Raw genomic sequence first — 140,047 nt, 5'->3', positions numbered from 1 at the left:
CCATTCCCCACCTCTTCCTCCGCTACACTGATGACTGCATTGGCGCCACCTCGTGCTCTCGCGAGGAGGTTGAGCAATTCATCAACTTCACCCACACATTCCACCCTGACCTCAAATCTACCTGGACCATCTTTGACACCTCCCTCCCCTTCTTGGATCTCTCCATCTCCATTAATGACCATCGACTTGATACCGACATTTTTTACAAACCCACCGACTCCCAGAGCTACCTGGATTACACCTCTTCCAACCCTACCTCGTGCAAAAATGCCATCCTGTATTCCCAATTCCTCCGCCGCATCTGCTCCCAGGAGGACCAGTTCCACCACAGAACACACCAGATGGCCTCCTTCTTTAGAGATCGCAATTTCCCTTCCCACACAGTTAAAGATGCCCTCCAACGCATCTCGTCCACATTCCACACCTCTGCCCTCAGACCCCACCCCTCCAACCGTAACAAGGACAGAACAGCCCTGGTGCTCACCTTCCACCCCACCAACCTTCACATAACCAAATCATCCGCCGACATTTCTGCCACCTTCAAACAGACCCCACCACCAGGGATATATTTCCCTCCCTACCCCTTTCCGCCTTCCGCAAAGACCGTTCCCTCCATGGTCAGGTCCATGCCCCCCCTTCAACCCACCCTCCCATCCTGGTACCTTCCGCTGCCACCGCAGGAATTGCAAAACCTTCACCCACACCTCCTCCCTCAACTCTATCCAAGGCCCTAAAGGAACCTTCCACATCCATCAAAGTTTTACCTGCACATCCACCAATATAATTTATTGTATCTGTTGCTCCCGATGCGGTCTCCTCTACATTGTGGAGACTGGACATCTCCTTGCAGAGCACTTTAGGGAACATCTCCGGGACACCCCCACCAATCAATCACACCACCCTGTGGCCCAACATTTCAACTCTCCCTCCCAATCTGCCGAGGACATGGAGGTCCTGGGCCTCCTTCACTGCTGCTTCCTTACCACCAGATGCCTGGAGGAAGAACGCCTCATCTTTCACCTCGGAACATTTCAACCCCAGGGCATCAATGTGGACTTCAACAGTTTCCTCATTTCTCCTTCCCCACCTCACCCCAGTTCCAAACTTCCAGTTCAGCACCGTCCCCATGACTTGTCCTGACTTGTCCTACCTGCCTACATTCTTTTCCACCTATCCACTCCACCTTCCCCCCACCCCCTACCTATCACCTTCATCCCCTCTCTCACTCACCTATTGTACTCTATGCTACTTTCTCCCCATCCGACCCTCCTCTCACTTATCTCTCCACCTTTCAGGGTCTCTGCTTGTATTCCTGATGAAGGGCTTTTGCCTGAAACGTCGATTTTACTGCTCCTTGGATGCTGCCTGAACTGCTGTGCTCTTCCAGCACCACTAATCCAGACTTGTTTATGATGCCAGTGGTGCAAATTGCGGCTGATTCTTGTTTAACACGATTCCAACAGGTACAGTGATCCTAGGAAGTGCATTGTGCTTAAACAGATAGCAGAAGTTGACGATTAACCAGTTCAGCACTTGGGAATTGGTTCCAGCAAATCTGGAAGAGACCCTATGTTCAAGCAGGTGGCAGATGTTGAATGGTAATTTAGGTCTTAGGAAAAGTTGATCATACGATCAGGTCGGAACCGGAATTAAAGTTGATTTTTTGAACTATGATTTCTGAGAGAAAATTCTGGGCTACTGCTGATATAGCATGGAGATTTGAAAGCCCCCTGCCTAATCTGCTACACCAGCTTCTGGTAGCCCAAAGAGTAGTAAGCTGAATTAGAAGTATTGCTGATTTTGCCTGGGTGAACTGAGGTGACCCTGATCAACAATTCAGAAAAAGCAACCAAGGAGTCGACATTTTTGCCTGTAAAATAATGCATATGAAAGTCATTTAAATAAGTCTGGTCAGTTTCGCTATTTTTTGGATTCATCCCTTAACTGTGGTTACATGCATGTCTGCCTTTTTGCGTGAATGAGGGGTAAAATCAGATGTTTTGTGTTTAAACCACAGACATTAATCAGCTTACCATATATTTTTTTCAATTTTTTTCTCTGCTAACCGTATTTGTTATTTAATAAATAATTAAGTCTTTAGATTAATTGCAAGATTAGTGTCTGGTAATTAATTATTTGCAATTAATTGGTTTACAAATAATTTATTTGGGCTTGGTTATTCAAAAATCTGGCCAATAACTAACTGGAGTGACTATTTAGGGGTCTTTGAGTATTTAAATTTACTATGTTTTGAATACAGAGGTAGAAAAGCTGATAGGGTTGAGCTGTCTGGCTCCATGTCGTAACATTATCTAAACTTATACTTACATTTTACATATAGTACAAGAGAACAGCTAAAATGGCACATACCTCACAGGTGCAAATGTGTTGCTGGTCAAAGCACAGCAGGTTAGGCAGCATCTCAGGAATAGAGAATTCGACGTTTCGAGCATAAGCCCTGCTCGAAACGTCGAATTCTCTATTCCTGAGATGCTGCCTAACCTGCTGTGCTTTGACCAGCAACACATTTGCAGCTGTGATCTCCAGCATCTGCAGACCTCATTTTTTACACATACCTCACAGGGCCTTTTGCTTCACTCAATATGCACCTTTTTCAGTTGAGGCATCTATAAAATTAAACAGCCACACACAGAGACCATAAAAAGGCCCCAAAAGGACTTCTAAAATCAAAGGTTGAAATAATTTGCTAAACTTGTCTGTTAACAATATGCTCTAGACCTGCCATGTACATGCACTGAGCTCAAAATCAACTAAGTATGAATATATGTGATGCTGTTTGTACTTAGCAATTTATCTGTGCAAATGTACAAATTGCATGAATTAAACATCACTTTCCTTTAATATTCAATGATTCGATTATTCTAGCTTATCCTTAAGGTACATTTTTTTGACAGCAGGAACCAGAACCCCACATGGTTTGGATGTTTCCCTTGTGTTGGTGACCAAAATTAAATGTAGTATCTAAGGTTTGCCCTAGATATTAACATGACAAAGAACAAAGAAATTTTACAGCCCAGGAACAGGCCCTTTGGACCTTCAAGCCTGTGCCGATCCAAATCCACTGTCTAAACCTATCGTCCAATTGCTAAGGATCTGTATCCCTCTGCTCCCCACTTACTCATGCATCTGTCCAGAGGCACCTTAAATGAATCCAGTGTGCCTGCCTCTACTACCTCTGCTAGCAATGCGTTCCAGGCACTTACCACCCACCGTGTAAAGTACTTACCGCGTTTCCCCCTTAAACATTTCTCCTCTCATCTTGAACGCGTGATCTCTTGTTATTGAATCACTCAACCTGGGAAAAAGCTTATCTTCATCCACCCTGTCTATATCCTTCATGATTTTGTAGACCTCAATCAAGTTCCCCTTCATTCTCTTTTTTTCTCATGAAAACAATCCTAACCCACTCAACCTTTCTCCATAGCTAGCACCTTCCATACCAGGCAGCATGCTTGTAAACCTTCTCTGCATCTTCTCTAAAGCATCCACATCCTTTTGGTAATGTGGTGACCAGAACCGTACACAGTATTCTAAATGCAGCTGAACCAAATTCTTGTACAATTTTAACATAACCTGCCAACTCTTTTACTCAATACCCTGTCCGAGGAAGGCATGCATACCATATGCCTTCTTGATCACTCTATCCACTTGTGCAGCCACCTTCACAGTACAATAGACCTTAACTCCCAAATCTCTCTGCTCCTCAACTTTTCCAAAGGCTCTTACATTCACAGTATAATTTGCTCTAGAATTAGACCTTCTAAAATGCATCACCTCAAATTTGCCCAGATTGAACTCCAACTGCCACTTCTCCGCCCAACTCTCCAGTCTATCTATGTTCTCCTGTATTCTTTGACAGCCCCCTATGCTTTCTGCCACTCCACCAATCTTTGTGTCATCTGCAAGCTTACTGATTGAAGACTGGAGGTTGGCAAACGTGGTGCCCTGTTTAAGAAGGGCGGTAAGGACAAGTCAGGGAACTATAGAACAGTGAGCCTGACGTCGGTGGTGGGCAAGTTGTTGGAGGGAATCCTGAGGGACAGGATGTACATGTATTTGGAAAGGCAAGGACTCATTAAGGATAGTCAACATGGCTTTGTGCGTGGGAAATCATGATTGAGTTTTTCGAAGAAGTAACAAAGAGGACTGATGAGGGCGGAACAGTAGATGTGATCTGTATGAACTTCAGTAAGGCATTCGACAAGGTTCCCCATGGGACACTGATTAGCAAGGTGAGATCTCATGGAATACAGGGAGAACTAGCCACTTGGATACAGAACTGGCTCAAAGGTAGAAGACAGAGCGTTGTTTTTCAGACTGGAGGCTTGTGACCAGTGGTGTGCCACAAGGATTGGTGCTGGGTCCTCTACTTTTTGTCAATTACATAAATGATTTGGATGAGAGCATAAGAGGTATAGTTAGTAAGTTTGCAGATGACACCAAAATTGGAGGTGTAGTGAACAGCGAAGAGGGTTACCTCTGATTAGGTATCTTGATCAGATGGGCCAATTGGCTGAGAAGTGGCAGATGGAATTTAATTCAGATAAATGCAAGGTGCTGCATTTTGGGAAAGCAAATCTTAGCAGGACTTATACACCTTAATGGTAAGGTCCTAGGGAGTGTTGCTGAACAAAGAGACCTTGGAGTGCAGGTTCATAGTTCTTTGAAAGTGGAGTCGCAGGTAGATAGGATATGAAGAAGGTGTTTGGTATGCTTTCCTTTATTGATCAGAGTATTGAGTACAGGAGTCGGGAGGTCATGTTGTGGCTGTACATTGGTTAGGCCATTGTTAGAATATTGCTTGCAATTCTGGTCTCCTTCCTATCGGAAAGATGTTGTGAAACTTGAAAGGGTTCAGAAACAATTTACAAGGATGTTGCCAGGGTTGGAGGATTTGAGCTATAGGGAGAGGCTGTACAGGCTGGGACTGTTTTCCCTGGAGCATTGGAGGCTGAGGGGTGACCTTCTAGAGGTTTACAAAATTATGAGGGACATGGATAAGTAAATAGGCAAAGTCTTTTCCCTGGGGTCGAGGAGTCCAGACTAGAGGGCACAAGTTTAAGGTGAGAGGGGAAAGATATAAAAGAGACCTACGGGACAACTTTATCACACACAAGGTGGTACGTGTGTGGAATGAGCTGCCCGAGGAAGTGGTGGTGGCTGGTACAATTGCAACATTTAAGAGGTATTTGGATGGGTATATAAATAGGAAGGGTTTGGAGGGATATGGGCCGGGTGCTGGCAGGTGGGACTAGATTGGGTTGGGATATCTAGTCAGCATGGATGGGTTGGACCGAAGGGTCTGTTTCCATGCTGTACATCTCTATGACTCTATGATCAGACCATCAATGCCCTCTTCCAGGTCATTTATGTATATCACAAACAACAGTAAACCCAGCACTAATCCCTGTGGACCACCACTGATCACCTTTCTCCATTTTGAGAAACTCCCTTCAATCACTATTGTCTGTTTCCTGTTGCTCAACCAGTTCTTTATCCACCTAGCAAGAATACCCTGCACATCATGCAACTTCATGACAGCCTCTGATTTGTAGTTGACGAATTTGGTAACATATCTTTGCATGTTGTTAAGCTGAAAATTGAGAGTCTTGAGTCTCAAAATTCTCATAGCAATCAACATTTATCAAAAAAACAACTGACACTGGAAATCTGAAACAAAAATAGAAATTGCTCGATAAACTCAGCAGCCTGAATCACAATTTAATAAAATGATGGTCAATCTGATTACAACCTTAAATCCACATATGCCCCAAAATTTAAAAGACTCTCCTCCTTCTGTCTTTTCAAAAAGAGATGGAAAAACTCTTGACCCTCAGATGTGTTTTAAATGGGTGATCCTCTCCGTTTAGATTCTCCCACAAAAGGAAACATCATCACTATATCCAACCCGTCAAGACCCATCAGCACCTTACATGTTTCAAACAATGTGTCTTTAACTTATTAAACTCCAGCAGATAAACTCCTCATAAGGTATCCCACATATTCTAGATATTAGCCGAGTAAATCTACTCTGAACTGCCTCCAATACATTTGCATCCTTTCCAAAACAAGGTGATCAAGATTGTATGCAACGCTCCAGATGTAGTTTCATCAGTTCTCTGTATACATGATGCATTAACTCCCTGCAATAAATAACAATCCACTGCTATACTTCTGATACCTGCATACCAAGGTTTTGTGATTCATACATGTTAGATCCCTCTGCATCTCAGAACTCTACATTCTCATTACATTTAGTTAATATGCTTCTTTTTCATTCCTGCCAAAATGGACAACTTCTGTTTTCTCCTTTTATACTCCATTTGCAGATCTTTGTTCACTCATTTAACTTATTCATATATTAATTTTGCATTATCAGCAAAATTGTCAACTCTACCTGTCATACCTTCATGTAAGTCATTTATATAAATTGCAAATAGTTGAAACCCAGGCACTGAGCCCTGTGACATACAACACTTGGTACATTTATAAAATACAAATAACTATTACGTATTAAGTCAGTTGAATGAGCAGTTGACTAAGTTTATCAATTAAAACTTTAGCATTTTAATTTGTACATTATTTAACTTGAAAAGTTTGAATTAAACTTTTGATTTACCCTTGGTTTTTACTGAATCCATGCGGCAATTAGCGAGCATTAAGATGTGTAAATCCTTAAAGTAATTTCCTCGCTCTGAAAATTCACAGCTCCTTAAAAGTAGTGCTGACAGAAGGATGCTCACGAGGTGTAAATCTGCTGTTCCATTTCTTGTAAGCATGATGTCTTTGTACATCACAACAGAATCCAACACATAGTATTGCTTTAAAATTCATATTTTAGTGGCAAATGTGGTAGATTTTGTTCTCATGTCTTGTAAGAACATTTTGAAGATTATAATGGACTCTTTATACATAAAATCTTGGTTGTAGTGCAAGACATAACCAAAATAAGACCATAAGACCATCAGACATAGGAGTAGAAGTAAGGCCATTTGGCCCATCAAGTCCACTCCCCCATTCAATCATGACTGATGGGCATTTCAACTCCATTTACCCGCATTCTCCCCGTAGCCCTTAATTCCTTGTGACATCAAGAATTTATCAATCTCTGCCTTGAAGACATTTAGCGTCCCGGCCTCCACTGCACTCTGCGGCAATGAATTCCACAGGCCCACCACTCTCTGGTTGAAGAAATGTCTCCGCATTTCTGTTCTGAATTTATCCCCTCTAATTCTCAGGCTGTGTCCATGGGTCCTAGTCTCCTCGCCTAATGGAAACAATTTCCTAGCGTCCACCCTTTCCAAGCCATGTATCATCTTGTAAGTTTCTATTAAATCTCCCCTTAATCTTCTAAACTCCAATGAACACAATCCCAGGATCCTCAGCTATTCCTTATATGTTAGACCTACCATTCCAGGGATCATCTGTGTGAATCTCTGTTGGACACACTCCAGTGCCAGTATGTCCTTCCTGAGGTGTGCGGACCAAAACTGGACACAGTACTCCAAATGGGGCCTAACCAGAGCTTTATAAATTCTCAGTAGCACAACGGTGCTTTTATATTCCAACCCTCTTGAGATAAATGACAACATTGCATTCGCTTTCTTAATCACGGACTTAACCTGCATGTTTACCTTTAGAGAATCCTCGACTAGCACTCCCAGATCCCTTTGTACATTGGCTTTACGAATTTTCTCACCGTTTAGAAAGTAGTCCATGCTTGTATTATTTTTTCCAAAGTGCAAGACCTCGCATTTGCTAACGTTGAATTCCATCAGCCATTTCCTGGACCACTCTCCCAAACTGTCTAGATTTTTCTGCAGCCTCCCCACTTCCTCAGTACTACCTGCCTGTCCACCTAACTTTGTATCATTGGCAAACTTCACTAGAATGCCCCCAGTCCCTTCATACAGATCATTAATATATAACATGAACAGCTGCGGCCCCAACATTGAACCCTGCAGGACACCGCTCGTCACCGGCTGCCATTCTGAAAAAGAACCTTTTATCCCAACTCTCTGCCTCCTGTCAGACAGCCAATCCTCAATCCATACCAGTAGCGTACCTCGAACACCATGGACCCTCACCTTGCTCAGCAGCCTCCCGTGTGGCACCTTATCAAAGGCCTTTCGGAAGTCTAGATAGACCACATCCACTGGGTTTCCCTGGTCTAACCTACTTGTCACCTCTTCAAAGAATTTCAACAGGTTTGTCAGGCACGATCTCCCCTTACTAAATCCATGTTGACTTGTTCTAATTCCCATTGGTAGCCCATTGGTTCTTTTGCTTGACTTAACATACCCTTTTATTCACTTGAGGCAACTATAAAAAACAGCCACACAGAGTTCATAACAATGTCCCAAAAGGATTCATAAGAGAGAAATTATAGAAATAATTTGTTAAACTTTTTTGCTAACAATGTGTTCTGGACCTATCACGTATATGACCTGAGTTCTAAATCAACCAAGTATGAATGTGCACATGGTGCCAATTGTATTTACCCATACTACTAAATTGTATTTAGTTGTATGGCAGGGTAAGTGGTGTTGAAGAGAGATGGGGTATCAGAAGGAAGAGTAAAGACTCAAGAACATTTATTTTAAAAAGTCATGTCTATTTTTACCACTCATACAAAAATTACACACATTAAAACAATGTCGTGTAAACTTCTGCTATATCCTATTAAATTTACAGTTGCAGTAGCAGTCAAGAAGGGTTCAAAGATAAATGCATTATAGTTTAGTAACCCAGGGGTTATTTTGACAGGCATTTTAATTTAATATCAATGTTAACAACAGTTCTGTGTACACAATGATCGCATTATAATTAATTCAGAAAGGAGAGCATTAGATAGCTATGGATTTATTGAGATGAAGATTAATAATATATACAGCAATTTGCACCTCCTTAAAACAGAGATGCAGAATTTAATGACAAGTTAATTGAAAAAGAGACAGGCACAGTCATAACAATGACAAAAAACAGTATATTACTACAAAATTAAGTTAAAACTGTCCCCCAGGTCTTTTGCCACAATACACTCCCTCTAACATTAAGAATCAGCCCTTGTAAAGTCCAGAGACAGTATGTTCCTGTTACGTTCGAAAGGCAAGGCTGGTAGGTGTGGGGAATGCTGGGTGATGAGAGAAATTGAGGATTTGGTCAAGAAAAAGGAAACGTATGTCAGGTATAGACGGCAGAGATCGAGTGAATCCTTAGAAGCATATAAAGGCAGGAGAAGTATACTTAAGAAGGAAATCAGGCAGGCAAAAAGGGGCCATGAGATAGCTTTGCTAAAGAGAGTTAAGCAGGATCCAAAGGGATTTTATAAATACATTAAGAACAAAAGGGTAACTGGGGAGAGAACAGGGCTCCTCAAAAATCAGCAAGGCAGCTTATGTGTGGAACTGCAGGAGAGATACTAAACAAGTATTTTGCATCAGTGTTTATTGTGGAGAAAAATATGTAAGATACAGAATGTGATAAAATAGATGGTGACATCTTGAAAAATGACCATGTTAGAAATTAGATGGTGCTGGATGTCTTAAAACACAAAGATGGATGAATCCACCAGGACCTGATCAGGTATACTCTAGAACTCTGTGGGAAGCTAGGGAAATGACTGTTGGGCCCCTTGCTGAGATATTTATATCAATAGTCACAGGTGAGGTGCTGGCAGACTGGAGGTTGGCTAATGTGGTGCTATTATTTAAGAAAGGTGCTAAGAAAAAGCTAGGGAACTATAGACCAGTAAGTCTGACATCAATGCTGGGGTAGTTTAAGGAGATAATCCTGAGGGACAGGATTTACATGTATTTGGAAAGGCAAGGACTGATTAGGAATAGTCAACATGGCTTTTGTATGCGAAATCATGTCTCACTAACTTGATTCAAGTTTTTTGGAAAACTAAAGAGGATTGATGAGGGCAGAGTAGTGGACGTGATCTACATGGATTTCAGTAAAGCGTTTGACAAAGTTCCTCATGGTAGGCTGATTAACAAGGTTAGATCTCATGGAATATGGGGAGAACTGGCCATTTGGATACAGAACTGACATGAAGGTGGAAGTCAGAGGGTGGTAGTGGAAGATTGCTTTTCAGACCAGAGGCCTGTGACCAGTCGTGTATACCACAAGGATCAGTGCTGGGGCCACTTTTTTTTTTGTCATTTATACAAACGATTTGGACGTGAACATAGGAGGTATAGTCATTAAGTTTGCAGATGGTACCAAAATTGAAGGTGTAGTGGACAATGAAGATTACCCAGAGTGCAATGGAATCTTGATCAGATGGGCCAATGGGCTGAGAAGTGGCAGATGGAATTTTATTTAGATAAATGTTAGGAGCTACATTTTGGAAAAGCAAATCAAGGCAGAACTTACTGGTAAAATCCTGGAGAGTGTTGCTAAACAAAGAGACCTTGGAGTGCAGGTTCATAGTTCTCTGAAAGTGGAGTTGCAGGTAAACAGGAGAGTGAAGAAAGTGTTTAGTATGCTTTCCTTTATTGGTCAGACTACTGAGTATCGGAGTTGGGAGGTCATGTGCAGCTGTACAGAACATTGGTTAGACCATTTTTGGAATATTGTGTGCAATCCTGGTCTCCTTCCAATCGGGAGGATGGTGTGTAATTTGAAAGGGTTCAGAGAAGATTTACAATGGTCAACTCATCATACCAGGGTTGGAGGGTTTGAGATACAGGGAGAAGCTGAATAGGCTGGGGTTATTTTCCCTAGAGCGTCAGAGACTGAGCGGTTCTAGAGGTTTATAAAATCATGAGGGACTTGGATAGCATAAGTGGACAAGGTCTTTTCCCTGGGGTGTGAGTCCAGAAATAGAGGGCATAGGTTTAAGGTGAGAGGAGTAAGATTTTAAAGGGACCTCAGCGGCAAGGTTTTCATGCAGAGAGTGGTGCATGTATGGAATAAGCTGCCAGAGGAAGTGGTGGAGTCTGGCACAATTATAACATTTAAAAGGCATCTGGATGGGTATATGAATAGAAAGGGTTTAGAGGGATATGGGTCAAGTGCTGGTAAATGAGACTAGATTAATTTAGGATAGGTGCTCAATATGAACAAGTTGGACTGGAGTGGCTGTTCCATGTCATACATATCATACATATCATCTTCCTGTACGTCCAATATTTGGTAATCTCCCTTTAGAATTGCGTACCTGCTACCTGGCTTCTATTTCCAAGGAGTCTGGTTCATTTGTTTAGTTTCATGGTACCAACAGACAAAAGGAACACCTATAGTTCAAAACAGCCTCAGTGCTTTAGTCTTAGAGGCACTAATTGTCATAAGGCTCCTAACTGGGCTATCATTCAAGGTGTCCACATCTGGTGTCTGTTGTAGTTCAACAGACGCATACATGCCTCTTAATCAGAAGACTATGGGTCCAAGCTCCTTCCTAGAAACAAGTACAAACTATACTGAAACTTCAATGCAATGAGGAAATACTGCACCACCTTTTTAAAGGTAATAAACCTAGATCCCATTTGCCTACTCAAATACCAGTACTTGAAGAATGAAGAGAATCCTCAAACAACAATTTCCATGATATCAGTGCTTGAGACCAGGCTGAGCCCAAATTGGCTGCTGTTCCCCACCAGTGCATCCACTTCATAAAGCACTTCATTGCTTGTAAAATTCTTTTACGATATTCTGAGGTCAAGCAAGGCACTATATGAGTTTAAGTTTTAATTTTACAAAACATCGGGCATCTTTTGGATCATTTTTAAAAATCCCTTTTTAGATGAGTGTAGACTGCTGAATTAATGAAACTGCTGTGCAAAATATTATTTAAAGGAGATACTACAAACCTTGTCTCTTATTCTCAACTCTTCTCATATCATTGTATTGGAATGCGTAGCAATTGCATCAGTTTTAATTATTTTGCCCCAAGTAATCTAAATTCAGTTAGGTAGAATTTATACAGACATCTGTTTGCAACCATGTTAGGAATGTGGGACTTAACATAAGACTTTTCAGCTGTGGCAGCTGGATTTGAATCCATCCCTCTTTTCTATGTGTGAACTTGATAAAATCAAATCTTTGACTGTCTCAATTTAATGGGTCATCAGCTAAACTGCACATATTATGGCACTAATGACCAATCTGAGGGTACAGGCTTGATTCTTCAGGGAAATGTAAGCATCACATTGATGTTGTAGATTTGTGTTGCTGAAAGTTAAGGCACATTATTGAGAGAGCACAATTGTTCAGGGAAAGTGAAGACACAGCCACTAGCTATGATATACCTGACCTTGGCCAGTTAGATGCCAATAATAGATCCCTATCACAGGTTACTGTTTCATATCCTGACACTGCACTGCTATACATTACCTTGATGGGCACGAAACAAAAAAATCAAAACAATAAAATTTAAAACTTTATGCTGTTTACCTGAATGGTATCCTTGTCGTAATATATTCAGTTGGGTTTTTACACTTAAGCAATAAACTTTGTGTGTGAACATTATAACAATGGGAGTAGAAAGTAACATATGTGAATTTAGTTAAGGCATTCCTAAGAAATGACCATGCATTATAATAAATTAAACTTTTTTTTGCATATGGATCCTCTAATTGACTTCATTAGCAAACTCTGTATAAGAAAAAAGAAGAAAACATTCGCACTGAATTCTAATGTTGCATTGTTAGTTTACGTGTTTGGATGTGAATCCAGAAGCTCAGCCACACACTGAACAACCGAAGACGTTTCAAGTTACTGAGGCCAATATTCCTACATTCATACAGGTGAACACAGCATAATCATGTCTGACATAGGAATTTAAAATTTCGGACGACATTTTAATGCTCACTATTGACATAATCAATTGTACCAAATTTGCATTTTATAGCAGAACCAATGAACATCATAAAGATCATCCACACTGGATTTATTAAAGAGGCATAAGTTTCCATTAGTACATAATACCTGTAGTTGATTTGTATTGCTTTTATTTGCCGAGACTTTTGTTGCCAACACTAAAGTGCCATATTTTCTCATGACTTAAGATTGGAAAATGACAATATCTGGGAAACTACAGTGCATTGTTAACAGAATCAGATGTGACTTTTTTTTAAGCTTAAAAGGTATTTAAAAGTCTCAAATTTAGCCCAAACATATAGATTGTTAAATGCAGACTTGTGTAAATTGTGCATAAAGAGATGCATTATACCTGATTCGTGACTGACAGAATATTCCTATTTCTATTCAAAAGTGAATTTGTTCCTTTCACAAACAGAAAGCAACGTTATCCAAAACTGTTTTGAAGTATATAATTTGTATCATAGTATAAAATTGGTCAGTGAAAGATATTACTTCACTGGCTGGTCTATTTTACAGAACCAAAATGGATCATGGACATCGATTAACTGCTTAATGGATGCCTTATTCCCAGTTGGTTTTCCAGTCTGCCATTTCCAACAGGCTAGTTGGCATGACATCAAAATGTAAATGTAACACCTTCTCTGTAAAAACAGGACTGTCAGACCTTACGGCCAGGTAATATGTTGAATCTTTTTCTTTGGCTCTGAAGATCTTAACTCCACCTGCAGGCAAAAACAAAGTATTATTTGCAATACTAAATAACATGCAATTGTTCTGTGCACACCGAGTCTACATCAGCAATAATGTACTGACTAAATTGCCAAGATGTACAAAATGTATTTAGAGCGCAAAAGTTTCAGGATTTTTTTTGTGTTTCATCAGCATTAGATATGAGCAAATGCAACTTAACTGTGCAATGCAATATCTATAAACATTAAGCAAACATCTTTTCTGGCTATTTTGCTTATTAGATCATGAAAGTGTTATGCAAGGATACATGTCATACACATCCAGGGCTCAACTGCACGACATCCACCATCTGGGCTACCCGGTAAACACTAAACTTAAATTAGATTAGCCAAAGCAAATGTATGCCAATATACAGTTCTGATATACACTCCCTATCATTTCAGATCAACCATCGTCTCTCAGTTTCACAAAAGCAATATACTATGGATGCTGGAAATCTGAATCAAAAATAAAACGTGATAAATATATTCAGTGGGTGAAATAGATCACCTTTCCCTCCTGGAGTTTCCTAGTAATTGCCAGTTGGCTCCTTGGAAACACTGATTGAACTGAAACCAATTCTAATCATGGAATGCGCTGCCTGTGGGAGTGGCAGAGTCAGAATCATTGGTGGCCTTTAAGCGGCAATTGGATAGGTACATGGATAGGTGCTTAAGCTAGGACAAATGTTCGGTACAACATCGTGGGCCGAAGGACCTGTTCTGTGCTATATTGTTCCATGTTCTAATGTCAGTACTAAAATATAGGGCATAATTTGATGCGGAGCTTGAACAGTAGAATCTTCATAGTCATACAGTCATAGAGATGTACAGCATGGAAACAGACCCTTCAGAGCAACCTGTCCATGCCGACCAGATATCCCAACCAAATCTAGTCCCACCTTTGCCAGCACCTGGCCCATATCCCTCCAAACCATTCCTATTCATAAACACATCCAAATGCCTCTTAAATATTGCAATTGTACCAGCCTCCACCACTTCCTCTGGCAACTCATTCCACACACGTAGCACCTTGTGTGTGAAAATGTTGCCCCATAGGTCTCTTTTATATCTTTCCCCTCTCACCCTAAACTCATGCTCTCCAGTTCTGGACTCCCCGACCCCAGGGAAAAAAACTTTGCCTATTTACCCTATCCATGCCTCTCAATTTTGTAAACCTCTAGAAGGTCACCCCTCAGCCCCCAATGCTCCAGGGAAAACAGTCCCAGCCTGTTCAGCCTCTCCCTATAGCTCAAATCCTCCAACCCTGGCAACATCTTTGTAAATCGTTTCTGAACCCTTTCAAGTTTCACAACATCTTTCCGATAGGAAGACCAGAATTGCATACAATATTCCAACAGTGGCCTAACCAATGTCCTGGACAGGTGCAACATGACCTGCCGACTCCTGTACTCAAAACTCTGACCAATAAAGGAAAGCATACCAAACACCTCCTTCACTATCCTAGCTACCTGCGACTCCACTTTCAAGGAGCTATGAACCTGAACTCCAACGTCTCTTTGTTCAGCAACACTCCCTAACACTTACACACCTTACTTACCATTAAGGTGTATAAGTCCTGCTAAGAGTTGCTTTCCCAAAATGCAGCACCTTGCATTTATCTGAATTAAACTCCATATGCCACTTCACAGCCCATTGGCCCATCTGATCAAGTTCCTGTTGTAATCGGAGGTAACCCTCTTCACTGTCCACTATACCTCCAATTTTGGTGTCATCTGCAAACTTACTAACTTGTACCTCTTATGCTTGCATCCAAATCATTTATGTAAATGACAAAAAGTAGAGGACCCAGCACCAATCCTTGTGGTACTCCACTGGTCACAGGCCTCCAGTCTGAAAAACAACCCTCCACTACCACCCTCTGTCTTCTACCTTTGAGCCAATTCTGTATCCAAATGGCTAGTTCTCCCTGTATTCCATGAAATCTAAACTTGCTAACCACTCTCCCATGGGGAACCTTGTCAAACGCCTTAGTGAAGTCCATATATGTCACATCTACCGCTCTTCCCTCATCAATCTTCTTTGTACTTCCTCAAAAATCTCAATCAATCAAGTTTTGAGACGTGATTTTCCATGCACAAAACCATGTTGGCTATCCCTAATCAGTCCTTGCCTTTCCAAATACATGTACATCCTGTCCCTCAGGATTCCCTCCAACAAATTGCCCACCACTGATGTCAGGCTCACTGGTCTTTAGTTCCCTGGTTTGTCCTTACCATCCTTTTTAAACAGTGGCACCACGTTAGCCAACATCCAAGTCTTCCGGCACCTCACCTGTGACTATCGATGATACAAATATCTCAGGAAGAGGCCCAGCAATCACTTCTCTAGCTTCTCACAGAGTTCCAGGGTACAGCTGATCTATTTGCCAAAGCTATCTCATGTCTCCTTTTTGCTCTCCTGATTTCCCTCTAAAGTATACTCCTACTTCTGTTATACTCTAAGGATTCACTTGATCTATCCTGTCTATATTTTTACATATGCTTCCCTTTTTCTTCTTGACCAAACCCTCATATTTCTTTAGTCACCCAGCATTCCCTATATCTACCAGCCTTTCCTTTCACCCCGACAGGAATATACTTTCTCTGGATTCTCGTTATCTCATTTCTGAAGGCTTCCATTTTCTTTACTTGCAAACATCTTCCCCCAATCAGCTTTAGAAAATTCTGCCTAATACCGTCAAAATTAGCCTTTCTCCAATTTGGAACTTCAACTTTTAGATCTGATCTATCCTTTTCCACTATTATTTAAAATCTAATAGAATTATGGTCGCTGGCCTCAAAGTGCTCCCCCACTGACACTTCAGTCACCTGCCATGCCTTATTTCCCAAGGGTAAGTCAAGTTTTGCACCTTCTCTTGTAGTTCATCCACATACTCTATCAGAAGTTGGTCTTGTACATACTTAAATTTCTCTCCATCAAAGAAAGATATCCCAGACTGCCTGAGGGATTCAATAAATCATTGACTCAGTCAGAGGTCTATAGCATGAAAATAGGTCCTTTGACCCAACTTGCCCACGCCAGCCAGTTTTCACAATTTATACTAGTCCCATTTGCCTTCACTTGATCCATATCCCTCCAAACCTGCCCCATGCATGTTCCTGTCTAAATGTTTCTTATATGATAAAATTGTACTCACTTCCACCACTACCTCTGGCAGCCTGTTCCAGATACTCATCACCCTCAAAAAAAATTGCCCCTCTGGACCCTTCTGTATCTCTCCCCTAAATCTATGCCCTCTGGTTTTAGACTTCCCTACTATGAGGAAAAGCTGTCTGCTATCTACCTTATCTATGTCTCTCATGATTTGATATATTTCCAAGGCTACTCCTCAGTCTCTTACGCTCCAGGGAAAGTGTCCTTGATATCCAACCTCTCCTTATAACTTGAACCTTCCAGTCCAGGTAGCATCGCAGTAAATCTTTCTGCACTCCTAGTTTAATAACAGCCTATCCAGAGTCAGGCAACCAGAAATGCATGCTGTGCTCCAAATGTGGCCTCACAAACTTCTTGTATAGCTGCTACAACACATCCCATCTCCTATACTCAATGCTCTGCCTGATGAGAGCTAGCATGCTGAAAGCTGCTTTCACCACCCTGTGACTCAAACTTCAAGGAATTATGAACCTGCACTCTTCAATCTCTTTGGTCTAAAACACTCCCCAGGGCCTTAACCATTGACTCTGTAAACCATGCCCTGGTTTGCTTGACCAAAAATAAAAAACCTTGCATTTAACAAAATTAAATGCCACTCCTCAGACCACTGGAGTAGTTCATCAAGATCTTGCTGCATTTCCAGATAATCTTCTTCACTGTCCACTAGATCAACAATCTTAGTGTCATCTGCTAACTTACTAACCATCTCTCCTAAATTCTCATTCAAATCATTTATGTAAATGATGAACAACAGTGAACCTAGCACAGATTCCTTGTGGCACTTTGCAGGTCACAGGTTTCCAGTCTAAGAAATAACTCTCTACTACTCGGTCTTTCATCGTCAAGCTAATTTTGTATCCAATTGGCTAGATCTCCCTGGATCCCTTGAGACTTAATCTTACTCAATACTTAAAACAGAAACTGGTGTGATTGTGGGGGTTAACTCAACTATGAAAATTAAAAACTAATTTCTTCATTTGCTATTAGCACTTTTGTCACAGAGCTGCTGAAAAACAGGAATTATGTTGCAGTTCAGGCACCTTCATCAAGTCCTTGTAGCCCAGTCAGGAATAGTATTCCTTAAATTTCTCCCACTAATATAACAAACATATTCCAATCTGGACTCATGAAAGATTGCTCAGAAACACAATCCCCTTTGTAAAGCTAGGAAACCCAGCTTCTCAGACATACTGCACAAAAGATGGATCAGGAATCACATAGACCCTGGTGTGAAAGCTTGTATAACAATTCCTGCATTCCAAAAAGCTTACTGCTTTCTATCACAATAAATACAGAATTACTTTACCTGAAAATATGAAGGTGGTTAATTGATTAGGAGAGAGATGGGTTTGAGCAAAGTACTTCTTATAGATACAGTACCAGATTTAAAATATTTTTGTCATTCTAGCCAAATCCTTCAAAAGGTAATGACTGATTTCCATCTAATGCCCAAGAGTGTCCGTTAAAGGCCACAGATACCAATTAAGTCTGAGCAAAATATCTGGAATTAGATTGCACTAAGTTCCTCAGTACGTTTACAGATGATTTCAGGGAGGTATTGAAGGAAACAAACAAAAAGGTTACATAAATGCAAAAAATGGAAGTGCTCCAAAAAAAATGGATAGGGAGAAAGTGCAAGAGGTGCAAACATAAGTTTTAAAAATGATAATACTCAAAATAACACTTCTAAAATGGACAAAATTTTAGAATCTTACAACTTAGAATCATAGAATACTTGCAGTATAGATAGAAGCCATTCTGTCCATTGAGTCTGCACCAAAGATCATCCTACCCAGACTCAACTCTCATCCAATCCCTGTAATACCACATATACCATTGCTTATCTGCCTAGCCTACACATCCCTAGACACTACGGGGCAATTTAGCATGGCCAAGCCATTTAACTTGCAAATCTTTGGGCTGTGGAAGGAAACTGGAGTACCCGACAAAAACCCATGCAGACACAGGGAGAACATGCAAACACACAGTTGCCCAAGGTTGGAATCGAACTCAGCTCCTTGACACTGTGAGGCAGCAGTGCTAACCAGTCGGCCACCTCAAACGTTTGTTAAATTTTTGGGATTCAAACGCACACATCAGAAAAGACTGGACCCTTAATCCAACACCTCGACTGCTTGACCACATAACTGGGTGACAAATTCCATGCTGGGGTTATCAAAAGAAACAGGCAAGTATTTTGTACTTGCATTAGCCATAATTTTCCAAAGCTTGCGAGATTTGGAAATCATGGAAGAAAAAATGTTTATTTAGCACCATTACACAATGTAGACTCCTTGGGCACAAAGGTGCTGCTAGCTGTTCCCCAATGACATTAACGTTGAACACCATGCAAGCTATACAGGCAACAAAATCAAATAAATTCCATGCCATCAAATACAAAACCAAGTTATACTAAACATTTGAAAATTACTGATTGGACCTTAATTTCAATATTGAGTCCAATTCTGAACAAAATATTGGATACAATAAAGGTTATGGGCCCTGACCCATCCAGGCTGTAGTGCTGAAGAGTCACTCCACTGTTGGGAGTATCTTCACTGCAGGCTGTAGTTGTTCAAGGTGGCTCGCCACCACATTTCAATTAGGGACAAACATTAAATGCTGATTCACATCCCATGAATACATTTTTAAAAACCTTTGCAGTGTGCTATGAATATTAGGGATGCACTACCTGATTCAAGATACAATAAAAGCAGGCCCAGTCAGCAATGCCCGCATCCCATGAGTTATTAAAAAAGACTTTTCAATTTTGAGCAATAACTTTCCCAATTAATCCATCTACTCTTAAAACCTATGTCTTCTTTGCTTAAAAGGCTATTTTCAGGTTGATCCTTGATATTAAAATTTTGTAACATTGTATCTGTTCTCCTGAATATCCTGAAGTGGCAAAAATCATCCTGAAACTTAATATTTATTTCCTTTGACATGTTTTGTCTTCAAAAGCTGTCCAGCAGGATGAATTACTTTAGTTTTGATGTCTGAATGCAAGTCACAAGCAGACATTATAAAGAATCTCAATCAGACCCTTAAGTTGCATAGTAAAATACACTCATGAAATTTTTACTCGCCACATCAGTAGTCCTTAATTTTCTAATCAAACATGCATTGCGAAGTCTGCTTCTCATATTTACTGAATCTGGATGTATATTGTCTCATTCAGTTTCATTTGATACTTTGATTTTTATGTGCTTTGTTAGGAATAGTTCTTTCATTAATCATCTTTCTGGTAATTTTTCCTCAGCAGTTGACTGACTGGAAGTCCTAAAGGACTTCATATGAAGGGAAGCTGTACATTAGCGTTTTTCCTACAACAGATGTCAGGCCTGCCTCTCTCATACAGGACTACCCTTCTGGAAGGGAATTGACCATATCTAAGGACAGTTACTAAACAGTGCATAAAAGGAGGATTTGTGAAGAGAGATGCTTATGTGCTCAAGAAATGAAAAAATTAACAATATTTTTACATGGAAAATTGATCTACCCACACTAGAAATCAAGTGCAATGCCATATTGGTGCTTATGTCCTACAAAAGCCGCTGTCCTAATAATATGTGCCTACTGTTTCCATGTATAACCCTCACTCCTATAACCACAGATATGACCTATTCTTAAAAAGTTCACGTAGCCTATGCTTCAATAAGTTGCATTGGTAGCACATTTACTTCACAGTTCTGTATAAAATGAACTGGTTCCAAATCACTTGTTTATTTTATTCCTATGTTACCTTATACTGTCAGCAGTACACAAATATAAGTAAGAGCTAACAGGGAGGGTATAAGGCTGTTAGCAAAAGGCTTTCCAATATGGTTTAGCTCACAGATGAATGATCACTTGGTTATGAGGTCAATTATAAACAGCATTAAATCTTTCAATCTTCATGAGCCACATGAACACAATTGTGACAGGTCTGGAATGCAGCTCGGAAAATATTCGAACAAAACTGAACAAGCAAGAAAACTAAATTGAACGGATGACTGAGAAAGAGCAGGGTGTTGGGATAATTGGAAAGATTTATCTACAAAGCAAAAGTAAGATGGGTCAAATGGCTTCCTTCCATTCTAAATCATTCCATGATTCTGAATAGGTGACATGTTTCTCCCCTGGAAAAGCCCATTCTCTAAACACAAAACAACAGTCAGGAACATTGAATTAACAAATATAAGCTATATAAGGTCTTGCACTGCATCAGAATTTCCAGAGCTTTCCCAGATATTTGAGCAGGCCGACAGAAGGCCCCGTTTAATCCTAAGCAAAGTAATGGAAAGCAGCATTGCTAACTCTTTATTGCTTAATTATCTTTTTCAGCAGCTGTGGTGTGTGGGAATCTCATGGACCACAGTTCATGACCTGCTAGAGAGCTTGTTAAGCCGAAAAGCTCTTCACTTCCATAGGACATTAACTGAAAAATTCAAGCAGGTTAAGAAATTCACATTCTAGCATTTTTTAGGCTTAAATAATACCACCTGCAATTCAACAAGACGCTACTTTAAACAGTTCACAGCAACAAATGTGGAATATTTAAAACAGCTCATGTTTTATAATTAAAATTATCTTGCATTACTTAGGTAAACTCTTTAAATTCTGGCTCATCTTTTCCTTTAAAAAAAGTAGATAGCAAGTAGAGGCAAAAGGAAGTTCTATCAATACACTGTTGACAAGAGTACTAGGGCTACAGTTTCATTTCAAACAACTAGCAGGAAGCACTCATGATCTGAACAGAACTAAAAATTAGTTCAAGTATGCATTGTATTCAAAATTATAATTCATAACAACGACTAGGAAACCGCAGAGAGAACTGATGCTGGAATGAGACTTCGGAATTGGTTGCCTTGTATATCAATTTTTATTGAAATATGTCTAATTATGCTAGGCAATAGATATCACAAAAAAAACCAACAAATGTAAGCTCAGACATGAGAATGTTTATTGGACAAATGTACTAACTTAATCCATTACACAACACTATTTATGAAATCATTTCCAATCAATATAATAAAATCTGTTCTAATGCCATTCTACAGCAGAATCTGTTCTTTCACTGATATAGTTTAGGGTTACTTCAGAAAATTCCATAAGAAGTTACATTACAACTACTACATCTCAATTACACAAGCAGGCAAGAACAAAAACAAAAAACATTCTTCATGTCCTGTCAGGTCTGGCTAAAAACGGTAAATTTTAAAACTTACTGGTGCATCTCCCTCTCCATCTTTTGCAAGTGCTCGCTTTAGTTTTATGGGATTGGTGCCTCCAGATGTTGGGTAAGGCAATGGAGAGGTTTTCAAAGGCATAACACCTCCATGTTTCATGGTAACCATATCATTGCTAGGTACAACACCTTGAACTGGACTTTTGACCACATTATTATCGGTCAGAATATTTGTGCCACTTGGCTGGACAGACAGTATATTCATGTGGGCGGTACCCATATTTCCTGTCGGCAACTGCTTTAGCTGATCTGCCGTAGTATTTTCGGTTTTTTTGAGCTTTATTTTCGTGCTTGTAGAGCTGCCATCAAACACAATAAGTGGTCTTTTCCTCGAGCCCTCCATTGTTGGTCTGTAAAGTAAGTGATAAATGGCTATAAGCTGAACACCAAATTAAAATGTCAAAATGGAATGCCTTAAAATGAAAAATCATGCAATTTATTACAAAGTAATTATTTCTATTCTGTGAAATATCGATCAATAGAGAGCCTGTCCTTGAACAACTATTAAATGCTTTGTGTGTTTTAATATATTCCCACCAAACAAATACCAGGCAATGCCCCTTCAGTGAGGGAATCTAACCATCTCACCCTGATAGTTAATGGCATTGCAATTGCTGAATCCTGACTACTAACATCCTAAGGGTTACCAATGTACAAAAACTGAATTGCACCACCCATAATAACTGGGAAATCCTCCAGAGAGTAACATGCCTCTTGACTTGCTATCTGTTTACACTCTGCAAGGGTACAATCAGGATTGTGAAAGAATGCACTGCACTTGTCTAAAAAATGTTCCTCCAGCAACACTTAAGCTTGACACCATTCAACACAAAGTAACTACACTCCAATCACAACCGTAAACATTCACTCCATCTATCACTGGAACAGAATAGTTCTGGTGAGTAGGAATGCAAGACGCACAGCAGAAACCAGTCTTTCTCAACAGCACTTTCTAAACCATGATCTCAATGGCCTAGGAAGGACAAGTGCACTAGACACATGGGAAGAGTTGATAAAATGTGGAGCATGGAAAAGGTGCAGCAGGTCAAGTAGTAGAGGAGCAGAAGAGTCAATGTTTTGGGTAGAATTCTTCATCAGGACTGGGGAGGGAGAAAGAGGCTGAGGGCTGGTGGGGGAAGGTAGCTGGGATGCAGGTAGGTGGTGATTGCAATTGGTCAGTGGGAAGGGTGGAGCAAATAGGCATGAAAGACTACAGACAGGTTATGTCAGGTCAAGGGGGTGGGGCAGAGAGGGAGGGTTGGTTCTAAGATGAGGTGGGGGGCTGGGAAAATTTGGAAGCTGGTGAATTCCATGAGGAGACCATATGGTTGTAAGCTCCCACAGCGGAAGATGAGGTGTTCTGTCCCCAGTTTGCACGTGGCCTTATTTTGACGGTGGAGGCAGCCCAGGATGGACATTTTTTTTTTGGGGGGTGGGGGGGGCAGTTGAAAAGGCTGGCAACTTGAAAGTGGGGTTGACTGGAGCATGCAGGCCACAGATATTCCCTGAACCAGTCCCTGAATTTGTGCTCAGTCTCTCTGATGTTGGATCAGAGTTGGATAGAGCTCTCAAGGATTGTGGAATCAAGGGTTATGGAGATAAGGCAGGAACAGGATACTGATTAAGGATGATCAGCCATTATCATATTGAATGTTGGTGCAGGCTCGAAGGGCAGAATGGCCTACTCCTGCACCTATTGTCGATTGTCTATTAATGTAGACGAAACCACATTAGGAGCAACGGACGCATGAGAACATCACCATCTTCAAGTTCCCCTCCAAGTCACAAACAACTCCAACTTGGAACTATATTGCCTTTACGACCACTGGATCAAAACTCAAAATTCCTTTCTGAAGAATACTGTGAAAGTTCCTGCAGCACATCAATTGTAGTAGCGTGTGGAGAAAGAAATGGGGGATAGAGAACTCAGGGAAATAAATATTGATGTTTTGAAAACAATGCACCTTACAGAAGATGAAGTGCTGGAGTCTTAGAAAATATAAAAGTGGATTAATCTCTGGGATCTGGTTGAATATATCCCAGGTTTTTGTGGGAAGTTTGGGTGGAAATTGCAGAAATATTTCTAACATCTACAAATTTGGGTGCTGCGCTGAATGACTGGACAGTGACTAACGTACCTTTGTTTTAAAGGGATGTATGGAAACGCCTGGGAACTACACCTGCAAGTTTGACTTTGGTGGTGAACAAGTTGTTGGAAGTTTTCTGAAAATTAAGATTTACATGCACTCGGAGAAGCAAGGACTGATTAGGGATAGTTAGTATGATTTGCTAAGAGGGAAATTGTGTCTCACAAAATTGACTGAGTTTTTTTGAATAAATAACCAAGAATACTGATGAGGGCAGAGTAGTAGACATGGTTTACTTAAGGCTTTCATGAAGCCACTGACAAGACTCCACATGGTAGACTGATTAGTAAAGCTAGATCAAAAGGGATTGGGTGAGCTTCCCAACTAGATGCAAAGTTAGCTTAATGGCAGGGAACAGTGTGATGGTGGAGGATTGTTTTTTGGACTGGAGGATTGATAACAGCAGTGTTCCATCAGAATCAATTCTGAGTCCATTTCTCTTGGTCATTTATATAAATGATTTGGATGAGAAAGCATGTCTAGTAAATTTGCTGATGACACCATTAGTATAGTGGACAGTGAAGAAAGTTATCTAAGATTACAAAGAGACCTTGATTAATCAGGTCAATGGGCTGAAGAATGGCAGGTGAAGTTTCACTTGGATAAATGCAAGGTATTGTATTTTAATAAAAGAAACTCAAGACTTGTATAATTAAAAGTAGGGCTTTGGATAGTGTGGTGAAAGAGATCTAGGGGTTCAGGTACATAATTCTTTGAATTTTGCATCACATATAGATAGAGTTGTTAAGGGGTTTAGCACGCATGCCTTCATTACTCTGACCTTTGAGTATAGGAGTTGGCATTTTAATTTGAGATTATACAGGACAATGGCGAGGCCCCTTCTTGAGTACTGTGTCCAGTTCTGATAGTCCTGTTATTGGAAGGCTATTATTAAACTGGAGAAGGTTCAGAAAAGATTTACCAGGATGTTTCCAATGGAGGCTCGAGTTAGGAGAGGTTGGGACTTTTTTTTTACTGCAGCATATGAAGTTGACAGGTGACCTTATAAGGGGTATAGATAAGGTGAATAGGAGGTGTATTTTCATAGGGTGGGAGGTTTTCAAGACTCAAGGACACATTTTAAGATAAGAGGAGAAAGATTTTAAAAAGATTCGAGGGACTTTTTTAAAAAATGTACATAGTGGGTTGTGGGGAATGAACTTCCAGAGGAAGTGCTAGATGTGGATACAGTTACAATGTTTAAAAGACATTTAGTTAAGTCCATGAATAATAAAAGTTTGGAGGGTCTGTTTCAATGCGGTACGACACTATAAGCAGCAGCTCACCACCTTCTCAAGGTGAGTTCGGAATGAGCAACAAACGCTGGCATTACCATCAATGTTTAGATTTCCATGAAAGAATAAAAAAGACAAACAATAAACGGTGATTTTAATGAGTTATCTATGAATACTGCGACACTGCAGTACAAGGGAAATTAACATGGGATCTCAGCAGGAATATTGATAACCAGATTTTAAATGGCGAGGACCATCACATCATGGATTTATTTGGCAGTCATTAATCAAAATGTGTTTAGGATATTTAATTAAATTAAAAGAAATTGCAACTCTTCAAGGTACAACATTAAGCATTTGCAAGTTACTACACATTGTTTTGTTGCAAATAAGTCACCTGGGATTTTGGAAACAAACTTAAGACTGAAGTGAAAAATGGTTCTCAATAATTTCATGGTTGCATGAGTAAATCATAAATTGGTATAATTTTCAAGAGTACAAATAGTATAGAATGAACACATGCATACATTTGAATTTATATCAATCAAAATTAGGTATATAATGTTAATCAAGGCTTCTAGTAAACATTGAAACATTTGAGAACAAAACAAATATGGCAATTTCATTATTCAGATATTTGTAGCTCATCTTTCCCTGTTTACTGAAATTAATTCAGTGAGTTTGTACTCTGTAGCATGCACATATTTTAAAAACAAAACTTCACAGAACTGATTAGAGCTGAAATATTATAAAACTAATACTTTAAAAAGTAATTAGTTAATTTCATTGATAACTGAATTTTGTTTTCTTAAGTCATCAGCCCATTATTCACATCTAAATAGGGCCATGGTGAGTGCTTACATTTTCTTTAAATGCTGACTGCGTGAAAACCATTGCTGATAACCATCGTTCAGCTCAAATTCAAAAACATAATTGAAACAATTAGGAATTTATTCAATAAAAGATAGAGCGATCAGTGATTTTTTTTGATTCACCATACAATACAAATAAAAATTACATGCCTTTTAATCTGTGGAGTACACATGGATTGTTGACCTCTTTTCTCAGCCATCATTCGCCCCCATCTACTCTTGGGCAGCTCTCTCTGCGGCAGTGGAATGACATGCTGAATGTACACTTCAACAATCTGATCCTTCTGAGCTTCATGCAGGTTCTCGGTAGGTATTTTTCTCTGAATAAAATATGCAGATCTAGTTAAATTCTACAAACAATTGCACTTGGATACCTGCAACATTGTACATATTACTTCCCAACAGATTTATACAGTATCACAATAGGAATGAACGTACCAAACATAGAAACCAAATATTAATTCCAAAGTTACCAAATTTTTGATGGCACAGTAGCTGCTGAAATAGCAAATGTCTCAGATTCAATAGAATGTGGTGACTGAGATTACTTCTTGAAACCCACACATTTCGTGCAAAATTTACACTTGCAAAATTCAATGATTTTGAGTCAGCATGCACGAGTTGGACCAAGGGGTCAGTTCTGTGCTTTAAGACTACTTAATGACAGGTTCTAAACCATAGCGGAAAAAAGCTAGCTGTGAGCAACTTGAAAGCAAACGGTATATTAAATGCTTTAGATATATCACTTTTAGAACATTATTGTGCTTTCTATTGCTAATCAAAACTGCATGAAGCCCCCATACCTGCCTATTGAGGTTAGAGGTCAGACACATTGTACATTAATTCAAGACACCATCAATTAATTATGCCTTCCCATAACTCAAGTTAATTATTCTCTTTTTGCCCAATTACAACAAGCTTATTATTGACAAAAAATAGTGGGAATGTCCAAACCTCTAGGTCAGAAGGTCCAGGCTCAAGACTCATATCCCAGACATATCCTATGTCTCAATTCCTGATGATGGGCTTTTGCCCGAAATACGATTTTCCTGCTCCTCAAATGCTGCCTGACCTGCTGTGCTTTTCCAGCACCACTCTGATCTAAACTCTGGTTTCCAGCATGTGCACTCCTCACTTTTACCTATATCTGAACAGGTTAATTAAAGCAGTCATTACAAAGGACGACCATTAAACCCATCAGCTGTATGGTAGGTATAGGGAATGATGGATGACTAAAGAAATTGAAGATTTGGTTAAGAAAAAGGAGGAAGCATAGGTCAGGTATAGACAGGATAGGTCGAGTGAATCCTTAGAAGAGTATAAAGAAAAAAGGAATCTACTTAAGAGGCAAATCAGGATGGCAAAACGGGGACATGAAATAGCTTTGGCAAATAGAGTTAAGAAGAATCCAAAGGGTTTTTACAAATATATTAAGGACAAGAGGGTAACTAGAGAGAGAATAGGGCCTCTCAAGGCAGCCTTTCTGTGGAGCCACAGAAAATGGGGGAGATACTAAATGAATACTTTGCATCAGTATTTACTGTGGAAAAGGATATGAAAAATATAGACTGTAGGGAAATAGATGGTGACATCTTGCAAAATCTCCAGATTACAGAGGAAGAAGTGCTGGATGTCTTGAAATGGTTAAAAATGGATAAACCCCCAGGACCTGATCAGGTATACCCGAGAACTCTGCGGGAAGCTAGAGAAATGATTGCTGGGCCTCTTGCTGAGATATTTGAATCATCAATAGTCACAGATGAGGTGCCAGAAGACTGGAGGTTGGCAAACGTGGTGTCACTGTTTAAGAGGGGCAATAAAGACAAGCCAGGGAACTGTAGACCAGTGAGCCTGACCTCGATGGTGGGCAAGTTGTTGGAGGGAACCCTGAGGGGCAGGATGTACATGTATTTGGAAAGGCAAGGACTGATTCAGGATAGTCAACATGGCTTTGTGCGTGGGAAATCATGTCTCACAAACTTGGTTGAGTTTTTTGAAGTAACAAAGATGATTGATGAGGGCAGAGCAATAGACGTGATCTATATGGACTTCAGTAAGGCGTTCGACAAGGGAGACAGATTACCAAGGTTAGATCTAATGGAATACAGGGAGAACTAGCCATTTGGATACAGAACTGGCTCAAAGGTAGAAGACAGGTGATGATGGAGGGTTGTTTTTCAGACTGGAGGCCTGTGACCAGTGGAGTACCACAAGGATTGGTGCTGGGCCCTCTACTTTTTGTCATTTACATAAATGATTTGAATGCGAGCATAAGAGGTACAGTTACTAAGTTTTTGCAGATGATACCAAAATTGGAGGTGTAGTAGACATCGAAGAGGGTTACCTCCGATTACATCAGGATCTGGATCAGATGGGCCAATGGACTGAGAAGTGGCATATGGAGTTTAATTCAGATAAATGCGATGTGCTGCATTTAGGAAAGCAAATCTTATACATTTAATGGTAAGGTCCTAGGGAGTGTTGCTGAACAAAAAGACTTTGGAGTGCAGGTTCATAGCTCCTTGAAAGTGAAATCACAGGTACATAGGATAGTGAAGGTGGTGTTTGGTATGCATTCCTTTATTGGTCAGAGTATTGAGTACAGGAGTTGGGAGGTCATGCTGCAGCTATACAGGACATTGGTTAGGCCATTGTTGGAATATTGCGTGCAATTCTGGTCTCCTTCCTATCGGAAAGATGTTGTAAAACTTGAAAGGGTTCAGAAAAGATTTACAAGGACGTTACCAGGGTTGAAGGATTTGAGCTATAGGGAGAGGCTGAACAGGCTGGGGCTGCTTTCCCTGGAGCATCAGAGGCTGAGGGGTGACCTTACAGAAGTTTACAAAATTATGAGGGACATGGATAGGATAAATAGACAAACTCTTTTCCCTGGGGAGTCCAGAACTAGAGGGCATAGGTTTATGGTGAGAGGAAAGGTATGAAAGAGACTTAAGGGGCAACTTTTTTACGCAGAGGGTGGTACGTGAATGGAAAGAGCTGTCAGAGAATGTGGTGGAGGCTGGTACAATTGCAACATTTAAGAGGCATTTGGATGGGCATATGAATAGGGAGGGTTTGGAGGGATATCGGCCGGGTGCTGGCAGGTGGGATTAGATTGGGTTGGGATGTCTGGTCGTCGTGGATGGGTTGGACCAAAGGGTCTGTTTCCATGTTGTACATCTCTGACTTCATGACTCTATGACGTCCATGGGCTGCAAGTTGCAAATAATTGTCATTCACCACAAAATTCCTCCTCACACTTTAGTTAGAAGAGTTTAAAACTGCATGCTCTAGTTTTTGTGAAAATTTTCCCCAATTTACCTTATTTACACCCATCATCTTACACATTCATATCAAATCTCCCCAAATATTATCAATAACAATCCTCGCTACTCCAATATATCCTTCCAGTTAAATCACAAGAGTAAAATTTGTACTCGCTCTGCTTGAGAATTTAACATAGTTAAAATTATGCACTACGTCAAGCAGCATTAGTGGCAGCCAAATTTCATGTAGTGGTCTATTTTTATTTCAGATTGCCCGCATCTGCAGTGTTTTGCTTCTCTAACACCGTCTAAACAGCAGTTTATAAAGTTTAGCTTTTCAGCAAATACCAAAATAACACTTCCACCTATTTCAAGAGGACGACTTGCTACCTGCGTTGCCCAATGAGGAACGTGTTCGGTCACAGTAGCCATTTCACAAACAGGTTAACCCAATAACGCCCTAAGCCTTTAATCAGTTTCAGCCAAACAAATTCCTGAGCTTCCATGATCCACTCTTGGTAACTGAGCTGCTCGTTTCAGGGGACGGCTTACACACAAACAATAACAACACGGCCGCTTCGGACCCTGCGCAGCTGGCGGCCTATAAGCACCAGATTTAGCTTAGGGTATGGGAGCGTTTAGCGATGCATACTCCATAACACTCACCTGCTCCAGGAGCTGCAGGAGAAAATCCCCAGACAGAAGCTCCGGATGCAACAGCAAATGCGAATCCAACTCCCTCATTCCAAACGCCGTAACCGCCATCTTCAGAACCTCGCAGACTGCCAGCACCACGTGACCTTCGCTCCACCAATCAGTGTCCCGACATCACATTCAGGGAGTGGAGCAGCCTGGTATAGATTACTGCGCTGGCGCGCTTTGCCCCTTTCTTTTGAGGATGTTGGGGAAGAGGACACCGCCGAGCGGGACTCTAAACAATGACGCCACAGTTTGATAACTCGTGGAATAAGTAGGAATGCTCCCAAAAGGCAGGGAGGGGGAAGAAGCGAGTCGGTAGCGCCTCTCGTGGCGGGAGGAGAGAGAGGCGCTACGGTCCAGATCACGTGATAGTACAAGGTGTCCTGCGGAGACGTCACATGGTCGGAAACGTATTGGAAGGGGCCGGATGTGAGGCTGATAGGGAAGACGTCAGTTGGGACCGAGAGGCTTGGGTAAGGAGGAGAAGTAGTGGAGGAGGGAGTGGGTCAATGGGGTCGAGGGTCTGTTAGTGAGAGATGTGTAAATTGATCACAGTGTGCAAGGGTTAATGGATGTGGGGAGAGATAGTGAACAGAGCTGGGTGCCGCTTGAAGCAGAGTTAAAAGGAACCGTCTCGTTATTCGCTATTCAGCGGCGATTAAGAAATGTATTTGATGTTCGTAGGTAGCTCTTAACCATCTACAGGGACATTATTGGTGCTACAGGTCTGTTCTCTAACCGCGTTCTACTTCTGTCTGGTGAGAAATCCCAATTATTATGATTATCCATTCAGTGGCCTCCTAAGAGGCTGAACGGAGAAATGGAAGTCCTACCCACAACAGATCTTTGCACATAATAATACGATGTATTCCATGGTGTGGGGCTTGTAGTCGCTATGACACTTCAGATAATCTACTGTTATGGAATTGTGCAGATTTGGTTGTGTTCTGTGCACTGTCTTCAATGGAAGGTGAAGCTAGAGACTTTTGCTGTGGGGGTCAGTTCACTGATGTGTCATTATGCAACTGCCACAGTTCTAGATTGAGTTTATGTATTCAACTTTGACTTTTGGTAGAAATATATTTTCATTGTTATAAAGGGGAAGAAAAATGTCACTTATGTGCTTCATGTTTGCTCAAACTGCTGAACACATTTTGGAAACTGTCAGATTTAGAGCAGATATTTGTGTGCAGCAACATTGCAGAAAGAACTATATGCTAGTGATCCAGGTGATCTTTATTTTTTGCTTGACTTTATGGAGGGTTTAAACTAATTTGGCAGGAGGATGGAACCAAGGAGGTAACATCAATGAATCATGGAATTGAAAGCTATGTAACATTGGAGCAAGAAATAGTAAGACATCAAATGATGAAGTGTGATAAGGTCTAAATTAGATTTATTGAATTTAAATGTGTAAAAAGCTGGTGTACTGAGTGTACAAAACATAATGTGACAATGAAGGATTGTGGCTCAATACAATTCCAGGACCCTCCTAACAATTCCTGGATACATCTTTCAGAAAAAAGTAGAGGAAGAGAAAAAAGGGGCTGGTAATATTGATTTAAGGACATACTACTATGCAGGTGAACAAGGATGCCAAAGGAATCAGGGACAGAATCTGAGTTAGAACTAAGAAACAGTAGAGTTAACATTACATCATTAAGTATATTCTTAAAACCATCAAATAGGAAAGATGGAGAGAAAAAAAATGGAATTCTGAAAGGTGTGGAAAATTATAATGGGGTTAGAATGGTTATTTAATTATCAAAATATAGACTGGGATAGGAATAGTGTAGAGAGGAAACAGGGAGAAGAATTCCTGAAGTGTTCAGGAGAATTTTCCAGGTCAGTACATTTCTAGTCCAACAAGTAAAGTGTTGGCTTTGGGGAATGAGTTGAATCAAGTGGCCCAAGTGTCAATCGCAGAACCTCTCGGATACCATGCTCAGTATTATAGTGATTAGGTAAGCTGTGAAAATGATAGAGAGCACTCCAAAGTAAAAAGAATTATTCAAGAGAAGGACTTGTAAGATCTGTCCCAGGTAAACTGGAATCAAAGATCTATGAACAAAACTCTGGGACAATAGGCTGTCTTTAAAGACAAGAATAAAGTCAATGTTTTTGCAAGAGGGAAAGATATAAAAGCCAGAGCATGAGTAAAATGAAAGAGAAAAGGGTGCGTACAGTAGTTTAATAATACAAGTGAGAACAAGGATAACAAAATTTCAGTGGGAAAATGACAAAGGAAATGTGAAGCAAAATGGCATTCTAGAGGATATTCTCAATGGATGGCAAGACTTTGTTTCCATGCGATCTGGGTGGTGGTAACTCTTAGACTCATGAACAGATACGTCTGCAACCAAGCACTTTGGTGAGGGTGATGTCAATTATGTTTTTCCCCTCATTGGTTCAATCACCTGTTGCAGGCACAGTCTAGCAGCTATACCCTTTAGGACTTGACCAGCTTGATCTGTAATGCTGTTACCAAGTCACTCACCCATAGTACATTTGGTGTCCTCTCCATCCTCATCATTCCTCCAAGTGGTGTTCAATATGGAAGAGTACTGATACTTGAGCCAATTGAGGATGGTACATGGTAATCAGAAGGAGGTTTCTTTGCCCATGTTGGACCCAATGCGACTTCATGAGCTCTGGAGTCAATGTTGAGGACTCCCAAGGCAAATCCCCCTCTTCACAGTCACACTTTTTGAATTAAACTTGACAATGTCAGGCTGTTGCTTAATGAGTATGTGCGGCAGCTATCCCAGTTTTGACACTAGCCCCCAGTTGATAGTAAGAGGACTTTGCAGAGTCAACGAGGTTGTTTTGCCATTATCAGTGAGAGGTAGTTCTTCTGTTTTTTTTGTTTAGACAACTGTGTAGCTTGCGAGGCCATTTCATAAGGCAGTTTAGAGTCAACCACATTGCTGTGGCTCTGGAGTCGCATGTACGCCTGTCCAGGTGAGGATGGTAGATTTCCTTCCCTGATGAAAATTAGTGAACCTTATGGGTTTTTCCATGATAGTAGACCACGAAAACACTGTCATCATTACATTCCTAATTCCAGATATTTATTGAATTCACATTCCACCATCTGCCATGACCAGTGTCCCCAGAACATTAGCTGTTTTCTGAACCACTAATCTGGTGATAATACCAGTTAGCCTTTGCCTCCCCTACAAATGTTAGGTCACAAAAGCAGAGGTCTGAGAGATTCTGGATGATATAAAAATCAACAGAGGGAAATTTGGCAGCCCAGCTGTGCTTCACATTAGCAAGCTATAAAAGCCTGTTTATCATTCATCTGAGGATGCTAAGGGAAATAAGGATGAACATTGCAGAGGTGTAATCTTCTCTTTTATCTTTGCTGTGAGATTGCAAAGGACTAGAAAAATGCAAATCTTGCACTCTTGTTCAAAAAGGTGTAAGAGTAAACCCAGCAACCGTAGGCCAGTCAGTTTGACTTCAGTGATGGGAAGGCTTTTGGAAACAATAACCTGAAACAAAATTAAGACACTTCAACAAATTTATGATGGTTTTCTTTACAATCCATACTTGAAGACAAATTGTGTATTTTGTTTTAGTGTAATGCGAATTGTTATGAGTGGACTTCCAAAAGATCTGGGATAAAGTGACACGTGATAGGTTTACCATCAAAGGTACAGCCCATAGAATAAAAGGTTCAATGACGACAACCTAGATATGAAGTTGGTTGAATCATGGTAAATGGGTTGTTTTTGTTGAAAATGGAGAAAGATAGATATATGGTTAGATACTTCAGTGTTCAATATTAGGTCTGCTGCCTTTTTTTGGTCCGTATGAAGGACTTAGATCTGCATACTTATGATGACATCATAACTTAATGAAACTTAAAGGTAGAGATAGACTTTGAGTTTTGCCTGCCACTTTTTTCTTGTTGTCTTTAGTGCTAAGAAGAGTAAAGTGATTAATTTAGGCAGAACAGTGCAGAAAGGTGACAAAAAACAAAGAGTACATTTCTGAAGCGGATGCAGGAATATGGGATTCTGGGTTTACTGATGGTTGAATGTGATAGCTGAAAATGTGTTGCTGGAAAAGCGCAGCAGGTCAGGCAGCATCCAAGGAGCAGGAGAATCGACATTTTGGGCATAAGCCTGAAGAAGGGCTTATGCCCGAAACGTCGATTCTCTTGCTCCTTGGATGCTGCCTGACCTGCTGCGCTTTTCCAGCAACACATTTTCAGCTCTGATCTCCAGCATCTGCAGTCCTCACTTTCTCCTTGGTTGAAGGTGATAGAGCAGGTTGATAAGCTTGTTATTATGACATTTAGAATTCCGGGCTTATAAGTAAGGATGTGGAGTAGCAAAGCGATGAAATTATTATAAATCGATATAAAAGCATTGACTACATTTGTGGACGCAAGAATGCAAAGGCTTCAGAGTGTAGGAAAGCTTTATGAGGATGGTAAAGAGAAGGGGGGCTCAGTTATGAGGATAGCTTGGGGAAGTTGTGCTGCCTTTCTTAAAGATGAGATTGGCTCAAAACCGAGAAGGATTTGGACAAAAATTGTTCCTGTTAATAGAAGATTGTAAAATAGAGAGCATTGATTTAATTTGAAAGGCAAAAGAACAAAAGACTGTTGTCAAACCATGTGTATGCAGTTGAGATCTGGGCAGCACTGCCTGAGTGTGGTGAAGACAGATTCAATCATGGTTTTGAAAAGCAAATTGAATAATTATTTGGAACAAGTAAATTTGTGCGGCCTTGGAAAAGATTTAGGAGTGGGGCTGGCTAAGCTACCCCTGTTGGAAGCAGACATGACAGGCTGAATGGCAGCTTCTTGTGCTATAAACATTCGATGATTTTTTTTCCTCCCAATTTCCATTGGTTGAGGTTTAAAAGTTCTCATGGCCACTGGAGAGAACTCATCTGATCTTCATGGTGTTATTAAATCTTTCACTTGTACTTGAGAGGGCCTTTGTTGTCTTTCTAATCTGAAGATTCTAATGGTGTAACATTCCACTGCACTGAAGTATCAACCCAGATTTTGCACTCTAATCTCTGCAGATAGAGGTTTGAACTCATAGCTTTGACTCAGTGCAGTAAGTTCACAAGGCTGACTTGTAATAGCAGGTGTTTACTTTTTTAAAAAAAAATCAGCTTCCACCTTCATAGATCAATATTCCATAAGTGCCCCTGTTTCTGAATAATAAGGATGATATCTGCCAAACTTCATGATTTGATAGCTGATAAATACTTAAGTTTTATCATATTTGCTGGTTAATTCTGCTGCTGTGGTTGTTGGGGTTTTAATATGAAGTTCAAGTGTATGATTAGAACACACTGGCTGGAAGATCCCTTGTATCTGTGCTCATTTGCTCGTGATGTAGCACCAGTGATGTGGGAGCAGATTTGAGGAATATGTTGACCACTGACTCTGTAAACTTTCATTAAAGCAGATGCTGTAGGAAGTGTCTTGCTTTGATTTGGACATGAGCATAGTGGTGAATGTATAATTTGCACTAGCTTCAGTAGGAACAGAGCTGTGCTCTATCTGGTGAGAGTGAGATGGGAATGAATTCATAGATTGCTTTGGATGAGGATACATTTTCCTATCAAGGACCCCTAAGTGTGGATGCTGGTTTTCACTTATTTCTTGATGCACTGCCAAACAAGCAGTGCAGAAAATTAAACTAGACTTGATGGAAATTGTATTGGATTTGTTCAGTCTAAATGTCGTGACCCAGGAATCATAAAGATTTTGCAGGGACAAAATTGTATAACATGGAGAAAAGAAGCCTTTATCAGATTATTGAAACACAGCTATGAGTGAAGCTGACTTGCTGCTGTTTATGTCTTTATATCAATATAAACCCTACATCTATAAACAGTTCAAACATTAATTCTGCTGTTCCAAAGTATAAAGCTAGAGGTGCATAACTGAAAGAGATGCAAAAATTCAAAAATTTGTATGCCTCTACAAGCAAGTTCTGTCTTGATGAGTCTTGGATAAAGAGCAGAAACCTGAGTTGAGGGGAATGCCACAACATCAGTGTTGGAGAAAATAAATAAATCCGAGTTTGGGAGGCGGGTATTGCTGACAAGGGCAGCATTTGTTGCCCATTGCTAATAATTCTTGAACTGCATGGCATGGCCAACCAATTCAGATGGCAGTTGATTCAACTGCACGGCTGTGGGTTCGGAGTCACTTGTAGGCCGGACCAGGCAAGGATGGCAGCATTCCTTCCCTAAAGGAAATTACAGCTAGCTTAAATTCAGATTTATTAATTGATAACGAATTTGAACCCATGCCCCTATAGCCTGGGCCTCTGCATTATGAGTACAGTGATTCTACACCACTGTTTATACATATTTTTGTATTGGCTGTATTCACATTCCTGGATTGTTGTCAGTGCTTCACAGCATGAGAAGTAATTTCTAAAGTGCTCACCAAAGTGATACAGGGAAGCATGATGCCAGCATTTGCACAGCAGGCTCCCAAATATATTTGGATAATCTGCCCGGATAGATCTGGCTGAGCTAATAGATTGGGACAAGCTGAAATTACCCCTAGTTTATGAATGTTGCTCTGGATTTTTTTACATGGCAACAACTTAGAGCTGTATCTGATATTTGGCACCACTGAGGGTGTTGCATTCCCTCAGCTCAGCCTTGAATGTTTTCCTAGATTACCGATTTGGATGCAAGGTTCTCTGACTCAAGCAAAAGTATTTCATCTGAACCAAAGCTGACACAATTTGCCTCGATGTCCTCCTCCCCTTCCCCAAAAGAAGTGAGAGATTAGAATCTCGTTACAAAGGCATATTTTCAATCTTCTTTGTAGAAGAAGGCTCCTTTTTATGCTGAAATTCTGACTTTTTTGAGGAATCTGAAATGAAAAGAAAAATCATTCATGTAGGAAATGTTCCTTGTGCTTCACAAGCAATAACCAGATCAAGTGAAATATGGCCAAATAAGAGAATATTAAGATTAATGATTAAAGTCTTAATCAGAGAAGTAAGTTTTAAGGAGAGTTTTATAGAGAATATCTATTCAGATGGAATTGCAGAACTTAAGGCCTGGATGTTTTGGCCTGTGTTTGGGTGAGGGTTGAGTAAAGAATAGAGATGGGCAAGAGATCCAAAACAGAAATGCTGATCTTCAAAGGGCTGCAGGATGGAGGCCATTAAAGAAAGGGTGGGATTTGAGCACGATGAGAAATTTAAAATTCAAGGGATTAGTGGTCTGAGAATCTCTGTGAAGCAGCACGTTTGGGTGATGAGTGACTAGCACTGTGTTTTGGTTAAATACAGGTACATGAACTTCACATAAGCTTATGTAAAACATGTGTAGCACTTGGCCAGCAGAGTATTTGAATAATTGAGTCTGGAAGAAACAGAAACTTTGAGTCGGGATTCAACTGTTGATAGTCTGAGCTATAGGTGGAAGTAAACGATGTTAAGGAAGCAGGAGTAGTCTTTTGTGATAGAAAGGATATAGAGTCAGAAGCTCGTCTCAGGGTCAAATAGGGCCTGAAGCAGAAACTTCCATGGATACATTATCTATGGTTTCTTAAAAAGTCAGCATGATAAAATTGTCTTTTTGTCATTGTAATGGTTTTATGGATACCAAGGATTGAAGATAAATGCTAAAAATGCAATAAAATATTTAACATTTTTATTGAACTTGGCCTTGATTTAAAAATAATCAACTCTCCTTTATACTAAACTTCTTGAGACTGGGGCAAGCAACAGCTGATATTCTCTATTTCCCATTCTCCTCCCCCCTTTTTTATATTACCTTCTGTAATTCAGGACTGGAGTTAATCATAGCGATCTCTGGCACAGAAAATGGCCTTTTGGCCTATTGAGTCTTCGCTGGCCATAAATAAGTACTAACAATTCTAACCCATTTAGTTACACTACAATTACATTAAAATTTTAAAATTATCATCCTTGTTTTCAGATACTTCTATGGCCTTTTCCCTCTATATCAGTGTAACCTCCAATCCCAAGATATTAGCAGTCCCTTCCGCATTTCAATGACTCCACCATTAGTGACTGTCACTTCATTTGCCTAGGATCTGGAATGCCGCCCTTACTATTCTTTGCCTCCTTTAAGATGCTTAATGTATCTCTTTGACCAAGCATTTGGTCACCTGACCTAAAATCTTGTGTTGCTTGATGTCACACTTTCACCTCTTTAAAAAAAGTGAATTCTGATCAAGGATAACTTGCTTCCATCCTGGTTCAGTAATTTCTGAAATGTCTGATAAGTTCAATGTGCGACCTGCAGACTGTCATACTTGAAGGAGTGGATAGTTTGGTTGTTAAGTGGTTTGTGCACTCTCTGCAACACCTTGAATTCATCTGTGTGCTTGTGACATTGTATCTTTTTGTTTGATGTCTTCCCAGATGAGTTTTCTACATTTTTGCTTGGTCACAAACCAGGAACTTCTATGAGCTAATTTGATCTATGTTTGACCTCTTCAGGGATACTTTGATGACATCCTAAATAATTTTCAGTGTCTGACTAGGAGGCTCCTGCTGGGATAAAGTCCCAAGTCAAGTATTAGCTGAGAGAGTCTGGGGTCAGTCTGAGAATACCGACCAGCCAGAGACCCGGGTTCATTCCCGCCTTAGGAGACTGACTGTGTGGAGTTTGCACGTTCTCCCCGTGTCTGCGGGGGTTTCCTCCGGGTGCTCCGGTTTCCTCCCACAGTCCAAAATGTGCAGGTTATGTGATTTGGCCATGCTAAATTGCCCATAGTGTTAGGTGTAGGGGTAGATGTAGGAGAATAGGCCTGGGTGGGTTGCGCTTCGGTGGTTCGGTGTGGACTTGTTGGGCCAAAGGGCCTGTTTCCACACTAAGTGATCTAAAAAGAATCCTCACTGATTTTGAAATTTTATTTTTATCATTTTGGTTTGGAGTTGTGAGATGAGAGTTTAAAGCTGAATGTGACCTTTGAGTTGTGAGCAACAGCTTGTATTTTTAAGAGAAAATGAGATCAAACTAATTTTTGCTTATGAGGCCAGGCCTGGAAGTAAAGTGTAAGCTGATTCTTGTTCAAAGTTCTCTATAGACATTTCAACCCCAGAGAGGCATTATGCTGAAATAAATGACAGACTTTTGAATGTTAACGGGGGGTCTCAAAGGTTGGTTGGTGCCAAAAGAATGCTTGTGGGGGGTGGGGTGGGGGGGGGGGGGGGGGGGGGGGGGAGAGAAGGGAGAAGAAAGAGAAACTGGTTTTGAACTATTATTTTAGTCGGAAGGATTGTGGCTGCAAAAGCTACAGAATGGATGCTTGATTGTAAGCTTATTGAAAGTTCAGAGAAATAAATCTATTTTCAGAATCAAGTGAATATTCTTTGGAGCCTACTCAAAGCTGTCTTCATTGACTGGTGACTTCAGAAACCCAGCGAGAGAAAATCACGTGTGGCTGTGATATTATGGTTCATAGACTGCTTGATTGAACTGGCTATCTCAGATTTTCTTTCGTCTTTTACTTGTTTGTTTGTCTGTCTTTGAGAGTAGGAGTGGAATCAAAGAAGATTGGGTTTAAATCATAAACATTAAAGAGATTACCTTGTTATTTAACTTTAATCTGCTAAAGCTACTGTATTACAAATAAATTGTTGTTAACTTTTTTTTGTTGTCTGACATTGGTTATTCATAAACTCTGGTATTAGTTGTTATTCAGAGTCTGGTTAGGAATCATTGGGGAAATTTTGAGGGTCAGTGACTAATTTCACTGTTGTGATGTGGAGATGCGGTGTTGGACCGGGGAGGACAAAGTCAGAAGTTACATGACACCAGGTTATAGTCCAACAGGTTTATTTAAAATCCCAAGCTTTTGGAGCGCTGCTTCTTTGTAAGGTGAAATGGAAGGAAGCACACAGGCACAGAGTATATAGGTGGAGACATAATGGCAAGATTATTTCAGATAATTAAGATAAGTACAATAGTGTGAGTGGAATGTTGGCAGGTGAAGAGTGCCAAACAGTGTGGGCAAAGTGCCAACAGCTGAAAAACAAGTGAAAGATGACCTATCAACAGATTAATTAAGGCAGAGATAATTACAAATAGTCAAAAATAAGATGGCGCTAGAGACAAACCAAATGGTTGGAATAACATGAAGAGGTATCACAATTGCGAGTCAGCTCATACTGAGGTAGAGACCAAAGGAGTCATGCAGTGCTGTTGCCTTCAGAGCAAAGTGCTGATGAGGAATTGGAGATCACTTTTCAGGCTATTAGATGAGGAATGGAAGGTGGTACATCTGTTACTGAAGGGAGGTGTTGCAAATCACACATGAAATTTGCATTGCAGCACACAGGGATTTGAAAAGCTCTGGTGTTCCATCAAGGATTTTACCTGGCAAGTTTTGCATGTAGATGTGCTGTTTGTAAAACATGCCATACTTGTCAAGTTGTCGGCAAACTTCAAAATGAAATTAAACCAGGTTTTGAGGAAGCACTCAGCCATGTGCTAATGGATTGTGTTGGATCATGACCTGAAACTAAAACTGCAAATGAATATATCCTTATCATTATGGATTTCCAGCCTATTCCCCTCAGGACAATCCAAGTAAAGTGGTAATAGAAAAACTAAGTTTTTTTTTTACTTGTTATGGCCTACCAATGAAAGTACAGTCTGATCAAGGAATACACTTGCATTAACACTTATCCAAGATAGCATTAGTAGTTTGCGGATTAAACAAGTGGTAGCAACTGCTTACTATCTGCAGTCCCAAAGCGCTTTTGAGAAGAATCACTAGACACTCATGACCACGATCAAAGCTTATTATTGTGTCCAAAGGATTGAGACAAAGGGTTAGATTTTCTCTTACTTGAGACCAGAATTCTCCTACCGAATCTACTGCTTCAGCCCATTTGAATTATTTATGATGATGAAATAAGAGGACCATGAAAACTAATTAGAGATAAATTGAGTCAGGAAAAAAATCTTCAATGTTAGCACATGTGTTGAGAAGTGGTTTGAGAGTTGTGCAGGAATATTTAAAAAGTTCCTAAAATACAATGAGTGGGCAGATGAGCATGTGACAACCAGAAATTTCAAAGTAGGTGGTGAAGTTTTGGTACTCGTACTTATACATGGTAAGCCACTAAAAGCGAAATTCAGTCGTTTCTGCAAGATAATTGAAAAGTTAGCAAGATAGGAGGAAAAAGAATCAATTGTGTCACATAAACCTGTTAAGTGTTATTGCAGAGAACATGATGAGAATGGTGTAAAGTAGTAAGTGTAATAGAGGAGGATAGAAGAAAGAGTGAAGAACAAATGGACAGTTCCCAAAGTGAACTTCCCACTAAGTTAACAAATTCAGAGATATTAGAAAGTTTGGAGCACTGCATACAATTCTGGACACCCTGTTAAAAGAAGAATGTTATTAAACTTGAAAGGGTGCCAAAAAGATTAACGAATGATGTTACTGAGACTGAAGGGTTTGAGTTATAAGGAGAGGCTGGATAGGTTTGAGACTTTTTCCCTGGAGTGTAGGAAGCTGGGGGGTGACTTTTTCGAGGTTTATAAAATCATAAGGGCTTAGATAAGGTGAATAGCCAAGGTCTTTTCCCCAGTACAAGGGGATTCCAAACCTAGAGGGGCATAGGCTTAAAGTGAGAAGGCAAAAATTTGAGAGGGACTGGAGGGACAAAATTCCACATAGCACAGTGTGTATATCGCAGAGGAAATAGTAGACGCAGGTACAATTACAATATTTAGTCATTTAGACAGGTACAGCAATAGGAAAGATTTGGAAGGATATGAATCACAAGCAGGCAAATGGGACTAGTTTAGTTCAGGAAACCTGGTCAGCATGTATAAATTGTGTGGAAAGGTCTGTTTTCATGCGGTATGACTCTAACTGTATGACTAATTTAGACACTGCATTTTCCTATGTTGAGAAAGATCAACAGGGAAATATGGTATGATTGCTCGGGAAATACAAATTGGTTTGCAAAGATACACTTGGGCATACCACATTAACCAAATATAAGGTTGATGTTGATAAATCCGATCCAATAAAACAAAACCCATATTGGTTAAACTCAAGAAACAAGCCAAAGTGCTTTCTGGAGAATTGCTTGATCAAACCAAATGAGTAATGAAGCATTCTCCTGCTGTATTGGTTCCTAAACCAATTGTTTTGACAGTACAAAAGTAAATACACAAAGATGGATTCATATCCTATTCCCAAACAAGATTGCATTGATAGAGTTGGTAGTGTGACATTCTTATCTAAAATTGATTTGTTAAAAGGATACTGGCAGGTAAAATTGACACTCGAGTGTGAAGGAAATTTTCATTTTTTGCCACGGATTGCACCAATGTAGAGTTATGCCATTTGGATTTAAGAACACCCCAGCCATATTTCAATGATTTAATGGATAGAGTTATAGCTGAAGTACCTTATTGATGACATCATATATAGTATGATGTGGAAGATGGTGAGAAAACCTATTTTACACAATTGTAGTCAGCCAGGTTTGTGTGAAGCCAAGTAGAAAGTGAATTTGTAAAAGCCAAGGAGACATATTTAGGATATCTTGTAGGACAAGTACAGGTGTCACCCAGGGCAGTAAAATTAAGTGGTTTCATTTACTTTGCCACCCCAAAGCAGAACATGACATAAGGCTTTTAGGACTGTGATTTTATTGAAAGTTTGTGCTTTTTTTTTAAGTACAGTAGCCGTACCCTTGACCAACTTGCTGTGAAAATAGACAAAGATGGCATGGCCAACAGAAGGCCAGGCCTGGAAGTTCAGAACACACTTTCGCACTGACAGTTGAGGCTAGGTCAATTGTTGGTTTGAAATTGATGTAAGCTTTACTTAATAAAATTCTAAAGGATATGAATGAGAAAGCAAATATATGGAGTTCAGTAACGTAATTTCACAGAAATATAATGCAGAAGGAGGCTATTTGACCCATTTGAGGATGGGATAATAGATTTGAGGACCTAAGTGGTTTACTCTTGTCAATGTGTTCCATCAGGCTGAGAATAAGTTGGTTATTCAGCTGCTGTATACACTGCAGCTGAGTCCAAGAGACTCTGTGCAGTGGTAGTGTCCCAACCATTATGTCCTGTAGACAGACAGCCAACTCATATCAGCCTCCTTAACTCTGTATTCACAACACAGTAAAATTAAAATAATCAATGACCCTCAAAATTGCCCCAATGGTTCCTAACCAGACTTTCTGAATAATCAATTTCAGTCTTTTTGAACAGCAGTATCCAGACACCAAATTTATAGTTCAAATCTCACATGTTCCAGAGTGGTGGTCATTAACATCTCCAAATGAGTTGCTTAGAAAATATCTGCAACTGAGTTTAGTTGCCTAATTGCAGATGTATTTTGCAGCATAATCTGTGTTGCTAATCTGACTTAGATAAGCTAATTCAGCTCAGGAAAAAAAATTGAATTCTGGACTCTGCTTGTTTGTATAGTTGAGCATTGTAACACATTTACTTATTAAGCTACTTAACAGATTGGTTAAAATTCATAGAACATAGAGTAATACAGCACGGGAAGAGACCCTTTAGCCCACCATGTCAGCACGGACCATGATGCTATTCTAAACACCGATCTCATGTGGTCTGTGTTCCTCTCTTGCCTGCCTGCTCATGTTTGTCTAAAAGCCTCTTAAACGTTGCTATTGTATCTGCTTCTACCATCTCCTTGAGAGCGCATTCCTATCTTATGTTTTTTAAAAAAACTTGCCCTGCAACCTCCTTTAAAATTGTTTTCTCTCATCTTAAACCTATGTCTCCTAATATTTGACATTTCCATCTTGGGGAAATGCGATGGTGTGGGGGCACGGGGGAGAAAGACTCCAACTATTTACCCAACCTCTGCTTCCCATGACTTTTCAAACTTCGGTCAGGTCACCCCTCAGTCTCCGCTCTAGTGGACAATCCAAGTTTGTCCAACCTTTGCTTACAGTTGTTGCACTCTAATCTAGGCAATATTCTCTTTCTCACCCTCTTCAAAGTCTTTACATTCTTCCTATAGTGTGGCAACCAGAACTGGATGCATTACTATAAATGTGGCCTAACTGCAGCTTAATAAAATTTAATGTTATTGCCAACTTATACTCGATGCCCTGACCAATGAAGGCAAGCATGCCATATTCCTTCTTTTCCACCATATTTAATTTCAGGGACCTATGGACTTGTACCCCAAGATGTCTCTGCATATTAATGCTCCTCCGGGTCCTGCCATTTACTGTTTGCTTTCCTTTTACACTTGATCTCCCAAAATGCATTGCCTCTCACTTGTCCAGGCTTAAACCCTATCTGCCATTTTTTTGCTCAACTTTATCCTTTGATAACCATCCTCATTATCCACACTATCCACTACTACACCAATTTTTGTGTCATCTGCAGACTTAACAATCAGACCACTTACATTCTCATGAATCAACTATATCAATTACAAACAACAGAGGTTCCAGCACTGAAATTTGCAGCGAACACTATTGGTCACAGTCATCCAATCAGGAAAAACATCCCTCCACAACAACCTCTTCACTCAAAACATTTGTGACTAAGTGTTTCAGCATGTTGCAAAGATTTTATTTCTGTGGAATTCCAATGTAGATTGCATTGATTTGATATCTAGCATTCAATTTCACAACACTGTTGGCATTGAGTTAAAGGTTGTCAGAATAGTTAGAGGCTTTTTCATCAAAGTCATATATTGACCCATTACTGTCATTTATATTACAGGTTGTCTTTTACATCGTATATAGGGGAAAATGGTAATTTTTGAAATTGTTACCAGATGGTCTGGTCAGTGGTGAGACTTTGTCTTTTTGTTTTAACAAGTGAGTTGAACACAGATGGATTAGCTTAAAAGAATTCACTTCTGTAATGGATTTACCATGAATAATTTTGAATTATAGTACAATATCTAACTAAGCCATAATGGCTGAAGCATAATTATGCTTTCAGCTGAACGGGTATAGTAATTTTCTATAGCAATCTTGTACAGTGCAATTTTCAATCGCCGTTTTCTACAGTGAGATTTTTCTCTAGCACAGGGTTGAGTGGAATGCAACTGTCGCATTACAGCAGAACGACCTGAATTCAGGTACCTTTTAATGGTCCGTGTTTGGTTGTTTTTTTTCTTCCAATCTTCCATTGAGCCAACTCCAAGATGACATGTTACAATGTCCGATTTTGTCTGCCATAAATGACCTGAATAACACTCTGTCCCACTTGTCCCTTCCCTCTTGCTGGGTTCTGCTGTTTCATCTAATGTCAAAGATGTGATGAAGTATGAAGTTTGTGAATCTGCTGTGGTCAACTGAAGCATTAAGTAGTCATGTTACAAAAATTAGATCTTCCATAACTAGCACCTATGTGACATGGTTACCACTGCAGTAATACATTTAAAATTTCTCTTGTTGCTTCAGCTCTGCTGAAGAGCTTTAGATACTGCTTTCGCGAGAAGTACCACAGGATGATCTTCTATTTTTGAATCAACTAGGGCATGTTACAGAATTCATTTTATTCGATATTAAGAAAATATAACTACGGTACTATTAATTCCTGGAGTGTGTGAGGGTCTGTTGATTTCATATGTAAGATGTATGATTCATTGTATTTTTGTCTCTTTTTAGATGACTGAGAAGTCACAATGAGTGTAAAGGCATTTGAACTTGTTCCTGTGCTTGGACAGGATCTGCTGATAGGAGACAAAACTTGGATTTCTGTTGACTGCATTGAATGTTGTGGGAAGAACCTTTATGTAGGAACAAGTGACTGCTGTATCTATCACTTTAAATTGGAAGAGAAAGCATCCGCCTCCGGGAGACTTGCATTTACTCCAACAAAACAACTACACAAGTATCTAGGGGTAAAAAAAGCTGTGAATGAGCTGAAGGCAGCATCTGCTTTGAACAGGCTATTGGTTTTATGTGACAATATTGTCATTTTAATGGATATGATCAGCCTAGAGCCTGTACCATCAGGAGCTAAAATCAAAGGAATAACTGCATTTGTTGTGAATGAGAACCCAGTGACTGGAGACCCCTTCTGTATTGAGCTTTGTGCCATTTCAATGAAGCGGAAAACTGTACAAATATACACAGTACATGAGGACCGTGTTCAGTTAATAAAGGAAATATCTACACCAGAGCAGCCAGTTGATATGGCTGTAGATGGGTACTTCCTTTGCTTGGCAATGAGCACACAATATATTATTTTGAGTTATAACACTGGAACTTCTCAGGATCTGTTTCCATATAATAGTGAGGACAAACGACCGATAGTGAAACGGATTGGTCGAGAGGAATTTCTATTAGCTGGTCCAAGTGCATTGGGTAAGTTTATTATGATATTTAGTGTCATTTGGTGTATATGATTACTATTACAAAACTAACATGGAGTTAATTGTTCCAGAGGAGTGGTGTATGAATCATCTATTTTTAAAAATTGCTGCCAGTTTCAAACCCAATGTATGTTCTCATAGGTAAGCGCGATTTTTAATCACTAAGAAGTCAAGTAGAGAGCAAGTGGGGCAGTTGGATTACACTAAGGGACTTGAAGTTTTGAAAAAAATAAAGATGCTTCTGTATTTTGTTCTTTATAAAGTGAACCATAGAAGGTAGGATATTATTTTAAGGGGTGGATACAAAGAAAAAATTCCCAATTTACCTTGCTAATTACATTGGTTCTGTTACCCAGTCTTGATATTTAGCAAGATTGTCACACTGCTCAGTGGAAGAGATCTAATTTAGTGTTGTAAAGGGATCAGATGGAATGGGTAAAACAATAGATGATTTCAAGGAGGCGATAATTTTAGGTAGACTCAAATAATTCCTATGGAGGAGGAGGATATAAAAGCTAAAGTTCTATAAAGGACTAAAGAAGTTTTAAATTATGACACACAAGGTTCACTTAACTGATTGACATGGTAAGCATCACAGAGACATGGTTGCAGGGGTTTCAGGGCTGGCAGTTAAACATCCAAGGATTTGCAACTTATTGAAAAGACAGGGAGGTGGTCAGAGGGGGAAGGGTTGCCCTGTTGGTTAAGAATGAAATTAAATCTATGGCACTGAATGACATCGGGACAGTTGATGTGGAGTCTGTGTGGGTGGAGTTGAGGAACCACAAAGGCAAAAAAAAAATGGGAGTTATGTACAGATCTCCCAGCGATGGTCAGGACCAGGGGAGCAAGATATACCAGGAAATAAATGGGGCATTCAGAAAGGGAAGGTCACGGAGATCATGGGGGATTTCAATATGCAAATAACTGGGTGAATAATGTTGCCGGTGGATCCACTGAAGGGGAATTCATGGAATAGTTACAGGATGGCTTTTTGGAATAGCTTGTGATGGAGCCCACAAGGGAGTAGGCTATTCTGGACTTTGAGGTATGTAATGAGCCAGACTCTATAAACAATCTTAACGTCGGGGAACACTTAGGAGGCAGCGATCATAATATGGTAGAGTTCAGTCTGCAGTTTGAAAGAGAGGAGGCAAAATCGGATGTAATGGAGTGACAGTTAAATAAAGGTAATTACAGGGGCATGAGAGAGGAACTGACGGCTGGGAAGTCAGAAGATTGAGAAGACTACAAAAGCAGAGGATAACAAAGAGAGAAATAAGGAAGGAGAGGATCCAATATGAAGATAAGCTGGCCAGTAATACTAGAAATGATAGTGAAAGTTTCTTTCAATACATAAGAAATAAATCGGAGGCAAAAATAGAGATTGGGGTACTCCAAATTGATGCAGGAAGGCTAGTGATGGGAGATCAGGAAATAGTTGAAGAACTTTGTGTCAGTCTTCACAGTGGAAGTGTTGGGAGTGATATCCTAACAATTAGGGAGAGTCAAGGAGCAGAGTTGAGTATGGTAGCCATTACAGAAGAGAAAGTTCTTGAAAAGCTAAAAGGTCTAAAAATTGATAAATGCCCTGGCCCTGATGGGCTACATCCTAGAGTTCTGAGGGAGGTGGCTGAAGAAGTTGCAGAGGTGCTGACTGTGATCTCTCAAAAATCACTGAACTCGGGGAAAGTCTCAGATGATGGGAAAATTGCTGTTGTCACCCCCTTGTTCAAGAAAGGATCAAGACAAAAGATGGAAAATTATAAGCCAATTAGCCTAACCTTGGTTGTAGGTAAAATTCTAGAATCCATCGTTAAGGATGAGATTTCTTGGAAGTGCAAGCTTGTGTTAGAACAAGTCAGCATGGATTTAGTAAGGAGAGGCCATGCCTGACAAACCTATTAGAATTCTTTGAAGAGGCAACAAGTAGGTTAGACCAGGGAAACTCTGTGGACGGTATCTACCTAGACTTCCAAAAGGCCTTTGATAAGGCGCCTCACGGGAGGCTGCTGAGTAAGGTGAGGGCCCGTGGTGATTGTGGTGAGCTACTGGCATGGATTGAGGATTGGCTGTTTGACAGCAGGCAGAGAGTTGGGATAAAACGTTCTTTTTCGGAATGGCAGCTAGTGACAAGTGGTGACCCGCAAGGTTCAGTGTTGGGGCTGCAGCTGTTCACTTTATATATTAATGATCTGGATGAAAGGACTTGGGGGTATTCTGGTGAAGTTAGCTGATGATACGGAGTTCGGCGGACAGGAGGTGGGGAGGCTACAGAAAGATTTAGACAGTTTAGGGAGTGGCTGATGAAATTCAGAAATGGCTGAAATTTAATGTGAGCAAATGTGAGGTCTTGCACTTTGGAAAAAAGAACACAGGCAAGGACTATTTTTTTTAAATGTTGAGAAAATTCATAAAGTCACACTCAAGGGATCTGGAGTGCTAATCCAGGATTCTCTAAAGGTTGAATTGCAGGTTTAGTCTGTTGATAAGAAAGCAAATGTAATGTAATTTGTCTCGAAGGTTAGAATGTAAAAGCAGTGATGTGCTACTGAAACTTTATAAAGCTCTGGTTAGGCCCCATTTAGCATGCGGTGTCCAGTTTTGGGCCCCACAACTCTGGACATACTGGCACTGGAGCGTGTGCAGTGGAGATTCACACACATGATCCCTAGAATGATAGGCCTAACGTATGATGAATGGCTGAAGATCCTGGGATTGTATTCATTAGAGCTTAGAAGGTTGAGGGGAGATCTAATAGAAACTTACAAGATGGCTTAGAAAGGGTGGATGCTTGGAAATTGTTTCCATCAGGTGGGGATTCTCGGACCCGTGGGCACAGCCTTAGAATTAGAGGGGGTCAATTCAGAATGGAAATGAGGCATTTCTTCAGCCAGAGAGTGGTGGGCATGTGGAATTCATTGCCACGGATTGCAGTGGAGGCTGGGACATTAAATATCTTCAAGGCAGAGATTAGTGGAAGCCATGAAAACAGGATGATTTACATTTTGTCAACATTTTCCCTTGTTATCTGGGATGGCGTGCTGAAGGGAAGGATTTTGAAATCATCTGCCTCATTTGGTGAATGAAAGTAGAGGCAGGAGAATGGTACAGCAAAGCCAAATGACATTCAGTAGGACCATGGTTGTTCATTGAACTCTAATCCCTTACCCTCTTTCTCCCATGCTCTGTTCTCTTTATCCCCAAGAATATATCAAACTCATTTTTGAAAACATGTTTTCGGCCTCAACCACTTTTTGTAACAGAGAATTTCATAGGCTGACTACTCCCTGAGTGAAATAATTTATCTTCATCTCTGTCCTAAATGGCCTTGTCTTATCCTTAAATTGCAACCCCTGGTTCTGGATTCCCTCGGTCATTGGGAACATCCTATGTCTAATATCCTGCCTAATCTTGTTAGAATATTCTAGGTTTCTACAAGATCCTCCCTTACTATTTTAAAGGTTGTCTTTTATCTTACTTCAGAAAGAGGGAAGGTTTGAATGGATATGGGCCAAGTACAGGCAAGTGAGACTGGTTTAGTTTGGGCACATGGTCAGTATGGATTGGTTGCACCGAAGGGTCTGTTTCCATGTTGAATGACTCTATGACTTTAACTTCTATTATGTTTTCACATGGGAAGAGATGGTGATATCCTGTAATCCAGTCTAATGTTTGGGGATGCAGGTTTAATCTCCCCACTCCAGCTGGACGAATTTAAATTAATTAATGAATCCTAGAATTGAAATCTCTAATGGCAACCATGACACTATCATTACTTGTTGTAAAAGCCCATCTAGTTCACTGTTGTCCTTTTAAGGAAGGAATTCTTCCCTCTTTACCTGCAGTAGCCTTCATGTAACACCACACGCACAGCAATGCCCTATGAAAATGCCTGGCAGATCAGCTAGGAACCTAGTCTTTGTTGACCTATCTATCCCATCGGCATGTACCTAGTTTGTATAGTGAGGTGTTGAAAATTGACACCATGCCAAGCTAAACTCTGCAGATGAGTTAATGTTTTAAAAGCCCCAAGCAAAGCTATTATTTTCAAGTTATGGGAAATAGGTAGAGAAAAAGGGGCCAAAATAGTTTAATTTTGAAGTGGTTTTATGTAGAAGATGGTGAATCAGAATGTGCTAGGGTTTTATTGGGGGAGTTTGGAAGGGTAGGAAGGGCTAGAGAGTTTGGAAAAGATACTTAAGGAAGATGCATTAATTTTTAGAATCAGTGAGATAGGCTGCAGTTTTTTCTTTTATTTCTGTGCAGATTTCCAGTTTGTCACCTTATGCTGTAATTGTACTGATAAATGTGCAACGCATTTGAGAGTCAGGAACTTGTATTCAATGACAAAAGAAATGGTAACCCTTGAGTAATAGCTGAACTTCTTGGAGAGGTTGATAATTGCTCAGACAAAATAAATGTTTCCACTGATCATGCATTATTGAGCAATTGTTTGTGTTCCCAAATATGACCAGATATACTTGGCTTTTCAATCCTAGAATACAAAAGTGTATCAGTAACACACAACAGTCAGTGTAAGCATATATGGTGATAAGTCTATGAAGCAGTCTGCAGCAGTTAAAGATATGAGGAAGGATTCAAGCACTCTTAATGTAGGTGATAATGACTTAAACTTGCGATATGAGGACGCAAATGTGAAAGTTATTTCCACTGTAGCTAAAAGCCATCTGAGTTGCAGGAGAAGGTTGTGAGTCTGCCTCATTTTGAGCCCTCAATACATTTTGGAGCTGTTGTAGTTCTCCACCAAAACCATGCTATCATACCTCCTTGACTTTAATGGTTGCACTATCCATATTTCAGGTCAGGCAAAAATACTGTATTTTTGGCAAGAGGTTTCTCCCCTTACCTTTACTTTCAGATGGGAGGGTAAACTGTGAGGAGTATGCAGAAATGCTACACTGTGATTTGGACCGGTTAACTGAATGGGCACATGTATGGCAGATAAAATATAATATGGATAAATTGACAGCACAAACAGGAAGGCAGATTCTAATCTGAATTTCAATAGATTGGGAAAAGGGGAGCCAATGATGAGGCCTATTGCTAGAAATAAACATGCAGGTGCAGCGCACGGTGAAGTCAAATGGTATGTTGGCTTTCATTATTGGGAGGACTGCAGGAATATCTTGTCGTAATTGTACAGAGCCTTGGCAAGATCACACCTGGAGCATTGTGTGCACTTTTGGCTTGTACCTGAGGCAGAATGTTCTGGGTATGGAGAAAATGTTAGCAATTTTTGGTGGATTGATTACTGAGATGGCGGTATGAAGAGAGACTGGGCCATTTATGACTACATTGGCTGGGGTTTAGAAGAATGAGGGAGGCTTTCGTAGAAACCTATAAAATTATAACCAGACTAGACAGGGTAGCAGACATAGGAATAATGTTCCCAGTGACTGGGGAGTCTAGCACCAGGGGCCGCAGTTTAAGGATACCAATAGGCCATTTAAGACAGATGAGGATAAATTGCTTTGCTTAGTCCTCTATCATAAGAAGTGGTTGAGGCCAAAAATATTGAATGTTTAAAAAGATGAGTTGAGGGTCTTGAGAGTGAAGAGATCAGAGTATGGGCAGAAAGTGGGAACAGGGAACTGAGTTGGATGAACAGCCATGATCCTGTTAAATGATAGAGCAGAGTCAAATGGTGTACAGCTCCTATTTTCAATGTTTGTGTGTGATCTCAAGCCACTCTTCCCATGCTGGTCACTTGTTTTCTTCCTACCCTCATCCCAAATAAAACCTATGTATTGTTGAGTTTTTCTGCTTTTGGATTCTGTTCATCCAGAACTGAGTTTTTGAAAAACATTTGCGTAAATCTTACAGAAAACATTCAAAGCTTGTATTTTTGCTTGCAGAATGAGATAGCATTTTCAGTTTTATACATGTGTTTTTGTGCTTTGTCAAGTACTGCTATATTATTTGTAAATTTTCTACTGACAAGTTTAGCAGTTCCTGTTTGTGTATTGATGAAATAAAAAGGCTGCTCACTAGTGGAAGCCATAAAAATAAGATGACTTACATTTTGTCAGCATTTTTCCTTGTTATCTCAGATGCCATGCAGGAGGGAAGGATTTGAAGTCATTTCCCTCATTCAGTAAATGAAATGTAGCAGTATGTGTAAACATGGAACATTGAATGCCATTGGCATTAAAGTTCTGTAAAGTTTCAATGACAAGAACTGAATAACACTAAATGTCAGTCATCGTAATCTTCTTTAAATACAAATCTCACTTTCTTTTATAAGTGCAATACTTTGATTAAAAAATTATAGGATTTCCATCACAATTAATTTATTGACAAAGTTCCTGGTAACACAAATCCATTAGTTTTCACATTTTGAAAGAAGATTTTTTACAGTGCCACCTAATACCAAGAGTTCATTACTGGGACGGTATAGCAAATTATGTAACAGTCTGTTAAAGAAAAAACATTGCCTGGACTAAATTAAGAAGTTGATTTTTTTTTGCTGTTTTGAGTTGTTTTACTCCTGGATATATTTCTCTGTGCCATATGCAAGTGTCTATAGAAAGAGAAGGGAACCTGTGAATGTCAGGCTGGAACATTTGTGCAGGAGATAGGGGTTTAGACATTTGGACTTCACAGGATCCATATCCCCTAGGACAAGTCCTATTATATAGATGGCTTGCACCTGAACAGAACTGGAACTGAACTTCTGGTGGGCATTTTACTAGTTATTTTGAGGAAGGTTTTAAAATTTTTGAGAAGATTTGTAGCTCAGGCTTAGGTTCAAGTTGTAAGCTTGGTCGCTGAGCTGGCAGGTTAATAAGGTGGCGTCAGAAGAAAGGGCAAAGTCATAAAATCGAAACTGAGGTCCTTGCAGGCATCATGATTGATAGCACAAACACAATTGATTGATTCCTGCGCAGGTATCATGACAATCATAAGATTGTCTGAGTCATAGGCACAGATAGCCAAGTGGAAATGTGTTCTTATGGTTATAAGCGAGCTGGCTCGAGGAAGGGTAAATGTTAAATAATTCCTGATCATAGTTTGTTCAGGAGAGCTAAGGAGCAAAAAAAAATTAGGAAAGGTAGCAGTGTAGGCTAAAGAGAGCATTGTAGCAGGATGTCAAAGGGTTTAAGGACAGAATTGATTTGGCTAGAGCTCGAGAACAAAAAGGTGCAATTACATTGTTAGTTATACACTAGAAAGAGCAAACTATTGGGAAAGATGTACAGGATCAAACTTGCAAAGAAATTATAGTGTTGCAAGCACAATAGTCATAATGGGGAATGTTTATTATCCAAATATGAAGTGAAAAAGTGGTAGCCGAAAGAGCAGAGGGGTGCAGATATATAGTGTATTCATGAGAATTTCCTTCAGCAATATGTTGCCAGTGCAATGAGAAATGAAACACTGCAAGACCTGGTTCTTGGGAAGAAAGTGGACCAAACATATCAAGCGTAAGTGGGAGAACATTCCAGGGATAGTGCTCACTGCATCTTAAGGTTTAGGGTGACTATGGAAGAAAACAATAAACAATTCAGAGTAACAATTAATTGAGGGAAAGCCAATTTCAGTGGGTTAAGAATTGATCTCTTGAATAAATTGGGAGTTAAAGATTGGCAGGAAAAGTGATTGCCAAACAGTGGGCTACCTTCAATGAAGATGTGTTTCAGCACAGTCAAGGTAAATTTCCTTGAAAGGGAAAAGTAGTGTAAACAAATTTAAAACTCCCTGAATGACTCATTATAATTTTTTTAAAAAGTTCTGTCAGTCGTTAGGTTGGAAATAGAATTGTGAACTAGGCTATTAAGACAATGTTCAGAAAGTGGGAGGAAAAGGCAAATAAAAGAAGTGAAAAGGGAGTATGAAAAGAGACTGGCCACTAACATAAAGGGGAATTGCAAAGACTTCTATAGGCATATAAACAATTAATGGTAAAATGAGTAGGTTCAATTAGGGACCAACAAAGGGGTTTATACAAAGTTTTCCTCCAGGTTCCATAGACACCCAGCAAACCTGGTGTTCAGTCCACACAATCGGCATTAACACACCAAGGCTTGTGCACTCATGGACAAAATGAGAAGGCATGTCCGTTTACCTACGAATGCAAAGGACATGGATGAAATATTGAACAATACTTTTCATCTTTTCACCAAGGAAGATGGTGCAATCTTGGCCATGGTAAGAGGAGGAAATTCAGTTACACAAAACACTTAAAGTTAACCAAGCTATTGAATTGACTATCTGTACTTAAAGCTGAAAGGCTCCAGGAATGGGTGAGATACATCCAAGTATACTGAGGGAAGTGCAAGTGGAAATTTCAGGGGCAGTGGCAATAATTTTGATGCTAATGTGCCATTGAAATGTTAAAAAAAAAGGGTGTGAGGATAAACTAGCAATTGCAGACCAGTCAGTTCAACTTCAGTTATGGGGAAATGTCCAGAAACAGCCATTTCGGACAAAGTTAATAAGTTATCAAATACAAGTTAATTAAGGAGAACCAAAATAGATCCCTTAAAAGGGAAATATGTTTAACTAACTTGAGTATTTTTTTAATGAGGTAACAGATGATTGATCAGTGCAATGATGTTGTATGTATAGACTTTCAGAAGGAGTTTGGTATCGTGCTGCAAAACAGACTTGAGTAAAGTTGATGCTCCGGGAATACAAGGGACTGAAGTAACATGGTTACAAAATTGGCCATGTGATGAGAAACCAGGTACTAATTAATGAATGTCTTGTTGGTTGCAAAAAGGTTTTGGTGGAATTCTCCTGGGGTCAGCATTGGAACTCTTTTTTTCTAGGCTTTAATGTATAGATTCATAATTTCAAAATTTAATATTAAATCTAAAAGAATTGTAAACTCTGCAGTAGATGATAGTATCTGTGAAGAGAAAGTGATTGATTGAAATGCTGTGACCCTTTGTCACATTCCGAAGAAAATATAACCCTCAAGCCAGCCTTGAAGCATTACCACTTTATTCATATTTAGTCATTAGGTAGTACAGAACCTAAGTATTGCTTTAAAAAAAAGACGTTTTGATTTTTGTTACAATCAGCCAAAGGAATGTGCTGTTTAACATGGTTCTCCAGTCTTTGGTGTATGGCCTACAAACCTGGCACCTCACACTAGCATTGATATTTCTATATCTCACAACTCATTTGTTTGATAGGCAGAACATCGTTTTGGATTGAAGTTGATATCCTGTAAGTGGTAAGTAGCACACATAGGTTAAATGTTTTTGGAAATTTGCAGTAACAATTTTTTTAACCAATCTGTTCAGAGATGTTATTAGAAACCTCTGGAGCAGATGGGACTTGAATTCAGGCTTGTCTGGTCCAGAGATATGGATACTACCACACCACAAGAGGGCCCTCCACAACTGCATTGTAGCAGCATGAAATAGCTAGCTTCACCTGTTGCTCAAACTTTCAGCTGCTTTGCAACAAGCAAGGTCTTACCATACACAGACAGAAAGGACATGCACTGCATCTGTTTGAGCTCAACAAAATAGGTGACTGGCGCTCACTGGTTCTTGTCCTTAAGGCAATGTTCTGACCAATCATAGTCAACTATATGGTTTAAAATTGAATTAAAGCCTGGCAGTTAACTGTCAAGTAGCTTTACTGGTGCATTGTCTATGGCATCATCATTACCAGAGTCCACTTGCTTACCGGTTTTGTCTTGTACAATATAAATATTGGGTTTTTTCTCTTAGAATTTGTATCCTGCAAGTTGTTCTGAGTGCAAGATGAAAAGCTTTGACAAAATGTCACTTATCAGCTATGCTTATTTGTGCAGAAGTAATCTGAGCTTGCAGTTTGTAAGAAGTATTTTTGTCTATTACAGGCACTACCAATCTTTACTCAAGACTGATAATTCAATTTTTTTTCCATGATTCCTGTTTTAAGAATGTTAGTTGCAGGTCTACGAAGCAATTTTGAATTGAGCTGACTTTGCAGACAGATGCATCGCTTCGTTTTGTCAAATGGACACTAACTGCATATCAAGTGGTCTTGCATATTTTGCTGATCAAGTTGATAGTGTTCATTTCAAGAGTGAAGGAAAAGCCTCTAGTACAATCTGCTTGTCAGGAGCATTGGGACTGGGAAGGGATTGAAACATTGCCTATAATTAAATGTATGAATTAACACTTTTATTCTCAGTAGTGCAGGTGCTATAATTATTAACAAATGCTTACCATTCAGGCAGCAAATTTGCTGCAAGGCACTAGGGACATGGTAATTGCAACTCATTAATTTTTTAAAAATTTCTTTTGCAGGAATGTTTGTAACAGCTGCAGGAATCTCCCAGCGTGCACCTGTTCACTGGTCAGAGAATGTGATTGGAGCAGCTGTATGTTTTCCTTATGTGGTAGCTTTGGATGAAGAATTTGTTACAGTACACAGCATGCTTGACCAACAGCAGAAGCAGACCATTCCATTTAGAGATGGCCATATACTACAAGACTTTGAAGGTAATTCAGATGAATTGCAATTCAGCTTGCTTGGGACCAGTTATCTCAGTTTTATTAAATCACTCTGCCTTGGCTTGAACAATGTTTTGGCAAACTTGAATGTCAATGGAAAAGGGGAGACTTTGTGCTCCATTATTAAGCCATGTCTAAACACTCAAGTCAGTGGTTATGTAGCCCTCCTGGCAACATTTTAAACTTCCTTTGCAATGTTATTTGCTTCTTGTTCTTGGATACTGACTGTGTGGAGTTTGCACGTTCTCCCCATGTCTGCATGGCTTTCCTCCGGGTGCTCTGGTTTCCTCCCACAGTCCAAAGATGTGCGGGTCAGGTGAATTGGCCATGCTAAATTGCCCGTAGTGTTAGGTAAGGGGTAAATGTAGGGGTATGAGTGGGTTACGCTTCGGCAAGTCGTTGTGGACTTGTTGGGCCAAAGGGCCTGTTTCCACACTGTAAGTAATCTAATCTAATCTAATCAATCATTGTCACTCATTTCAGAATAGTTCTGGGGTTCTGTAACATTTATTTTTCTTCATTATGAATATAAAGTATTATCTCTGGCATAGAGGAACAATGATATGACAATAAAACCTATATTCAGCTCAAGGTGAAGTGATATAAAACAAATGATGCCAAGCCACATGAGATATTAGGCAATCTGAAAGTAGTACGTATTAAGAATGATCTTTATGGAAGAAAGCAAGGTAAGAGGTATTAAGACCCTATAGAAAATGCTTTCCAGAGTTTTGCAGTCAAGGCAACTGAAGATGGAGCTGGTGCATCAATTTAAAATTGGGGATGCAGTCAAGGCCAAACTTGGAGTGCAACTTTCTTTTAGGACCATGGGACTGGAGCAGTTTTGAGATAGTGAGGTCATGGGAATTTTAAGATTAGGACACTTGCTTGACTGAGGTCCAGTGAAAGTCAGCAAATGCAGGGGTAGTAGGAGAAGGGGACTTGTAACAAGTTGTCAGGAGTTGCAGAGTTTTAATGATCTCAATTTGACAGATGGCATGTGGGAGACCAGCTGAGTATGCATTGGGTTAGTTAAATCTAGAAGGAGCAAAGACATGAATGAGCGAGAGGTCAGGTGGAATTACGTTCGAAATGAGGTCGTAAATGTTGGCATAAGTATGATATTGGAAACTCTGCTATAATTTCAATGTGCTGCTAGGGCTATGAGCAGACTGGCTTAATCTCATGATGTTGCCACATGGAGTGAGAGAGTTGGTAGTTACGGAATCAGATCTGAAGTGGGTTCTGAAAAGAATAGCTTCAGTCTTTCTAATACTTAATTGGAGGAAATTTCTACATATCCAGTACTAGATATCATAAAAGCAGCCTGAAAATTTAGGAGTAGTGGAGGAGAGAGTATAGAGCTGGGTATTATCAATATATGTGTGAAAATTAATTACTGAGTGCCAACAATGTGGGAGCAGGAAGAAAAGCCATCTCAAGGGTTTCTCTGGCTATGATTTAGATATGTAAGAATGGACCCATATGACAGCGATCTCACAGCTGGATAACAGTGTACAGGCATTGGAGGAGAGTGGCTTGCTCAACCACGTCAAAGATACCTCTTGGATTGAGAAGGGATGGAAAGTTTACTTCTGTCAGTCACATTGGGTACCATTTGTTACTTTGATAAAAGCTGTTAGGTATCGTGGCTGGGATGAAAAACTATTTTGAGTGATTTAAAACAGTTCTGGAAAGATGGAACTGGATTTGGAAGGTCAACTTCTAGTTTGGAGAGGAAAGGGATGTTGGAGGTGGAATGGCATTATGCAAGTTCATTTGGGGCAAGAGTTGGTTTTACACAGGAGACAAATAATTCAGGTTTAAAGAGACAGCATCTGAAGAGAGAGAACTGTTGACAATATCAGCTCAAGTGGGGGCCAGGAAAAACAGTTAGTTGATCAGTTGAACATGGTTGAGAGAAGTGAGTCTCATGGACATGAGATCAGCAAGGGCATGAGGAGAAGTTGGAGAGTCACTAGGAAGAGAAGGATGTAGCAGAGGCAGCTGATCAGACTGTCATGATCTTTTTTTAAAAAGAAAGTCCGTGAGCTGTTTGTACTTGTTATAGGGGACAGGACAGAGAGTTATAAGCAAACTGTTTGAAGGAAAGAAACTCTAATTCAGGATGATGCTTGAATAGTAAGCAATTTTAATAAATGAGAGCAACACCTGATAATGTTTTAAATGATCCAGACAGATTTGGTGCGAGAGATTTTCTAATCAGCCTATTCACAGGTATTATTGCACATCTCTGGAGCTGTTGGAGCTTCAATTCAGGTCTACTGACTCTGCAGTTGGAATACTACCATGCAGCATGTGTTGGACACTTAAGTTTAATCCACCATATCCATTAGACTTGGGAACTGAGATTAGGACTGAAAGCACAAGTGTCCTGGCTCTGTGAACATCAAAATTGATGGTAAAAATGCAGTTTAGACAAACACTAGCTGCAGCATGTAGTGTTGTACATTAAGACAATGTATTTAATATTTTGAAAGTGTAATTGTAAGCAGTTGTACAATTACTTAGATTTTTCTGGGGATAGATACAGAAAGAATTAGAAGTGATGTAGGCAGTGAGTGATGCAAGGAAGTGATCAGAGACAGCCTTAGTCTTAGCTATGGTTGATGCAGTGAGATTAGCAAAACTGAGATGGCAAGGTCAAGAGGATTATGATGATTATGGTTTGTGCTGTTCACGTGGAGGGAGGATAAGAAGGCAGTGAATTCACCATCGCACAGCTTTTAAAAACTCCATTCCTGAATTCCTCTTGCCCTGTTGCTTTTGAAAGTCTCAAATTCTGTGTAGCATTAATTTGTTTCTTTCACAACTGTAAGATAATTTCCACTTAAGGGAAGATGTTAATTCAATTAATAAACTTGACTGAGTAATTTGAGTGTCCAAATTGACTGATTTTCCAGCAATAAACTAAAACAATATCTTACCACGATCAGACTAATTGGAAGGGCTAGTATAATAAATTGTTTTAATATGGCTAAATAAATTATGGATGAAGCAGTCTTTTGGTCCATTTCAGCTTATATAATTATCTCATGAATTAATTACTTTTCAATCAGAAACAAAAAGAGATTGCTAGAAAAGCTCAGCAGGTTTGGCAGTATCTGTGAAGAGAAATCACATTTAACATTTTGGGTCTGATGACCCTTCCTCAGAACAAATTGTTTGATTTACAGCATCTGCAGTTCTTTCAGTTTTTACTAACCTTTTTAATGCTTTGTTGAGCAATTATTTAAATATGAATCATCTTCTGCAGAAGGCTTCCCTGACATGATTCTTGAAGGGTTCCTTTGCGCCCAAATTTATTTTATTCTCTCATGCTTTACTTTGTGATCAAACTGTGGGTTTATTTTTTTTCTCTTCATTGATTATTAGAATATGATGTAATAGTAGAAAATCAATTGGTACAAGTCAATCTCTGTCACTGAGAAATTGAAATCCTTCATGATCAGGAAGTTGGTATTCCTGCTCCCTCCTTTCTGCCCTCCTATCCCTCTCCCTCTCATCCCCATCTTCTAGTTTCCCTTGAAGAAGTAGTAATGAGCCACTTTCTTGAACAGTTGCAAGTTATATGTTCCAAGATTTTGATGCAACCGCTATGACGGAAAACTGATTATGTTTTCAAGTCAAGATGGTTTGAGATTTGGAGGTGGTGATATTCCCCCACACTATGGGTCTAGGTTGTGGAGGATACAAGCAAGTTGCTACATTGCACCTTGTATGTGGTACACATGCACCCCCTGTGCACTTCTGATAACAAGTTCAATGTCTATGCCAGTGGGTAGGGTGCCAATCTTTAATTCATTTTTGGGATGTAGACACTGGCCAGGCCAACTTTATTGGCCATCCCTGGTTACCCAGGAGATGATAGGAGTTATCTTCTGGGATGGTGTTCCAGGATTTTGACCTAGCATCGCAGAAGGAATGAGAATATATTTCCGAATCAGGATGGCGTGTGATCTGGAGGGGAACTTGCAAGTACTGGTGTTCCTATGTATCTTCTGCCCTTGACCTTTTGACGTGTTTGTGGCTTTGGAAAGTGGGGTCTAAGGAGCCTTTGGAATCTCTCCATAAATCATAGGACGACTTCTTGGGAGTGTCAAAGAACCACTGTGTCCAATTCTGTCATCAAAAGCATGTATTAGGATATGACCTTCTGGGGCTCTTGTTAGAATAGAACTTGTTATACCATTGTATAATTTCCATGTAATTTCTCAGTGTTTCTCTAGCTTCTTCGATCCATATTTCTTTCCTTCCCAGTGCCATGAAGCCAGTCAAGACTGGGTGGATTTCTGTGTTACTGGTAGGCAAAGGTTCAGTCTGCTGGGAAAATCTTTTCCTTTGAAAAGTTGAGTATGAGTAACTGTAGCAAAATGAAACTACTTAGTTGCAAGATTTCACCATAGCAGGTATGTTACTACAGTAGTTCAATGAGTATTTTTTTAATTAGATTAGATTACTTAGTGTGGAAACAGGCCCTTCGGCCCAACAAGTCCACACCGACCCGCCGAATCGCAACCACCCATACCCCTACATTTACCCCTTCACCTAACACTACAGGCAATTTAGCATGGCTAATTCACCTGACCTGCACATCTTTGGACTGTGGGAGGAAACCGGAGCACCCGGAGGAAACCCACGCAGACACGGGGAGAATGTGCAAACTTCATACAGTCAGTCGCCTGAGTCGGGAATTGAACCCGGGTCTCTGGCGCTGTGAGGCAGCAGTGCTAACCACTGTGCCGCCCATTATTTTATTGATTTTCTTAATTTTATTTTGGGCTTAGATACCAATGTTTTAATCCTGATAACTTATTTATTGCTGAGCAATATCTGTTTTTAGCATATGATCTCTGAAGATAATGATTTTAAATAAAAGTTCACGTTACCACAACTAAATTGAAGGATGCTGGAAATCAGAAAAACAAATATTGGAAAATGCCAACTGGTCAGGCAACTGGTGAGGGAACCAGTTGATATTTCAGAAATGTATTTCTTGACTCTTGCTGTTGCCATGGTTGCTGTCTGAACTGCTCAGGACATCCAGCATTTTCTGTTTTAGCTCAAAGCTTTAGATTGACCTTTAAATTTCTAGATTTTTTTCATAATTAAATAAAATGGATCAAACATTAATGTGGTTTAGATATTTGTGTTGCTTTGTGCTTTTGGCAGTGTATTAGCTAAATCATGAATTTTGAATCATTAATTATTTTATTATCAGGGAAACTGATTTTAGCTACAAGTAAAGAAGTGTATTTCTTGGTGCCCTTGCCCTTGGAAAGGCAAATTCAAGATCTTCTGACCAGCCAGAGAGTAGAAGAAGCACTGCTCCTAACAAGAGGAGCTCGACGAAACATTCCAAAAGAGAAGTTCCAGGTTAGTAAGATTTGAATGGAATAATGGCTAAATATATTTTGTCAAGTGTATACGCCAATATTTGAATAAGCACCTGAGATATTCCTTGTTTATTATCAGAGATATGTTTTGTTTCTTGTTTCCCCTACTCCTCCTCCATCCACATTCACTACTACCCCTTCACTTGTTAAAAATGAGCAGCACCTTCTCCCTGATATTCATTTATTACTGAGATTGTGAACCAGATCTGTCTATTGTCCTTCATTAATTATCATTGTTGCAGTTCAAAATAGCTTTTAGACTTACTACAGGAAGGCTGTGGTGTAGAGTAAATGTGATGTATTCTATGTTCTCTTCAAATATGATTATATTTGACCGATCTCTTATGAACTTTGAACACTGTATGTACTCCTGTGTGATCTCATCTTGAGCTGTTGGCAGTTACTTAATAATGTATTGGGAGTGAACTATAAACGTGAACATTTCTACAAGAAAACTGCATCACAAATTGAACTTGCTTGTACTGAGAGTATTCTTTTTCCATGAAGTATTTTGAGCAAAGTTTGCTCAATAAATGCAACCAAAATCTAATTGGTACTCACTTGAGATTCATCATCTTGGACAAGTATCGATGCAAACTGGTAGTGTCTATTCCAGGCTCATTCATACAGGAGGTCTGCCAAAACGGAAACCAAATCTTTTTGCTTGTAAAGTAACTTTCTGGAATTACCCCATCTTCTCTTATAACTTTCTTTGGCACATTGACTTGGAGACAGTGGGACCAGCTGTCTTCAATAAGTCTCCTAACTGCTCTCAACACTCCAGTTTATCTAACTTTAACTACTTTTTCTTAATTAATCTAAAAATGCTAATCTTTGAAAATATGTATGTGTGAATAATTATCAAATGTAGAGTGTAACCAATGTATCTGGAAGTTAAATTTCCAGATGATTCACAATTCGGGGGGATGGAGGAAACTCTTCTATTTTCTTTTCGAACTTGAGAAAGCCCCAGTGAATAATCTGTGTTGAGCGGCTTTAACTCACCATGGCTATTTAATGTTGTTTATAAATACTTCATTAACCATATTTGTTTATTATATGTAGGGTATGTACAGAAGGATTCTGCAGCAAGCAGGATTTATTCAGTTTGGCCAGCTTCAGTTTTTGGAAGCTAAAGAACTCTTCAGGTATAAACGTCCATAGAACTCTATGGAATCAATTAAAGAATACCTAACTTTGCTTTAAAGCTGAATTGTTTGCACACAACTCTAATTTCCTGTAATAATTGGCAATAAGACCACTGTTACATGTTTGTATAACACTTTGAATGTTGGTTTGATAAAAGACTGATTTTTTTAAGCCACAAATAAAAGGTCAGGTGTAACTTTTGGGAAATTAGTCAACTATCCTTCTTCCCACCCAACCCCCTTACATTTACCAAAGAAATCACATTTAAAATGTTGTGTATTTGTATGACTATTAAGAAATTCTGCATCTATATTTTACTTAGAAAATGTTTAAGGGAGGAGTATCCTGGGAAACAGGAATCAATCTGATTACATACGAACGCCAATTTTTTTAATGGTATATACCTTGCATGATTTTGTATAATTATGATAGCCCACTCCAGTTTTATCTGAGCAGCAAATCTGTTGATTTGGTGTTGTGTAGAGGTGTGTAATGAACTTTTGCAGAAGCTGTCACAAAGTTTCAGAATTCTGTTTGTTCTGCCTCTTGTCTAAAGATTCAACTTGATCTTGCCCATTTGGCATTTCCAACAAATATTAAGTTAACTATGCCACTTAACTGCTATAGATCATAAGTAGTCTCCCTGGCTGCAATATTTTGTGCCTTTGAAAGAGGTATCCAGTCAGTCCCACATCCACTCCTCCCAGGTACAAGAATTATTACTTGTGCTTGTAAGCATTGTTTGCTCACATCCAGCTGTTTAATACCTCTTGTTTAAAAAGTAATTCTTTTAAGACAATCTAAATTATACTCTTCTGATGCACACATTGTATTAAAAATTTATAGTTTGTACTTATTTAATTTTATCTTTGTTAACAGGAACGGCCAGCTTGATGTTAGAGAGTTGATGTCTCTCTATCCATTACTGCTTCCTTCAACTTCAACATTTATACGGTCACATCCCCCATTACATGAATATGCTGACTTAAATCAATTAATGCAGGGTGACCAGGAGAAGATTACAAAGTGCAAGCGCTTCCTTATGAGCTATTTGAATGAGATTCGCAGCACTGAAGTAGCAAACGGCTATAAAGAAGATATTGACACAGCCTTGCTAAAACTGTATGCTGAAGCTAATCATGACAGCTTGCTGGATTTGTTGGTTTCAGAAAATTCATGTCTCTTAGTGGATAGTATACCCTGGCTGGAGAAACACAAAAAGTATGTAATTCAGTGGTTTTCATGTATTTCTATAAAAGTTGGTAGATATCATAGCCTTTTGTGTCCTAAGAACATATGAAAAGCTAAGATTGTTTTGGTCCAAACAATGTTTCATGCCTAAGTATCTCAAAGTGGAATCCAAATGAATTTTGTGTTTCATGACTCCAATTTGTTTTTAGTCCCCTTACCCTACTGCATACAGCATTCCAAAATCAGGAAGTTCTTCCTGATATCTGCTTTAATTAAATGTTAACTTGTATTTATTTTTGTGATCCTACTTTATTAGCTTTGGAAGTCATAATTTACCTGTAATGCACGTGCACTCGTATTTGAGATATTACATAGCTTCTATGTAAAGGACTCAAAAAGGAACTGAAATAGGACAAGAAGTAGGCCACTTACCATTTCCAGCATGCTTCACCATTAATTGAGGGACTGCCTGATCTTCAAATTCAATTCCACCACCTGCACAGTCTCCAAATTTCATGACTACCTGAATATCTTTAAAAAAAACTATAGATCTCCACCTTAAATATATTCAATATTTGTACATATCCATGTCTGGAAAAGAATTTGCATGAACCATAATCCTCTATGAAAAACATCTCCCTTCTCCCTATTCAAAATAGTGACTTCTGGTCCAAGATCCCCAACAAGAGAAAACATCATCCTAGCATCTGTCCTGTCTAGACCGTTAACAGTTTTATTTATTTTAATTATATTTCCTCTTATTCCTCCAAACTCCAGAGAATATACATTTTTTCAGCTCAATCTCACTTAATCAGTCAATCTATCATCCAAGGAAACAATCTAGTGAGCACCTTCATTCAAGGCCAGTGTATCCTGCATTGGGTAAGGAGAACAAACCTGTACTTAGAATTTGGTGTGGATCTTACCAAGGCCATGTATAGTTGCACTAAGACTTTTGTTTTATTTGATATTGAAGTATAAAAAGAGTAAGAAAGATAACATGACACAAAAAAACCTAACATTTGTGTTGTAGAATGTTGGTTAGCTTAATTGGGTGGATGGCAAATTTGCAATGCAGAGTAATGCCAACAGTATAGGTTCAATTCTAGCGCGCACTCATGTTACATGACTGTCCTCTTCAACCTCTCCCTTTTGCCTGAGGCATGGTGACACTTGGGTTAAACCACCACCAGTCATCTCTCTGTAATGAGCAGCCTTATGGTCGGGTAGGACTATGGTGACTTTATTTTTGTTGTGTTGCATATTAACGTTTGATTGGATACAAGGAAACATTAACATTTCCTGGCCTCCTCCTCTTTTTTTTAAAAAAAAGTTTTCTTGTCTATGAAACATTTCCCCACAGTATATTCCATTTTCAGCCTTCTTCCTTAAACTCCCAACCAGTCTGTTCCCCTGCAGCCACATTGTGACCTCCTCACCATATTCTTTGCCTCCTACTTTTCTATCATCAGCAAAGTTGGATAGCTTATACACAGTTCCTGAATTTTATTCATTACTGTTGTTTGTAAATGGCTGAAACTCTTGATCCTGACACTTGTTTTCTCACTAGTAGCCTATCAACCTGAAAATAACCTGTTTATTCCTGCCCTTTATTTTCTGTCTGTGATCCATTGGTTCCAGGAGCTCTAACATTGAATCTTTATTGTGTGGAATTTTTTGATGTTTCGTTTTGGAAGTCCAAATACATTACTTCCATTGGTCTCCACTTACCTTTCCTACTGTTTGCAAATCTTAGTTTTCTGCTGCTTAAATCCATATTTACTTTGTACTTCGTAATAGATTTTAGCATTTTCCCTACTATTGTCAAGTTAACTGACCTATAGTTCTCAAGTTTCATCTACTCCTTTTAGTTCTTGAATAGCAGGGCAATGGCTACTACCTTCTAATCTATGGTGGCAGTTCTAAAGTCTAAGAATTCCGAATGTATATGTAGTTGCTTTGAATAATCTGTGCCACCAGATCTTTCAAAGCCTTCTGATATAAGCCATTGGGTTTTCAAGATTTGTGAAAAGGTATTTAAATTTGTAAAATTGAACTTAATTTAAATGGAAACTTGTATCTTGAAAAGTGAAACCATTGTCATTACTGTTTTACAATGTTTTATCACATTTATGTTTCGGGTAAACATTTATATCTACAGTGTTTTCTGATTCTCTCTCACTTATGGCTAAGCATTCTAAAAGTATTCTATAACTCAGGAATTTCTGAAATCCAGAAAAGACTTAGTCCCAAACATTCTGAGCTACAAAGATTACAGTGTATTATAAGCCTCTTTCTTTTAATGTTATCTTTAACATCTCTTGTCAGCCAGGGTTGGTTGATATTTCCTGTGGGTCTTTATTCCTAAGGAGAATGTGTACTCATTATGAATTAGAACTTATCCTTAACATGTCTGTTTCTAGTTGTCTACTGTCAAACCTTTTAATCTAGTTTTGCAGAGTATTTAGCTAAACTGCCCTTTGTACCTAATTTGTTTTATTCTGTTTTAATTTTGGATTTAACCATATCAGGTCATAGTCTCTATTCTCCAGAGGGTCCTTTGCTGTAGTTTTATTAATTAACCTTGTCATGCCCAATACTGGCTCCAAAATAACCTCCCTATTTGGTTCCTTGTTGCATTGATCAATGTTGAATACATTCCATGAACTCGTCTGTTAGTGCAAATTTTCTTTGCCTAGCCTATTTGATAATTAAAGTACTCCATAATTACTCTCCCTCCATGTTAGATGCAGTTCTAATTTTCAGATTTGTACTCTAACACAATTGTTCCTAATCAATAAATTACGCCTGTTAGATCCATCTAAGATGATTTAAGACCCTTTCTGTCTGCTGTATTTTTATTCCATCCTTCTTCAGGGTTTTCCAACCATTTGTGTTTTCCAACTTGTTTTATATTTTTGATAGTCAAGTGCCCTGAACATTTAGTTATCAATCTTGGTTATCCTGCCATTGTGATTGTGTAATTGAACTCTATAAACTGCATTTTTTTCTCTGTGCTAACAATTCACGACAAGTGCTTTCCATACAAAAATGGATTGCTGGAGAAACTCATGTCTGGCGGCATAGAACATAGTACATAGAAGGATACAGCGCAGTACAGGCCCTTCGGCCCTCGATGTTGCGCCGACCGAATCCTACCTAACCTATACTAGCCCAATAACTTCCAAATGCCTATCCAATGCCCGCTTAAATGACCATAAAGAAGGAGAGTTCACCACTGATACGGGCAGGGCATTCCATGAACACTCAACCCGCTGTGTGAAGAATCTACCCCTAACATCTGTCCTATACCTACCACCCCTTAATTTAAAGCTATGTCCCCTAGTAACACCTGACTCCATTAGCGGTAAAAGGTTCTTAGTATCTACCCTATCTAAACCCCTAATCATCTTATACACTTCTATCAGATCTCTCCTAAACCTTCTCTTCTCCAATGAGAACAGCCCCAAGTGCCTCAGCCTTTCCTCATAAGATTTTCCTACCATTCCAGGCAACATCCTGGTAAACCTCCTCTGCACTCGTTCTAAAGCTTCTACATCCTTCCTATAGTATGGCGACCAAAACTGCACACAATACTCCAGATGAGGCCTCACCAGAGTCTTATACAACTGCAACATGACCTCAGGACTCCGGAACTCAATTCCTCTGCCAATAAAGCCCAGTACACCATATGCCTTCCTCACAGCACTATTTACCTGGGTGGCAACTTTCAGAGATCTGTGTACATGGACACCAAGATCCCTCTGCTCATCCACACTACCAAGTAGCCTACCATTAGCCCAGTAATCCATCATCTTGTTATTCCTACCAAAGTGAACGACTTCGCACTTAGCTACATTGAATTCCATTTGCCACATTTCCGCCCAGCTCTGCAACTTATCTATATCCCGCTGTAACCTACCACTTCCTTCCTCACTATCCACAACTCCACCGACTTTTGTGTCATCCGCAAACTTGCTTACCCAGCTTTCAAGTCCTTCCTCTAGATCATTTATAAAGATAACAAAAAGCAATGGTCCCAAAACAGATCCTTGTGGTACACCGCTAGTAACTGCACTCCAAGATGAACATAATCCATCAACTACTACCCTCTGTCTCCTTCCAGCCAGCCAATTCCTAATCCAAACCTCTAATGTATCCTCAATGCCATACCTCCGAAGTTTTAGCATTAGCCTACCATGGGGAACCTTATCGAACGCCTTACTAAAATCCATATACACAACATCTACTGCTTTACCCTCATCCACTTCCTTACTCACCTTCTCAAAGAACTCAATAAGGTTTGTGAGGCACGACCTGCCCTTCACAAAACCATGCTGGCTATCCCTGATCACGTTATTCCTACCCAGATGTTCATAAATCTTATCCCTTACCATTCTCTCTAAGACTTTGCCCACCACTGAAGTCAGACTCACTGGCCTACAGTTACTAGGGCTATCCCTACTCCCTTTCTTGAACAATGGGACCACATTCGCTATCCTCCAGTCCTCTGGTACTATTCCCGTTGACAATGACGACATAAAAATCCAGGCCAATGGCTCTGCTATCTCCTCCCTAGCTTCCCATAGGATCCTGGGGTAAATGCCATCAGGCCCAGGAGACTTATCTATATTCATCCTTTCCAATATTCCCAAAACCTCTTCCCTGCATATTTCCAGGGCATCCATTCTAATTATTTGTGATTCCATATTCACATCAGCAACAGTGTCCTGTTCCTGAGTGAATACTGATGAAAAGTACTGATTTAATGTCTCTCCAATCTCCTCCGCCTCCACACACAACTTCCCACTACTATCCTTGACTGGACCGATACCTACCCTAGTCATCCTTTTATTCTTGACATACCTATAGAAAGCCTTTGGGTTTTCCCTAATCCTACCAGCTAAAGACTTTTCATGTCCCCTTCTCGCTTCTCTTAGCTCCCTCTTTAGCTCCTTCCTGGCTACCTTATAACTCTCAATCGCCCCAACTGAACCTTCACGCCTCATCTTTACATATGCCGCCTTCTTCCCTTTCACAAGGGACTCCAATTCCTTACTAAACCACGGCTGCCTCACAAGGCCCTTTACACCATGCCTGACTGGTACATACCTATCGAGGACACGCAGTAGCTGCTCCTTGAACAATCCCCACATCTCATTAGTGTTCTTCTCTTGAAGCCTGTTTTTCCAATCCACACATCCTAAGTCATGCCTCACTGCATCATAATTTCCCTGCCCCCAGCTATAGCTCTTGCCCTGCGGCGCACGATTATCCCTCTCCATCACTAAAGTAAAAATCTGTGGAATGAAAGCCAAATGTTCTCTCTCTCTGTAGTCACTAATGCCTGTTACCTTTGTTAAATACATTGCCTCTACCTGATCCAATCTGCTTATTTTTACTCAAATTGTTTCTCTGTTTTAGGAGCAGGAGTGGGCAATTCAGATCCTCTGCCATTTGATATGATCCTGACTGGTTAAAACCTTGAATTTTCTCTTACTGCTGTTGAATTACTTGGTTCCTGAATATTCTCTCAGCTCTCCACCTACCATTTTTTAAAAGTTGCTTGATTTGAGTTAGTTGAATGGCACTTATCTTGATTGTTGTAGAAAGTGTTGTGTGGTAAACTGAACAGATCAGTTGTACTGCAATGTGAGGAGCACCATTACAGTATGTTTAATATCATCTATTTTTGAAGTTTGCTGATACCCCCCTCAGCACAACATGAGATATTGATATCAAATCCAGCTAAATGCAAGAGCATTTGAGCTCTTCTAAGGGAAGTGAACTAATTTTGTTTTGACGTGTGTTTTTCTGAACACAGGTATTTTGCACTTGGTCTTCTTTATCACTATAATGGTCAACATGAAGCAGCACTACAGGTAAGTTAGCTTTTACACTTATTGAACACCTCTACTACTGTCTGTGCATATCTGCATTGATGAAATGCAAAGAAAAAAATAAACTGACATCTCTCAATTAGAGAGGAGAGGAAGAAAATGTGTATGTGGTGTTAATTGTGGGATATGAAAACAATTTTTAAATGAACGAGCCATATAGTTGAGAAGCACTGATACTATATGTTTTTTGGGGGTATTGAAATAATTATGACTGTATTTCATTAAATTCAGGTATGTTTGGCATGATGCTTATTAAACTAGAGCATTCCTAACTTTTTTGTTTCATTGTCTATTGGCTGTTTGTATGGGTCCAGAAGCTGTTGTGGTCAGTGGCCTACCATGAAGTGTTTTTATACAATAGCAAATCTGTGTCAGTGAAAACAATTGCTCCAAGATAAATCTCATTGTCAGCCTTGTACATTTCTGATCTTGGTGAATCCAAACAGTTTGACCCTTCATTTGCAGATTGTTACACAGCAGCCACACTTCAGGAATACAGTTAGTGCAACATGGAACTACTTGCTGCAACAATGTGTTGAAGGGTCTAGAGACAGCAATATTCAATAGTATTTTTATGGTTGAGGGTGAGCAACAATGAGGTTAAATGAAAGTATCATGCGCGTGGTGATATCACAAAAATATAAGTAATTTGGCTTAGTTGGCTTAATCTGATATAAATCACTTGCTGTGAGGTGACACCCAGAAAGAGTTTATGGTTCTTACAGTGCACTATTGCTGTTATTATCCTGGCTTTGACATTTTATTGGTTATGGAATTACAATCAGCTCATGCAAATGGAATTGAAAACTGCTTTGAGGAAAATGAGTCAGTGCAGTCAAACAATTGAGGAGCATCTATTTAAAATTCCTGATTCTAACTGGAGTTAACAGAAGCTTGCTGCTGTTGAAGATGACAAGTTGAGTATTTACAGAAGTGTACAGTTATGTACAGGAGGCTGCTGATTTGGTCACAGTGCTCAAAGTTTCTCGCTAGAGATGCTATTGGGTCATATTATGCACCAGGCCAGACCCCCTCAAAACATTTCAAGTAGGTAGCCCGGACACTAACCTTGCTAGTTGTTTTGAGCATGTGTAAAGTGGATATTCCAGGAATGATGCAGCTGGCTGAACTACTTAGCTTTAAACAAAACAGAATTGATTTGCAAGATTACTGAATGAAACCGAAACAAAAGAGAACAGAACATAGAATAACTTGTCCGAAAACTGAATAGACTATCCCAACTTAATGATGCTGTTCCAATTAATTACAACAATCCCCATAAATAGGTAAAAACAATGACTGCAGATGCTGGAAACCAGATTCTGGATTAGTGGTGCTGGAAGAGCACAGCAGTTCAGGCAGCGTCCAAGGTGCAGTGAAATCGACGTTTCGAGCAAAAGTCCTTCATCAAGAATAAAGGGTTTATTCCTGATGAAGGGCTTTTGCCCGAAACGTCAAATTCATTGCACCTTGGATGCTGCCTGAACTGCTGTGCTCTTCCAGAATCCCCATAAATACCCTTGGCAAAAAAGCTAATATCAAACACAGTTTTATAGGAGAAATGCCAGAGAGATTCAGCATGGAACACCTTCCATATAGCTGTTTCTTTGACCAGCATTTGACTGTCAAGCAAACGGACTGCTTGCTCTGAACAACCAGACTGCTAAAACCCAACCAAATCAGAGTAAAGCTGAGCTGGGAGAACTGGCCACTCTCCTCTCATTGTACAATTTTTTAAAACTCCAGCCTCTTTCCTGAGGCAGTATCTATCAGCTATAATCAAATTGGCCCAAAAACCCATAAAAACCAGACCTCCCAAAACCTCTACATTTGCAACCCCTGTGGGGGGAAAATAGCCAAGGACAGTCTAACTTTGTTAATAGAGCAGCATCTCTGCCCTTTAAAAAAAACCCCATCGATACCCAAAGATGGCTTCATTTTAACACACCTTAATCTTACACTGTTAGTAGACTACTAAACCCATATACATTGAAAATAATCATGCAAACATTCAGTCTGTTTTACTCCTGCCACTGAACGCCTCTGTTTCTCATTCAAGTCTTGACAATGCGTTAGCAATCCCATTTTCTCATCATGCTACATGCACAATTTTCAAATTGAATAGATGTAACAACAAGCTCCATCTAAACAGTCTGGAAGTTTTGACCTGAAATTTCTCTCCAAACTTCAATGGTTTATGATCAGAGCATGTGATTGTCTTAGATACATTACTGGGAACATAAACATTGAAATGTTGTAATGCCAACACCAAGCTCAAAGTCTCCTTAACTGTTGAATATTTCTGCTGATGAATGTTCAATATCCTGGAGAAATACCCAATATGTCTTTCTATTTTTTGATTGATTGTCTTCCTGTAAGAGCACACCACCGGCACCCAAGTAACTCATCAATAGCACCTTGAATGCCTTTGCATAATTACATGTGGTTAACACTGGGACCGTGGTTAATGCAGCTTTCAGGCTGTCAAATACCTCCTGACAGTCTGCTCTTACTAAAACTTCTTGCCTTTCTTTAGCAATTCAGCGAGTGGAGCAGCCAAACTGCTATAATTTGGTATGTATTTTGAATAAAATCCACTCAATCCCAGGAATTGTCATACTGCTCCTTTTGTCAATGGTTTGGGAAATACCCAGTGACCTTATTGGTTAGTCTCTCAAAACTGGTTGGTGAATTTTTCATATCAAATGGCATGACCTTAAACTGATAAAGACCATTTGACGTTATAAAAGCGGAAATTGTCTTCACTGTTTTGAACAAAGGCACTTGCCAATATCCTCTGAGCAAGACTAGCTTAAAAATATAAATTGCTTGTCCCATCTTTTCATCACAGCCTTCCAAACGTGGAATCAGATATGCATCAGTGTTTGTAACTGTGTTAACTTTGTGATAGTCTGCACACAACTGTTGGATGCCATCTGGTTTTGGCACCATTATAGTGGGTGAGCTCCAGTCACTATAACTCACTTTGATTACATCATCTTGGAGCATATGTTCAATCTCCTTTTGAACCTCTGCCAACTTTAGAAGGCTATGCCTATTCGGATGTGGCTTAATCGGAACAGCGTCTCCTATCTCTACATCATAATTAGGTTAGTACTTACCAGCTTATTTCCACATATTTCCCCAAGTGATTGTAGTAACTCTTAGAGGTCATTTTGAATTTCCTCTGGCAGGTAATTTAATAATTTATCTCAATTTTTGACAACTTCCTCATTAATTTGAGAAATGTCCATTTCTGAATCCTCTGAACTTGGTTCTTCACTCTGTATTGTAACCAATAACACAGTCTCCTTTGGCTTTCCTTCCCTGTCAAAATACCTTTTGGGCATACCTGCATAACATGCTGAGAGTTTTCTGTCTGGAGTCCTTAACAAACAGTTCACCTTATTCAATTTCCTTTTGACTTGATAAGGTCCACTAAACCTTGCTTTTTAAGATTCACCTACCACCGGAAATAACACTTAAACTAGCAATTTTGCTATCAGAGATAAGGTGTTTTGATTTCGTGTCTGCTTCCTGTGGGCGGCACTTGGCACAGTGGTTAGCACTGCTGCCTCACAGCGCCTGAGACCCGGGTTCAATTCCCGACTCAGGCGACTGACTGTGTGGAGTTTGCACGTTCTCCCCGTGTCTGCGTGGGTTTCCTCCGGGTGCTCCAGTTTCCTCCCACAGTCCAAAGATGTGCGGGTCAGGTGAATTGGCCATGCTAAATTGCCCGTAGTGTTAGGTAAGGGGTAAATGTAGGGGTATGGGTGGGTTGCGCTTCGGCGGGTCGGTGTGCACTTGTTGGGCTGAAGGGCCTGCTTCCACACTGTAAGTAATCTAATCTAATCCTGTTTCATTGTATGCTGTGATACTTTGAAATGCTGTCTAGCCAACTCTTCCCTGTGTTTAATCATTCCTGAAAATTTGACGCATAATCCAAATATGTGGTCTCTGAATTATGACTTAAGAAATTCTCCTTAATCAATTTTAGCGATCCTCTCACTTAATACCCCAAATCTAATTCAAATGGACTGAATTTGGTTGATTCATCTGGTACATCTCTGATGGCAAAAAGTACAAAGGACTTCACTTATCCCAGTCAACTGGATAGTCTTGACCATAAGCCCTCAACATGGTCTTTAATGTCTGATGCCACATTTCTAGTACTCCCTGCGATTCTGGATAGTATGCAGTAGATTTGAGTTGATTTATTCCTAAGTTGTCCAGAACTTCCTTGAATAATTTCAACGTGAAGTTTGATCCTTGATCTGTTTGTATCTCTGTTGTTCGTCTGTGTCTAGTAAAAAAAAGAGTAATTCCTCTATAATCCTTTTTATCTATGATACTGCATAATCAAATGACCTCTGGAAATCTAAAGAAGACATTCATTCATCAGAACAATTACTGATTCCCACTTTTTGTTTTAAGTAGGAGTCCTATGCAATCAATTAAGACTCTTGTAAAAGGTTCCTTGAGTGCAGGAACAGGTATTAAAGTGTGGGTTTTATTACTGCCTGTGGTTTTTCAATTACTTGACATGTATGGCATGTCTGGCAAAATTCAATTACCTCCTTGGGCAGTCAAGGAAGGAGGCAGCTCCAACTCCAGATTGTCTGCTAATTCCAGCAGCTTGGCCTTAATCACCTTTTGCAAAACCTCCACATTCACTACTTCCAGCAAATTCTTAGTAACTGAAAGAGTCATTGCTCTTCCAAGCACTTTTAAAACTAAATGATTTCAACATGGCACAGTGGTTAGCACTGCTGCCTCACAGCGCCAGAGATCCAGGTTCAATTCTCGCCTCAGGTGACTGTGCAAACTCCACACAGACATTCTCCCCGCGTCTGCGTGGGTTTCCTCCAGGTGCTCTGGTTTCCTGCCACAGTCCAAAAATGTGCAGGTTAGGTGAATTGGCCATGCTAAATTGCTTGTAGTGTTAGGTGAAAGGGTAAATGTAGGGGAATGGGTCTGGGTGGTTACACTTCGGTGGGTCGGTGTGGACTTGTTGGGCCAAAGGGCCAGTTCCAACACTGTAAGTAATCTAATCTAATCTAAACCTGGAACAAAAGACATTAATATGCCACCACTTGCTGCCTTCAAGTCCAGCAATCCTAATCCAAAATTGGAACTATAGGACTAATCCAGCAAAGTCTTTCTCCCCACCCCCCACCCCCTCCCCGCCCCTTCCACCACCCTCCATCTGTTATGGACCTGGCTAAATCCCCTGAAAACTTTTCAAGAATGTAGCCCAGACCCTAATTTTGCTAGTTGTTTTAAGCAGATGTACTGTGGATATTCCAGGAGTGATGCAGCTGGTCCAACCACTTAGTTTTAAACAAAACAGAATTTATTTGCAAGATTACTGAATGAAATGCAAACAAAAGAGAACCGAATATAGAAAAACTTAATTTATCGGAAAACTGAACAGACTATCCCAACTTAATGATGCTGTTCCAAGTACTTGCAGCAATCCCCACAAATACCTCCGGCAAAAAAATCAAACTTTCTTAGATTAGATTAGATTACTTACAGTGTGGAAACAGGCCCTTTGGCCCAACAAGTCCACACCGACCCGCCGAAGCGCAACCCACCCATACCCTACATTTACCCCATTACCTAACACTACGGGCAATTTAGCATGGCCAATTCACCTGACCTGCACATCTTTGGACTGTGGGAGGAAACCCACGCAGACACCGGGGAATGTGCAAACTCCACACAGTCAGTCACCTGAGTCGGGAATTGAACCTGGGTCTCAGGCGCTGTGAGGCAGCAGTGCTAACCACTGTGCCACCGTGCCGCCCACAAATCTCTTATAGGAGAGATGTTAAAGAGAGAGAAAGAGAGAGATGGCAGAGAGATTCAGCATGGCACACCTTCCATGTAGCTGTTTCTTTGACTAGCATTTGACCCTCAAACAAACTGACTGCTCGTCCTGAACAACCACACTCCGAAAATCCAACCAAACCAAACCAGAGAAAAGCTGAGCTGGAAGGACTGGTTACTCCCTTTCGTTATACAAGTTTTTTTTAAAAAATAAAACGTGAAAGCCTTTTACCTGAGGCAATATCTGTTAGCTATAATAAAGTTGACCCTAAAACCCATAAAAACAGACCTCCCATCTCTGCGTTTAAGGGAAAAGAAAACCAAGGACCACATAGCATTGTTAAAGGAGCAGCATTATCACAGTCATTGCAACAAACTTGGAACTAATGTAGGCCAACAAGCATTAAATTGATAGCTGAATGGCACTTTGTATGAGTTAAAACATGGGCAGGAGTTAAAGAAGAGAGTTAATAAAGTGAGGATTGAAAACACCATATCTACTTCTGTAATTATTTAATTAAAAACATGCCAATAAACATGCAGACATTTTCAGTGGGCTTTCTATGATTTAAATGTATAACGTTTCTGTTTTTCTATGACATGTCTGCTTTATGTTCATACCTTTGTTAGCACTCTCTGGAAATTGCCATTCAGAAATATTACAAACTTTGGAGAAGTTAAGATGACATGGATTATGATTTTATTAAAAAGCCACCATTGCTGACCATGGTGGAAACAGTTACTGTGTATGCAGAGTCAATTAAAAATTCTCCGTGGACATACAGGAAATAAAGTATGGGTAAATTTGCATTTTGAGTATGGATCAGTTCATGCCTGCATGGATCGTTATCTTTTTTCAACTTAAGAACATAGCAGATTTCAAACTGTCGACTTGTCTGTATATAAGTTAACAGTTCAGATTTGATCTGAAATAGTTTTTAATGAATATTAATTTATGAATTAATAGGTTTCAAATAAATTTGGAAATCTAGATTAGATTACTTAGTGTGGAAACAGGCCCTTCAGCCCAACAAGTCCACACCGACCCGCAAAAGCGCAACCCACCCATACCCCTATATTTACCCCTTTACCTAACACTATGGGCAATTTAACATGGCCAATTCACCTGACCCGCACATCTTTGTGACTGTGGGAGGAAACCGGAGCACCCGGAGGAAACCCACGCAGACACGGGGAGAATGTGCAAACTCCACACAGTCAGTCGCCTGAGTCGGGAACCTGGGTCTCTGGCGCTGTGAGGCAGCAGTGCTAACCACTGTGCCACCGTGCCGCCCACAAACACACCGCTGGGTGGGCTTGAACCACCAACCTTTCGGTTAAAGGCCAAACGCGCTAACCAATTGCGCTACAGACACTAACCAAATCTATTCTAATGCTGTCTATTGTTTAGTTGTTTTGTTTTCCACCTTACTTTGTATTTTTAATACGCAAAGTCCTAATGCCTCTCACTCTGCAGGATTTATCGTCTTGTCTGTCCAGCTAATTTTTAAAACTTCAGTGTGCCATATTATTCTTCGTCATGTTACTTTTGATGCAATGTGGACAAAATGTAAACATTGAAACTCGGGCTGGAAAATGAAATTTACTCTTTAAAAAGAGCACCATCATAGGGTGTAGGCTTTTCAAATTAAATGATATCCATACCCTTTATATCCCGCAGGCAGTATTGAAGAATGCCTTTCCTGTTAAGTGCAATATTTGTCTTTTGTAAAAGCAGCAGAGTCCAGCATATTCTCCATCGAAAACATCCGCTAATAATAAGTAGTGGGCACATTTCTAGTTACTACTTGTATAATTGAAAAGATATCAATGCTTTTACATTCTGATTTGATTTTTGGAGATTAATCATCCTTAATGATAAAAGTAAAAGAGATGATATTCTAATTGGTATATAGCAATGTCCAAGGTGTTTCTCCTTGTTCATAACCACTACAAATAGTTAAAGTTAATCTTTAGTCTTAGAATCATAGAGGTTTACAGCGTGGAGACTGGCCCTTCGGCCCAAATTGTCCATGCCACCCGTTTTTCTCAATTTATCTAGTCTCATGCCTGCATTAGGTCCTTATCCCTTTATTTGTCCCATCCATGTACCTGTCCACGTTTCTTAAATGATAAAATTGTATGCTCCTCCAGCACTACCTCTAGCAGCCTGTTCCAGATACTCACCACCTTCTGTGTGGGGGAGAAAAATTGCCCTTATGGACCTTTTTAGTATCCATTCTCCCACCCCCTCGCCCAATCTCACCTTAAAACTATGCCCTCTAGTTTTGGACTCCCCTACCATGGGGAAAACCTGTTGGCTATTTACTTTATCTATGTCTCTCACGATTATAAGGTCACCCCTCAGTCTTCTATGCTTTTCTCCAGCTAATTATTGACAGAATTGTAGAGTTATAATGGAACAGAAGAAGGTCCCTCAGTATGTCAAGTCCACATCCGCTCTTAGAAAAGCAATTCAATTGGTTCTATTCATTCAGACTGCCTATAGCATTACAAGTTTACTTCCCTTGAGCTATCCAGTTTCCTTTGAAACTGTTAATTATTTCCCTTTGCATCAATGTTATAGGCAACCAATTCCAGAAAGTTACAATTTGATGTATTAAAAGTTGTTCTTTCACAACCTTCTTGCTCAGTCCATAAATTTGTGCTGTCCTTTCGTTGGACCAGCAGCTAATGGGACATCTCTTGTATTAACCACCTTTTCTGCAACAAAGCAATCCCAGCTGCTTTTACCTAATCTTGTGGCTAAAATCCTTCAATCCTGATTCTATTCTGATTTATCTCCTATGCACTGAAAGGGGGACTTTCTCATCCTGAAATGTGGTGGCCAGACTGTATGTATTACTTTATATTTTTTGAGTTTTATAGAAGTTTAGAATGAATTCTCTACCTTTTGTACATAATGTATTTTTGCACTTTGAACATATGTAAGTCCAACATCAATATGCTGTGATAACAACTGTCCTAATTTATCCTTGCATTTTCAAATATCTCTGCCCATGAATCCCAGGACACACTCCCAACACAATTTTATGAACTGTGCTTCTTCCTATATGTTTTACCTGAATAGATCTCAATTCTCCATGCTAAATTCTATCTCACCTGTCTGTCCATTCTGCCAGTCAATTTGTGTCATTTATCTCATCATCCTCCTCCTCCGCCACCACCTCTTCCTCCGTCACGACCTCCTCCTCCTCCCGCCACCTCCGTCGCCACCGCCAAACCTGAGTCATACAACATGGAAACAGACTCTTTGATCCAACCAGTCCATGCTGAACATAATCCCAAACTAAGCTAGTCCTATTTGCCCATTTCTGGCCCATATTCTTCTAAACATTTCCTATTTATGTGCTTTTCTAAATGTCTTTTAGATGTTGTAAAAGCACAGCAGGTCAGGTAGCATCTCAGGAGCAGGAGAATCGACATTTTGGGCATAAGCCCTTCATCAAGCCATTCCCAACTCTGATACTCAAAGGAGTGAGCATTGAAGGCAAACATGTTAGATGCTTTTTTAACTGCACTGTCTGTACATGATGCAAACCTGAGTTATGTACCTATGCCCCTAGGTGCCTTGGTTCTACAATACTACCTAAGGCCCCACCATTAATTGTATCCAAGTTGTCATTGTGTTCTGTTAAGAGTTTCAACTTTGTTATCTGGCCTTCTATGCATTAATTTGTCATTTTCATAAAGTCCATAAAAATATCATCCACCACATTCTCTTCATCCACCTTCTGTTACTTGATCAAAAAAGTTATGTAAATGCAATCTATGCTGGCTAGCTTTCCTGAATGAATTCAGTCTCCACCTAGTGCTTGTTAATCCTCTATTTGAAAATTGTTTTAGAAATCTTGCTTACCACTGTTAGATTAAGATTATTACTTATTGCTTTTCTTGAACAGATATTTCTCATTTGTCACATTGCAATCCTGTCAATATATAGGATTCCTGTAGTGCAATCGTAGTGTCCCTACTTCTAAATCAGGAGGTCTGGGTTTGAGTATCACTTTGCAGTAACAAGTGTGACGATACTGCACCTTTAACAAGGTTATTCTGTCTGTGTTTCTTTTTTCAAAAGGGATGTAAAGGCAGAGGTTCCGTATGTCTGGAAATATCTACTTGTGAAAGCTTTTAAGTGTTTCTTTAAGGCGCTTGTACGATAAAAGGGGAGTGACCAATTTTCCCAGTTCAGGGTTTGGTTTGGGTTTAGCAAGCTGTTTTGTTTGCAGCTGCTCGTCAAGGTTTAATTGGGAACCCAGAAACTGCTAGGGACTCAAAGAAGCAGTTCCATGCTGATCCTCTCCCTCTGACATCTCTCTTGTAAAAACCTGTTTGATTTTTACCTTTTTGCCACGGAGGGTGTTTATGGGATGTAGCAGGTATTTGGAACCGCATCTTTAACTTGTGTTTTGTGTCGATTAGGTTTTCAGATACGTTATTCTAAATTCGATTCTGTCTTGTTCACCTGTAAATAAATTCTGTTTTGTTTAAAATAGTGGTTGGGCCAGCTGCATCACTTCTGAAATATTTACTTTATACCTGTGTAAAACGACTAGAAAGTTAGGGTCTGGGCTATCTCAATGTTTTAAGGGGGTCTGGCCTGGTCCATAACACGTGCCTAAATAGGTTGATGAAAAACATTTCCTTTGCCACCTTTACCTCTGAGCCAGGTGGGCCAGATTCACTTGTGTGATAACAACATTTCTGAACAAATGGATTAGAAAATATCCTTTGTCACTATTTAAGTAAGTTTGAATGATTATAATCAACCCTTCCTCAATCTCCCCTCCCTGCCAAATGCCTGAGTAACATGGGATATAAGCCATCTGCACCAGCTAAGCTCCTCTAAGCATATCATGCCTTTCCCTACTTATAATATTGCTTCAGCATTTTTCATTAGTAAATATTCGATATTCTGTTTTTGCTTTGTGCTTCTAAATATCTATCACACTGTTTGTCCATAATGTTATTAATCTGTCCCTTGCTGTTTACATGCCATCAGAAGACCTTTGAGTTCCCTTTTTGTTAGTTTCCCTCTATTCTCCCTTTGCCTGTGTTTTCTACATTTCTTACAACAGTGACTTTACTTGAAATACCCATAGGTGGCTCCAGTTGGCTGTAAAGCAATCCAATGAGAATTCTAATAGCCTTTCCTTGGTTTTTGACTTCCTATCCCTCACGATCTAATGTACTTGTATATGTTTCTTGACTGACTGATATACATTGTATTTTTTTTCCTTTTGCTTTATTATTTTCTCATTTTAAAGAGCCTTGGCTTTCACACTTGCTGCAGTGTTTATAGCCTTTGCCTGGAATATTTCTTCTAAGAGATCAGTCTTTTGTTGCATTGATGTTTTTTCTGTCACTTAACCTTGGCATGTTTCCCTCCTATCCTAATTAAGTTGGCTGTCTTTCAGTTTAGAAGTTCTACTTTAGATGGTTTCTCGCTGTTCTCTATTACTAGTCTAAACCTTATGATGCTCATATTTAGCCATGTCTTCTTCCCCAACAAATACTTGCTCCATTTGGCTGACTTCATTTCCCAGCCACAGATCCAGCAGTTGGCTTGAGGCTATACTTGAACGCATTTCATAAATTCTTCCCTTCTTTAGCCATTGTTGTAGCACTCTCAGTTAACAATTGAATAGCTAACGTTCTCGATTATTGCCCAAGTTAATACAGTTAACCAGACTATATATGGGTTTTAAACTAGATGGTTGCTGCTGATTTTTGTTGTCTTCAATTTTGAATTGAAGTTTATTTTAATCTCAATCAAATGAAATCCTAACTTTATTATAGAGTCATTTTACTTCTGAGAACAATTTGAATTAACTGCATTAGTGATTTTGTTTTTCATCAGTGCATAATCCTATTGTGTTAATTTTCACTCTATTTCTCTCTTCCCCCCCCCCCCCCCCCCCACCCCTCTTCCCAAACACCACCTTTTTGTAATTGAAGGAAGTTTAGAATAAATGTACCTTTTTGCTTACAATGTAGTTAGAATCAAGTAATTTCGCTCAGATTGAGGATTGAGCCTCTAAGCTGAATCAGAAGGGTTGAAGTCTTAACCTTCAAGCCACTGGAGGAAGAGGATTGAGAGATGTTGTGATTACAATAATGTGATTATTGATGTTTAATGAGATGCTTTGATGGGCAGGACACAATGAAGCCATCCATGGATGGAGGTGATAAGCATTGAGCAGATAGTCATGCTGAAAGTGTGTTGCTGGAAAAGCGCAGCAGGTCAGGCAGCATCCAAGGAGCAGGAGAATCGATGTTTTGGGCATGAGCCCTTCTTCAGGAAGCAGATAGTCATGCCTCTATTATCATGTGGCAGAATTTTGTTAGAATTTGTGCAGTGGCTGTAGTGCTGTTGCAAGTAATTTAAAAGTCATATAAATTTATTACAGTTAAGACAAACCCAATCCTGATATCACTAGCACTTCTGTACAGTGATGCAGTCAGAATCCTTCCAGTATATTTGAGGATTATAATGGTTGGTCAATCGATTGAGGCATTGCTATGGAGTAAGCAATAGTAAATTGTTAGCTCCTGGAACTCCTTGGTAATTCAAAAAAAATGTATTGCTCAAAAACACACACTTTATCAGTTTTTCATCTTGGATTCATCAATACATTTTGCAAAAATACAAATTCAAGGAGAACACCAGAATTTGTAATGCATGAGAGGAGAGTGCTGATTGGTTACAGCCAGTTAGTGGAAAGTATGACTTGCTTGGCTGATTAGATTAGGTTATAGTAGATTTCCTACTGTGTGGAAACAGGCCCTTCAGCCCAAATTAGTCCACACCAACCCTCCAAGTCCCACTTCCCTCTGACAAATGCACCTAACACTATGGGCAATTTAACGTGGCCAATTGGCCTGACCTGCACATCTTTGGATTGTGGGAGGAAACTGGAGAATCCGGATGAAACCCTCACAGACATGAGAAGAATGTGCAAACTCCACACAGACAGTTGCCCAAGGCTGGAATCGAACCTGGGACCCTGGCAGCAGTGCTAACCACTGTGCCACTGATGCATAGTAAAAGAATGAACCTGCTGGCTTAATATTTACAGTTGGTAGAAATTAAATACATTCATATGCAGGGACCGCCTTCTCTGCAAATAAAAGAAATATATAAATGTAGGATAACATGGTAAGGCAATGGGTCTGGGTGGGTTAACCTTCGGTGGGTTGGTGTGGACTTGTTGGGCCAAAGGGCATGCTTCCACACTGTCGGGATTCTATGTTCAAGCCTTGCATGTTATTTGAATTAGGTAAAAACAATGACTACAGATGCTGGAAACCAGATTCTGGATCAGTGGTGCTGGAAGAGCACAGCAGTTCAGACAGCATCCAACGAGCAGCGAAATCGACGTTTCGGGCAAAAGCCCTTCATCAGGAATAAAGGCAGTGAGCCTGAAGCGTGGAGAGATAAGCTAGAGGAGGGTGGGGGTGGGGAGAGAGTAGCATAGAGTACAATGGGTGAGTGGGGGAGGAGATGAAGGTGATAGGTCAGCGAGGAGAGGGTGGAGTGGATAGGTGGAAAAGGAGCTAGGCAGGTCGGACAAGTCATGGGGACATGGAGTCACGGCGGCGCTCCCTCACCACCAGACACCTGGAGGAAGAACGCCTCATCTTCCGCCTCGGAACACTTCAACCCCAGGGCATCAATGTGGACTACCACAGCTTCCTCATTTCCCCTTCCCCCACCTCATCCTAGTTTCAAACTTCCAGCTCAGCACTGTCCCCATGACTTGTCCTCCTCTAGCTTATCTCTCCACGCTTCAGGCTCACTGCCTTTATTCCTGATGAAGGGCTTTTGCCCGAAACGTCGATTTCGCTGCTCGTTGGATGCTGCCTGAACTGCTGTGCTCTTCCAGCACCACTGATCCAGAATGTTATTTGAATTGCCAGGAGATTGTCAACCAATCAGCATCCATTTCCCCTTGTTAACTTGTTTCAATTGGTTGAATTTTGGCTTTCAATCATAAATTATATTTATTAAAATCCTAGGGCTAATGATCAAACATTTTGTTTGAGCAAAGAATGTTGAACAGAGACATTACAAATCGCAAACAAAATCAGAAAATGTCAGACATTTGTTAGGCAAAGAAGTTATCTTTGTAATGAATTAAGCCACACAACACAGGGTTATAGTCCAACAGGTTTACTTGAAATCACAAACTTTCGGAACACTGCTCCTTTGTTAAGTGAAGTAATTTCTGGTGTTGTGTGACTTCTGACTTTGTCCATCCCAGTCCAACACCGACACCTCCATCATCCTTTATAAAGAATGGCTGCATTGGCATTTGAAGTGTAAGTCCTTTGACAAAACTAGAAATTGCAGCTGTAGAATTTGTAAAAAGAAATCAAGCAAGTGTTGTGTGGTACTGGCGGGACGGGGGGAATGCTCGTTGAAATGCCACTCCTGAAATCTGTATTGAGCTTAATTGGAGGAGTGAAGAAGGGCAAAAAGCAGAGGTTAAACATCTGTAACTGAATTGACAAATGTGGAAGAGCATGAGCCATAGTTGTGAACAGCACAGGAGTTTGGCAAGGTCACCACCTAGTTTGTTCTGTTTAAGTTACGTTAAAGAAATTTGAGGTGTTTAAGATTAAGGGACTTTATTCCTCCCATTTACTTTAACAACTTCAACCATTTGACCATTAGTTAACTACAGGACATTAATGGTTTTCAATGCTGTTAGACTCTGTTCTCATAGATGCTGCAATATTGTTCAGCACCAATGGTCTTTTTAAGAGTGGTGCTGACATGGCACTTTAGTACATTTATGTATTGACTGTAAAGACTTTTCAGTTTATAACCTAATACCTCGCTTTATTTGGACAACACAATGTTCGCTAGAATATAGATTGCAGACTTCATTGCCTTAACTACATTTCTATTTCAAAACTCTCTCAATCTCTTTTACACTTGATATTTATTAGATATTTCTGATCATTTGGGGCACTTATACAAAAATTGTTGTTTTTGCTTTTTGTTTCGAATAGTTATGGGTGAAGATAGTTGAAGGACAGCTCCAGGATACAACCCGTTCAGATCTTTTTGAGTATATTGTGGATTTTCTCAGCTTCTGCTCTAACCATGAACTGGTATGGAAGTATGCAGACTGGGCCTTGCAGAAAAATGAAGAGGTTTGTTGTTTTTTTCTCGTGGATGCAGTGCTACATGTGTTGTTGTCTTAAATGTTCATTATTACTGTTTGGCAACTTGGCCTCATCTGGAAATTTCTTTGTAGAATGTATAAAGCGCAGGCACCTCATAATCGTTAACGAGCACAACTTTATTTTGGTAGTAACCTGGGAAATTATTTTTACAGATAAAATGCTGTTGATTTCAGAATTACTTTTATTTGACTATTCAGTTATACTTATTCATTGTAATTATGAGCATCCATAACACATAGGAGTGGAAGTAAGACCGTTCGGCTATCGAGTCCACTCCGCCATTCAATCGTGGCTGATGGGCATTTCAACTCCACTTACCCGCATTCTCCCCGTAGCCCTTAATTTCTCGAGACATCAAAAATCTATCAATCTCTGCCTTGAAGACATTTAGTGTCCCGGCCTCCACTGCACTCTGCAGCAATGAATTCCACAGGCCCACCACTCTCTGGCTGAAGAAATGTCTCCGCATTTCTGTTCTGAATTGACCCCCTCTAATTCTCAGGCTGTGTCCACGGGTCCTAGTCTTCTCGCCTAACGGAAAAAATTTCCTAGCGTCCACCCTTTCCAAGCCATGTATTATCTTATAAGTTTCTATTAAGTCTCCCCTTAATCTTCTAAACTCCAATGAATAGAATCCCAGGATCCTCAGCCGTTCCTCATATGATAGACCAACCATTCCAGGGATCATCCATGTGAATCTCCGCTGGACGCGTTCCAGTGCCAGTATGTCCTTTCTGAGGTGTGGGGACCAAAACTGGACACAGTACTCCAAATGGGGCCTAACCAGAGTTTTATAAAATCTGAGTAGCACAACGGTGCTTTTATATTCCAACCCTCTTGAGATAAGTAGTCTATTAAACAAAATGGTGGAGGTTAGTTTGGCTGCAGAGTATAGAGACTGAAAAGATTTTTAAAAATTGTTTATAAACTGAAAAATTGCTTTGATCTCATGAATCTGTTCTATACAGGTATGTCATTTTTAAAAATAAAAATCACTTTTGATGAATTAAAGCATTTATCATGAAGTACCAACCAGCTTCAGAATTGGTGCTGAATGGATCTATGAAAATGTTTCCTTTTAAAAAAAAACTTCTTTAGCTGAACAAATTGCAGATAATATACACCCGAGCTTGATAAACAAACAGTGGGGTATGGAACCTGCGACTATCAATGAAGACTGTTCCTAAATTTTCTTTAGCCAAACACATTGGGTTTGATGAGGAGAGATAGAAGGCTTCCTTATTCCCTGCAAACACGTCTGTCAAGTAATTTTAGGCTTGTATTTATTTTATGTAATTGAGAAATTCCCAAGCTTGTGTCTTGTGATAAATCAGCAGAAATCAGTTATTGTTGAAGAATTGTCCAATTACAAGTTGAGGTGACACAAATCTTGTAAAATTGAGGAATACTGGTTTATTTCTCATGATATTCTGGGGAAGAGAAATTGACAGGACTGGTACAGAACAGACACTCTGCATATTAAGTCAAGGATTCTCTTCTCTGAGCTGCAAATACAGACAGTTTTTATAGTGTTACAGTAGTGTAATGTTAATTACAAAACAATATGAATTAAAGTACATTCAATGGAAAACAGTCGGTTATCTGGTAGTAAGAATCAGGTAATAATTGTAACAGGAGGTTCTGTTCCTCTGCTAGAGCAGGTGCTAATGTCCAGTATCCTCATTTCAATGGGTCTGCAGGGTGGTGTGCATTCTTGTCATGTATCTGGGTGCAGCTCAGTCTCGGTAAGCTTTGTGGAGCTTCAGTACCTGAGGAGACTGGGGATGCCGTTGGGGCTGCTTTTTGCAGTGATGCTATTGTGAGGTAGAAAATCTGTTATCACATCGTCTAAGGAGTGTATTCCTTCAGTCTGGAAGCTGTTTAGGTAATGTCTTGTTTGGCTGTTTAGTTCCTGAGCTGGTTGTGGTCAAGTTGAGTTATTATGGGTATGCTCTGTTTAGCTAAGAAAATACATGGTTTCTGTGAACAAGTAATGGGCAGGCAGAGTGGTTTATCTTTCTCCCATAGTTGTAAAATGTTCAGGCTGAAGTAAATTGGAAATCCCTACTGTGATATACCTAACATTTTGCTGTTCTGATGTAGGTTGGTGTACAAATTTTCACAAGGCGACCCTTAGATGAAAACCAGACAAATATGAATCCAGATGACATTGTCAACTACCTTCACAAGTATAAGAATGCTGTTGTCATGTACTTGGAACACTTGGTATTTGATAGAAATATTCAGGTGAGTTTTCAGCAAACCTTGTAATTTGAACTTACAGCTTGGAAATTGAAAAATATTGCATAAATGTGGGTCATAAATTTCACAAAACACTTGTAACTGTGTTTCTACTGGAGCCTTTAAACCATGCGAACACTCAATACAATGCTGAATAGTACAGTTAGCCTATGCCACATTGAACAGCCATCACCACTGAAATAACTTTTAGTGGAGTACATTTCTTTAGAAACTTAATATTTGAAATTACCTTTTTAATGCAGCTAACTAAAAATGAATTTTCAGAAGCGAAAGACCACTTGACTCTGCTTGGCTCATGCATCGTGAAAGGTCATGGTCTCAAACTCTTACCTCCCTGCATCTCCCTACAGCAGCCAACTAGTAAAACAATTAAATGGATCGCCTTCATTATTCCACCCTGTAAAAACATTTAGAATATTAATTTGAAGTACAACAAATCGACACCTATGGTACCAGGTGTGTGCCTGTTGACCAAATATTCTGGTTGGTCAAGGAGTCCACGTAATCTAAGTAAAAACACACTATAAGTAATAGAAACTTAATGCAGGGGATACATACATTGCTGTTATTCCTATAGTAGAAATCACTTTAATAGTACAACCTTGCCATAAGTAAAACTTACCAACTTACCTTACTTGCACCCTCGACTGACTACTGATATCGCGATAATACCGTAAACCTCCAGTATGTGAGATATGTAACTTTTGTTGGTTTTTTGAGGTGCCAGTTAAAATAAAGCTTGCTTATTCCATTCAGTAATTTGAATTGGAGTTCTTGTGTCCTTTTTGTTTTTTGTTTGAAGTTGTTGTAGAACCAGTTGATTAAACTATCTATTCAATCACTTATATATTTTTGTTTCATTCATATTGTATTTCCAGAGATGTCTTTTTGTAAAGTAGCCATTCTTGGTTGCCATGGCTGCAGTTCAAGTTGTCTAAAGCTGGCTTGATAAGCATATAAGAAAGTATAGGATCAGAAAAGACTGTGTTCTATCTAGCTAATTGATAGCTCTCAAGCCCTTCATCCAGTTTCTGTTAAATCTTTATTTCCTGTTTTTTTAAATTTTTAATCGTTGGATTGAACTAACATTGATTTATTTGCATCTACAGAAGGAAAAGTACCACACTCATTTGGCTGTTCTGTACTTGGATAAAGTCTTAGAACTGCATCCCCAGTCAGGTAGCATTTCAGAAGAACTAATTTCAGCTCGTCGCAGTCTCAAGAACCTGCTTCAACACTCTAATCTCTATAGGGTTCATCTTTTGCTAGGTAAATCTTGCCATCATATTGTCGTAAATGTAATACCTGAAAGCAGTGCAAAGTAAAATCTATAACATTTAAGCTTACATTATTCACTTGAAAATAAATATAGTGTTCATATCCTGTGTATTCATTACGTAAAAAGGAGAAAAATGGCTTTGTCCATCCTTGTATATTCCATTATAAGTCTAGCTTTATCTCAGTATGTTGGCATAAGCCCTTCCTTGATTTTCAAACCAAAGATGCAATCTGTTTTGGCTTTGCTTGCCTTCAGTGGTGAGCTGAAAATGTGTTGCTAGAAAAGCATAGCAGGTCAGGCAGCATCCAAGGAACAGGAGATTCGACGTTTCGGGCATAAGCCCTTCTTCAGTGGTGAGCTGTTCTGTTGATAGTTAACTGATGCTTATGCTGAAAGGCCAGCAATAACTGTATATTGGTTGGTATAGACTGACATAAAGTTTCTTTTGTGAGTTAAATTCTCTGGGAATGTGGGATCAAATCCTACCAGGTGTGATAGAACTTAAAATGTAATAAATCTGAAAGTAAAAGCTAGTCTTTGAAATGGTGACCATGAAAGAATCATTCAATTGTTGTAAAAACCTATCTGGTTCACAAATCTTCTGTAGAGAAGGAAATTTGCCAACCTTATCTGGTCTTGACACATGTGACTGCTGACCCACAGCAGCATAGTTGTTGTAAGTTCTGCTGTGGAAGTTCTGGCATGATTGCCCCTGAAATAGTCTAGCAAAACATTGGGGATGGGCAATACCCAAATCCCACGAAAAGAATAAACTTAAAATAGAAAAGTCTTGAATAAGAGAAACCTCTGCACACTGTGGTCTCATCTATTGGATTTTTATGAGGCTACTGCCAGCAGTAAAGTATTTTGTTACAAAGTGTGTGTATCTGGCTTGTAGGCATCTCTATGTATTCATAGTGGTTGAAAAATTGCTTTACACTCTGCCACTAGAAAGGCAGAAACTAGCATTTATCTTCTAATGAAGAGATTAATATTCATTATCCCCTTTGCCTCCCACAGGTAAAATTAAAGATACTGATCTCTATATGGAATGTGCAATATTACATGGAAAACTGGAAGAACATGAGAAAGCTCTTGAAATACTAGTTCACAAGTTAAAGGATTTCCAAGCAGCTGAGGACTACTGTTTGTGGAATTCTGATGGAAAAGATTCTACATGTCGGCAGAGGCTCTTTCACATGTTGTTAGCACTTTATCTGCAGCCAGGTGTCACCAGTGATGCGTTAGCAATGGCTGGTGTGGACCTTCTAAATAACTACGCTGTCGAATTTGATGCAGTTCGAGTTTTACAGCAGGTCCCTGATAATTGGTCAATTCAACTGCTTTCACCATTCCTAACCAGGGCAATAAGAGGGAGCTTTCATTCGAAGTGCACAGCAGAACTTACATCAGGCTTGGCAAGATCTGAAAACTTAAATTATAAATATGCAAAGGTGGGTAGCTTTTTGTAGAATGAAGCCATACACTTAAATTTCATTTTTTTTCCATTTTCCATTATTAAATTAGATTAAATTCCTACAGTATGGAAACAGGCCCTTCAGCCCAACAAGTCCACACCGATCCTCAAAGAGTAACCCACCCAGACCAATTCCCTTACCATATATTTACCCCTAATGCACCTAACACTACGGGCAATTTAGTATGACCAATACACCTAACCTGCACATCTTTGGATTGTGGGAAGAAATGCGAGCACCCGGAGGAAACCCACGCAGACACAGGAGAATGTGCAAACACCACGCAGACAGTCGCCAGAGGTGGGACTCAAACCTGGGTCCTTGGTGCTGTGAGGCAGCAGTGCTAACCACTGAGCCACCGTGACGCCCTATGTTAGATTAAGTTTAAAAAACAATTGAGAATTACAAGTAGAGCTATTCTAAATTTGTATTTACACTTCTATATTAAGATAATAACTAAAAACTTTAATATCTGCTGGTTATGTATAAATATTCTTCTTTATCTTATGCTATTCCATAGTGATTAGGATTTAATGTAATTGAAAATTTCAGTAACATTCTATTTGTAAGGCAATGTTTTGTAGGTGTGTTGTTCCCAAAGAGCTTAGTTTAATCTTGCCAAACTCCTTCCTATATTGCTGACCCTTTCAACCACTGCCTAACTGGATTCTGCCAGCAGATCAGTAATTACAAGTCCTCTGCGCATATTTGAACAGTGACCATCCACTTGCAAGAAAAATTTTTGTCATTCCTCATCTTTTAAAATTGATGATTGCATTGACAGGAGCTTGGCCTATGGATCACAACAACTTTCCTTATTAAACTCTACTCTCATGGATTACTTTCCAGCATCTCTCTTATTCAGGCCACTGCCATAGTTTCATGTCTAATCCTATGACTTAATAGGTCAATTTTGGGGAACAGATATGACAAGTAGCAAATGACTGGGATCAGAATTCTGCTTTCAATTATTTGCAAATCTATACAAGTGACTTGAATGAAGGGATTAAATGTCCAGTTCCTAAACTTGCTGATGATACAAAGGTAGACAGGAAAGTAAGTTGTGAAGAGGACATAGTCTCCCTATAAGAGATATAGACATGTTTTAAATGTATGGGCAAATATTTGGCAGATAGAATTACATGGGAAAGTGAACTTGTCCACTAGCAATAAGAATTAAAAAAAAGCAACATATTGTTTAAATGGATAGAGATTGCACAAGTTTAAGGCATAGAGGAGATGAGTCTCTTAATGTATGAATTGCTGAAGGTTAGTATGTAGGTGCTACATAGTCATTCAGAAGGCTGGTATAAAAAGTGTACAATTTTATTTTTTTAAAAAAAAAGAATAAACTTGAAACAGTTCAGAGAAGATCCACTTGACTGATAACGGCACAGAAGTTTTATCCTCTGAAGGTTTTTCAGCTGGGCCTGTATCATCTGTATCATTAGAGTTTAGATGGATAAGAGATTAGACAAAATAAATTGTCCAAAGGTGTACTTTTAGTCAGTGACCAACTCTTTATGCCCCATCACAATGTCTTGTCCATCTTGGGTTCTGGGGGAAATCTGATTAGTCATTGAGGATGCAATGTTGTAACTGTTCAAAATAAGTTTGTCTCATTAAGCTGAAGAATTAACAACATCCACTCTATAAGTGCAACATTAGATTGTTAATCAAATATCCGCACACTCTGCTTGTCTCTCTGGGCACCAGTCTTGTCTTGACTTTACCTCTGCGTGGAGTATACATTAGGCATTAAGAAATCTCTCACTATGTTCCCAGGATAAATTTTCACTGGGAGCAAAGTATTAAATGCTGTCTGTTAAAGAACTACTTCTGGCTTCACCTTTTATGTTGCAAAAATATGTTTTTATTCTTTTTTCTGTCAGCCACAAGATAGGAGATATATAAACCAGGTGGTGAGTCAAGCAGCTTTTATCCAGGGTTAAGTCGAAACTTCCAAATGGCAGGACCCAAAAAGTCATGTTTCAAAATCCAGGATATGATTGACAAAGATCATGTCCCCCTATACTTGTTTTGTACAGTACAATATAAAAAGTTTTGGTTTTTTTTCTGTCAGTTACAATTTATGCAAGGGGTCTTGCAATATTCGGTATAATTAGGTTGGTAAATACCTACTTAATGAAAGTTTTTAAGATCTTAAATCAAGGTGAACTCAAAAATAGTCCCGTGTTTTTGCTTTCTACTTCACACTATTCAGGTAAAATCAAGAGGAAACATTATTACACTTTCAGATAAAAAGGTCTGCCAAATATGCCAGGGCTTTTTCACAGAACCAGTCTTTGTGCGATATCCAGATGGTGGTCTTGCTCATATCCAGTGTGCTACAAAATACCAGAGTCTGCCTGCTACTGATCAGAACTTTGCCAGTCGCAGAAATCAGTCATGAAATAGTGGCCTTGACATGGTGGGTTCGTCATTTGAAAGATTACCTTGTTGAAGATCACTATAAGGAAGAGGAGTATGCTGCTAATCAAGAAAGAAGAAGAAAAAGAAACCAGTTTGCATCATCTAGAACTTTCCAGTAGGTAGCAGTGATTTACAAAGTAAATGCAGCCAAGCATTACCGGAACTTCTAAAATTCCCCATTACTAAGGATGATGCTATTAGCTGTAGTTTGCAACATGCAGAAAACACTGTCCAAAAACCTGGCCCTGCATATTGACAAAGACAGTTGTTCTATACTGGACGATTTGGGAATGTTGTCCAGTGAATGTGCAAGTATCATACTTTATCTCTTGAACATTTGCCTTCCATTGTATATGTATAGTCTGTTCCTGCTGCTCTGAGAAGAACTCAGAGTCTTGGATCATCTGAGCATCTGTAATAGACTTTGGTCCGATAATTCTGAATAACTTTTAGGTATGAGCAATGGATTTGTCTCTCACTTGGGCCAGTATGTGTATATTTCAAAATCTGACAGTTCGTTTACATGCTAATGGATGATGTCCTATGTGTATCTATGACTTGGACCTAACCAGCTGTTTTACGTAATGAATTTATAAGCATTATACTTTCCTTCAGATTTAAGAGATGGATATGACTTTTCCACCAGTGATAATGGATTACAGGCTGTCAGTGAATGCTGGTGAGGGAAGGGGAACAGAAAGGATCCAAGAGAGCAAATTAATGTCTGATCTCTGATATGCCAAGTTTGTGAATCTGTATATTCATGACGTATGCATGAAATTTCCACAAAATTTTAAAGGGAAAGAATTGGGAGGTTAGACGAAGAAGCTGATTGGATAGATTTTAGTTTCAGTAATTCTATTGAATTTGGCAAGAATGTTTTGGCTACTTTAAGAATACTGGTTTATCTAAACGATTTTGAAACATAAAAGCAATTTTCATGAAGCAAAATGTTTGACTTTCAAATCTATGAAAATGAGAATAAATATCCACTTTCATCCTGTTATGTATCTGTTTAATCCACAGTCATATATTTATCAATGTTACTGTTCATTCATTAACATACTGTAACTCAATTAGCTCTTAGCACTGCATTTTGTTTAAGTAATATTCCATCTTCAACTAATAATGCTTTTATAGAAAGCATTTAATTTACAAATCTTGTTTTTAAAGAAAGCTTTCATCCAGGTCACATGGAACCTTTCTCGGTTGATCTGTATCACTATTTGCAGAAGATGTTTTAAAAATATTGAGTGAAAGATATGTTCAGGTTTCATTTTGCCCTGGTCATGTCTTTTTGAACTCTTTGAAAATGTGTTTTGAACATCTTGCTTACCAATATATAAAAATTAGATCAATATTTGCACTTTATTTACGGTATTTCTTCCATATCAAATCTTCATTAACACCTCTGATTTCAATTGAAGTTTCTGTGATATCTTTGACATTTTAAAAGGTAATATCAGTGGTGACTTACAATTCTTTACTGACTTGAGGACACTTGCTAAAATATGTAAATTGTTTCTACCAAAGTGAACAATTTTTACAATTTGTGAATTGTATTAGATTTTAAAAAGAAAACAAAATCATTCGCTTCAAATAGCAAGTAACTGTGTTTGAAGATTTTAATAAATTTAAACAATGTTATTAAATGTGGAAAACTGAACCAAAATGCATGTTTACTATTGAATTACAGATATGCACTTATTGTTTCTGTGATTTGGTAGTTGTGTGCACCAAACCATCATCTCCCCGACCATCCATAACCTCATCACCTCAGGGGATCTCCCATCCACCGCCTCCAACTTCATAGTCCCAACCCCGCACCACCCGTTTCTACCTCCTGCCCAAAACCCCCAAACCTGACTGCTCCAGCCGACACATTGTCTCAGCCTGCTCCTGCCCCAACCGAACTCATTTCTGCATACCTTGACACGGTCCTCTCCCCCTTAGTCCAAGAACTCCCCACCTACGGTCGGGACACCACCCACGCCCTCCGCCTCCTCCATGATTTTCCCTTCCCGGCCCCCAACTCCTTATCTTCACCATGGACATCCAGTCCCTATATACCTCTATCCCCTATCACGAAGGCCTTAAAGCCCTCCACTTCTTCCTTTCTCGCCGAACCAACCAGTACCCTTCCACTGACACCCTCCTTCGACTGACTGAACTGGTCCTCACTCTGAACAACTTCTCTTTCCAATCCTCCCACTTCCTCCAAACCAAAGGAGTAGCCATGGGCACCCGCGTGGGCCCCAGCTATGCCTGCTTCTTCGTTGGATATGTGGAACAGTCCATCTTCCGCAGCTACACTGGCACCACCCCCACCTTTTCCTCCGCTACATCATGCTCCCATGAGGAAGTTGAACAGTTCATCCACTTTACTAACACCTTCCACCCCGACCACAAATTTACCTGGACCATCTCAGGCTCTTCCCTCCCCTTCCTAGACCTCTCCATTTCTATCTCAGATGACCGACTCAACATGAACATTTACTATAAACCGACTGACTCCCACAGCTACCTAGATTACACCTCCTCCCACCCTGCCCCCTGTAAAAACGCCATCCCATATTCCCAATTCCTTCACCTTCGCCGCATCTGCTCCCAGGAGGACCAATTCCAATATTGAACAACCCAGATGGCCTCCTTCTTCAAAGACCGCAATTTCTCCTCAGACGTGGTTGACGATGCTCTCCACCGCATCTCCTCCACTTCCCGCTCCTCCGCTCTTGAACCTCGCCCCTCCAATCGCCACCAGGGACAGAACCCCACTGGTCCTCACCTACCACCCCACCAACCTCCAGATACATCGTATCATCCTTTGTCATTTCTGCCACCTCCAAATAGACCCCACACCAAGGATATATTTACCTCCCCACCCCTCTCAGCGTTCCGGAAAGACCACTCCCTCCGCAACTCCCTTGTCAGATCCACACCCCCCATCAACCCAACCTCCACTTCTGGCACCTTCCCCTGCAACAGCAAGAAATACAAACCTGTGCCCACACCTGCCCCCTCACTTCCCTCTAAGCCCCCAAGGGATCCTTCCATATCCATCAGAAATTCACCTGCACCTCCACACACATCATTTATTGCATTCTCTGCACCCGATGTGGCCTCCTATACATTGCGGAACGTTTCAGAGAACACCTCTGGGACACCCGCACCAACCAACCTAACCCCCTGTGGCTGAACACTTTAACTCCCCCTCCCACTCCACCAAGGACATGCAGGTCCTTGGCCGCCTCCATCGGCAGACCATGGCAACACGACGCCTGGAGGAAGAGCACCTCATCTTCTGCCTAGGAACCCTCCAACCACAAGGGATGAATGCAGATTTCTCCAGCTTTCTCACTTCCCCTCCCCTCCACCTTTTCTCAGCCCCAACCCTCAGACTCAGCACCGCCTTCTTGACCTGCAATCTTCTTCCCGACCTCTCCGCTCCCACCCCCTCTCCGGTCTATCACCCTCACCTTAATCTCCTTCCACCTATCGCATTCCCAAGTCCCTCTTCCCTACCTTTTATCTTAGCCTGCTTGGCACACCCTCCTCATTCTTGAAGAAGGGCTTATGCCCAAAACGTCAATTCTCCTGTTCCTTTGATGCTGCCTGACCTGCTGCGCTTCTCCAGCAACACATTTTTAAGCTCTGATCTCCAGCATCTGCAGACCTCACTTTCTCCTAAATTGTGTGCATATGCAATAGTGTTGGCAGCAGAAATGTATGCAGGTATACTGCATTGTGATCTAGACATTATTTTCTCCATGTGCTCATATAAGCCTGGTGATATCCAAGTGGAAATGTTTTAACTGCTGCAAATTGCCTAATACAGTGAAGTAATTTCTACTTGTATCTAACTGCTCTGCTATCAAACTTTGCACTGTAAATATTTGGTGACATACTTAATTGTATAAATGTACAGATGGTAATTTTAATAAATTCTTTCATTGGGAAAATTGAATGCATGAGAATCTTAAAATTTAAGGCATTAGATGACCGGGCATGATGTTGATTAGAATACTGGTTGCAGAGTTTTGAATGAGCTTAGATTAATGGACGTCACCAGAGTGTCAAGAAAATCTAATCCTGACCAATACTTAAAAATTAAATTCTACAGTATAATGTGCACTATTACTGTACAGTGCATGCAATGTATTCATTTGAGCAGTAAGTCATTGATTCCAAGATTTTTATTGTTTGTATGTTCTGATCTTAATAGTATATACAGACCTGCTAGGCATTCCCGAATGCAGGTAAGGATGAGTTATGATTGTTTGGACTGCCAAATCATTCTAACTTGCCTTGAGTCCTCAGATGCTTGTATATTTTTGCTGTTCAAAGGAAACAACATGACTACTTGAAGTTGCTTCTAGTTTAATTAAGTACATTTAATATTACAAACAGAAATATCCAGAGATTTAACAATTTGAAGTGTTTTTGAGGTAATTGCCCTTGAACTGCTACAGTTGATCACTAATTTTGTTATTTCCATCAGGGTTTTTCCTTGTATTGTGAACACAATGTAAGGAGTACAAACAGCACGCTATTTAGGTTGGCCACTGATCAATTGGCACATGCGCAATTGCATTTGTGTTGCCATGCCATAAATATATCAAGAGCTTTTACACTTTCAAAAAGTCAAATACCACAGTGGTCTTTGCTAAATTAAGACCATTGTCTGATAACACGTGAGATGTGCCCAGGGCAGCTCAAGACTAACATCATAACTAATGAAACAACTATCATGAGGAGTCACTCTGAGATTCTCAAAATAGCATTCAAGCTTGGAACTTTTTTGTCAAAGACTGCTATTGATTAGCTTGTCCATAACTTGCAGTTTTAAAAAAAACTTTAATTGTAAATTCTATAAAGAAGACATCAGGAATGAATAGTTATTATTGTTGACTGAATTTGCGATATAATGGAAGATATTGTAATTAATTGTACAGCAAAAATAGCTTTGGTGCTTTGTTTGATAAATGGAGCTTTGCTGTTGAATTGAGTTTAAAAGAAATGCTCTGATTTTGCTCATGCACACATGGTACTCCATCTACCAGTGAGGCTGGCCTCAAACTCAGTCTTTTTATTCTAAAGAACATTTAGTCCTGTACCAGATTTTGTTGAACTTTGCTCAGTAGTTTTGTGATATGTTGTTCAGACTTAATGAAATTCTGAAGAGGAAACAAGAAAAGGTCAATACATGAGAACATAAATGTACTCCAATCTTAACAAAGTGAAGATATCTAATGAATCAATGGACTTTTTTTCGGGGGGAGTGGGGGGAAGGGAGGGAGGTGGTGTGATAGCCTATTGGTATTATGACTAGACTGTTAATCCAGAAACCTAGATCACGCTTTGGGGACCCAGATTCAAAACCTACCATGGCAGATGGAATTTAAAGTCTTTTTTTTCAAAAAAAAATGCGGAACTGAGTCTAATCATGACCATATCCATCATCAATTGTTAGAAAAATCCATCTGGTTCACTAAGATCTCTTAGGGAAAAAAACTGCTATCCTTATCTGCTCTGGCCTTCATGAGACCTAATATTGACTCTCAACTGTCCACTGGCAGTTAGTGAAGGGCAATAAATGCTGAACCCGCTAGTGATGCTCTTACCCCTTGAATTTCTTTTTTTAAAAGAAGAGAATACTCCCTTTAGACATTTGGCAGTCCAGGACAGTACTAGTTGTGTCATGTTAGTGATTAATTAAAATGTCTCTCTGGAAGCTGGTATATCTGTTTCATTAAACTAACTCAGGTCCATGAACACATTTTCTCACATCGTGGGAGGTACGAAGGTCAAAACAACTGCTACAATATGATAAAGTCTCAATGTATTCCGGCTAGAGTGCTGAAGACAGTGTACAAGAGTTGATGGATCCTTGGTTAAATTGTTTCAAATCAGCTACAAGCCTGAGATGGACAGATAGTGGAGCCAGTTTTCTAAATTTGACCTCTGATTATAAAATGACCAATGTCTGCTTCTAGCAGGAGCTGGATAACACCTGGGTTTGGGAATGATAAGTAGCAGGTAAAACTCATAACCATGTACTAGGTAAAATGCTGGAAACCAGACTCTGGATTAGTGGTGCTGGAAGAACACAGCAGTTCAGGCAGCATCCGAGGAGCAGTAAAATCGATGGTTCAGGCAAAAGCCCTTCATCAGGAATACAAGCAGACAGCCTGAAGTGTGGAGAGATAAGCTAGAGGAGGGTGGGGGTGGGGAGAAAGTAGCATAGAGTACAGTAGGTGAGTGGGGGAGGGAATGAAGGTGATAGGTCAGGGAGGAGGGTGGAGTGGATAGGTTGAAAAGAAGATAGGCAGGTAGGACAAGTCATGGGGACAGTACTGAGCTGGAAGTTTGGAACTAGGGTGAGGTGGGGCGAAGGGGAAATGAGGAAACTGTTGAAGTCCACATTGATGCCCTGGGGTTGAAGTGTTCCGAGGCAGAAGATGAGGCGTTCTTCCTCCAGGCATCTGGTGGTGAGGGAGCGGCGGTGAAGGAGGCCCAGGACCTCCCATGTCCTCGGCAGAGTGGGAGGGGAAATTGAAATGTTGGGCCATAGGGTGGTGTGGTTGATTGGTGTGGGTGTCCTGGAGATGTTCCCTAAAGCACTTTGCTAGGAGGCGTCCAGTCTCCCCAATGTAGAGGAGACCGCATTGGGAGCAATAAGATACAATAAATGATATTAGTGGATGTGCAGGTAAAACTTTGGATGTGGAAGGCTCCTTTAGGGCCTTGGATGGAGGTGAGGGAGGAGGTGTGGGCGCAGGTTTTACAATTCCTGCAGTGGCAGGGGAAGGTGCCAGGATGGAAGGGTGGGTTGTAGGGGGGCGTGGACTGACCAGGTAGTCACGGAGGAAACGGTCTTTGCAGAAGGCGGAAAGGGGTGTGGAGGGAAATATATCCCTGGTGGTGGGGTCTTTTTGGAGGTGGCGGAAATGTCAGCGGATGATTTGGTTTAGGTGAAGGTTGGTAGGGTGGAACGTGAGCACCAGGGGCGACTCCCACAGCTTGACACTGACATTTTTTTACAAACCCACTGACCCCCACAGCTACCTGGATTACACCTCTTCCCACCCTACCTCTTGCAAAAATGCCATCCCGTATTCCCAATTCCTCTGCCGTATCTGCTCCCAGGAGGACCAGTTCCACCACAGAACACACCAGATAGCCTCCTTCTTCAGAGACCGCAATTTACCTTCCCACGTGGTTAAAGATGCCCTCCAACGCATCTCTTCCACATCCTGCACCTCCACCCTCAGGCCCCACTCCTCCAACCGTAACAAGGACAGAACGCCTCTGGTGCTCCCTTCCATCCTACCAACCAATGTATAATAAGCATCAGCCTTGCTGGTGCACCCATGCCTCGTGAAAGTCGAATATTCTTGCTGACTAATCTGAATACATGATGTGAAAGTGCCAGTGTTAGACTGGGGTATGGAAAGTTAAAAATCTCTCAATACCAGGTTATAGTCCAACAGACTTATTTGGAAGTACTAGCTTTCGGAGCGCTGCTCCTTCTTCAGATAGCTGTGGAGCAGGATCATAAGACATAGAATTTATAGCAAAAGATTATAGTGCCATGGAACTGAAATGATATATTGAACAAACCTAGATTGCTGTTTAGTCTTTCATCTTTTAGAATGGGTTGCAGGTTTTGGTTCATTAATATGTAAAACCCAGAACTTTTCCAGTCACATTCTCAAGATAACTTAAGGTTTTATATAAAAAAAAGTGACAACTCAGCCCAGACAATGCATTGAAAGTGTGAGGTGAGAGTCTTTTTTCATGTATAAATTCGAACAAGACTTCTTTGCTGCACAGGACCTCCAACTAGCACTGTACACCTGATATACTGATGACATTTTCTTCCTCTGGACCAATGGCAAGGAATTACTGAAACGACTACATGATATCAACAAGTTTCGTCCCACCAAAAATTTACCTTCCCTACGCCTCCGCTTTTCGCTTTTAAACAACCACTGAATCTTACACAGACCATTGTTCGCAGCAAACTGCCCAGCCGTTAGGACATTGACCACAACACCTTACAACCCTGTCATGGCAACCACTGCAAAACATGTCGGAGTGTCGACATGGATACTACCATAACATGTGGGGATACCAATTATCACGTATGCGGCAGGAACTCATGTGACTTGGCAAACGTCATCTCATACGCTGCAGGCAAGGATACCCCGAGGCATGGTATATCGTCAAGACCAAACAGATGCTATGACAATGGATGAATGGACACTACGTAACAATCTCCAGACAGGGATATTCCCTCCCAGTCGGGGAACTCTTCGGCAGTCAGGGACACACTGCCTCGGATCTTCAGGTAACCATCCTCCAAGGCAGACTTTAGGATATGCAACAACGCAGAGGGGTCAAGCAATGGCTTGATAGCCAAGTTTGGTACCTAGGATGATATTCTCAACTGGGTACTTGGGTTCATGTCACACTACAGGTGACCCCACTAAACACTCACACGGACTCCCCGCATACACACATACATTCCCCACGCTCTCACCACGTACACAGCTTCTCACACTGTTACACTCATGCACATGCAAACACACTCTCCCTTATGTGCATGCACACACAAGTCTATGAGGTGAATTTTCTTTTGCAGAATTGTAATTACAGATGCATTGTGCTTTTTGAACAAAACAATCTGCAGGCAGTCAATCCATATAACATTTTATGAATCCATGCTTTGGAAATAAAACCAGTCTGGCTCAAGGTTGGGATACTAACAGACTCTAAATTCACACCTTTAATCCATTGTCTGAGCTAAGATGTCTTTTTTTTAATATGAAACCTCAAGTTATTCTTGAGAATGAGACTGGAAAGTAGTTCTGGCATTTACATTGTAATAATAGAAACCTGCAACCCATTCAACCTGGTATTGAGAGATTTTTAACTTAATCCGAATATGATTGACTTAGACAATAGACTTTGTCTAAATCTTGTATTCAGATTATCAAGCAGTTTGCCATTACCAAAGATGCTGTCACAGGTTTAGCAATTTTTTCTGCCAACGGCATGACCAAAGCTAAGCCATTAAATGGAGCATCAATTCAATTTGAATTGAATACTGAAATTAAACTAGTGGCATATGGGCTTATTTTCTCAGATGAATTGACATGAAGAATCCTTTGTTACAAATTACTGTTATGCTTATTTGGCTCTGCAAGTTAAGTATTTGTTTGCCAATTAAAATTCAGCATTAAACAAAGTTACTTGGCAAAAGAATCACTAACAAAATGGTGTTGGCAAGGTAGCATTAAACATAATAACACCTGCTATTTTATGTAAAATGGTAAATATGATGAAACTGAGACCCCATATAAGTTGGACTAGCTCTGTGCTCATATTAGTTACATTAGTTTTCTAGAATGTGCATGTTCATTTAATTAGAAGGTATTTTATACCAGTTTTTGATGGATCCGGCTGAGATTGGTCCTCTATCATAATGATTCAAGCAGCCCCATGATTGTATCGCAACAATTATCATGCACTGTACTTGTCAGCAATTTCTCTAGCAGATTTATAGAGGCATTTTCACTGTCTGGTTTGTTCAGACTTGAAATCAGAATTATAAATTTGGCAAAATAATCACTATTATAAAAATAGTTATCCTTGATTCTGTATTGAATAGATGGCTGAATGAATTGGAATGATTCCTTTAGTTGAGTCCATTGCTTGTTTGATATAAATAAATTAAGGCTATTTACCAAGTAAACAAATAAATAATTGGGAGTGAATGCCACAGAGATTATGAACAACATTTTGCAGCATATATATTGTGAAAATGTTTACATGACCACAATGTTGCCATTTCACATCTAGAGTGTCTTATTATACACAGATTAATATCTCAGTATTAGTTACTATTGCAGTGTTCGGTTTATAATTTTACAGTACTGTTGTAACACAATCCTGTCTCCTTTTTTTTCTTAGATGGCAATTTTGACTCTTGAATTTCACTTCCATTTTCTAATTTTTAACTAAAATCTGTATATAATTGCTGGTTTCAGAATTAATATTTGTCTTTCAGATGGAATGTAAGGAACGGCAGTGTGAAATGGTGTTCTATTATATAGCTTTGAATACTGAATTGCATTGTAAAATTGCTCTCATTGGAAGGAAAATATTCTGTTATCTTCAAGTACTTTCCATGTTAATCCATTTCCTGTGAGACCAAAATGATTTCCTTCTGTTGATAAATATTTCCAAATTAAAACCAAACCAGAAACTATCAAATTACCTGCGGCTGCATCTGTTCTGTCCTGATGGTTCCTTGACTTCAGCATCTGCTTGTCTGCCTATGGGCTGCCATATCAATTGCCTGAGATGTCACTCTTCCAGACTCCCACTTCTGTTCTCTGAGGGCATGGTTTCATTATGTGCATTCAGGTCCAAGGCTATTCATTTTAATTCCCGTAAAACTGCCATTTCTCCTTCCCTGAAGCACTAGTCCTACTCTCAGCTACCAAACCCCTCGCTCTCATTTGATAATGGGTAATTCATTCACAGAATTCTATAATATGCAGTTCAGATAATCTGGGTATGCCTTAAATGCACAGAACTGTTTGCCAACTCATAATCAGTAACTTGTATTCCTATATGCAGACTTTCGTCCTATCTTTGACAAAGCTTTTGATTTAAGTTGTCCTGATGTTTCCTCCTTTGACTTAGAAACAAAACATATTGTCATGAAGTCCCTTGCCAATTTTCTACACTGAAACCATCATACAAGATACTGTAGATGGAAAACTGTCAGTTAGTCCTTCAGTTGTGCCAAAGAAGTTTTTAGTTTTCATCCTTCCAAAGGATAAACAAAGCATTGCATCAACATCCCTCAATTTACTTCTGAAAAATTGCCAGTAAGCCTTGTATTTCCATGTTAATCATAATTGGAAGCTTCCTTTTAAACTAGAAAGCAAACTGAGGTAAGAGAAGAGCAAAAAGCACAGTCACATTTGAGTAAAGAAATAAATGTAGTGTAATACACCATTGTTGCAATATTTCAGGTAATGGAGTGCTGCTGGGTTCAGTGCTGGTCCACAATCATGTATGATATTAATGGCTTGCTTGATGAATGTTAATATACTATTGCTAAGTCTTCACATGATACAAAAACACCAAGAAGGCAAGTAATGGGAATGATACAAAACATCTGCAGGAGGATATCGACAGGTTAAATAAGCAGGCAAAAACTTGGCAGAGGGAATATAATGTAGGAAAATGTGTGGTAATGAACTTCGGTGGGAAGAATGGAAGATCTTAATATTACTTAAATACAAAAAGAATGGAGGAGGCTGGAGCATAAGGATTTTGAGGTCCTCGTTTGACAAAATGAAAGTCTTATTTTTCTGAAGATCATCAGAAAAAAAAAGTGTCCTTTATAACCAGATGCAGGCATATTATCTTGTTTGTTATATAATATTTTAAATTTCAGTAAAATGAAAATCATTCATGTATGATTGACCAACAATCCTCTCTGACATATTGCTGTCCAGAAGAAGAATAAAAATGTACACCCTTGTTTGAAATGTAGGAACAGCAATATAGCAGATTAGAAAGAGAGGGAATATTATCCACTGCCTATACATCTTCATAAGATTGAATTTTCTCCTGGATCCAAAACACAGCATGGAAACTGTTAGCTCAAAATAATCCAACATTGCTAATATGCAAAGTCAGTGAGCAAAGCATATTTAACAGCATATAACGATTATGTTGTAAATGTTTCTATTAATCACTGTTTAGCAGCTACTCAGTTTTTACAAAATAACAATTTCAAAATACAAAATAAAATTTCATTATTTTTCTCATTCACTGGAATTGAATGAAACAATTCAACACATTGATGGTTGCTGTTATTACTGCTAAGATTTTCTTTTTTAAAATTAATTTGTTTTCAAACTGCCGTGTGCAATTATGTGTACATTACCATAACCACCACCCGTCCATATTTCTGATCAAAAACAAAATCAGACTCTGAATATGAATTAAACAATGTCACAGTTGAGTTGTTTTCTTCAACTAATGATTATAAATCTACATTATTTTGTTATGTCCATGGTATCATCAAAATAGGCTGTTAAATGGTTGATTTGTCATATGTAAGCTATTGCTTTTTTTTGTGCAACATTTAAAATCTCAGTACAGTTATTGCACTGTATTGAGTCATTACAATTAATAGCAGATGATGAATTAGAGTATGAGATGGGGGAGAGTAATAGTTAATAGATCCTTTTTGATCTTGCTTTTAAATGTGAGCAGACACTAATCCATCCAACACTTCAGGTTCTGATTAATGAAGTTTGATTATTTAGGTTTTTTTAGTTAAATGTTAGCATGTAAGATCGTAAAAATACAAATTGAAACACAAATCAAAAGTAAGAATGTATATTTACTGACTGCTTCACTATAGAAAATTGTTACTTTTAGATCAGGTGTTAGATTTTAAAAGGGTTAGTGCATGGGATGTTATATAGCCTTAGGTGAGGGAATAGATCTGGATCTTGAAGGAGGTGTTCATCCAGTCTAGCTTTCCCTCATAGCCTTAGTAACGAAAATGTTTATCAAATCAATGTAACTTGTAACTGATCACTACCATGCAATAAATTAAATCTTTTTCGAGGGTAGGTCCGATCAAGGACAGTAGTGGGAGATTGTGTATTGAGTCGGAAGAGATAGGAGAGGTCTTGAACAAGTACTTTTCTTCAGTATTTACGAACGAGAGGGACCGTATTGTTGAAGAGGAGAGTGTAAAACGGACTGGTAAGCTAGAAGAGATACTTGTTAGGAAGGAAGATGTGTTGGACATTTTGAACAACTTGAGGATAGACAAGTCCCCCGGGCCTGACGGGATATATCCTAGGATTATGTGGGAAGCAAGAGAGGAAATTGCAGTACCGTTGGCAATGATCTTTTCGTCTTCACTGTCAACGGGGATGGTACCAGGGGACTGGAGAGTAGCGAATGTTGTGCCCCGTTCAAAAAAGGGAATAGGGATAACCCCGGGAATTACAGGCCAGTTAGTCTTTCTTCTGTGGTAGGCAAAGTAATGGAAAGGGTACTGAGGGATAGGATTTATGAGTATCTGGAAAGACACAGCTTGATTAGGGACAGCCAGCACGGATTTGTGAAGGATAGGTCTTGCCTTACAAGTCTTATTGAATTCTTTGAGGAGGTGACCAAGCATGTGGATGAGGGTAGAGCAGTGGATGTAGTGTACATGGATTTTAGTAAGGCATTTGATAAGGTTCCCCATGGTAGGCTTATGCGGAAAGTCAGGAGGCATGGGATAGAGGGAAACTTGGCCAATTGGATTGAAAATTGGCTAACCGGTCGAAATCAGAGTGTGGTGGTAGATGGTAAATATTCAGCCTGGAGCCCAGTTACAAGTGGAGTTCCGCAGGGATCAGTTCTGGGTCCTCTGCTGTTTGTAATTTTTATTAATGACTTGGATGAGGGAGTCGAAGGGTGGGTCAGTAAATTTGCAGATGATACGAAGATTAGTGGAGTTGTGGACAGTGAGGATGGCTGTTGTCGGCTGCAAAGGGACTTAGGTATGATGCAGAGCTGGGCTGAGGAGTGGCAGATGGAGTTCAACCCTGCCAAGTGTGAGGTTGTCCATTTTGGAAGAACAAATAAAAATGCGGAATACAGGGTTAACGGTAGAGTTCTTAGTCAGGTGGAGGAACAGAGGGATCTTTGTACATAGATCTTTGAAAGTTGCCACTCAGGTGGATAGAGCTTGTAAGAAGGCCTATGGTGTGTTAGCATTCATTAGCAGAGGGATTGAATTCAAGAGTCGTGAAGTGATGTTGCAGCTGTACAGGACTTTGGTTAGGCCACATTTGGAGTACTGTGTGCAGTTCTGGTCGCCTCACTTTAGGAAAGATGTGGAAGCTTTGGAGAGGGTGCGGAGAAGATTTACCAGGATGTTGCCTGGAATGGAGAATACGTCATACGAGGACAGGTTGAGAGTTCTCGGCCTTTTCTCGTTGGAACGGCGAAGGATGAGGGGTGACTTGATAGAGGTTTATAAGATGATCAGAGGAATAGATAGAGTAGACAGTCAGAAACTTTTTCCCCGGGTACAACAGAGTATTGCAAGGGGACATAAATTTAAGGTGAAGGGTGGAAGGTATAGGGGAGATGTCAGGGGTGGGTTCTTTACCCAGAGAGTGGTGGGGGCATGGAATGCGCTGCCCGTGGCAGTGGTAGAGTCAGAATCATTGACGACCTTTAAGCGACAATTGGATAGGTACATGGATGGGTGCTTAATCTAGGATAGATGTTCGGCACAACATCGTGGGCTGAAGGGCCTGTTCTGTGCTGTATTGTTCTATGTTCTATGCTCTATGAAGCAAGAGTCTCTTTTCGTTAAACTACCAAATTTGTTTTAGTGTAGTACACTAAATTAGTTGATATTTCTATCTCCACCGAAAAGGAGGATGGTGGTGGCAAAGTTACCGGATGCATCTTTTGTCAAGGTGACTGTGACGAATATTCATCATACAGTAGGCCCGAGAAATAAAAATGAAGAAATGGATACTGTCATGATGTGAGAAATTAGGTGGTGATGGAAAGCTTGATTGAAATAATGATTGGAATTTAATTAGCACCATGACAATGGTCTTGGTGGCTGAGGGAATACATTGGGAAGCCATTGGCGTTCCAGTCCAATGTGTGGAGAATTTCAGTTACAATTGTGAAGTTTAAAAGATTATTTCAGTTTGGGAATGTAACTTTTAACTTTAGGGTAAATGAAAAGGGTCAGATAACTTGTTCTGAAGCCTAAGTTGTTTGATTACTGCAACTCAATTTGTGTAGCCAGACCATTTTCAACTACTTGTAACACCCATTATCACCCATCTAGCTTCTCTTCTACCCTGGCTTATTATCAACAACCCCTTTCTTGACTTACTTTTACCTCTCTCTCTGGGCCATGACTCCACCTATCTGCTCACTCTTTCGTCCTCCTTCACCACCACCTCCTTTCCCCCCCACACTTCACACCCACCATTGAACTAAAACAGGAAGTTCAATTCTCTTAACAGTTATCAGTCTCTACAGTGATAGCACTGGTGTAATCAGTTAGTGGGATTGAAAGTGCACATGGCAGCAATGAGCAGACAATGGAGACTGTTCAGGCCATTCACAATAAGTTTTCTCGGGGCACATCATTTCCATACAGCAGCACAAACACACCTGCTAACAGGTGGCACAAGCTCATTGATTTAGCTGCATTGTGAAATGGGCAGATGGAGGGTCATTCAAAGATTTAAAAAGTCATAGTGATTATGCAATTTGACCCCATACTGATCCATTTTATGTAATAAAGGCAGCACAAGTGAGTTATGTTGTTTTAGCTCTTGAGGATTCCTATTGTCCATGATTGGTACGCTTTACTTCCCTCATCCTCATCAAAGGAAAAAAAGAGAGTAAGATTCAACCATCAAGTGGGGCTATCATAACCATGGGAAGACTAGCCTCAATAGGGTGTGAGGAGGGTACATAGGCTCAAGAATGCAAGGCGATGTAGGCAAAGACAACAAACGAATAAAGACCTGTGCTGCATGGAGATTTTGGAGCAGCAGTGTCTTCAAAGTCAGTCACTGTGCAGTCAAGTGTGAAGAGCTGGCAGAGGAGTTCAGACCAATGGGATGTCTTATACATTTAATGCCTGTGGCAGTGATCGTGGTAGTACTTCACTTTAATGCCACAATCATTCCAGGGATCTTCAGGAGATATTTGTGGAACCTTTTCATCAATGACGCAATACAGAGTACTGCATTAAAGTGAAGGATGACATTTGCCAGCAAATTGGGCAATATATCAGAAATTGACCGGGTAGATAGAGTGATACCATTCAAGGACATCACTGGATTACCCTATGTGAGAGGATTGATTATGTGCATGTGGACACCAAGGCTCTGACAGCATAACAAGGAACTTTTCAACATGAAGACTTTTCATAATTGCACGTTAAATTAGTTTGCAAACAGTGAAAAAGACCCAGCAAGTTGCTGTATAAAGTAATCGTTCTGAAGGGGTTAATGTTAATGCTACATTGGTTCCAGACATTCTACTGATGTCAGCCACAAGTTATTCTACCTTACATCTGCTCCCACTGAAAGTATCTGTATCAGTTGCATTTCTTGCTTTCGTGCAATAAACACTAGTAAACCAAGAACACTGCCTTTTTTGTAATTGCTGTACTATGGTATATCATCTATTGCTGATCACTAGTCAGGTGCAATAAAAGCACCACTGATCTAAACTATGGGAATAGTGCTGTTGAAATCAAGCCAGCACAAATGTGAAATCTAAAGTTTAATCTCTGGAATGATTAACACCTTTACAGTAAGCAATTTTTGTTATTTGTCCATGATTGTAGATGTCACTGGATAGAACAGCATTTTCTTTGCCTATCCCTAATTGCCTGAAGGGCTGTTAATGGTCAACTAAGTTGCTGTGGATCTGGTGTCACATGTAGACTAGCCCAGGTACGGATGGAGTGAATTTCCATCCTTAACAGATGGCTTCTTTTACCACAATTGACAGTGATGATTAGGTCACAACTAGTCTAGCTTTTTTTTTTGGATTGATTCAGATTTCATTTCTGCCATGGAGGAATCTGAATCCATATCTACAGACCATTGGCACTGAGTTATGGGTTATTCCAGTGTCATTACCATTGTCTGAAAAAAGCTCATGTCAGTTTTCAATGAACAAGGATGAAAAGTGTATTTACTATAACAATCAATATTTGGTAAACAGATTAATAACCTTAATATGCAAATTACCTGTACCCCTTTTTAAACACACTCACACACACCTTAACACATAGATGAATGAGAGTCTCTAGAAATATCGTGGGTGGAAATATACGTAAAAAGCCAAGGTTTGTGGATCAATGTTGAAGCAGAAAGTGTACAAGGTGAATTTTCTCTCAGATTTTTCTTTTATCTGTTGTCCACTGTGACAATCCTCAGTGCAGTAGCTATTCAGTTGGATTCTGTCATGACTTGAATTAGAAGCTTTCTTTTTGCAAATTCTTTGTGAGCTTTTTCTTTTTATAGAGTCATAGGGATGTACAGCACATAACAACATACCCTTCAGTCCAACTTGTCCATGCCGACCAGATATCCCAATCCAATCTAGACCCACCTGCTAGCACCCGGTCCATATCCCTCCAAACTCTTTATTCATACTCCTATCCAGCTGCCTTTTAAGTGATATTAGAAACAAACACATGGGTCTGGCTTGCTTTCAGCACTTTTTTTAAGGTCAGTGTCCCAAATGATCCAGTGATAATGTATTTTTAATCTAAACCCTGTTGCTGAGCAGTTACTTTTTTTAAAAAAAAGGTACCTGGTTGCAGTACAAAAGTAAAAATCAGTTCTCGCAAAGCAATACAATCAATTCCACTTTCCTTTCAGTTATATATATTTAGAAAATCAACTGGGTTATTTTCTGCAACAAAAAAGTCCAAACTTCCATTTTTTTTCAGTTTATATGTCAGTGTAAATTAAGTATGTATAGTCCTTACATTCAAAAGACATAATTCCTTTCAAGTCTGTGGAACCCCAATACAAAGGCAAAATATGTGTACTGCTGTCATGTCTTTACAAGGACAAACATTTAACTCAACGTAGTCCTGTTAAAAATGAGGACCAGAGAGGTAGCTAGATCTGAAGGAGCATCACAATTGGTCATATCAAATGTTTCACATAACCATGCAGAATGCTTGCTCTGCACAATTTGGTGTTCTACAAAACGTGAAGGTATGTGATATCATTGACTATCCCATCACTTCCTTTGAGCAAGAAGAATAGTTCAACAAGGGTCAAGACTGGGCACCCAATGGAAATATAGTCTTGGATCTGATGTCAATGGGTATTGACGTATGTACCCCAGGATATAAGTGTTTAACTCATAGGTGCATATTTCTCCTGAGATCATGAAACACCTATATAGAAGATTCAATCCTTTTCTTGAAGTAGGTATTTTATGAAATGCTCTACCCACCTTAGTGACCCCATCATTATGAGGAAGACTTTCATCATTGCCTTCATTCTGAGCATAGCTTTTTATGTCCTTCCAAGACTCCAGTAACTGGAATGATTGGCTCCTGAAAAAATGTGAATACAATATATTATGTATATCACTACTAAGTTGACATATACTTCTGTTGTTTTCATATTCGGAAAGCAGCTATTTTCAGGAAATCTGTATTTTAAAATTATTCTGTAGTTATTTTTATTCAACCTGTCCAGACATACCTTTGGAGTAAGTGGGACTTGAACCTGGCCCACCTGGCTCAGAGGAACAGTATCACTACACCACAAGGTATTAATGTGGAAAATAAGCAACAGGTCATGACAAGAAAAGGTAGAGTCAACTAACAAATGATTAGAATTTACAAACAGTTAAAGGATAAAATTAAAAATTGTATTTGAATGTACATAGCATTCATAACCAAACAGATGAACTAAATGCAATAAAAATGGTAAGTATGATCTAAAGGTGCCATTACAGGGATATGAATGTTGAAGGGTCACATTTAGGAATGACAGGAAACTAGGAAAAGGTGGAAGGGTGTCTCTATTAGTTAATAGCAGTATTAGTACAATGACACGAGATAAGAAAATCAAGATATGAAAATAGTGGTTGTAATCAATTAATTTAGCTACCAACATGGTGTTTTGCTGGTGGCTTATATCAAAAGGAACACCAGCACTACTCATGACAACAGTCCTCAGGAGATAATCACGCAATTACAAACCTTTGCTTGCAGGCGGCTTCAAGGTTGTCCAATCTCCCTCATAGTCTTCCTGCGAGTTGATGAGCTGCACATACAACAAAATTTCATACCATTTGACGAACTGTTAATCACATCAACATCATCAACTGGTTTCCTGTTGCTGCTGAGTGACTTGCTGTCAAAGTACAGAAGCTACTCTTGGAAAAGCTGGGGAAGGCAAGAACATGTCGGCAATCTGTCCAAAGTCTCTTGCTTTCCTGCATATTCTGCAACACTCCTTACAAATTGTTCAGTAATGCACCAAACAGTGTTGTAATGAGGTTTTGACTGTCCATGGACTGTCCTCTAAAGTTACTGCTGGCGCCTGCATGTTGACAGATTATTGGGATACTAATGCATCAAACTGGATAAGTTGTTTCTCTTTCCTTTTTTTTCCTGTTTGCATTTCTTCTGCTGCCAGATTCACTTGCCAATCCATCTGAAAACCAGTCTTTAAAATAAAAGATTTTAAAGAGTCCCTGCTTTACTTTTCCAAGAGCTGGAAGTCTTTTACAATTGGTGGAACCAGCTTTACTGCAGCTATCCTTGAAAATTCTCATTACACTTTTGAGATTTAAATGTAGTCATTGACCCCCTGAGCAAAATTGCCTTAAACGTTTTTTTTTCCCAGGACAGAAATATGAGTGAATCCATTTGAAATAATCTTTGATACAATCAAATGTCAAGTTTCTGTCATTCCACAGTCTGAATGTTTCATAAGTGATAGGGAAATCAGTGGAAAGAGGTTCTAAGGGCAGATTCAACCATTGGCTCTCCATACAGTTGAAGTTTCCATTCCTCTCGCAGCATTGAGGCCCAAGGTATTTGTGGAGGCAAGTAAGTGACATGATATGACATGACAGATGATGATCTTCAATGATCTTGAACTGATACACTTACGTTCACTCTCATATGATTGAGATGTCAGTCACATAGTACTGAAGATTTGGTATCTACATTTATGTAATACAATTTGCATTAACCAAAGAAATATCAACCCCTCCTCTCCTCAAATCATGTAACCCTCCCCGAAATACCCTCCGCTGCACATGTATGTCTGGGCTCAAGCTGAGCAATTTAGATGTACTGTAGCACACTTCCCTCAGCATATCACACTGCAAGACAACTCAGTAAGATGGAACCTGGGAGCTTTATACTATTGCATCACATTAGATGCCATGATACAGTGATGACATCATAAGCATGTCACTTAAAGATATATTCCATATCTGCTGCAAGACATTACACAAGGAGAAAGAAATCTGGAAACACTTACATTTGTATAGCACGTTACCTGACCACCAAACATCTGAAAGCATGTAATATCAATCAATTATTTCTGAAGTGTTTGCTGTGACATGGACGCGGCAGGTAGTTATGTGACTTGGCCAATGTTCTCTATCTTACACACGACAGGCAAGGATGCCCCAACGCCAAGCAGACGCCACGGCAACTGATGAATGGACACTGTGCAATAATCGCCAGACAAGAATATTCCCTCCCAGTCAGGGACATTTGGCCTCAGATCTTCAGGTGACAATCCTCCAAGGTGGACTTTGGAATATACAACAATGCAGGGTGGCCTAGCAGAGGCTGACAGCCAAGTTCAGTACCCACGAAGATGGCCTCAACCAGGAACTTGGGCTCATGTCACACTACAGGTGACCCCACTACACTATACACTTGCGGGCGCACGCACACACACTTACATACTCAAACACTCATACTGACCCTCTTTCATACACACACTCTCTCTCTCTCTCCAACACACACATACATACACACACACCCCACATTCAAACCCTCTAACAGGCTTACACTTTGTCATACTCACGCACACGCTACTAAGCACACATGCAGTCACACTCACTCTCCCTCATGCACATACACACACATATAAGTCTGTGGGGTAAATTTGCATTTGCAGAATTGTATTTCCAGATACTTTCTATTTTGCTCAAAAAGCACACGATCTGCAGACAGTCAATCCATATAACATCTTATGAATTCTTACTTTGGAAACAGAACATGTCTGACTCAAGACTGGGATACAGACAGACTCTAACCTCATACCTCTAATATATTGTTTGAGCTGAGATATCACCTTTTTAAATAAAACATCAAGTTACCTCGAGAATGTGACTTAAAAGAAGTTCTGGGATATACATATTAATGAACCAAAACCTGCAGCCCATTCTAAAAGATGAAAGACTTAGCAGCAATCTAGGTTTGTTCAATATCTTGTTTCAGTTGCAAGACACTGTGATCTTTTGCTATAAATTCTGTCTTATGCTCCTGCTCCATGGTTACCTGATGAAGGAGCAGTACTCCGAAAGCTAGTGCTTCCAAATAAATCCGTTGGACTATCACCTGGTGTTGTGTATTTTTTAATTCTGAAGTGTAGCCACTGTTGTAAGAAGTATGGCAATCAATATGTACACAGCAAATTCCCACAAATAGCAGAGTGATAATACCAGAAAATCTGTTTTTTTGTGTGTGACGTTAACCAAAATACAGATATGGGCTAGGCATGAGGCATCAAAATATGCCATGGGAATCCTTTCCATCCAGAAGGCAGATGTAGCCTCAATTTAACATCTCATCTGAAAAAATGTCATTTCTGACAATTTTTTGTCAGCACACCCTCAATATTGAACTTGAGTGTACCTTTGATTTTTATCAGAGCTAAGGGTGTCATGAACTGAGCCACAATTGATGTGCTGTATAAGAAGAGTCCTTCCAAGCTCCATGAGGGCACATGAAAGTTGTTATGGTTTCTGTAGAAAGAGATTACTTTTAAAAAGAATTTTTAACTGAAAGAATCACACATTTTACTGCATGAAGCAAACCAAAAACAATATTGCATAAACCGTTTCAATATTTTAGTCTAAACTGCAGAAAAGATCCCCAATAAACTTTTAGAAAATTGAAAATCCCTCCATGATGGTTATACTATATTCATTAAGTGGATACCTCATTTTCTACAAGCTACCCTAAAGCTACCCTCAGCCCCTTTTACACTTTCCAGTGAAATACTTCAACTTCTTGAATTTATTTTCATGGTAGGTGATGACTGAGATCCCTCCAACTAGTCAAGGTTAGGCGAATCTTCCAGATTTATTAAAATCATCATTAATCCCAGTGTAAGCTCCCAGCCACATCCTACATGGTGAATAGTAGACTTGCTATCTTTATGTCTTTTCTTCTCTATCTCTCAGATTCTTGTGGATTGATCATGTCTACAAGGTTTACTGATATTTTTTCGATAAATTCATGCTTAATCAATATTGGACTCTTGCCCATTTTAAAGTCCACTTCCACGACAACTTTTATCATGTGGGCCTTGTATCCAGGTAGAAATGTGAATTCACTGTTATCGAGGCTACCTACATCATTTTACCTTAGAATTAAATGAACAGTTTATAAGTATAATTAAGAGAACCTGATATTCCTAACACCCTTGGGACTTAGAGACTAATATGTTACCCATCATCAGCACAGTTACTCAGTTTATTTATTGTCAGTAGAATTAAAATAGTGTGATTTCTAGAATGAGTGGCTGATCAACAATGATTGCTTTATATCCAAACAAAAGATATGATGCTGTTTAAATTAGATCTTCACAATAGAAAATCATGAAAACACAATCCATTTTATAAATGAGAGGGGTCATAAATGATGTGTGGCAAAATCTAGGGTATCTACAATGTTAATTCCCTCATTATGTGCACTGTTTGCGCAATTGCTTGGAGCAATTTTGAAATGTGAAGTGCTGTTTACTTTAGTTTTAATCAGAATTAGCAAAGGTACAGAGAAGGTTTTCAATACTGTCCCATTATTGCATATAAACTATGTCAAATCAAGAATCATAAGAATAATTTCAGCATAATGCAACCATTTTATATGTAATAAACCTGTCTGCAATATTAACAAATTCATTATGGCAGCAACCGGTCTTTGTTAAAGCAGACCAGTTTCACAGAATGAATGATCAGTTCACATTGCCCCAAAACGCTCTGTTTATGGCTGTTTGAAAATGCATTTGAACAAATGTTTTAATTTATACAGTTGACTGATGCTCACTGCAAGCATAGGCTGTACTGGGCCGAATTCTCCGTCTTGATCTTCCAGGCTGCTTTGGTAAAATTTTAAATGTTTTAGGCATGAATTCCATACAGGACTCCCGAAATTTCTTAATTCGCCAGCAGTAGATGATAGGATTGAAGACTGATTTCAGGTAAGTGAGCCACAAGACCCAGATGCTAACAGTATAGAAGGAGCGACCGTGGTAAAAGCTCTCACTGAAAACAGAGAGTAAACTGTATACTGTGTATGGCAACCAGCAAAAAGAAAAGCCAATGAAGAGAATTAAAATAGTCGTGAAGGCTCGGGTTTTAAAGCTCATATCAATGTTAATTTGATGAGGGCGTTGCAAGCCCATTAATCCTAGCTTGCTGACTTGGCTCAAGCAGAGACTTTCTGCATGGTGGTGGATTCGTACAGAATTCCTTCGCACTGTATTCAGAATGCAGAGGTAAGAGTATAGCATCACGCTGAAAGGAATGAAAAAAATAGTAACCAGCAAGACCACTGCATAAATACGGTCAGCCTCAGTGGCTGTGTATCCCAGAACACACTGGGGTGCTCGAGTAGGCACTTCCACCATGGTCCAGCCAATCACTGATGGAAATGAAATACAAAAGGAAACTGCCCATGAGATAACGATCATTATTTTGGCACGATGAGGATTCAGCTTGTCTTGCCGTTGCACAATGATTAAATAACGATCAACACTGATTATCATAAGTATTGCTACGCCTTCCAAAACAAAAAACCAGTAAAGCATCGCAGATATCCGGCAAAAATAACTTCCGAAGATCCATTCAACAGTTATGATGGTGACCATGGTAAAAGGCATGCACATCAAAGACAGCATGATGTCTGAAAATGCAAGGGTTGCTAAGAGCAGATTGATTGCTGAGCGCATTGCAGGTTTCTGGTACACAATTAAACACACAACTGCATTGCCAAGGAAACCAACTGCAATCATTGACATCATAACTATTGCTAGTAATATCCTTATAATGATGGGAAGATTTGGCTTGCCTGAAATCACCATTGGACTTGTTTCATTCAAAACTTCAGGGGTACAGCTCTGCAAAACAGTGCTATTACATTCCATCATTTTGTGGAATGTGCCACAAATTCACTTTTTGGTGGAAAATGACTGTTATTTAACATTTCACATTTCAATATGGAGACGGATCAAATTCTTTAGGAATGAAAATCCGTTGCAACTGGGCATAAAGCATTGCAGGGACATCTTGACATGAATTGTCTTCATTATTATTTCCACCACATTGTTAGTCGATATGATAATTTCCAAACAGCACTTCATTGCCTAGGAACAATAAAGAAAAAAACAAGATTATTTAAACAGGTTTTGTTTTAAATCACCAGTTTCAAGTTTACAATCTTTCAAACACTTTGGTTTGATTTTTCATCCAAAGGTTGAGGCATGTTTTGGTGATAGGCGTGTCTGCAATTTCTGACTAACTCTGGTCTGCCTCATGTTCCATCTTTGGCCTATTTCCAGGGAGGTAATGACAATCACTTGCCGGGGTGATCAGCCATTGAAGGTCGTTAAAGTGTCAATAGAAGGCACTCCATACACAGAATGTATGGGGTACACCTATTCAACCCCCAGCTTCCACAATATGGCTGGAATTCATGGATGGAATGGTAAGGACCTCCAGATGATGGACTGCTGATCTGTGGTTGCCATTATTTTGGTTGTAGGCCATTCTGTGGAAGAAAAGCCCTTTCACCTTCCCCTATGGTGATAGCCCAAGAACTGTGGTTATAATATATTTTATGCATTATTAGCTTTCAGGGGATGTCACCAACCTTGTTGCTTCTTTGTACTGCCCCAACCATAATGGCAGCTTCTGGTATGCTGATTGACCCTCCCAGCTGTGGAGCCCTCCCTCCTTAACTGGCTGACCTCCCTCAGGGTCCTGACACAGCCGCCACTCCTAGCTTCCTGTCCCCAGTTCAGTCAGAACCTAAAGTCAAGCCCTTCCAACACAACTTCCACCATACTGCCTAACATCTTACACAATTAGACTACCATTTATCGACCAAGTGTTTTTACACCTCATACATTTGTCTCTGTTCTCAGCTAATGCAATGAGAGCATGTCTAGATCAAAAATATAAAGTTGGTAAATCAGTCACTGAACACTTGATCGGATATTGACTGCATATTTTGTATTATCTTAGTTAATACCATATGAGAGTAAATACCATAAACTACGTTACCATACACAAGCTCAAAATATTTACTTAATTTAACTAACAGATCAAAATAGACAGAAGCAGTAGATTGGCAATCTATGAACAGTTCAATTAAGAAAGATCACGGACCTTCAAATTTAACTTGCATTCTCTCTCCAAACATGCTGCCTGAGTTGCTGAGTATTTCCAGCATTTTTAAAAAGTTTAAATATAATGCTTGTTTTCACGTCTTTCTGACCGACTTATGTTATAATGTCCCAAATCTTTTAAAACAGGGAAAGGGAGCAATTGTGTGTGCGAGAGCGCAGAAACAATATAGGTTATTGATTCCATTACATTAATTGAAGAATAACCTTGGTCAACATTTTTCCTCCAATTATTATTACCCGAAGAGAGGTTAACTACTACCTACGCATTGCTGTAAATAAAATAATTATTGCGTTTGTCTTATCACTCCTGCTGCTGTTTTACCCCCAGCTGGGGGAGGTCCAGGCTAAAATAGATAGCTCAGCAGCTTTACCGAGTAACTGGTGTCAGGCAAAGAGAGTAACATTAGAAATAGAAGCAGGCACTGGCCATTCAGGTATTCAACCTCCCTCCCCACAAGGTGTCACCTATTATTCTTTAACTCTATACCCTGCCTCTCAAATCTAGTTGCCCCACTCTCTTTTGTGGGTGGGCACCCAATGAGCCTAATAGTCAGTTTGGGTGGGGGGGGGGGGTTGCAGTTCACATGAAATCACGGAAAATCCGACATGGAGCGCAGCTATAACTCCCTTATCTCACTAATCCAAACAGCCTCCACAAACATAGAAGGAATGCTTGAGAGATTAGTGCTGATTCCATACCATGATGCTAAAAGAGATTTATCACCCACTTACTACACTTGGCAGATGGTGGAAGAATCACACAATAACTTAAGAGTTCAGTCTCAGATGTATAGCTAGTATGGTCCAGCCGTTATAAAAAGATATAAAGTGGAAAATGTGCAGAAAAAGATTTGAATGGGTTGAGATACCTTAATACCTTACATGGACAGAGGGTGAAATATCTGAGCTGCTACGTACAACTAAATATGTGAAAATTTGTGAAAAACAAATTGCACTGTCCTGTTCTGACGCAGTATGTTCTGTCCAGCTTTCCTCCTTCCTACTGTTTGGATATAAACAGTCACTGATAAAGAAATTTAGAAATAAACAGGTATGGAAGAGAATGATGAATGTGTATCATAAACTCAGGCAGAGTTACAGCAGTAATGGGCTTTTGCTCCCTGCAGTGTAGTGTGTTTGATGTTTGTAGATGAAAGCAGTATTTTATCCCCTGAGCACTACAAAATACAAAGAAGGTCTTGGGTTTTGTCATAGTTTCAAGCAATTTCATTTTCAATAGAGTTCTACTGGAATAAGCTCTGCAAGCAGTCTTGTAAGTTTTAATAGTTATAAACTTAATAAAATATTATCTCACAGTTTTTGATGACTCAAACCCAGAACAGCAGGAGGAACAAGAAGGATAATTGCCTGTTGAGGAAGTGCCCTGGCAGCACTAAAAGTGAAGGCGGCCATGAAAACAAACAGAATAGAGGAGAGAGAAAGGCATAGATGGGGATTGGGTGGTGGCTGTAACATGTTGGGGAAAAATAAAAAGAGTTAGAAATTGGCAGAATTGTAGGTTCTGTATGGCAGGGTAGGGATATAAAGAATAGAAGAAAGGCAATAGATGATTAGATAAAGCTATGAAAAACAGGGTTACATTTTTGCAGCAAATATAAGGAACTCATAGGCTTCTTTATCACTAAAATTGAAATCATTCATTCAAGTGCCTCTTTCCAGCCTTCCTTTAACTCATTGGGCAATCTCTCTTCTAAAGTTGCCTCAATCCTAGCTCTGAACTTGCTTTTTTTCTCTACTTACTCTCTCGCCTCCTGTCATGCTCCCACCAAACTCTTGTCCATGACACTTGCCTCCTGCTGTCTTGATTCTATTCTCACTAAGCTGTCAACTTCCTTTCTTGGCTACTATGTCAGCTGACCCTGTTAATGGTCTCTCGCCTCAACCACAGATCCTCCTCTCCATTAACCCCTCTCAAAAAAACAATCCTTGTCTCCTCCTCACAAGCAGCCACCTCTTATCCAACTATCCCTTCTTCTCAAAGTCCTTGAAATAAATCTTGCCATAAATCTATGCCAGCCTTACCAGAAGTCCATGTTTTAATCCCTCCAATACAGGTTTACAACCCCAATGAAATGCTTTAAACAAATGATATCTTATGTGACTGTGCTCGTGTATCTACTCATTTTGTGACTTCGACGCAATTGACTGCATCATCCTCCTCTAACGCTTCTTTTCCATTTTCTAGCTGGGCAGAACCAGCTTGGTTCTCCTTCCACACGGAAAAGATACAATTGTAAGACAATTCTCTGGTTTTAATCACCTGCATTGTTATCTCTGGTGTTGCCTAAAAATCAAATCAGTCTCCTTCCATTTCTATGCTAACCCTTGATAGCAGTGAAGACACAATGAGAGCTTCTGCATTTATACTGACAATAAACCATTGTCTGTCCAGCACTGTTCTACACACCTATTCTGTCTCTAAATTGTCAGACTTCTTGTCCAACATTTATTGATGAATGGACAGAATTTCCTCCAATTAAATGATGGGAAGACTGAGGTAATTTTACATCGTCTCTGATGTAAGCATTGATCCCTAGCTACTGAGTTCATTCCTCTCAGAACTGAGCGTGAACCATACTGTTTTCTACCTGCATGTCATACTTCATCTCAAGGTGGACTTCAGATTGGCATTGTTATCACTGAAGATGTGTGATACCCAAAATGTGGGACTTCGCCATCTCCTGATGCTGCCTGGCCTGCTGTGGTCTTCCGGCGTCCAGCTTGTCTGCTTTGGATTCCATCATTTTTTTGCCTCTAGCATTATTATCACTACCTAACTCATTGTTGGATTCCACTTGTCCTAACTCATCTGCTGCTCAAACCCTCAGTTATGCCTTGATTGCCTCTAGACTTAACTATTGAAATATATCTCTGACTAGCTTTTCACCTTCAACCCTCAATAAACCTATGACAATCTCAATTTTTACTACTTATAACTAACTTGCACCAAGTTCCCATCAACTCAATGGCCACTGACATATATTGACTCCTAATTAAGCAACATTTTGATTTTAAAATTCTCATTCTTTTTCCCAAATTCCTCCATGGCCTTACCTTTTGCTAACTCTGCACACTCCTCAGCACTACATCGCTCCAAGACTTCTACATTCAAATTATTGGTACTGCAAAATGTAAACATTGTTAAAATGAGACAAAGTCAAAGATTTTCATTTTGCACTCACCAGGACTGAAATACAAAATAATACTTAGAAAGGAAGCAACAATTTGCATGGCCGGAGAAAGGGGCGCTGATTCCAAAACTCAAAATATAGCACTGAGATGTAATTATTCAACAGGATGAAAGCTATTCAAGAATTCTGTACACCAGAAACCAATTTAAGATAATTAGTCAGGCTTACAATGTGATCCGTTTGCATGAGCAAGAAATGGCCTTTATTCACACACAAAAACCTTGTTCATCATATGTACATAGAAGGCACACGCCTATATTTTCCATCTTTTTCACTGAGGAAAAGCTGATAGACAGTCAATCCCTTCTGCATTCCCATGAATAATGTCAGAACCAAAGTTGACTTGCCTGCTTTGAATGTAATCCGTTATCTAAGAGAGTTAAAAGTCCTTGCTTTATCTTCATACCAACTTATCACAAACAGTCGGAACCCTCGTCTCACATTTTGCTTCCTAAGTTGGTTTTCTTGCGTTTCAGTCCTGCTGAGTTAGTGTCAAAAGGTTTCAACTTTGTGTTTCCTTTTAGCAATATTGACATTCCTTTAATTCTGGCAACTTGCTCAACACAGAAGCAAAATGACATTTTGTATTTCATATGATGTTCTGCATAGTAAACTTGGTGACTATAACAGAGAGCTGGATAACCAAAATAGAAAATGTGCTACTACTTTCCCTAAGTTGGGATGAGGTATAGATCTACGTGGCAATCCCCATTACAGCACTTTGTTAGAACTAGTCATCAGACACACTAGATACCAGCCTTGAAGACTACCATTTGTACAATGGAGATGACAACAAAGGCTATTGACTAAGGAAAAGTGGAGAGAAACTGTCCTTAATTCAAAAGAGCATAAATTACTTGAATGGTATCACAATAAATCAAAGTGCACTGTAGTCATTAAGCAATGTAAATTGAATTTGAAGGGACTCTATCAGCATCCATCCTAATCTGACACCAAGAACAGTTAGAACATTAGTTTGTTCAGGATGCCAAACAACAGGAGGGTTGTAAACGGTGTCCATTTTGTAAGCAGAAAGCAGGTGGAAGACATACCAATTTAGCCTTAGGACTGATGAAGGGCTTTTGCCTGAAACATCGATTTTCCTACCCCTCGGATGCTGCCTGAACTGCTGTGCTTTTCCAGCACCACTCTATCCAGAATCTGGTTTCCAGCATCTGCAGTCATTGTTTTTACCTTAGGACAGCAGATAGCCAGTCTACACAGGTAGTGGTTAGATTGCCAAGCTTTCCAGCAGATGCCTAAAGGAATAGTTAGATCTGTGGGATATGTAAACGCAAGCTTAATACCCATTAAAAGCTCTTTCAGAAATTCAGCAAATGACAAGCAAATGTTTAACCCTATGTTTTTTTAAGGGGTCCTCACTTTCCCTTCAATAATTAGTGAATACAATCCAACTTACAAAGATTTACCACCTGGACCTTTGATTATTTTAAGTCAGTAATCAATCATTTTCCATTAAGCTGTAAGAAAATGATAGGAACTTAAACAGGCTTTTGTAAAAGCACCAAATTATATTCCAGTTAATTTTTCATTATAATATGCTTATAAATTAATTATAAAAAATGAAGGAATTTGCATTGATTTACTTAAATAATTTACTTACATAAATTACTTAAATTTACTTACATAATTTACTTAAAAAAATCTTCACCTTAATAGGATTGTTCTACACATTTTGTAAACAACCTGTTCAGCGATGTTAGTACACATCTGTTGACTAGGTAAGACTTGAATCTAAAGTCTACCACTACACCACAAGAGCCCCTAATAGGGCTGGTCAATATATGATTTGATGAATTGGATCAGATGACAATGATATATTTTAATCTTTGTTCAGCCATTAGTTATCTGTTCAGCCTTACTTGAACTAGGCCTTTACTTAATTACAATTGGCCAAAAAACCAGCAGACCTAAAGACTGATGGCGGTGTAGATTTCAGAAAATCAGAACAAAGGAAGTGAGGAAGTGATTGTCAGCTGGAAACCGCGGTATGAGAGTTACATACAAACCAAATGTAAAATCTGTAGCAGGTATGTGAAGCGAAGAAATCTAGTAAAGACAAATGTTATTCCCTTTCAGTCAGAGTTGAAAAGTGTGGTAAGAGAATCTATGTTTCAGGCGTAAGCCCTTCATCAGCCCTTGATCCCATTCCTGATGAAGGGTTTAAGCCCGAAACGTCAATTTGTCTGCTCCTCGGATGCTGCTTAATCGGCTGTGCTTTTCCAGCATCACACTTTTCAACTCTGATCTCCAAAATCTGCAGACCTTATTCCCTCCCTTTTAGTCAGAAAGAGGGGAAGTTATAATGGACAACAAAGATATGATCAATCAAATAAATTCTGTGGTTCTGTGCCCACAAAGGAGGGCACAAATTATGTCCCAAAAGTAATGAAGAGCACATAGTCTAGTGAGAGGGAGAAACTAAAGGAAATAAATATTAGTAGGAGTATGGTGCTGGGAAAATTAATGGAATTAAAGGATGATAAATCCCAGGACTTGAAAATCTATATCCCAGAGCATTTAAGAAAGTAACCCCAGAAATTGTGATAATCAGTGGTCATCTTTCAGTGGTTTGCAGAGTGGATAATCATATTTTAAAAATTAGGTAGTGAGAAAGTAGAGAATTATAGACCAGTTAGCCTTACATCAGTAGTTGGGATAATGTGAGGGTCCATTGTAATGCATCTAATAGCAGAGCACTTGGAAAACAGGATTGGACAGAGTCAGCATGGAATTACAAAAGGAAATTCAAATTTGACAAATCTACCAGAATTTTGAGAGTATGTAACCAGTAGAGACGGAGCCAGAGGAATGCAGATGACATGGACTTTGAAACGTATTTCAATAAGGTACTACATAAGAGATTATCATGTAAAACTAGGAGAATGGGGTAGTGTACTGATATAGATAAAGAACTGTTTGGCAGACAGTAAACAAAGAATGGGGATGAACAGGCAGGCAGTGACAAGTGAGGTACCATGAATCAGTGCTTGGACCCCAAAAGTTCACAAATTAATAAGTAGATGAAGGAACTAAATGCATATCGCCAAGTTTGCAGATAACACAAAGCTGGATGAGACTGAGTGAGCTGTGAGAAGGATGCAGAAATGCATCAGTATGATTTGGAAAATTGAGTGTATGGGCAAATACATGGTAGAAGCAGTATAATGTGGATAAATATGAGGTTATCTACTTTAGACTCAAAAACAGGAAGGCAGACTATTATCAGATTGGCTATAGATAGGTATGAATATAGGAAGAAGATTCAAGCACATGGATATCTTGCTGCAATTGTAAAGGGCCTTGGCGAGACCTCACCTGGAGTAATGTATGCAATTTTGGTCTTCTTACCTGAGGAAGGATGTTCTGGCTATGGAGTTCAACAAAGTTTTATCAGACTGATTCCTGGAAATGCAGGACTGATTTATCCAGCAGGAATGGATCATTTAGGATTATTTTCACTGGTGCTTCAAAGAATGAGGGACTGTCCCATAGAACCCTATAAAATACTAACAGATTAGACAGGATAAACACTGGGAGAAAATGAAGACTGCAGTTGCTGGAGATCAGAGTTGAAGAGTGTGGTGCTGGAAAAGTACAGCCGGTCAGGCAACATTCAAGGAGCATAAGGATCGACGTTTCGTGCATAAGCTCTTCGTCAGGAATAATTGCTGGATCATCCCAATTACTGAGGAGTCCAGAATCACAGATTTAAGGGAACAGAATAGACCATTTAGGACTGAGATGAGGAGAAATCTCTTCACCCAGAGAGAGGTAAGCCTCTGGGAGTTCTTTGCACAGAAGATAGCCGAGGCCAAACCATTAAAATGTTTTCAAGAAAGGGTTAGATATAGTTCTTAGGGCTAAAGAAATCAAAGGGTATGCAAAGAAAGTGGGAAGTGGGCACTGAGTCGGAGGATCAGCCATGATCATATTGAATGGATAAATGGCCTGCTCCTTTTTTTTATGTTAACAGATTCACAAGTTACCCATGTTATTTGAGGCAGGAAAAAAAAATCACAGTTCTTCATCCTGCAAGTATGAGACTAATCGTTTCACAATATTCATTCCCAAATGCAATAGAGATAATGAGAGAAGTGACATTTTGCTGCATGGATGATTTAATTTTCTTTAACTTGTTTCATCAGAAGGCACTGAGGGCAGAAGAATCGGGTTTTTTTTAAAAAACAGATCCAACCTTGAAATCCTAACTCCTACAACACCAAAACATTCATTTGGAAAGTCTTATAAGTAAACAATTGTATGCTAATTCCCACTTCCATAAACAGTATCTGTTAGAATTAGATTTGTTCAAAAAGATAACAAGCCAATATTATTATTTGTTTTTCATATCTTTAAGGCTAATGAAGCACAAACATGCAATTATTTTGTGCAATACTATACATGATACACATGGAGCGTAAATTTGATAGGACATTACTTACATCCTCTTCCATTGTAATAAACCATTTAATTGATCCTAACGCCTATTAGGCAAACTATGTCTTTTCCTAGGCATTAAATACAGTTCACCAATGTTGATTAAATTGCTTATAAACATTCTTGTCAAAGATGACATATCATATGAGTAGGCTGCAATGGAACAGAATTTTTCTTCTCAAAAGTAACAAAGAGGAATGTCAGCCCTTTAAGTTCAAGCCATCATATCTTATTTTTAAGTCTGTTTTAAAAAATTTTAACATCCATTCATGCAACCATGAATCCAAATATGTGAGTTTAATTAAGAACGATGGACTGCTATCACTAAATTCATTGTTGCTGAATGAAAATCCTGGGATACAAGTTAGTAGACTGATCAAAAGTACCTTCAGCACACAGAATATAGTCATTCAAAAGGAAGACTCATTGCCACCTTCTCAAGAGCATCTAGCATAAAAGCTAGTCAGTAAATGCTGATCCAATTAAAAAAGCTTTGTCAAATAATTATTGCCTCCTTGTATGGCAACTACCTAACATAATGAAGATTAGCAGCCGAACCGATTCTAAAGGTTGCCCTTAGTAATAAAGAGTAGAATCAAATAGGGGTTAGTGTGATGTGGGCTGTGGTGTAGCAGAAAGAGGCAACAAGTAAGGCAAGGTCTACCTCAATGCTGAAATGATCTCTCTCCATCTTGTATGCTTTTCACAAGCAGCGAGTCAAAATTCTCACAAGACACCACCAAGATGCTTGATCATGGCCTTCATCTTGGATGGGGCCATGTGGTGTGCTCTCCACAGTAAGTCAAGGTCAGCCTCCAATTCCAGTCCAGGCCCTGCTCGGACTGATCAGCATCAGGAGCCTCTCCTCATTAGGGAGGAGGAGCAGAATGACAAGCAGCACATGATTTACCTTGACTGTTTCTGCCCCACTGCACACTGTTTACCTCCTGCAATCAGAGAGCGTGATAGGTATTATGGGAGATGAACGTGGGTGGCACACTGTTACATTAGGTGCAGGTGGAGAAATGCCCCAAACGAACAATGCAGCATTAGTGCTTTGTGGACGATGGAGGGCTGATGCCCGAAACATCGACTTCTCCTGCTCTGCTTTTCAACTCTGATCTTCAGCATCTGCAGTCCTTACTTTCTCCCAGTGTTAAAAGGCTACAGCCAGAACACTTTGGACACACAGACAGGCACACAGTTCGTGAATTGAACCAGTCTGCATCTCAGGGCTACTTACTTGCTCTCTTAGTGCTTGCTCATATGACACCTACTAATATGCCCAAACCAGTCCCCCATGCCATGCCTTCCAGGGTCACTTACCACCAGGCAGTTCATCTTGCAGTCCATTTCAAGGGGCTGGACCCCTTGCTATACAACAGCATATTATGTTAATCTCCCACATCAACTTCTGCAGCAAGCACACTGCATGTGTAACAAGCAAGCAGTTATGTCTCAAAATAATAACCTTTATCCAACTCCATGGAGGAACCTGACAGTCTGAGGCTTCTAGCACAGTAAGTCAAGAGTACCCTCTAATAGCTGACCAGGGAATTGTCCACAATCAAAGGTTCAATCAAAGTGTTCTCAGTCAGGGGGATGATGCCTCTGCAATCTGGGGAGTTGGTCATGTGCCTCCATAGCAGCCAGTCCACAGCTAATAATGGAGGAGGAAGCACACTGCCATCAGTCAGGGGTCTGGGTACTTCTTGGCTGTCTGGTTATGTTGCTCAGGGACAGGGCCACAGTCAGTCGGTCAAAGGACAAATGAGCCCACTGCATGGGACAGAGAGTTGGTTAGGATTGGGGGTTGCAGCTGGGGGGGGGGAGCAAAGGGCATTGACAATTGTGAAGAGCAGCAATAGTTTCTGCAAGGGGTGATAAGATAGAGAATGGATGGGAAGGGGTCATGTGGGATGGGTATTTGTCTATAGTCTGGTGCACCTTGCTTCAAGTGGGGCCAGTGTATGACAATGAGCACCCTGTGTGGCCATGACATTAGGCATCACACTGCTACCGTTGAATTTAGGGCTACACAGAGACTGTGTAGAAGTGTGAGGTCAAAGCAGTACCATTTACAGAAAATTAACAAATAACATACGTTGACATATGAGCCACCAAAGTGCCCTCAATATGTTTTCTTCTTAGTCTCCCCTTCATTAGATCTCAGTGTAGTCCCTCATTCCACAGCTGGGGTGTAGGAAGCCTGCTCAATGGTGGAGTCCATTGGTTCTACAGGCTTGATTGGGTGACCTCCAGGAGCATTGATGTGTAGACAGGCCAGACACATCAATGGCCTTCTTTCCAAATGCAAGTGGACCCTCTATGATGTTAACTTCTCAGGGCTGACGTGGGGCGGCAAAGGCGCAAGTAGAGGACACAACCAACTTGAAAGTGTCCTGAAAGGAGAATTGCAAGGGATCTGTGTGTGGTTTCTCCTCCAGCTGGGTCTCTCCTGGCAGTGCCCTGTCTTCATGTGAGGAAGGGACACCAGGAGCTCTTGCCAGATTTTCCTCACACAGATCCTATTTTGTTATTATGCCTTTGATTCTGAGGACCAATAGCTAAGGAAATGGACAGCATAGGGTATTAACTGCATTTTTTATTTTGCAAGAAGGCAGAGTTAAGACTGTAACATCAGTAAATCTACAATGTGCCAATTGTACTATTCACATAAGTTTTCTTTCTAATAAATCTGAACATTATCGTTTATAGACACTCAATCTAGCAAATAACGTTCCTATTTTTCACTCTTAAATTTGTCACTCAACTGACATGGTCATAAGCATTTCTTTTCAATGATTTTCTGCACATTTATCAGATGTGATGTTCTCTGCCTATATCCAACATGCAGATATTGGTTAACTCATTGATTTTTCACACTGAAATCATGGGAAAAAATCTCAGGGTTTTTTTCCAGTTACTATGACTTCTCCGAGACTTCTAAACAACACATCTGATAATATGATCTTTGATCAAAACAGAACCTGCTTTCTGTCCACGGCTTTTCCATCTGTCTCTCTCCAGTCATAACAACCCAACTTAGTAAAAACTTGAAAAGTTATCTCACCAGGTATCTTGGCTAGTCATTTAAGTCTCATGATTCCTTGGCAATGCTGATGGACCCATTGCTGACAAAAGGGACCTGCCAACCCTGAACAAAAGACCTCCACAGAACTGAAAACCAAAAATCAATTTAACTCTACTTTTGAAACCAAGTTCTCAAATAGGAATATATTATAAACCTTAACACAACTTCCCCAGAGAAAATAAATCTATCTTTATGTAAACTTCATTTTGTATTAACATTTTCTCTTACTCCTTCTTGCATTTCACTTTGACAGTATTAATGAATTATAGTAATCACATAAGGATTTCCACAACAATTATATTTGACACAAGTCCATGTAAATCCTGACATTTCCCTCCCAATATTTGTTGTTGACAAAGTTCTGTTTCGAATATTATCCCTATGTGGCACGTGTTGGCTCAAATTCAATTTTTAAGCAAAATAAATAATGGGTCACACAATCCGCAACACTGTACAAGACCAAAATCACTGGCATTGACAGTCAGATTAAATTACTTATCACAATTTGGTGCTACTAAACTGACCTTTTAATCAATATAGCTTTCAAGTTATCAAATATACTCAGACAGGCTTTTATCTCTTCAAATTTCTTGATTTCTGTTAACAAACTTATCAAAGGAGCAACTACTGTACAGTAACTTGGAATTACTTTCTGATAAAATCCACATAAACCAAAAAGCCAAAAGAAATTTGTATTTTATCTTAGGTATGAGAAATTCAAAGATAGTCCTTATTTTTAACTTGTCTCAACCTTACTTATTCTTTTGTTTCATCATGTATTTCAAATTAAACACTTTTTCTTCGGGAAATTCATTTCTAACAAAATTTATGATCAAATTGACAATCTGAAACTGATCAGAAGTTAATTCAAGTCCTGTGAATGTTCTTCCCATGCTCGGCTGAATTTAATCAAGTCATCAATATAAACAGCACAGTTGCATAAGCCTTCAATGGTCTTTTTGGTTAATCACGGAAAGGTTGCTAGTGCACTTTCATTCCAAATGATATGGCTTCATGTTCAACAAAGTTACAGAAATTGATATTTGTTTGGCTGTCTCAGTCAATGGAACTTGCCAATATATCCTTTAAACAAGTCATTTTTTGTAATAAATTGTGGCTCTTCAAACCTCTTCATACAATTCTTCAATCATGGAATTGGATACAAATCTGTGCTTGGTTCCCATGTTGACTTTGTAATAGTAATTACACTGTTGTAATTTTTAGCACTATCGCATTAAGCAAGCTGCTGCTACTATGACTCAGTTCACTTCGGTCATTGTTTATCATAAGCTTTAACTCTTCACTTCCTGAGCTAACTTTTCCGTATTGAGTCTGAAAGAATATTGAATTATGGGGAATGCATCTCCTTCATGATCATCAAATAAAATCAAAAGCTATTTTCCTGTTCTCTTCATGGAGGGGTGCATTATCCAATCAGATTTATGAAGGGTCAACTCTCACATTTTAAATTTCTGATTCATTCATAAATAATTCAGGTATTTCTATTTCGCTTCCTATTTCTTTCACCAGTGTAAAGTACAGTTTTTATCTGATCAGCTATAATTATGGTCTTAAACAGTTGATGCCATCTTTCCACAGGACGATAACCTGAAGTAGTAAGGAGTATTATTCCCAAACTATTGATTACTTCTTTGAATACTTCCAATTAAATTTTGATCTGATCTCATGTCTTTGGTAATCAGTATCTTGTAAAAAAAAGAAACTAATTTATCCACGACCATTTTGCCATAGATTTCCCCAAAATCAATGCTTCAGAAAATCCTTAAAGATTTAAAGTTATTAATTCCTGGTTTTAAGCAGGGATCTCACATAATCTATTAAGTGCCCACTAAACAGTTTTTTGAAAGCTGGTTTTGGAATTAAAGGTGCAAGTTGAATTCGTGGTTAGATGGTTGCTCCACTGTGTGACAGGTAACCATATCCTTGTGTAATCCTAGCCAATTGAAATGCTTCAGTGTTTTGATGCACATTTTCCTAATATCTAAATGACTTGACATTGGGATTTCATGAGTCAAACATAAAAGTTTGTTACAATATTTAGAGGAAACTTCCATCTGATGGACTACTGCATATACCTCATGAGCTAGTATTTGAGATGATTGGCATTTGCTCACTAACACTTTGCCTCTTAAATAATAACGCTCAGGTATTGCTCTGATTCAACCCCTCCGTAGGCTGTTTGACACAGTTTTTTCAATTCAGGATCTGACTGTTGCATTTCTATTGAAGAATATGGGCTAAACATGTCAGCTTCATTCTCTCTCCCTTCATCCTTTTGCCCTAGGTTTTTGAAAACAGTAACAGATAACTGAATTTCCACACCATCATCCTTTATCATGCACACTTCTTCTTCCTGTCTAATTCTTTGAGCCTGTGACCGAGTAATAACTGTCAAGAAACAATCAAGCATGTTCCTCCCATAGCGTCTCAACTACTTTTACTTGCGTTGTCTGTCCAATACCCTCAGCAAGGCTAATTTTTCTGAACCAGTTAGGTCATTCACAAAGATAACATCAATTCCTTTTATAAAAATTTATTGAATTACCTTGGTTACAACTTTTCCACTTATTATGCCACCCTTAATCAAACTCTATAAAGTGGGATTGGTTAGAAACCCCTGTATACCTTCAATTAATATCTCTTTCCTACATTAGCCCCTCTAGAAGGCAAACTCAATCATCAGACATCCTCAGTGACTGTCTTTTTCCAGTGTCTTCCAATAGCTTCATTGCTTTATGTCTTTGAAGAGTAATGCAATACCAATAAGTATTCAGAACCTCCAGTGGGTTGATTTGCATGTTCAATAATCGAGGAATAATTGGCTTGACTGCCCCGAGTCATCTACTTTGCCTCATCAGCTTTGAGGCAACATGCTCCAACTGTATCACTGTTTTATTTCCAGATACACACTTATCTTAAACTTCCATAGGTATTTCTATCACTGCAATTTCTCTACCATTTAATTTCTAGTAATTAGCTTCAATATACTCATTTTTCTAATGTTTGTTAATGTCTTGCCATCACTTTTAAGTTCTAGCCTTCCTCTTATTATTTTGGCATCTTTCTGTTGGTCCCCTGAAACTGAAGTGCTTTCCATCCCACCAATTTCCTTATTGGTTCCCATTTGACTATTTTCCCCATTTGACCATATCATAGGTATGTGCCAAAATTGTTGCTTTGCGGATTTTTGAATACTTGCTCATCAAAGTAAGTTTCAAGCTTCAGCAGCAAGCTGAGCAGTATGGAATATTGCTCTACATGTTCTGTAGATTGTCCTTCTCACAAACTGATGTGCACATTTATAGCTGTACCATTCAGGTCCAAATATCTTTTAACCACTTCAACTTCACTGTTACCTTTTCAAATGAGGGCAGGTATCTTTCAACTCCATTGTCTGTGAATATAGGCACTAAACACAGATTTCTAATTGAATCAAGCCCCTCTTTGGAATCTAAACCATCCTCTGAAGTACCATCTATTATTCATTCTTTTATTCTAAAATTTTCTCCAGCCAAATGAAGCCTGGTTTTTCTCTCACTCTAGGATTCAAGCTTTTCATTTTATTCCTTGACCTTTTTTCTCTCTTCGCAGTTGGTGCCAGACACACTGAGGTTCTCCAGCATTTTGTGTGTTTGTTCCTCCATAAACTCATTTCTTTAAAGCTACATAAGTCCCTCTTACATTCAATGCTTTTTGATCCCATTTTGGTAAGTTCCCAGTTGACAGTAAAACCAGACAAGACAGATCCCAGACTGAAACCCAGTTTGATAGATCACATATTTTATGCTTGCAATGTATTTACTGTGGTGATCAGTCACTGAACGTTTTCAAATGAGGCTGCCAATGTACTTTGAACAACTCAGTTCATTACACAAAAAAGGAAAAATGTAAGAGAATTTGGAAAAGTCAAATAAAAAGCAAAAATAAAGATTCAACCCTTTTATTTTCAGCGATATCCTTTACAGACACTCAAACCCAGTGAAGTATCACTCCTATCTTCACTATTCATTCTCTAACTCAACTGATCTAAAGTACTTACTTTCAGTGATTTCCTGCACATTCACCTGGTCTGATTCTTGTTGTCTTTCCCAGAGACATAGACACAAGCTAACTCTTGACTTTTCTCACTGAATTCTCAGGAAAAAATTATCAGGGCTTTTAGCAATTATTTTGACTACACTGAGGCTACAAAATAGCACAGCTAGACTGTTACTGCTTCTGGCTTCTTTATCTCTGGGTCATAAAAGCTCAAGTGAGTAAACATCTCAACAATCATCCTATTGTTATCTCATTTAGTCATTTAATTTCCGTGTCTGATTTCTTGGGAATGCTGAAAAAGTTTCTGACCCTTACAAAAAGACTTTCTCAGAATTAAATAAAACTATTTAGCTCTTCTTTAAAACTAAAATATAATTACAGGCCCTCATCATGGGAGCCATCTAGGAGTGATCTGAAATAACAAAAGTGCAGCATTTAGCTCTTTCTGGGCTTTATTTTGTGTTTTAATCTACAAAGAGAACACAGGAGTTATCCTACAAGATAAACATTTCTGGACAGAATAAAGCTGGCCATTGTGTGAAAGAATGCAACCTTGCAGTACTAACAAAATCTCTTCATACCTCATCTTTTTACTCTGCCAATTTGATAAAATATTGGAAAGATGTCTCATTATCATTCACTGCAGATATGTACCATAATCAGGCCTCTCCATTAGCAACTTAAATTGCATCTGGTCTGTCACATTGATAATTTACTAAATTTAACTGTTTGACCCCTACCTAGCCTCAAATGAAGTGGAATAATCATCTATTTGGCTCATTAATAAACTGAATTGTAAAAAGGAGGTGCTGACTCACTGCTTGTCACAAGGGCTCAATTTATGTTGTACATCAGGCATACATCCTTAGCCTAAATGTGTCAACGTGAGTAGAAGTCTTTATCAGGAAATGTAAGGAATTTATCTTCAAACTGTTATAGTTTTTAGTTTCTAGAATCAAATCTTTTTTATTTCTAAATCACATAAATCAATCATAAAACATTAGAAAGTTTTAGATGATGTAAGGGCAACATAGCAAATAAATTACAATAAATTGACGAGTTAGAACTATACTTTGCACACAATCCTATGACTTTACTAATAAATTTTAGATTGATCAGCACAATGTGTTTAAAATGTAAGAGCTTTTTCTTTAATTTTCTTATACCAAATTAACCTGATAACTTTGACATGTACTGCATTGCAGTAGTTCTAAAATGATTGCTCATCAAGGAGAGACAAGACATTTCGATGAAATTAAAGGAAGTGATGACCTTTACTGGTACAATTTAATGCTGTTCACCTCAGGGAACTGAATTATAGGTCATCAAAAATAAACATTTTACCAATGACCTCTGGTACCAAATAGAGCATTTTGAGAAGGTGACAACCTGAAAGGTGATTGAAACCATCTTTGTTTGTAGATTCTGCTAAGTACTATATGTGTGTAAGAAAGAGATGTCAACTGTGAAGTCCATTGTTGACATCTTGCAATCTAGAGTTGGATTTTACCAGCACTCTGGAGTGAGGCTGCAAGGCAGAAATGCTGAGAAAATGGCAGTTGGAGGCACCACATTGGCAACTTCCCACCACTGTGCCATATTACCAACACTCAGCATCTCAGCACCACAATTAAGTTCCGAATTAAAGGCCTCTTATTGGCATTTCATCAGCATTTAAAAGGGACTGTCACTACAGCGAGACGATACCAGGCAAATGTTGGTAAAACATTTGTAAATGTTCAGAATATGAAAGAAATGGTAATAGAAACTCACCAACAAATCTCCATGAGCCCACTGCACTAAATACGCTGCACATATACTGTCCTTGGCCAGTGTCTGCCATTAGGTATTGCGATAAAAAATTCAGACATATAGGATTCACGCTAGTGGTCTCCCAGTAGGTTGCTGGGTGGTAAACTCCCTTTATAGTTACCTACTGGAGCTTCCTGGCAGCAATGTTTTTTTCCCTGCAGCTACAGCACTGACTCTGAAAGGTGCATTTTCCTTACTGATCATTGAGACCTGTCTGATTGACCAAAACTTGGGGAGAAAGAAAAGGACTGCCTTGTCTTCAAAAACACGGCAGCATAAAAGGTGTCCACTCCTTGCTATCACCAAGCGACAACCATCTTTAACCCTAACTCTGCCAAAGCTGCCTAGCTTCCAACCCTGTGATTGGAGAGACGGCTCTGGGAGGTTGGTCGCTGTTCTCAATTGGACAGGTTTCCCAGCAGCAACATTGAGTTGTATTTCACGAATAAAATACCACCAAGGATCCAACTATTTGCCAGCATGGGGTCAGCAACCACTTTGCTCTATTTATCAGTCAAAATCCAATTCAAAGGCCAACGTGTCAGCACTTTCTCTTACGAAGAAATTGGGAGAAAGCTAGTAAACCAATGCAGTACTCAGTTTTCATTTACAAAAGATAGTTCAATAAAAACAATCTTCTTTGGTGAAGCAAGCAATAATTTTTACTTTATGGTTTTTTCTTGGTTGACTGCTGAATTCAAATCAGTTGTCATTGGGTGTTTTATGCCAAATTCAGAAACCATTATAACATTTCCAGAATAAATACACATATCAATGCACTGACTAAGCTGAAAACATATCATTACTTGAGTTCTTTCTTTTAAAAACGCAGCCAATTTAGCCAGTATACTGAGCTGAAAGAGTTTTCAATCTCATACAGCACCAGAATCAATTCTGACACTCTCACCCTATTTAATCAGATCAATGAAACATTTCAACTTGTGGACCACGTTTAGTTTCCATGGCAGCATGAAATATCACAGTAGGCACCCTTTGATTGAGAGGAATGTTGTGTTAGATCTGATAAATAATTCAGAATTGTTCAATAGTTAAAAATAATGTTCAAACATTTCTTTACCACTGAAATGCACATTGGCTGGGGTCTTTATTTCAAAGATTTGTAAAAGGTTCAGAATATGAAAGAAACTTACCAACTCAAATCTCCATAAGCCCACCGTACTAAATATGTTGCATATATACTGTCCTTAGCCAGTGTATGCCATTAGATATTGAGATACAAGATTCAGACATATAGGATCAATTATGCCAAATAACTATGCACATGTATCCAGATAGAAATCTACTCGACAGACAGCCAGCGATCTCTACTTAATTTGATTTCATATTATTCTGCATTATCAGAGTCTTAGGGCTGGGTTTTCAACACAAACTCCCCACCCTTGTGCCCATTTCTTTGGACAAGAGTCCTCTCTCTCTCTCATAGATCCCTTTGCCCACATCCAACACTCTCCCTTCATCTGCAGCCCTCCCTCTGTCCAGAGATGTGCAGGACAGGCAGATTTGCCATGCCAAATTTCCCATAGTGTCCAGGAATGTGGAGGCTAGTTGGATTAGCCATGGGAAGTGCAAGGTTACAGGGATAGGGTAGGTCTGGGTGGGATGCTTTGCAGAGGGTCAGTGTGGACACAATGGGCCCAACAGCCTGCTTCCTAACTGTAGGGATTTACCCGCACCCGACCTGCTCATTTAGAACAGTTGATGTGACATTGGTCGCCTCAATTTCTCTCCCCCTCACCCATTCCAACCTATCTCCCCACGAACTAACTGAACTCCATGCTCTCAGATATCATAGAATCGTTACAGTGTGGAAACAGGCCATTTGGCCCAACAAGTCCACTCCAACCCTCCAAAGAATATCCCACCCAGACCCACTTCTGTAATATATTACTTTAAATTTCCCCTGACTAATACACCTAACTTACAGATCCCTGATCACTATGGGCAATTTAGCATGGCCAATTCACCTTACCTGCACATCTTTGGATTGTGGGAGAAAACTCACACAGACACAGGAAGAATGTGCAAACTCCAGACAGACATTCACCCGAGGCTGGAATCGAACCGGAGTCCCTGCTGCTGTGAGGCAGCAGTGCCAATGACTGATCCATCGTGTATCCAATCCTGACTCTGTAATTAAGCCTGCTGACGAGAATGGTGCTGTTGTTTGTTGTCTTGCGGACTGACTTGAACATTGCAGAGGCTGAGCTCCAGCTCTCAGATATCTCCTCTTACCTCCCACTAGACCATGACATCATCATGGAACATCAGGCCATTGTATACGCAATGGTCACTAACTTTATTTTGTCTGGTCATCTCCTCGCCACTGCCTCCAAGCTGACAGTCCACCAACCCCGCACAGCCCACTTTTACCTCTTTCCCAAAATCCACCAACAATACTGTTCTGCCTGCTCCTGGCCGAGATCTCTCAACAAAGATTAGCAGACAATGCTTCCTTTACAGCATAGAAATAACTCGACTAGATAAGACACTACTGGCCATCCTAACGACCTCCAAGTGCAGGTGCAAAAACTCAGCTCATGAGATAAGAATGGGTTAAGTTTTGGAAAACACAGTTGGTTCCCAGGAAATATCATTGGGTTAACTTGTTGTCAAAATAAACCATTTCATTAAAATTGATTGGTAATTGTTTGAATGTGCTCTACAATTCTACCTCTGTTTAAGAAAAGTATAAAAATGTCTTTGTTTTAAGCCACGTGCGCAGTTTCTCTGAGGAACACGGAGGTGTTTCACCTCTATATTACTAGACAACCTGTGCCCGGCTGCAATTGAATAAAGTGTGAAATCTTAAAGAACCAAACCGATTGCTCGTGTTTATTGACCGATCGTGGAACAAAGAGATCCCGCCACCCACCTCCCCCTCACCCAACAAAGGGGGTCCAGATCTTCACCCAAAAGAACTCATCTCTTCCTACCTCTCTCCTTATGTATTCTCCCCTTATTTGATTCCTTCCTACTTACATCCGTGATTCCTCTGACACATCAGATTCAGCATCCTTTACATATCCTTCTCTGACCAGGATGGTCTCAGGGCTCTCTGCTTTTTCCTGGGGAAAAAAAAATGCCTGAACTGTCCCCATCAATCACTGCCCTCCTCTACTTGGCTGAGTTGGTCCTCACCCCGAACAATCTCTCTTTTAACTCATCTCACTTTCTTCAAGTCAAAAGGTTTGCCATTGGTATCCACACGGACACCAGTTCTACCTGTCTCTTCATGGAGTATGTGGAACATTCCTTGTGCTAGTCCTATTCCAATTCCCACTCATGACTCTTTTTCCAGTATAACGATGATATCATTAGTGCTGCCTCCCTCTCTCATTGGGAATTGGAAAAGTTTATCAATTTCAATTTCAATTTCGACCCCACTCTCAACTTCGTCTGGTTCAACTCTGACTCCTTCCATCCCTTCCTTGACATCTCTGTTGCAATTTCTGGAGGTAGGCTGGTCAGCAATATCCACTATAAACCCGCTGACTCCCACAGTTACCTTGACTATACATTCTCACACCCTGCTTCCTGTAAAGACTCGACTCCATTATCCCAGTTCCTCCATCTCCATCACGTCTGTTTTGATGATGCCAACTTCGACAAGGGAGCGTGCTAAATGTCCACCTTCTTCCTCAACTGAGGAATCCCCAGCACTGTGGTTGACAGGGCCCTCAGCCAATTCCAATTCCAACCCATCTCCCATACTTTGGTCCTCACCCCTCTCTTGCTTTCCACAACAACAATAGGGTTCCCCTTGTCTTCACCAACATCCATACCCAGAGGATCATTAACCATCATTTCCACCATCTTCAGCTTGATGCCACCACCAGACACATAGTTCCCTCTCCTCCCTTGCCAGCCTTCCGCAGGGACTATTCCCTCCAGGGCACCCTGGTCCCACTCCTCCTTCACTCCCAACACATCCCTCCACACACACACACCACTGTGCTGGGAAACGTGTTTTCCCCGGAGCGTCGGAGGCTGAGGGGTGACCTTATAAAGGTTTATAAAATCTTGAGGAGCATGAATAGGGTAAATAGACAAGGTCTTTTCCCTGAGTGGGCGAATCCAGAACTAGAGGACGTGGGTTTAGAATGAGAGGGAAAATATATAAAAGGAATCTAAGGGTCAACTTTTTCATGCAGAGGGTGGTACATGTATGAAATGAGCTACCAGAGGAATTGGTGGAGGCTGGTACAATTACAACATTTAAAAGGCATCTGGATGGCTGTATGAATAGGGTGGGTTTAAACAGATATGGGCCAAGTGCTGGCAAATTTGACTAGATTAAGTTAAAAATCACACAACACCAGGTTATAGTCCAAAAAGTTTAATTGGAAGCACACTAGCTTTCGGAGTGACGCTCCTTCATCAGGTGATAGTGGAGGGCTCGATCGTGACACAGAATTGATAGCAAAAATTTACAGTGTGATGTAACTGAAATTATACATTGAAAAATTGATTGTCTGTTAAGCCTTTCATCTGTTAGAATACAGTGATAGTTTCACTTCTTTCATGTGTAAATCACAAAACCTTCTTTTATTCAAAAGTTGCATTCTCGGGTTAGCTGTTCACAATGCTGATAGCTAGACAATATGTTGAAGGTGTTGGCCCCCCTGTGTTCTCTGTCTATGCCATGATGCTTAGATTGATTCTAAACTAAAAAGTGAGATAACGGAGTTTTACATAAATTCATGCAGTTTTTGAGCTCAGAGTTCTACATGAATGCATGCAGTTTTTGAGCAAAGTACAAATGTTACCCTACAAGTACAAATTCACCCCACAAAATATATGTGTACATGTGGGTCTCTGTGTGTGTGTCTGTCTGTCTGTCTGGGTTGGGGGTTGTGAGTGTGAGAAAGTGTATATGTGTGTATGTGTAGTGAGTGCAGAGTGTCTTAAGTCTGTGAGGGGGTGCATGT

General features: G+C 39.7%; 3 protein-coding genes across 3 annotated transcripts; 1 reads left to right on the top strand and 2 right to left on the bottom strand.

Moving 5' to 3' along the window:
• Positions 1 to 21,677: 21,677 nt before the first annotated feature.
• On the bottom strand, positions 21,678 to 30,491 carry c6h2orf49 (chromosome 6 C2orf49 homolog). The gene is made up of 3 exons (XM_060826020.1): positions 30,171 to 30,491; positions 26,389 to 26,558; positions 21,678 to 22,334 (listed from the first exon to the last, which is right to left on the bottom strand). Exons 1-3 carry the CDS (start codon positions 30,267 to 30,269, stop codon positions 21,938 to 21,940), a joined length of 666 nt encoding a protein of 221 aa, XP_060682003.1. The 5' UTR covers positions 30,270 to 30,491; the 3' UTR covers positions 21,678 to 21,937.
• An 83-nt stretch (positions 30,492 to 30,574) lies between these two features.
• On the top strand, positions 30,575 to 94,139 carry tgfbrap1 (transforming growth factor, beta receptor associated protein 1). Its single transcript, XM_060826019.1, has 12 exons — positions 30,575 to 30,676; positions 45,827 to 46,528; positions 56,811 to 57,005; positions 62,260 to 62,414; positions 63,500 to 63,582; positions 64,463 to 64,804; positions 70,599 to 70,656; positions 85,546 to 85,689; positions 87,826 to 87,969; positions 89,094 to 89,253; positions 90,284 to 90,717; positions 92,966 to 94,139. The coding sequence occupies exons 2-12, from the start codon at positions 45,844 to 45,846 to the stop codon at positions 93,152 to 93,154; spliced, it is 2,589 nt and encodes an 862-aa protein (XP_060682002.1). The 5' UTR covers positions 30,575 to 30,676; positions 45,827 to 45,843; the 3' UTR covers positions 93,155 to 94,139.
• A 21,860-nt stretch (positions 94,140 to 115,999) lies between these two features.
• Positions 116,000 to 117,200, bottom strand: gpr45 (G protein-coupled receptor 45). Its single transcript, XM_060826654.1, has one exon. The coding sequence runs from the start codon at positions 117,198 to 117,200 to the stop codon at positions 116,076 to 116,078; it is 1,125 nt and encodes a 374-aa protein (XP_060682637.1). The 3' UTR covers positions 116,000 to 116,075.
• Positions 117,201 to 140,047: the final 22,847 nt, after the last annotated feature.

This window comes from Hemiscyllium ocellatum, chromosome 6, assembly GCF_020745735.1.
Source record: "Hemiscyllium ocellatum isolate sHemOce1 chromosome 6, sHemOce1.pat.X.cur, whole genome shotgun sequence".
Taxonomy (NCBI): Eukaryota; Metazoa; Chordata; class Chondrichthyes; order Orectolobiformes; family Hemiscylliidae; genus Hemiscyllium; species Hemiscyllium ocellatum.
Note: the sequence above shows the minus strand (reverse complement) of the source record. Positions and strands in the feature narration are given on the sequence as shown.

Bases quoted from the DNA above. Each gene is read 5' to 3' on its own strand.
- gpr45 (XM_060826654.1), bottom strand. From the start codon at position 117,200: ATGATGGAATGTAATAGCACTGTTTTGCAGAGCTGTACCCCTGAAGTT.
- c6h2orf49 (XM_060826020.1), bottom strand. From the start codon at position 30,269: ATGGCGGTTACGGCGTTTGGAATGAGGGAGTTGGATTCGCATTTGCTG. The intron at 26,559-30,170 runs GTGAGTGTTATG...TATTTTATTCAG, and splicing joins TCCTGCAGCTCCTGGAGCAG to AGAAAAATACCTACCGAGAA. The intron at 22,335-26,388 runs GCATGTAATTTT...CTTACTTTACAG, and splicing joins TGTACTCCACAGATTAAAAG to ACCAACAATGGAGGGCTCGA.
- tgfbrap1 (XM_060826019.1), top strand. From the start codon at position 45,844: ATGAGTGTAAAGGCATTTGAACTTGTTCCTGTGCTTGGACAGGATCTG. The intron at 57,006-62,259 runs GTAATTCAGATG...TTTTATTATCAG, and splicing joins TATACTACAAGACTTTGAAG to GGAAACTGATTTTAGCTACA. The intron at 85,690-87,825 runs GTTTGTTGTTTT...GTTCTGATGTAG, and splicing joins CCTTGCAGAAAAATGAAGAG to GTTGGTGTACAAATTTTCAC.